This window comes from Gossypium hirsutum, chromosome D02 (genome assembly GCF_007990345.1).
Source record: "Gossypium hirsutum isolate 1008001.06 chromosome D02, Gossypium_hirsutum_v2.1, whole genome shotgun sequence".
NCBI lineage: Eukaryota > Viridiplantae > Streptophyta > Magnoliopsida > Malvales > Malvaceae > Gossypium > Gossypium hirsutum.
The window spans coordinates 2,369,394-2,492,640 of NC_053438.1; the positions used below are offsets into that span (position 1 = coordinate 2,369,394).

Genomic DNA, 123,247 nt, shown 5'->3' on the forward strand with positions numbered 1-123,247 from the left:
CAGTGTTGGTTCACTGAGACTTCTCTCGAATTCTAAACTGAGCAAGTAAGAATCAATTCGAGCATACCAGGCTCGAGGAGCCTGTTTCAGGCCATACAAAGCCTTTTTCAGTCTGTACACCTTGTGTTCTTTGCCAGTGACCACAAATCCTTGAGGTTGTTCGATGTAGATCTCTTCTTCCAGGAAACCATTGAGAAATGCAGACTTAACATCAAGCTGATGAATGGTCCACTGATGTTGAGCAGCCAAGGCAACTATCATTCTAACTGTGTCAAGCCTGGCTACTGGTGCAAATGTCTCCAGATAGTCCAGACCATACCTTTGGCTAAAACCTTTGACAACAAGCCTGGCTTTTAGCTTGTTCAGACTGCCATCTGCATTCTGTTTTGCTCGATAGACCCATTTTACTCCAATGGTCTTCTTTTCAGTAGGTTTATCAACTAGCTCCCATGTCTGGTTCTTCTCAATCATGTTGATTTCATCGACCATAGCTAGTTTCCAGCCTTCATCTGCCTCAGCCTCTTCAAAACTGCTAGGTTCTGCTATTGCAACCTGTGCCCTTTCATAAATATCATCTAGCGGCCTTGTGCCTCTCACAAGCACATCATCAACATCCATTTCAGGTCCTAGCTGCTCAAGTTCAGCTTGATTAGGCACCAGGTCTTCTGAAGCAGCTTCTGGTTCATTCTTTTCCCAATTCCAGCAAGCCTTCTCATCGAAGATGACATCTCTGCTCACTTGAACTATGTTTGTCAAAGGATCCAGCACCCTGTAGCCCTTCTTAACTGAGCTATAGCCTACTAGAACACCTGGTTGAGCCCTTTCAGAGAGCTTGTCTCTCTTTGCTGCTGGTATTTGTGCATAACACAGGCAACCAAACACCTTCAGATGTGCCAAGGAAGGCTTGAAACCGGACCAAGCCTCGAAAGGTGTTTTGAATGCAAGAGCTTTGGTAGGAAGCCTATTTTGAAGGTAGACAGCAGTGTTTACTGCCTCAGCCCACATGGTCTTGGGCAGTTTTTTCTTAAACAGCAGGCACCTGGCCATATCCATCAAGCTTCTGTTCTTTCTTTCTGATACCCCATTCTGCTGAGGTGTGTAGACATTTGTAAGCTGGTGTTTGATACCAGCATCATTGCAAATGGCTTGAAACTGAGCTAAAGTGTACTCAGTGCCATTGTCTGACCTTATCGATTTCAGCTTGCAACCTGTTTCTGTCTCTACAGCAGTTTTAAACTTCACAAACACTTGAGCTACCTCAGACTTGTGTTTTAAGAAGAAAATCCAGCAAAACCTTGTAAAATCATCAATGAAGAGGATGAAATACCTATTTTTGCTGAGTGATTCAGTCCTCATCGGGCCACATACATCAGAGTGCACCAGCTGCAGTTTTTCAGTAGCTCTCCAAGCTGAATTTGTAGGAAATGGCAGTCTTGCCTGTTTCCCCATCTGGCAAACTTCACACACATCATCATGCTCCACTGAGCTAGTAAAGTTCTCTGCCAAGCCTTCTTTGGCCATTCGAGCCAATGATCTGAAGTTGGCATGCCCAAGCCTTTGATGCCAAAGCTTGGAATCATCAACAGAGGCTGTATATGCAGACTTTGAGTCATTTGGCCAGTGTACCTCAAAGCATTTGTCAGTCATTGTGACTGTCATAAGGCTTGATCCACTTGGATCAGCAATGTGGCACTGTTTGTTCTTGAACACAACAGAATAGCCTTTCTCGAGTAATTGAGCTATGCTGAGAAGGTTTCTGTCGATTTCTGGCACTAGCAGCACATTTGTAATAATCTTGTTGCCTGTGGGAATACATATCAGCACCTCTCCTCTTCCTTCAGCCCTTATGAACTGACTATTTCCAACCTTGACCTTGGTTTTGCAACTTCTATCCAAGGTTTTAAATAAGGAGGCATCTGGTGACATGTGGTTAGTGCAACCACTGTCTAATAACCAGCCTTTTGAGCATTTCTTCTCAGCAGCTAAGCAAGAAACAGTAAATACCTGCTCTTCTTGATCACTACTGTCCTCAGCTACTCGAGCTTCAACCTTTGGTTGTTGAAATTGACTCTGCCTTGACTTGGTTCTACTTTTGCAAACCCTTTCAACATGGCCTTTCTTCTTGCAGTGTTGGCATACTGCATCTGGCCTGAACCAGCATCTGTCTTCTGGATGACCTGGCCTCTTGCAATATCTGCAGGGCTGGTCATTGCTCCTTGCAGTATCAGGCTTAAGCCTGCTTTTCCAAGGCTTTTTACCTCTTGGAGCATTGATGCTCGAGGCTTCTCTGGCCTTGGCATTGAATGCACCTTCCTGGTGGTCTTTAGCTCTGCTAGCTCTCCTTTGTTCCTGAGCATAGAAAGTGTTGATTAGCTCAGTCAAAGAGATGGTAGCAAGGTCTCTTGAGTCCTCAAGAGAGGATATCTTGGCCTCATATCTCTCAGGCAAAGTGGAGAGAACTTTCTCTACTATCCTTGCCTCATCAAAGTGCTCACCAAGGAGCTTTATACTGTTAACCACTGCCATGATTCTATCTGCATACTGCTTCACTGTTTCTTCTTCCTTCATCTTCAGGTTCTCAAAATCCCTTCTCAAATTCAATAGCTGTTGTTGCCTTGTTCTCTCAGTGCCTTGAAACTCCTCCTTAAGCTTATCCCATGCCTGTTTTGGAGTCTCACAGGCCATAATTCTGGTGAAGATGACATCTGACACACAATTCTGAATGCAGGACATGGCTTTGTGCCTTTTGGTCCTCTCATCAGCATGTTGCCTAATCTGAGCTACTGTGGGATTGGCCCTCAGTGGTGCTGGCTCAGCATCTGTATTGACAACTTCCCACAGATCAAAGGCCTGTAGGTAAGTCTTCATCTTGACCAGCCATATGTGGAAGCCTTCTCCATTGAAGACTGGTGGGGCTGCTGGTGAAAAACTTGAGGAAGACATTCAGCTTTCTTAGTTTGATAAAATAGGTCCACTAAGAATGAAGCTCTAGATACCAATTGTTGGTGCAAAGAGACAACAACAGACTGTTTTCAATCTTGCTTGTATAGCAAGCCTCGAGCCTTGCTGAAGAAACAAACTCAGAAGCAAGAACAGAAACACATGCGAATGAAAAACAAAAGAAATTGAGAGAGAGTATTTTGAATGAAAAGAGCTGATATTTTCATTAACAAAACCAGAAGGCATAATGCCATTACATATAATAGATAACAACAACAAAATGAACAAGTCTTTACCTAATGACATACCTAACACCACTAAATTTACATTGGAAATTGTTAATCAGCTTGCTTAAGTTTCTTTGCTGATTTCTCAGTCAATCAATCAACAAAAAAACATCATAAGGTTTACCAACTTAGTTCAACATGAACTAGATTACAAAATAATAATTAAAAAATACAATCAAAACATAACAAGTAATTAGGCAACTTCAAGCTCCAGTTTCTGCACTTCATAGCTCGACTGCTTGCTGCCACTTCTCCTTGCATGGCCACCTTTGCATGTCTTGCATGGGAACTAAATTCAACAGTCCTTCATATAGCGGCAACAGTCACGGTAGATGGCACATGAACCAGCTTTACTTTCCATGAAAGAACGATCCCAAAGCTTCCCCCTCCACCACCTCGAATAGCCCAAAACAAATCTTCACCCATTAATTTTCTATCAAGAACTCTCCCATTGGCATCAACGAACATCGCATCGATCACATTAGCCGCCGCGAGACCGTATTTTCGGAACAACAAACCATAACCTCCACCACTAATGAATCCACTAATTCCAACAGTGTGGCCAACAACGCCTAGAAAGGTAAGGTTTGTGCTTCTTTCATTGATTCTGTAGTATACCTCACCGGTGATTGCACCTGATTGAATCCATGCTTCCTCATTTTCGACATCAACATCAATCGATCGAAAATGAACCAAATCGATCACGACAAACGGGACTTGGGAGACATAGGAAAGACCTTCGAAATTATGACCACCACTTCGAATTCTAATTTGGAGACCATGTTTCTTGGAGCAATGAATCGTTGCTTGAACATGGGAATTGTTTAATGGTGTTACAATAACCAATGGTTTGGGGGTATTTGTCGTAAAGAACCTGTAATTCTGAATCGAAGACTCCAAAATTTCTGAATATGAAGAGTTTGTTTCAGTGTAAATAACTTTAGAAATGGAAGAGGATTCCTGTGGATGATATGAAGAAAGGCAATCAAGAAAATTCTCATGGCTATTAGCTGAAGCATTCACCCATGACAATGAGCAAACAACAACGAAAAGAAATGGTAAAGAACAGTAAAGGGACTTCATCTTTTCTGAAACTGACGAATTTTGTGAACACTTGAAATAAGAGGTTTCCTTATTCATAGAGTTTTCCTACGTCATTCATTTCCTTAAGTATTAAGGGTTTGATTTCATCACAATATTTTGGTAAAAACACCTTTTCGGTCTCTCTCAATTATGATATTGAATAAATTGGTTCATTTAAAAAAAATTAGAATATTTTAACCCCTATTAATTTTAAGAACAATTAATCACGACAATTCATGTTTCCATTTTGTATATGATTTTGATTGATACATTAACATATTAAGCTTTTAATATTTGCCGACAATTTAATTATAATTTTATAAAAATTATCTAAAAAAATATAAAATTTCACTTCAAAAAATATAAAAAATTATAGCATCAAAATGTGTAAATTTTAAGAGTTGAATTTATTATTATACCAATAAAAATTATATAAAATTAACAAAAAATATTAATTTTATAATTAATTATCTTTAGATATTCACTTTAAAACTCGATTTTTTTCAAATAGATTAATTTATTCGTGTTTCTATATTCTTTTACCAAAAGTTTTGGTCAAATTTCTCTCTACATTGTTCCTCGTTACCTGTCTACTCATGAAATAGTTTTTTTTTTCAACACAATATAACAACTTTTATTAATATTTTTATTGAAGAAACATAATATAAGAACTTGTATTTTATTAGCAAATGTCAAATTGTCAATTACGGCGTCGGAGAATAAATCATTTATTAATCATTTTCTTTGCTGTTAAAATTAAATCTCTGAACAAAATTCTTGCATATGTGATTTGGATGTTGACTTATCGTATAATTTTTTGGATTCTGTCTGACAAAAATATGGGAAGATACTTTGAACTTATTTTAAGGATTGGTTGGGTTTGACTTGAAAATTTGTTTGTTTAAGTTCAATTTGAATCATAGAAATTAAATTCGAATCCGGTAAGTTGGTATTAATTTTTTAGATTATTTTATTATAAACAATAAATTTTAAAAAATTATAATATATCAAATTCACTTAAAAATATTAGAATAAATATTAAAAAAAAATTAAAAATACATTAAAAATTCTTTATACTAAGTTGCAAATAAAATATTAATAAAATTAACAATAAAACATAAACTCTACAATTTCAAATAATATTAAAAGCGACAGAGAAACAATAATAAAAATGTAGAAAAAAAATCCAAATAACAAAAACAACAGCAAAAATAGCATCAAAACTGCACCAAAACACTAGGGACAACAAAAAAGGAATATGATTTTTTTATTAAAAATAGTTAATTTTTTTCGGTCGGGCTAGGACAAAAAAACTCTTACACGAGGCCCAACTCATTTAAAAATGAGCCTAATTTTTTTGTCTAAACCTAATTTTCGAGCCTATATTTTTGCCTAAACCTTATTATTTTTTGAGTAGACCTTTTAGGTCGAATTGGATGACTCGACCTATGATGAGGTCTACCTGAACTTACGTAGACGTAAAATATGGAAAGTTATTTTTATTTTGTTCAAGGAATAATAATTTTTTAGCCATTCATTTTTTGATGTTTTGGCAAAAGCTGAAGTTCATAATAAGAACAGAAAGTTTATTCTAAACAAAATCTTCAAGACAAAATCTATTACTGAACGTAATATCGGACGAGTTTATTCTAAAAAAACACCTAAAAGCTACTTAGAGATGTAGAATTGTTAGGTAATAAATTCAACTCAGGACATAATCTTTCTTTTTCGATTAATGAAAACGAGGAGGAATGCTTTGTTCATGCTTGAAGAAATTCTCTGGATCAATTTTTGTCTTGACATAAACCAACCTATCAAAATTATTCTTGAAATATTTACGGCCCCAAACGCTTGCTTGTTTATACCTTGTCTTGCCATCATCATTATTCCGTCCAATATCAAGATCTCTATAGTTAACATAAGCTGCTCGTGGAGATTTTGAAACAAATGGACCCATGTAGCTATAAAGTGTCCTCATCCAACTTATATACCTTTGGGGGTTACTGTTTTCCTCTTCTTGCCAAACGATGTTGTAGTTTATCTTGTATAAGGTGCCTTTCCGATGAGGGAATGGAGTTTCTGTCTCTGGGATTTCGTCCATTTTTCCTCCGTAAGATATGATGTTTACAACTGCTGTGCTTGTTTCGTTGACCTCGAGAAGTCGGGACCATAGCCCTTGTAATGCTATTTCTGGCATTGGTTTCCTTACGTAATCAGATTTTGATTTGTATGAAAGAGGAACAAGGGAATTCCTATTGCTCCTATCGAGTAAAATCTCCGATGTTTCATTTGAAAGTTGGTTCCAGAACAATATAGATTCAATCCAAGTCATCTCAATGTAATCTTCTTTAAGGAGTCCAAGCTCAGGGAATCGTTCTTGCATCAATGGAATCAGCTCATCGGCAACACCTTGAAACACTGAAGTAAAGGTTGCTAGAACAGTCCTTTCCCCATTTTCAGTAGAGTTCATCGATGATATCGAAACGAGTGAGTATACATCATTTGGAAGATTCGGTGCAACGTATTGCCAACGATGAAGAAGCTGTGTTGCATTTTGTTCCAAGGTCCTGCCCACTGAGAAAACAGTCACAGTTGACGGAACATGAACCAGCTTTACCTTCCATGACAGGACGATCCCGAAGCTTCCTCCTCCGCCGCCTCGAATTGCCCAAAACAGATCTTCCCCCATCAATCTTCTATGAAGAACTCTCCCATTAGCATCGACAAACTGTGCGTCGATTACATTATCCGCTGCAAGACCATATTTTCTGAACAAGAAGCCGTAACCTCCACCACTAATGAACCCACCAATTCCCACAGTGTGGCAAAGAGCCCCTGGGAAGGTAAGATTGGTGGTTCTTTCATTGATTCTGTAGTATACTTCACCGGTGATCGCACCTGATTGAATCCATGCTTCTTCTTTTTTGACATCAACATCGATGGATCGAAAATGAACCAAATCGATAACGACAAACGGGACTTGAGAGACATAGGAAAGGCCTTCGAAATCATGACCTCCACTCCGAGTTCTAATTTGGAGGCCATGCTTTTTGGAGCAATGAATCGTTGCTTGAACATGGGAAATGTTCGATGGTGTTACAATAACCAATGGTTTTGGGGTATTTGGCGTAGAAAACCTTGGATTCCGAGTGGAGGACTCCAAAACTGCTGAATAGGAAGAGTTTGTTTCAGTGTAAATAACTTTAGAAAAGGAAGTGAATTCATCGGGGTGATATGAAGAAAGGCAATCAAGAAAATAATCATTGCTATTAGCTGAAGCATTCACCCATGACAATGAGAAAACAACAACGAAAAGCAATGGCAAACAATCGTGAAGGGACTTCATGTTTTATGAAACTGATGAATTTGTGAAGAGTTCAACAAGAGATTTCCTTATTTGTAAAGGCAATGCTTTGAGCCGCCATGTGAAGAAAACTGAAGTTTCTTAGCTAGCGTGGACGGTACAAGTTTGATTAAAAAAGACCTGGTATTTGGTTTAATTGTTTGAACTTTCAGTGCTGTTATAATTGAAAAATCTATACATACAGATGGAAAACTAAATCTTTGAATAATACTTGCATACGTGCTCTGAATGTTCACTTAGCTTAATATTATTGGGTTTTATGTGACAAAAATATAGGAAGATAGTTGGGACCAGGTGGGTTTTGTAATAATTGAATTTTGTCCGGGTCAAATTTAGTATTTTTTTAAATTATATTTTGGCCTCTAAACTTTTTTAAAATTACATTTTGACACCTAACTTTCTTAAAATTACATTTTGAACCTTAAACTTTTCTATTTACATTTTCACCCTTAAATTTTCCTAAAATTATATTTTGACCCAAAATTTTTGCATACTCTACAATCTGGTCCTCCTGTCAAAAAATCCTCAGCCGCCAGGCGCAACTTGCACACTTGTAGTCCAGCTACCTGCTCCTTGCAAGAAAATGAACAATAAAAGCAAGAAAATCAACCAAAAAGGAGCAGCCAAAAAAATCAAGCAAAAAAAGAGAGAAAAGCAGTAGCAAAAAAATAAAAAAACTGCAAGAAACTAAGGAAATTTCGGTCTTCTCCCCACAACCACTGAGGGTGGAGGAGAACTGAGCGACGAGTGGCGGATTGGGGTGGTGGTGACGCCTTCAAAGTTGGGGATTTTGAAAATAGATGAGAAGGAAAAAGAGGAAAAGAAAAGAAAGGAGAAAAGAGGGGAGCGCCCGAGGGCGTGCACCGCCGGAAGGAGGAAGCATCGACGGTGGGGGTTAAGTTAGGGTTAGGGTGAACGAAAGAAAGAAGAAAGGAAGAAAAATAGAAAAAAAAGAAAGAAAAAAGAAGAAAAAAATAAAAGAACAGTCGGGCCGACCCGAACCGACCGGCGCGACCCGACCCTACCTGAGGGACCCGCACCAGTCAATAGGCCGAACTAGCATCCAGCATCAAATAGACCAGACCCAGGTAGCACCACTAGGCTGGCCCAAAACAGCAAGCCCACAATCAGCAGCAGGTCGACCCAGCGGCCCAATCAACAAAAAAAAGAAAAAAAAGTAGCAGCCCAGATTCGGTAGGCCCGTCCCAACGGCCCAGCAAAGCAGCAGGCCTGTCTAGTCCAGGCCGAGCAATTTCGGCCCAGCAGCCAGCAGCCCACTGCAGCAGGCCAGGCCAGCCCAGTAGCCAGCCGCCCAACCTAGCGGCAAAAAGAAAAACAGGAAAAAGAAAAAAGCCTGAGTCGTGTAGCCCATTCTTCAAGCCTGTAATTTTGGGCTTTTCGGTATTTTTTTACCCACTTTTAATTTAGTTCATGTATTTTGATGACATTTCGTTTTTAATATTATTGGCATTTTTAAATATTTTCCTTTTTTAGTTTTAGAAATTTTATTATGTTATTTAGTTGAAATTTTTTAAATTTAAATAATTTCAATAAATAAGGCAACGAATCGATTTGACATTAAGTAGTTGATTTCATCGCTATATTGGGTGAATATTATTGACTCGTGTTAAATATGGGGTGCCCTTCTAAAAAATCGAGAAATTCAAAATTCTCGTGTTAAAATAAAATGTTTATCTTTTGTAATTTATCAAATTACATTTTTAAAAATATATAATAATATGTAATTTATCAAATTTTTTTTGTTTCAATCGGATCACGATTAAATATTAAATTGAACTCATATTTTTGAAAATTAAGACAACGTGCGCTTAACGAGATACCAATTTTGGGCTTCACGAGGGTGCTAATACCTTCTTCGTGCGTAACAGACTCTCGAACCCTAATTTTCTCTGGATTTTGACGTGGATATTAAATTGGCTATTTTTTTAGAAAATTTTAAAAATAATTTTTTTTAAAAAAAGAGAATTTATTAGGTGTCTGATCACACCTAAAAAAAAGATCTGTGACGACTCCCTTTTTCTTTAAAAAAAATAAAATCGACTTTGTTTCCTAATTTTCAATAATCACCTCAACTAACGCCCGTGCAAATTTTAGGTCGCTACAACTAGCGACTCCACTGGGGACATCCTTTTTGAGAGTCAAGTCTAATGTTAAACGCATGTTGTTAAATTTTTTTATAAATTCCTTGTTCGAATTAATATTTAATCGTGATCCTTGAATTTTTTTTTGAAAAATCATGCATTTGCATCATGTTGTAAATATTTTTCTAACTCGTTTTACCTTTCTGTTTTTCAGCTCTAAGTTTTATTTTATGGTTTTAGTTTTTTTTAGTTTTAAATAAAAACAAAAAGGTTTGTGAGTTTCTCCTCACACACCATGCACTTGCATTCTTGCATAACATGAGCTCTCTACCCGAGCTCTATCCGTTTAAGTGGAAGTAAACGCTATGCCTTCGTGAGTTAACTCATCCCTCCGCACAAGCTAGTGAAATACTTCCAGGTTACATATGACTTATGGTTTTGTGAGTTAACTTGTCCCTCCGCATAGGCATAAGTAAATGTAATTCCTCGAATTGAACTCGTGAGCCTGTGATGGGTGATGAATGAGGCTCCATACTAGCCTTAGTAGGCTACAGTACGGATAATTTGAGTACCTTTCTAGAATCGAAACAACATATAGTGAACCATACGAGCCACCCAATTAGAGCCATGCTGAACCTTTGTCCGTTGAATAGTCACCAAAATAAGTACATGGGAGAAACACCTCTTACCTTTTATTTCTTTTACATTTACATTTTTTCGCAAAGGAATCAGGTCTGTTTAATAATTTGGATCGGGTAGATTATGTGATGAGTATGTGGGGTAGGTTTTTTTCGTAAAGCATGATGGGGCGAAAATGGAAGTCAGTTTTACCGAAATGCATGATTGAATAGTTTAATTTGTTAGATTTTCCATAATTTTTTCTCTGTTTATATTTGTTGTGATTACTAACCAAGGTTATTTGTCTTCATTATATTTTTCATCATGCATCATAGGCATCTCATTAGGAAGGTGTTGATTAGAGATTGGTTGCCAAAAATTGGTTTCTGATGGAGGAGTCAATTACGCAAGTAACCGAGAAAAATGTCGTAGTCTGTGACTGGTCTTTGAGAACCTAGAAAGCAAAAGAGGACAGTTTAAAGGAAGGATATATTTTCGATCTCCCAGGGCATATGACTTCGAATGCTCGTCAGAATATCCTCGAAGACTTGACTAGGATCTGGAAACAATGGTACTCAGACACTAGGGGCATCTTCACTGAGAAGTACGGGGATAGAGCTCACTTGATCGCAATCAATGTAGACGAGCAGTTGATTCAAGCCATGGTTCGATTTTGGGATCTAGCCTACCGATGTTTCACTTTTAATCAAGAAGATATGAATCCGACCATAGAGGAGTATGTCGCTCTACTTCGCGTTGACAATGTACAATTTAACAAGATATATGTGAAGGAACCTAAATTGATGACCTTCAAGAAAAAGCTAATGAAGTTGACAGGAATGACTGATACATAGGCTAAAAAAAATATAAAGAAGAAGAATGAAGTCAGTTGTGTTCCGTGGTTTTCTCTTCGAGAGTTAGTTCAAAATCATCCAAATATTTTAAAGAGAGTAGATCTGTTTGCCTTGGCCATTTACGGGCTGATCTTCTTCCCAAAAATTTTTGGGCACATAGAAGTTGTGGTAGTGGATTTCTTTGAAAAGTTGAGGCAATGAATCAACCCCGTCCTGACTATTTTGGCCGAGACTTTTAGATCTTTAAGTAGTTGTAGGAGGAAAGGGGAAGGGCGTTTTATCGGATGCGCTCAGTTACTTAATGCTTAGATTTTTAGCCACTTTTGGAAAGTGAAACGCACACCCTTCCATATGTTCTCAAAGACATTTGTTCTGTTGGCAGCATACCTTGAAAAAGATTGGCCAAGGGATGTCACTGAATAGCACTGGGTTTCAATTTTTCGGAACCTCCGTGCCGAATATATAACTTGGAGAGCACATTGGATCCGTCCTTCTGTTCTGTTATACAAGTGTGGAAACCAAGATTGGGTGCCTTTCCTAGGATTATGGGGAGGAGTTGGATATGCTCCGTTGATGGTTCAAAGACAATTTGCTTCACGATAGTTCATACCAGCTATCGGTGGATTGACACAATCTGAATTTGCTTTTATGAGTGAGGGTTACATGAAAAAGGTCCGAGACACTGCAAAGTCTTAGAAGGAAATCTACCTAATGGAGTTAGCTCTCTATGCTGATACTATCACTCAATATTATGACATATGGAGACAACGACGAGTGAAGAATCAACTAACCCCGCCGATTGATGATGCTTGCCAGAATCCGTTCTTAGAGGAAAAGCCATCCGAGTTGGAAATGGCAATACATGAATTTAAACGTGAAAAAGCCAAGCTGTTATGAGATACTAATTCTCTTCAGGAAGAAAACTACCAGCTAAAGATTGATGTTTAAATTGAAAAATCCAGAACCAAGAAGGTTTAAAAAGAAGTTGAGATCACGAGAAAAGACCTAAGGGATCTTTATTTAAAAAATAAGAAATTAAGAGGCACTATAAGGAATAGTGGATTAGGCAAATCATCGACAGAATGGAAGGAAGAACTAAGCGACGTCAAAGGTGGGATGAAATTCTAGAGAGGGAAAGTGAAGAAGGAAAAGGAAAAAGCTGTACGTGCTATGATAGAGTTAAAGAAGAAGAATGTTGAGTTCAAAATCGTGTCTCCAGAATTAATGACTAGTCAGTTTGAGCATCAAGAGATAAGAGGAAAGATATGAGATTTAGAAAATACGCTGCAAGCTCATCAGTAACATTTGGATGACCCCCTGAGAGCTCTAGAAGAGAATAACGATCAGCATGATGAGACATTCGCGCTTACTAAAGAACTCTCCAAGAAAAAGATATGCATCTCGATAACTTGATCAATGAAATTTACAAGGCGGTTGTGCAAAAAGTGTAATTATCAGATGAAGCAGAAGCTCCCAGTTGCCAATTCACTCCAAGCCAAAGATCAAGCATGTCGGAGTTCCTAAAACGGGTGAAGAAAGGTGATGTGGCTAGAAAATTTGTATAACTGTTAAATCAGAGATGGAAAAATGTTTTGTAATAGACTCTTTTGATTAATGAAATGCCTAAGTATAGGGCTATCTTGAAATCAACACCAATCTTTTTCATATTTACACATAACTAACATTCATCATTTATTCATTCATTCATTGCGTGTACATATCACCCCAATCATTCACTGAGGCTAAAACTGTATAATCTACAGTTCCAACTCTCTAAGTTTAGAATCACATCATTCTTATGGGACACGTCTAAGAGCTATATCTATGGAGGCTGAACTCAATGAGAGAATTGAAAGGATGGAAAAGACCCAAAGAGAGTTGCAAGAGCAGTTGGCTAAGTCATAGCAATAGGCGAGAGATTTGATGGTAAGATCTCAAGAGGAATCACTCGAGCAAATGGATCAAATGGCCAAAATGATAGAGATGATGGTTGAAAAGGGTCTTTAAAATATCAGTATAAATGTTGTTAACAACGAAGGTGACGCAATTGAGGATGTTTCAATGATACGCCCTTATCCTCCAGGATATGTTTTGAACAATTGGACTACTGTAGACCTTTTTGTAGTTTCTAAGTCCTCTCCAGAGTAATGCCCAATGTTACTTTTCTATTTTTTGTGTGCCCCTAAATAGTGGAATTCCTTTTGTAAAAGCTTATGTTTTCTATTTATCATTTCAATGAACGTTAATGAAGATACATTTTGTCATGGTCTTTTCATTTCCATTAGCTTCGTAATTATTCCCTCTTCTCATGGCCTTTCCCTACATGTGTCTCATATCATGTCATAACATTGTGTTTGGTGATTCCAATACTTTGATGCTTCTCTATAGCTTTCTTTTCTATTCACCTTTTAGGTGCTCAAATATCAATGGCATGAACAATCCCGTTACAAGTCCTAGAATCGATTTTGAGAAGGCTGTTTGTTTAGGAGAATTCAAAACTGAGAAAAATGCTGAAGATTGTGTCTCATCTCTTTACTTACTGAGAATGGTAGAACAAGATGAGAAACAAATTCTACCCAATCAAGAATCTGTTGAGATAGTAAACCTGGGAAATGAAGAAAAGAAACAAGAAGTGAAGATTAGGACTTCTATTTAAGAGAACACCGAACAGAATTTGATCACCTTGCTCCATGAGTACAAAGATGTATTTTCCTGGTCTTATCAGGACAGGCCAGGGTTGAACGAGGATGTGGTGGTCCATAGGTTCCCATTGAAACCATAATGCAAACCCATTCAACAGAAGTTGAGAAGGATGAGACCTGAAATATTGTTAAAGATAAAAGAAGAAGTCAAGAAACAATTTGATACTGGCTTCTTACAAGTCTCTAAATATCCAGAATGGGTAGCTAACATAGTCTTGGTACTAAAGAAAGATGATAAGGTACGAATGTCCATAGATTATCGTGATCTAAATTGAGCAGGCCCTAAGGATAACTTTTCTTTGCCACACAATGATACTTTGGTGGATAATACGACAAAGCATTCATTGTTTTCTTTCATGGATGGTTTCTCAGGTTATAATCAGATAAAGATGGCTCCCGAAAATATGGAGAAAACCACATTCGTAACAATATGGGGAATATTTTGCTATAAGGTAATTTCATTCGGCTTAAAGAATGCTGGGGCAACATATCAGAGAGCCATGGTGACGTTGTTACATGATATGATGCACAAATAAATAGAAGTTTATATCGATGATATGATTGACAAATCTTGGGAAGAAGAAAAGCATGTTGGGAATCTCAGAAAGCTGTTCAAAAGATTAAGAAAATTCCAGTTGAAGCTTAACCTAGCCAAGTGTACATTTGGGGCTACCTCGAGAAAACTGCTAGGTATCATTGTCAGCGAGAGAGGTATTGAGGTTGATCCAGATAAGATAAAAGCCATACAAGAACTGTCATCCCCGCACACACAAAAAAAAGTTAGAGGATTTTTAGGAAAGTTGAATTATATTGCTCGATTCATTGCTCAACTTGCCAACAAATGTGACCTAATTTTTTGACTCCTTCAAAAACATAATCTCGGAGAATGGAACGATGAATGCCAAGTGGCTTTTGACAAGATAAAACAGTATTTGTCTAGTCTCTCGGTGCTAGTACCACTGACCCTTAGAAGACTGCTAATATTGTACCTGACCATGTTCGAAAATTTAATGGGTTACGTACTGGGGCAACATGATGAGTCTGGAAGAAAAGAAAATGCAATTTATTACCTCAGTAAAAGGTTCACAGAGTATGAGGCAAAGTACCTTTCAATCGAAAAATTTTGTTGTGCATTGGTTTGGACAGTTTGAAGGCTCAGACAATACATGTTGTATCATACAACATAATTAATTTCAAAAATGGACCCAATAAAGTACATGATGGAGTCACCTATACTGTTAGGGAGAATGGCACGATGGTAGATCCTTCTGACTGAGTATGACATCGCATATGTGAGCCAAAAGTCAATAAAGGGAAGCGTAATAGTTGACTTCTTGGCAAGTCGAACAATGGAGGAATACGAGCCGTTGATATTCGATTTTCCAGATGAAGAATTGATATGCATTTCAGAAAAAGAGGATGAGTCGTCAAAAGACAAATCATAGAAGATGAGCTTTGATGGTGCATCGAATGCATTAGGGCACGGGATCAGAGCAGTTTTAGTGTCACCGGAAGGGAACCATTATCTGCTCACTACCATATTGAATTTTTCTGTACCAATAATATAGCAGAATACGAGGCTTGTATCATGGGACTTCGTGTAGCTATTAAACAAAAATCAAAATCTTAAAGGTGTACGGGGACTCAGCATTAATGATTTATCAAATTCGTGAAGATTGGGAAGTGAGGGATTTAAAATTAGTCAAATATAGCGATCTCGTTGTAGAATTGGTCAAAGAATTCAAAAGAGTGACTTTTAACTACTTCCCACGAGAAGAAAACCAATTGGCTGACACCCTGGCTACCTTGACTTCAATGTTCAAGGCAAACAGAGAAACTGAAATAATGCCTCTCCAAATGAGCATATATGAGGTCCCCGCACATTGTTTTAGCATTGAGAAGGAGTCAGATGGATGACAATGGTTTCATGATATCTTGGAGTATATCAAGAATCAAATGTATCCCGAGAAAGCAAACGAGAATGAAAAAGAACAGTCAGGAGAATGGTGATTGGATTTGTTCTGACGGGGATATCCTATACAAAAGAGGAAATGATCAAATGCTCCTGAGATATGTGGACGCTATTGAAGCCAGAAGAATACTTGAGGATGTCCATGAAGAAATTTATGGAACGCACACTAATGGTTTCACTATGGCTAGAAAAATTATGAGACTTGGTTATTATTGGCTGACGATGGAAAATTACTGCAATAGTTACACATGAAAGTGTCACAAGTGTCAAATTTATGGTGATAAAATTCATGCAGCTCCTTCGCCCCTTCATGTCATGACATCTCCGTGGCCTTTTTCTATGTGGGGCATGGATGTTATTGGGATAATTTCCCCGAAGGCTTCTAATGGACACCGTTTCATCTTTGTGGTTATAGATTACTTTACAAAATAGGTAGAATTCGCTTCGTTTGCTAATGTACCAGAAGAAAATTTGTACAAAATAGGTAGAATCCGTTTCAAGCTCTATTTGATCAGCTAAACCTTATTGAAGGAAACCGCTTGAAGACAATTTGTCATGGACAGATGTACCAGAAGAGAATGATCACGACCCATGATTAAAGGTGCGGCCAAGAGAATTTTGCAAAGGAGAGCTCGTACTAAGAAAGATCGTCCCAATACAAAGAGACTTTCGAGGAAAATGGTCACGAAATTGAGAAGGACCATTCGTGGTAAAAAAGGCATTCTCGGGAGGAGCTCTGATTCTCACTGAAATAGATGGGAAAGAATTACCTAATCCTGTGAACTCAGATGCTGTGAAGAAATATTATGCCTAAAAACCCGAAAAGGGCATCTTGATAAATAAAAAAGATTAGGATGAAAACTCGAGAAGGCGTCCTAATGAAGCAGGTTACAGGGAGTCGAATGGCGAGGTTACAATATTTGAAGCATTCTCAAAAACTCAAATCTTCTACACAAGAAGCCATACTCGAAAAGATCATTGACTAAGAAACGTGGAAAAGTTTATGCGTTGGATATCTAGAGCATTTGTAGCCGTTGGATTCGCTTTCCTTTCTTTATGACGCTTTCTTTATTGAACTATTCCTCGTAATTTTCTTTGTTTGTTGCTTTTGAAATAAATATGAATGTGAGGTATCTCTTTCGTACCTACTTTTCTATTGTCAAGCATCTCATGTTTGGTTCATTTAAATAATAAATAGTAAAGTGACATACTATAAACAAAAGGAATGTTGAGCATTATCTGGATGAGAATTTGATAAATACAATGGCCTCGAAGCAAGAACAAAGTTCAACAGGGGACAGAAAGGCGATATACGAAGAAATGTGGGTTACTTGCAAAGCTGAAGATGAGTACAAAACCTGAAAGAAAAGTCAAAGATTGAGGCAATAAATGCGGGTCCTCACGACAATTATGAAAAAGGGGGGCACATGACAAATAGCCCAGGGTGCATGGTATGATCATGTAGGCATAAAAACATTTAGGACAAACACGTGAATATCATAATAACATCATACATGACATATACAGGTACTCCAGTAGAGCAAGAGATTTTGGTGGCAGCTGAGCTGAATCGACGCAAAAGAAGACTTTCTAGTTTCACTTAATAATCTTTTTGAAATTTTGATTTTTTTTTCAAAAATCAACTCATAATGCGAGAGGTGAGTTGAGCCTCGTGCGCACACTGAGGTATTTTTAATTTATGTTTTTAAAAAAAAATCAACTCATAATCTGATAGGTGAGTTTAGCCTCGGGTCACGCGCTGAGGCATTTTCAATTTCTGTTCTTCAAAGATCAACTCATAACCCGAGAGGTGGGTTGAGCCTCCGGTCACACGCTGAGGTATTTTCAATTTTTTTTCAAAAATCAACTCATAATTTGAGAGGTGAGTTTGAGCCTCGGGTCGCACGCCGAGGTGTTTTCAATTTCTGTTTTTCAAAAATCAACTCATAATGCGAGAGGTGAGTTGAGCCTCGGGTCACAGGCTGAGGTATTTTTCAATTTCTATTTTTTCAAAAATCAACTCATAATACGAGAAGTGAGTTGAGCCTCGGGTCACACGTTGAGGTATCTTTCAATTTCTGTTTTTTCAAAAATCAACTCATAGTGCGAGAGGTGAGTTGAGCCTTATTTCAAGCGCCGAGGTATTTTTCAATTTCTATTTTTTTCAAAAATCAACTCATAATCCGAGAGGTGAGTTGAGCCTCGGGTCACGCGCTGAGGCATTTTCAATTTCTATTTTTCAAAGATCAACTCATAATTCGAGAGGTGAGCTGAGATCCAGGTCGTACGTCGAGATATTTTATATATTTTTTAAAAAAATTGACAATCGAACAAAATTCAGTGCTTTTAAGTCTTTGCTCTATCCCTGTTTCATAGCAATGAGCAAAGAGGGGCAGCTATAATCACTGAATTTTGTCCGGGTCAAATTTTATATTTTTTAAAATTACATCTTGAACCCTAAACTTTTTTAAAATTACATTTTAACCTTTAACTTTTTTAAAATTAGTTTTTGACCCTTAAACTTTTCTTATTTACATTTTGGGCCTTTAATTTTTTCTAAAATTACACTTTGACCGTAGAAGTTTTGCATACTCTGCAATTTGCTTCTCCTGTCAGAAAATCCTTAGCCGCCAAGCGTAACTTGCGCACTTGCAGTCCAGCGGCCGGCCTAGGCTCATGATGGCCTCCCTAGCTACCTGCTCCATGCAAGAAAATCAACAATAAAAGCAAAAAAATCAACCAAAAAGGAGCAGCCAAAAAAATCAAGCAAAAAAAGGAAAAGTAACAGCAAAAAATAAAAAAAATCGCAAAAAACTAAGAAAATTTTGGCCCTTCCCCCACGACCACCGAGGGTGGAGGAAAACTGAGTGACGAGCGGCGGATTGGGGCGGTGGTGACGCTTTCAAAGTTGGGGATTTTGAAAATAAAAGAGAAGGAAAAAGATGAAAAGAAAAGAAATGAGAAAAGAAGAGAAGAGAGAAGATGAGGAGAAAGAGGAGAGCGCCAGAGGGCGTGCACTGCTGGATGGAGGAAGCATCGGTGGTGGAGGTTGAGTTAGGGCTAAGGTGAAAGAAAGAAAGAAGAAATGAAGAAAAAAGAAAAAAAGAAAAAAATAAAAGAACAGTCGGGTCGACCTGAACCGACTAGTACGACCCGAGCGACTCGTATCAGTCAATAGGCTGACTCAGCATCCAACAGCAAATAGACCAGACCCAAGCAACACCAGCAGGCCGACCCAAAATAGCAGGCCCACAATCAGCAGTAGGCCTATCCAATAGCCAGCAGGCCAGCGGCCCAAGAACTTGCAACATGCCAGCTACCAACCTAGCAGGCTGACCTTGCGGTCGAATCAGTAGGAAAAAAAAGCAGGAACCCAGATTCGGCAGGCTCGCCCCAGTGGCCCAACAAAGCAGCAGGCCTGCCTAGTCGAGGCCCAGCAGTTTCGGCCCAGCGGCCAGCTGCCACTGCAGCAGGCCAGGCCAACAGCCAGCCCAGCCCAGCAGCAAAAAGAAAAACAAAAAAAAAGGAAAAAAAGAAAAAAGCCCGAGTCGTGTAGCCCATTCTTCAAGCCCGTAATTTTGGGCTTTTCGGTAATTCTTTTTTAGCCACTTTTAATTTAGTTCATGTATTTTGATGAAATTTTGTTTTTAATATTATTGGAATTTTTAAATATTTTTCTTTTTTAGTTTTAGAAATTTTATTATGTTCATTTAGTTGCAATTTATTTAATTTAAATAATTTCAATAAATAAGGCAACAAATTGATTTGACATTAAGCCGTTGATTTCATCGTTATGTTGGGTGAATATCATTAGCTTGTGTCAAATACGGGACTCCCTTCTAAAAAATTAAGAAATTCAAAAATTCTCGTGTTAAAATAAAATGTTTATCTTCTGTAAATTATCAAATTACATTTTTAAAATATATATTATGTAATTTATCAAAATTCTTGTGTCTCAATCGAATCACGATTAAATATTAAATTGAACTCGTATTTTTGAAAATTAAGAGAACGCGCGCTTAACGAGATACCAATTTTGGGCGTCACGAGGGTGCTAATACCTTCCTCGTACGTAACTGACTCCCGAACCTTAATTTTCTGTGGACTTTGACGTGGACCTTAAATTGACTCTTTTTTTTAGAAAATTTTAAAAATAAATTTTCTTTTAAAAAGAGAATTTATTAGGTGTTTGATCACACCTAAAAAAAAAAAGATCGGTGGCGACTCCCTTATTCTTTTAAAAAAAATAAAATAAAATAGTGACTCTGTTTCCAAATTTTCAATAATCGCTTCAACTAGCGCCCATGCAAATTTTACGTCACTACAGGTTTAAAATAAATATATGATTTGGAAAATAATTATAAATGTTGGTTGGTTGGTTGGCAAATAATTCTTACCAATGTAACCTAGTCAAAATCTTATCCTGGTTCCTACTTTGACTACCAAGCTTATTAAGGATAACTTTGGAAATTAACATTAAACTATTACTCTATAGCCTCCAACTTTGCCTATTTTTGAGCAATGATCTCGTCCTTTTCTTGTTTAAGGATGCCTAGCTTCATGTCATCTCATTTTCAAAGGCTCATTAATCTATCACACTATATCTCATTTCTTTAACATAAGTTTGTTTGTTTCCTCCAAGTTCTCAATGAATCCATCGCCATCATCATTGTTAGGGTCTTTCTTTATATGTCTTAGAGCTTGTTGTAATATGAAATGCAACATATGTAAATGTTACATAGTTTCTCATTTGATCTTTATCTGAATCATTGTATTCACTTTTGGATCCTTCATCACTCGCAGCAAGGGACTTCTATTTCTTCTTGTGAGTATTGGCACACTCAAATTGAATTTAACCATTCCTTTTGCATTCATGAAACTAAATGCCCATTTTCTTAGGTTCAAAGTATTCCCCCTTCACAGAAACTTTCACTTTATTGGTTGTTATTCTTTTCGGTATTTGAGTTAATTCCTCTTCTTCAAACATTTTTCAAAAGCTATTTTAAAATACTTTGCGAGCAAGAAAAGTTTGTCTTCAAGTTCTTCAATAAAGGTAGTTGTTAAATGTAATGTTGTAACCGTTGTTTGAATATTGAAGGCAATGTTATCTCAATCTTCACCTTCTCCCATTCAGATTCTTCCAAGTTCATTTCAAAGGTTCTAAGTCAACCAATGAGTTCATCACTTCTAATAGTAGTGATGTCTTTAACTTGCTCAATTGTTGTAACCTTGATGGAAGATTCTCTTGCAAGAAATGAAAAACTTTGTGAACAAGTTTAAGATTAGAAAATCTTTTACCAAAGCAAAAATGCTTCACTAGAAATTTCACAAAGATGAGTATAAAATTCTTAACTGATTATGAGCTAAGTAGAAACTAAGATTAACGTAAAAAAATTATATATACCAGAGTTATGATCACTAAATTACACATTGTTGATTTAATTGTTCAAGAAAGAGGAGACAAGGAGGAGATGTTGGTCATGACAAAGAAACTAGTTCACCTATGACAAGCAGAGAGTTGAAGTAGCTAAGGGAAGAGGAGGAGAAGGGAGAAAGGAGAGGAGAAGGTTGTAGAGTGCTAGATAAACAAGTAAAAGGCTTAAGGGAGCAAAAAGGAAGAGATCACTCATCCATCGTGGGTTAGGGTACATATAGGGGAAGATCCCCTTTTCTGGTAGTGCCATGTCATCAATAATAGGGATAATGGCCCTATTGTGTGATCAGTCAAGTGGAAGGCCATTACATGTCAATTGTCGTCAATCGTAGTATTGTGTGGATTTGCCCTAACATTCCGTTTGTTGATATAGTAAGAGATTATTATGCCTCAATGGTCTTAAAGGATAAAAGTGGGCTGCAAAAGTAGGTAGCCTGATGGAGAGTCTAATGGGTGGTCAAAAGCGGGTGTCCTCCCTATGGATGGTGTGAAGTACATGGATGGCTAGTCACGAATAACCAACCTGATAGTCTCCATTAAGGGTAATAGGGTTGGGGGCCATTCGTAGGTGCTTTCCAAACCACTCCTTGTGCTACCATATTCCAAGCTAGGGTAGGTGTGTGACAATTGCTCCCTGTCCGAGAGGTAATTTATAAGGTGTCCTATGTCAAGACCATCTAGGTGGTTCCCTAACGGGTTGCATGTTGGACACATAAAGGGATAGAATGGTCGAAATACCAAAAGTTAACTATTGTGCATGCTGAATACATTTTAGGATAGAAGGGGTGTATTGAAGCTTTTAGAACGGATGCATTAAATGAAAATATTTTTCAACTATTCATGGAGAAAAGAGACAATTGATAGAATGAGTCATTTTACAAGAAACGTGTCTAGGTGGTATTGGCTGTGAAATGTCGAAGCGTTTGTGCTATCGAACACACCATTTTAGAGAGGGTTATATAAATAAGTTTTGTCTTCAACATCCATGCTTTTTTGCAGCTTTAAAATTTTTCAAGTATTTTTGCTGATTCTTTACAACAGTTCTCTATTTCCTTAAGTGTTCTTTGTTGCTTCCATTCTGATGTGTCTCATGTGACTAACTAAAAATACGATGAAGGCAAGTACACCTATCGATAAATAGTATAGCTATGGTGAGTAGAGATATCGTATCCATGAGGACTAAAAATATTAGTAATTATCGTTTTCTTATTATTTAACCGACAAATTGGATTGATGGGTTTTAAGCTAAAATTACTAAACTAATTTAACTAAGAACTCAACAGAAAATAAATCAAGAAAATAACCGAATAATAACCAATGATAGAAACAATGCCCAGAAAAAAATCTACCTAGATTTCATCGATTATTATGAATTTTAATTAAACGATTTATTCACTTGGTGTCTTGATCAGTAGAAATCCCTAAATTTTGCTAATATCTCTTTCGAGAGTAAGAACAACTGACTCTAGGTTGATTAATTGAAATCTCTTTCTAATTAAAACCCCTATCGTCACATTAACTCGATCTATGAATTTCCTTATTAGATTTGACTCTAATCCGGTTGATTTATGTCGTCCTATTTCTAGGACTGCATGCAACTGTACTCAATTATGTTAGATCTACTCTTAAACAGAGACTTTTCTTCCATTGAATTAAGCACATTAAACATGAGTTAATATATCGGAAGTATTAAAACAAGAAATAAGCACATATAATTGATAATAAGAATCAAATATTTAGGGTGTAAAACAGAAATTAAATAATAGAATTCATCATTGGCTTCAACGGGATGATATGAAGAACGGCAATCAAGAAAATAATCATGACTATTAGCTGAAGCATGACAATGGGAAAACAACAACGAAAAGCAATAGGAAAGAACGGTGAAGGGGCTTCATGTTTTATGGAACTGATGAATTTGTGAAGAATTCACAAGAGATTTACTTATTTATAGAGGCAATGCTTTGAGCCGCCATGTGAACAACAACAGAACTGAAGTTTCTTAGCTAGCGTGGGCGGTACAAGTTTGAGTAAAAAAAGCCAGGTATTTGGTTTGACTGTTTGAACTTTCAATGCTGTTATAATTGAAAAATCTATACATACAGATGGAAAATTAAATCTTTGAACAATACTTGCATACGTGATCTAAATGTTCACTTATCTTAAGATTATTGGGTTTTGTGTGACAAATGTATAGGAAGATAGTTGGGACCAGGTGGGTTTAAAATAAAGAAATGATTTGGAAAATAATTCTAAATGTGGAATTTTCTCACTACTTGTTGCAGGAGTTAATAGTGCAGGAGAGTTCTTGGTGGATTTGTTTGAATAAGTGCAGGTTTGATACAATTAAAACCAAAACCCCTTCATCGATATGGCGCCCTCCTCCGCAAGGCTGCATGAAGTTCAATGTATGCGGGATAGCAAATGAGGAAGTTGCAGGTTGAGGTGGAGTACTAAGAGATAATGAGGGTTTTGCAAGAGCTTTATTTTCGGGTCCTATTGCAGCTAATGATACAGTTTCAGCAGGGGCAGGGGTGGTGTTTATAGCATTGGATTGTTCTTATCAATGGGATGGAAGATTAATGGTTATCTTATTGTAGAAATTGGTTCAAAAATGGTGTACAATTGGTGTCTAAACAAAGATATGAGACCGTAGTCGTTACAAACAACATTTTCAGATATTGAGAGGAAAATTGAGCAGGTGAGTAGTGTAGTATTCTCGATGGAATATTAGAAAGGTAATGAAATGGCTTCAACTTTGGCAATAGCAAGTATTAATCATGGTGACATGTTTAAAGCTTGGTGGTGAGTGTTAGCTTTGATGTTAAGTATTTGTTTTTCAATTATAGGAAATGTTTCATTGTGGTATTTATAAGTAGTTCCTTTGAATGATGTTCTTGTTGTATTTACAACAGATCAATCTGAATGAAGCAAAAAAAAAAAATCTCACCAGTCTTTAGAATTTCTTCAAATGAAGAAATTCATGAGAAATGAGTTACAGTTTAAAGTTATTTATATAATAATAATATATTATATGAATGAGAAAAATAATAATATTTAAAACAATGAGGTAGTCATTCAAAGATCATTCAAAACTTTACTCCCCTTTGCAAATGAACGATGTTGATTCTAATACAGTACTAAGACGTTGGCTGACATTCATACTAATACGTCGGCATCCAATCACCATAACTAAAATTTTGTTTAAAATGCAAGTTTATTACAATTCATTCTAATACAGTAATAAGATGTTGGAATTTGTACCAAGACATTGACATCCAATGGCAATAACTGCTTCAAAACGCAAGTTTATTTTTCGAATACAATTTTGGCAGCAGTACTAAGAGGTGTGCTTTGTTGATGCTTTTGGCAAGACTAATTTTTATTAGATGCTTTGGCAAAGGTTGGAGTAGATACAGTATTTATTATTCATCATAATATGAAGAACAAGTTTATTCTAAACAAAAACTTTAAGGTAAAATGTATTACTAAGTATACATCATAATAATGAACGAGATTAAAATTTCTTCTTTTATCAATGAAAATGAGGAGGAATACTTTGTTCATGCTTGAAGAAATTTTCTGGATCAATCTTTGTCTTGACAGAAACTAATCTATCAAAATTATTCTTAAAATATTTACGGCCCCACACGCTTGCTTGCTTATAACTTGCCTTGCCATCATCATTATTTCTTCCAATATCGAGATCTCTGTAATTAACATACGCTGCTCGTGGAGATTTTGAAACAAAAGGACCCATGAAGCTATAAAGTTTCCTCATCCAGCTTATATACCTTTGAGATCTAATGTTTTCCTCTTCTTGCCAACCGATGTTGTAGTGTATCTTGTATAAGGTGCCTTTTCGATGGGGGAATGGAGTTTCTGTCTCTGAGATCTCGTCCATCATTCCACCGTAAGCTATAAAAGTTTGATGTGCTGAGATTGCTTCGTCGACCTCGAGAAGTTGGGGCCATAGCCCTTGTAATGCTATTTCAGGCACCGGTTCATGCACGAAATCAGATTTTGATTTGAATGAAGGAGGAAGAAGGGACCTATTCCTTTCGAGCAAAGCTTCCGATGTTTCATTTGAAAGTCCGTTTATGAACAATACAGATTTAGTCCAAGTCATCTCAATGAAATCTTCCTTAACGAGCCCAAGCTCAGGGAATCGTTCTTGCATCAATGGAATCAGCTCATTGGCACCACCTTGGAATACTGAAGAAAAGGTGACTAGAACCGTTCTTGTCTCATTTTCACTGGCTTTCCACGCTGATATCGCAACGAGTGAGTATACATCATTTGGAAGATTGGGTGCAACGTATTGCCAACGATGAAGAAGCTGTGTTGCATTTTGTTCCAAGGTCCTGCCTACTGAGAAAACAGTCACAATTGACGGAACATGAACCAGCTTTATTTTCCATGAAAGAACGATCCCAAAGCTTCCCCCTCCGCCTCCTCGAATGGCCCAAAACAGATCTTTCCCCATCGATCTTCTATCAAGAACTCTCCCACTAGCATCGACAAACTGCGCATCGATTACATTATCAGCCGCGAGACCGTATTTTCGGGACAATAAACCATCGCCTCCACCACTAATGAACCCACCCATTCCTACAGTGTAGCCAAAAGCCCCTGGGAAGGTAAGTTTCGTGCTTCTCTCATTGATTCTGTAGTATACTTGTTGAAGTAATGGTCAGCATGCAGCAACCAAGACTGTCAAAGGCACTACATGCAGAAGCTGCTGGTTCACCTAGTCAGCAAGCTGTTTATGTTTCATTTTGTAATTTTAAGTTAGAGTAATGTAACTTAGTTGCTTTATAACTATGTTAGGTTTATGTTTGATGTAATTTTGATGTTGACTGAGCTGATAAATCAGCTTTGTTTGTTTACTCAAGCTAATTAGCACAAGTTACTATGTGTATTAGTGGTAGTAGGTGAAGTTTAGGTCAACCTACTGTTTTGTCAAGATTGTAAACTTGTTTTATGTATTGGCTTTGTGCCATATTTAGTTTGATGAATGAATTCAAGAAGTTATCATCCATATGCTCTCCATTTTTTAGTTTTGCTTAAAAATTCATTTGAGTTTTCTGCTTTGTTTCTCCTACAAGTCACGAGACTTGCCATACAAGTATTCTGCTGAAGCTTGCTGCTGCTGCCTCTTGCTCCAACAATTGGTATCTAGAGCCACATTCTTAGAGGACCTGTTGTAGTTCAGTATCAAAACAATGGCATCATCAGGTTTTTCACCAGCTTCACCACCTGTCTTCAATGGAGAGGGCTTCAACATTTGGGCAGTTAAGATGAGGACTTACCTGCAGGCATTCGACCTATGGGAAGTTGTTAACACAGATGCTGAGCCAGCACCTCTTCGAGCTAATCCAACAGTTGCTCAAATAAGGCAACACACTGATGAAAGGACAAAAAGGCACAAGGCCATGTCATGCATACAGAATTGTGTGACAGATGTGATCTTTATGAGGATCATGGCCTGTGAGACACCAAATGAGGCTTGGGACAAGCTGAAAGAAGAATTTCAGGGGACTGAGAAAACAAGGCAACAACAGCTGCTCAATTTGAGAAGAGATTTCGAAAATCTCAAAATGAAAGAGGAAGAAACAGTTAAGCAGTACTCAGACCGGATTATGGCTGTTGCAAAAAGCATAAGGCTCCTAGGAGAGCAATTCAGTGAAGCTAGAATGGTTGAGAAAGTCATGTCCACTCTACCAGAGAGGTATGAAGCTAAAATTTCATCCCTCGAAGACTCAAGGGACTTGACAACTATCTCCTTAACTGAGCTAATCAATGCCTTGTATGCACAAGAGCAAAGAAGAGCAAGCAGACAAGAGGAGCACCAGGAAGAGGCTTTTCAAGCCAAAGAAGCCTCGAGCATCAAAACTCATAAAGGCAAAAAGTTCTGGAAAAACAGGCCTAAGCCTGATGCTGCTAGGAGCAGTGACCAACTCTGCAGACATTGTAAAAGAGCTGGTCATCCAGAAGATAGATGCTGGTTTAGACCAGATGCAGTATGCCAACACTGCAAGAAAAAAGGCCATGTTGAAAAAGTTTGCAAGAATAGAAGCAAACCAAGACAGAATCAATTTCAGCAACAAAAGGTGGAAGCTCGAGTAGCTGAAGAAAGCAGTAATCAAGAAGAACATGTTTTTGCTGTGTCATGTGCAGCAAATCAGAAGAAGGGTTCAAAGGGCTGGCTTCTAGACAGTGGGTGCACAAACCACATGTCACCAGATGCAACTATCTTCAAAACCCTGGACAGAACCTGCAAAACCAAAGTAAAAATTGGAAATGGTCAGTTAATCAATGCTGAAGGAAGAGGAGATGTGCTGATTCATACTCCTACAGGTGGCAAAATCATTTCAAATGTACTTTTGGTACCTGAAATCGATAGGAACCTTCTCAGTATAACTCAACTACTTGAGAAAGGTTACTCAGTTGTTTTCAAGGAGAAAGAATGTCAAATTTTTGATCCAAGTGGATCAAATCCTATAACAGTCACCATGACTGATAAATGTTTTGAAGTAGACTGGCCAAATGGCTCACATTCAGCCTGCATAGCCTCCACTGATGACTCGAGACTCTGGCATCAGAGGCTTGGACATGCAAACTACAAATCCATAGCCCGCATGGTCAATGAAGGTCTGGCAGAAAATTTCATTGATTCAGTGAAGAATGATGAGCTTTGTGAGATATGTCAGCAAGGAAAATTGGCAAGATTGCCATTTCCAACAAGCACAACATGGAGAGCATCAGAGAAGCTCCAGCTTGTGCATACATATGTGTGTGGACCAATGAAGACTGAGTCTCTCAAAGGAAGCAGGTATTTTATTTTATTTATTGATGACTTAACAAGATACTGCTGGATTTATTTTCTAAAACAGAAATCAGAAGTACCATCTATGTTCCTGAAGTATAAGGCTGCTGTTGAAACTGAGTCTGGTTGCAAACTTAGAGCAATGAGGTCAGATAATGGAACTGAGTACACCTCAGCTCAGTTCCAAGTCTACTGTGAAGAAGCAGGTATCAAACACCAGTTGACTAATGTGTATACACCCCAACAGAATGGGGTCAGTGAAAGGAAAAACAGAAGCTTGATGAACATGGCAAGATGTCTTCTGTTTGAGAAGAATTTGCCCAAAAGTCTGTGGGCTGAAGCTGTTAACACAGCAGTTTATTTCCAAAACAGACTCCCAACCAAGGCTCTGGCTGAGAAGACTCCATTTGAAGCCTGGTTTGGGTTTAAGCCATCACTGGCTCATCTCAGAACCTTTGGTTGTCTGTGCTATACTCAAGTTCCAGCTGAGAAGAGAAGCAAGCTAGATAAAAGAGCTCAAGCAGGGATCCTGATCGGCTACAGCTTGGTTAAGAAGGGCTACAGAATTCTAGAACCTGCTACAAACAAGATATTGGTCAGCAGGGATGTTGTTTTTAATGAAAAAGGATACTGGAATTGGGAGAAGGCTGAACCAGAGGCAGTGGCTGAAGATCTGGCAGTGGACCAAGTTGAAATGATGAAAACACACCTGAAATGGATGTAGATGATGTTCCAATCAGAGGCACTCGATCACTGGCTGATGTTTATGAAAGAGCACAAGTGGCTACTGTTGAACCAAGTTGCTTTGAAGAAGCAGAAAACCAGGAGGACTGGAAGCAAGCAATGATTGAAGAAATCAGAATGATTGAAAAGAATCAGACCTGGAGTCTGGTTGATAAACCAACAAACAGGAAGATTATTGGTGTCAAATGGGTTTATCGAGTAAAGAACAATGCTGATGGTAGCCTAAACAAGTTAAAGACTAGATTGGTTGTGAAAGGCTTCAGTCAAAGGTATGGATCAGACTACTTGGAAACCTTTGCACCAGTGGCCAGGCTAGACACTATTAGACTGCTAGTTGCCTTAGCAGTACAAAAACAGTGGTTGATACACCAACTTGATGTAAAATCAGCATTTCTGAATGGATTTCTTGAAGAGGAGATTTATGTGGAGCAACCTCAAGGTTTCAAGGTGTCTGGCAAAGAAGATATGGTGTACAAGCTCAACAAAGCCTTGTATGGCTTGAAACAGGCTCCAAGGGCCTGGTATAGCAGAATAGATGGCTATCTGACCAGTCAAGGATTTGAAAGAAGTCTTAGCGAGCCAACTCTGTATGTTAAATCAACTAGTGCTGAAACTCAGCTCATTGTCTCAATATATGTCGATGACCTACTGGTGACAGGAGGAGATCATGAGATGCTAAGCAGTTTTAAAGTCAAAATGCAACAGCACTTTGAAATGTCAGACTTGGGATTGATGTCTTACTTCTTAGGCATGGAAGTAACTCAAGCTAAGAATGGGATTTGGCTAAGTCAAAAGACCTTTGCTATGAAGGTTCTCAACAAATTCTCAATGGAGAATTGCAAAGCAACCAGCACACCAGTTGCTGTTGGAGAAAAACTCTCGAGCCAAGACAAGCATGAAAAGGTTTGTGAAACAACCTATCGAAGTCTAGTTGGATGTTTGTTGTATTTGACTGCTACTAGACCTGACATAATGTATGCTGCGAGTCTACTCTCGAGGTTTATGCATTCTTCAAATGAAAGCCATTTTAGAGCTGCAAAAAGGGTTCTAAGATACATCAAAGGAACTTTGTCCTATGGAATGCAGTTTACCAAGGCAGAGAACTTGAGGCTAGTTGGATATTGTGACAGTGATTGGGCTGGTTCTTTGGATGACATGAAGAGCACTACAGGTTATGCATTCAACATAGGCTCTGCTATGATATGCTGGAGCTCAAAGAAGCAAGGAGTAGTGGCTCAGTCGACTGCAGAAGCAGAATATGTGGCTGCTGCTGCAGCAGTCAATCAAGCCATATGGCTTAGAAAAATTTTGAAAGATATCAATCATGAGCAAAAGGAAGCAACTGAGATAATGTGTGACAACCAATCAGCAGTTGCTATTGCAAAAAATCCTGTTTTTCATGGAAGGACCAAGCACTTCAACATCAAACTTCATGCAGTTCGGGAAATGGAACAAGCTCATGTTGTTAAGCTGATACATTGCAGTTCTGAAGAGCAAATTGCTGATATTTTAACAAAAGCACTAAGTGTTTCCAAGTTTCAACACCTGAGAGCTAATATGGGAGTTTGCAACATGCTAACCAAGGAGGAGTGTTGAAGTAATGGTCAGCATGCAGCAACCAAGACTGTCAAAGGCACTACATGCAGAAGCTGCTGGTTCACCTAGTCAGCAAGCTGTTTATGTTTCATTTTGTAATTTTAAGTTAGAGTAATGTAACTTAGTTGCTTTATAACTATGTTAGGTTTATGTTTGATGTAATTTTGATGTTGACTGAGCTGATAAATCAGCTTTGTTTGTTTACTCAAGCTAATTAGCACAAGTTACTATGTGTATTAGTGGTAGTAGGTGAAGTTTAGGTCAACCTACTGTTTTGTCAAGATTGTAAACTTGTTTTATGTATTGGCTTTGTGCCATATTTAGTTTGATGAATGAATTCAAGAAGTTATCATCCATATGCTCTCCATTTTTTAGTTTTGCTTAAAAATTCATTTGAGTTTTCTGCTTTGTTTCTCCTACAAGTCACGAGACTTGCCATACAAGCATTCTGCTGAAGCTTGCTGCTGCTGCCTCTTGCTCCAACAATACTTCACCCACGATTGCACCTGATTGAACCCACACCTCTTCGTTTTCGACATCGACCTCGACCGATTTAAAATGAACCAAATCGATAACAACAAATGGGACATGGGAGACATAGGAAAGACCTTCGTAGTCATGACCACCACTTCGAGTTCTGATTTGGAGGCCATGCTTTTTGGAGCAACGAATCGTTGCTTGAACATGGGAAATGTTCAATGGTGTTACAATAACCAATGGTTTCGGGGTATTTGGCGTTGAGAACCTGTGATTCCTAATGGAAGATTCCAAAACTGGCGAATATGATGAGTTTGTTTCAGTGTAGGTAACTTTAGAAATGGAAGAGGATTCATCGGGATGATATGAAGAAAGGCAATCAAGAAAATTATCATGGCTTTTAGCTGAAACATTCACCCATGACAATGAGCAAACAACAACGAAAAGCAATGGCAAAGAACGGTAAAGGGACTTCATGTTTTATGAAACTGATGACTTTGCGAAGATTTCAATTAGATATTTCCTTATTTATAGAGACAATGCTTTGAGCCGCCATGTGAAGAAAACTGAAGTTTCTTAGCTGGCGTGAGCGGTATAAGTTTGACACGGAAAACGCATGTATTTGAAGTCAACTGAAGTCAACTGTCGACTGTTATATTCGGAAAAGCTATACATATAGATGGAAAATTAAATCTTTGACTAATTATAGCATACGTGCTCTGAATGTTCACGCATCGTAGTACTATTGGGTTTCGTGTAATGATAATATGGGAAGAAACTTGGGACAAGGTGGATTTAAATGAGTTGAAAGTTCCTTTTTTGTTATGTTATGGATGAACTTTGGTCGAAATTTTAAACGAAAAAAGAAAATTCGTGATGAGATTGAAGGGTAAGAAAATAAGAAAGATATTTTGCTTTTTCATGGTCTCAAGAACTAGTTCTTCAAATTTGAAAATAATAGAATCTAAAAATGAAATATAAAAAAGTGGATTAATTCTTTTTAATGTGGTTTTTTTATAATTTAAATTATAGTAGAAATGAAACAATTTTATAAAACATAAATATGGTATAATCGAAATCAAACAATTTTTTGAAACATACATATGGCTTCGTCTGCACTTCATGGTGCCTGTTTCCCTGGCCCTTATAAAATTTTAAGGTAAATTACCCCATAGTAATAAAAAATATAGGTTATTTTTATTTGTATTAGTCAAATTTTCTTTATTAATTTAATCACTATGGTTAATTAAATTGACCAAATTGATCACTCCACCATTAAATTCACTATTTCATCAATTAAATTGATCAAATCGATCCCTCCTCCATTAAATTCACTATTTCATTGTTAAATTCATTTATTTTTATTTCATAATTTTTTATTATTTTTCCCTCTCCTTAGAATGATGTTATGTTTATATGTATTTGAATTATAACCTATGATACTATGATGAATACAATATTGATCTGTACTTTAATAATGATTAATAACAAGAAAGCAGTGTCGAATAGGGTTACAAGTATAATTAACATGTTATAAGGTTAGATATATTTGAGTTTATTAGCACTAGGCACACTTTGATTTACTCTCGTACTCTCAGACAGTGAGAGAGTTTTCTAATTCCCAGAGGGTCGAGTACAAAATATCTGCTCCAATTCCTATAGGGCTGTGAGCATATATTGGTATATTAATCCATGTACTTGTCCTTGAATCCAAAATCGGTTAATAGAAGCAAAAGAATGAAAATGATATGTGATTATAATGTAAAGTGTTACGTGATTGTATATGAAATTGATATATGGCCAAACTATGATAACTAAACTTGGTTATTGATACATGGAAATCAAATGCAAATTTCTTGAGGGTACATCAGTACTTTGTGATTCTAATAATGAAATGATATGATGAAAATGAGATACTATGTACACGATGTGTAAACTTTGAGAAAGTTGTAAGCCAGAATACCCTGAGGGAGGCATGATACAATGATCCATTTACATTGGGTTATTGTTGAGTGTGGTACTTAATTGATGATATGTTCTAATGTTTAAGTTATGTTTTCATTACTTAAAATTATTATGCTTTGAAAAAATCATATTAGTATCACTAAGCTTGCAATGCTCAACATGCGGATGCGTTTGTTTTCATGCATCGATGATCAACAGATACTTTGATACATTGTGGGACTTTGGACACATCCTAAGCCTTGCAATCCTCTTTATCGATATGGCGCCCTCCTTCGCAAGGCTGCATGAAGTCCAATGTATGCGGGATAGCAAATGAGGAAGTTGCAGGTTGTGGTGGAGTACTAAGAGATAATGAGGGTGCTGCAAGAGCTTTATTTTCGGGTCCTATTGCAGCTAATGATACAGTTTCAACAGGGGCAGGGGTGGTGTTTATAGCATTGGATTGTTCTTATCCATGGGATGGAAGATTAATGGTTATCTTATTGTAGAAATTGGTTCAAAAATGGTGTACAATTGCTGTCTAAACAAAGATATGAGACCGTGGTCGTTACAAACTGTTAAAAATACAATATCAGTAATGACAATATATAGCAAAGAAAATAGAAATAGAAAAATAAAGAACACACAGATTTTACGTGGAAACCCTTTCGGGAAAAAAAACCACGGGCAGAGGAGGAGAAAATTCACTATGTCAAATTTAAATCAATTACAAGAGGAGTAGGCTATGCCTATTTATAGGCTTGTAAACCTTATTCTAATAGGAGTGAAACTCCTTATTCTAATAATATCAAATAGATGGAGTTTAATAAGGTTTAAAAAACCTTATTCTAAATAAAATAAAAGAAGTACAATTCTATAGGGATTTTACTTTTATTTTATTTTACCATAGTATTTAATTTAAATAAGGATTTGTGTCACTTAATTCTAACAATATCCACCTTGACATGAATTCTTAATGAACAAGTTCTTCATCGCGAACTCTCAACTAACAAGTTTCTCCACCTCTTCCATAAACACCCCTTAAGGGTTTATTTTCAACAATGAACACCAACCAAGTCTAAGCAGTGCTCAAACTTGGTTATAGGAAGTGACTTAGTCATCATATCTGTAGGATTTTCATGAGTACTAATTTTGCTCACAACAATATCACCACGAGCAATAATATCACGAACAAAATGATACCGAACATCAATGTGTTTTGTTCTCTCATGAAACATTTGATCTTTTGTAAGGAAGATGGCACTCTTACTATCACAAAATACTGTTTTGATTTGAAGGTCTTCATTGAGTTCACTAAAGAGCCCCTTCAACGAAATAGCTTCTTTACAAGCCTCAGTAATCGCCATGTACTCAGCTTCAGTGGTAGACAAAGCGACTGTAATTTGCAAAGTGGCTTTCCAACTGATTGCACAACCTCCGATTGTAAAGACATAACCTGTGAGAGATCTTCTTCTATCGAGGTCTCCAGCAAACTGAGCATCAACATACCCAATGACTCCATCTCTAGTTCTTCCAAACTGTAAGCAAACATTGATAGTACCTCGTAAGTATCTTAAAACCCACTGAACTGCTTTCCAATGTTCTTTACTGGGATTCGCCATGTATCTGCTAACTGCACTAATTGCATATGATAAATCTGGACGTGAACAAACCATGGCATACATGAGAGATCCTACTGCACTAGAGTATGGAACATGTGACATGTACTCAATCTCATCATCTGATTGTGGAGACAAAGCCGATGAAAGTCTGAAATGGGCTGCTAAAAGAGTACTAACAGGCTTAGCATTCTGCATATTGAATCTGGAAAGAACTTTCTCAATGTACCCTTTCTGACTTAGGTACAATTTACTTGCTTTTCTATCCCTGAGAATCTCCATACCAAGCATCTTCTTTGCTGGTCCCAAGTCTTTCATCTCAAATTCTTCACTTAGTTGAGCTTTGACCTTTCTTATCTCTCATTTATCTTTCGCTGCTATCAACATGTCATTAACATAAAGGAGTAGATACACAAAAGAACCATCACTGTTTTTCTTAAAGTAAAAACAACTGTCAAAGCTACTTTTTTTAAAATCATGAGAAGTCATAAATGAATCAAACCTCTTATACCACTGTCTTGGTGACTGTTTCAAACAGTAAAGGGACTTTTTCAGCAAGCAAACATAGTCCTCTTTTTCTGAGACTGTAAAACCTTCTGGTTGTTGCATGTAAATATCCTCTTCAAGTTCTCTATGCAAAAATGCAGTTTTTATATCTAACTGTTCAAGCTCTAAATCATGCATGGCCATAATACCAAGCAAAGCTCGAATCGAACTATGCTTCACAACTGGAGAGAACACATCTATGAAATCCACTCCTGGAATTTGACTGTAACCCTTTGCAACAAGCCTTGCTCTATATCTGGGTTCTTCAACTCTTGGAGTCCCCTCTTTCTTTTTAAACACCCATTTACAACGAACAACCTTTTTACCTTTGGGAAGTTTCACAAGATCCCATGTTTTGTTTTTGTGGAGTGATTTCATCTCCTCTTGCATAGCAAACATCCACTTTTCTGAATCTTCACAACTAACCGCCTCAGAATAATTAGATGGCTCTTGGTTTGCATCTATATCTTCAGCCACATTTAAACCATAAGCAACTAGATCAACCTCGGCATACTTCTTTGGAGGTTTAATTTCTCTTCTAGTTCTGTTTTTGGCGATAGAGTATTGTGGTGAAAAAGAAACTCTATTTTGAATTTTCGTACTGGCTTTAGTAGTTGACTCTGGTGTAGATTCTAGATTAACCTAATGTTCCACCTGCTTTTGATTTTGTTTATTGGAAGAGTCTTTAAGAGATAAGTTAGGTAGCATAGCAGTTTCATCAAAAACAACATCTCTGCTAATCACAACTTTTCTATTTTCAGGACACCATAACTTATACCCTTTTACACCAGCTTTATAACCAAGAAACATACATTTAATAGATCTCGGTTCCAATTTTCCATTATCAACATGAGCATACGCAGGACAACTAAAGATCTTTAAATCAGAATAGTCAGCAAGATTACCAGACCATACCTCTTGTGGAGTCTTTTTCTCAATGGCAACGGATGGAGATCGGTTGATCAAAAAACATGCTGTAGAGGCTACTTCTGCCCAAAATTACTTTGATAAGTTGGCATTAGATAACATACATTGAACTTTCTCTATGATCGTTCTGTTCATTCATTCTGCAATGCCGTTTTGCTGTGGAGTATGACGAACTGTCAAGTGTCTCACAATCCCTTCTGACTTGCACAGTTTATTAAATTCATCAAAACAGAACTCTAAGCCATTGTCTGTGCGGAGGTATTTTATTTGCTTTCTCGTCTATTTTTCAATTATGGTTTTCCAAGACTTAAATGAGGAAAACACATCACTTTTCTGCTTCAGAAAGAACGCCCACACTTTTCTGGAAAATCATCAATAAAAGTTAGCATATAATTAGCTCCACCTCTCGGAGGCACTCTGGATGGCCCCTACAGATCAGAATGAATATACTCTAATTTTCCCTTCGTGTTATGGATTCCTCTAGTGAATCGAACTCTCTTTTGCTTCCCAAAAATGCAGTGCTCACAGAATTTCAGTTTGCAAATTCCTTGCCCATTAAGAAGTCCTCTTTTGCTCAATTCTGCCATGCCATTCTCACTCATATGCCCTAGGCGCATATGCCAAAGTTTAGTAATATCATCATCTGACAAGGAAGAGGATGAGACAGCTGCATCACTAGTAACAGTAGAACCCTACAAAACATATAACTTAGCAGTCTTTCTCTGCCCTTTCATCACAATAAGGGAACCTTTGGAAATCTTCAAAACCTCACTTTCAGCTGTGTATTTTTACCCTTTTGAATCAAGATTACTCAACGAAATTAAATTTCTTTTTAATTCTGGAACATGTCGTATATCACTGAGTGTTCTGAGAACTCCATCAAACATCTTAACTCTGATTGTTCCAACACCTGCAATTCTACATGAAGCATTATTTCCCATCAACACAATACCTTCAGACACTATTTCGTAAGTTGTAAACCAATCCCGATTGGGACTCATGTGGAAGGTGCAACCTGAATCAAGGATCCACTCCTTGCTCACTTTGGAATTATCGACAGAAGCGACTAGAAGTTCACCATCGCTGTAATCTTCTACAACATCAGCTTTACCAGAATTTTCTAGTTGTTTTCCATTTTGATTCACAGCCTCCCTTTTGATCTTATTCTGTAGCTTATAGCACTTAGTTTTAATGTGCCCTTTCTTCTTGCAAAAGTTACAAGTTTTACCTCTATTTGAAGACTTTGATCTACTCTTAGATTTACTGCGAGGATTTCATTCCTGTGTCCTCCCACGATCATCATCAGCATTCTGATCTTGTCTCCCACGAACAATAAGACCCTCTCTTTGAGAGTCGATTTTAACCACAAGATGCTTCATCTTATCATACGAGGTTAAAGAATCATAAACCTCATCAACTGTGAAAGACTCGCGGCTATATAAAATCGTATCTCTAAAGGATGAATAAGACGGGGGCAACGAACAAAGTAGAATCAACCCTAAATCTTCCTTATCATACTGAACCTCCATGGCCTCCAAGTTTGAGAGAATTTGTTTGAACACTGTTAAGTGTTCGTGCACAGATGCACCTTCCTCCAAACGATGAGCATAAAGACGCTGCTTCATATGTAGCTTGCTAGTTAGAGTTTTCGACATATATATCTGTTCCAACCTCTTCCATAATCCAGCGGCAGTCTTTTCCTTCATCACATTCTATAAAATTTCGTTAGACAAATGCAGATGTAACTGTGTTAATGCCTTTCGATCCTTGCGCTTCTTCTCTTTTTCCGTCAATGTTGAAGGCATCTTATCTACCCCTAGTAGGGCTTCCTCTAAGTCCATCTTTGCAAGAATTGCTTGCATCTTTATTTGCCACAACGCAAATCTGGTGTTGCGATCCAACAGCGAAATTTCGTACTTCAAAGACGCCATTACCGTGATTGAGATGAACAAGCCGGAAGCTCTGATACCAATTTGTTAAAAATATAATATCGGTAATGACAATATATAGCAAAGAAAATAGAAATAGAAAAATAAAGAACACACAAATTTTACGTGGAAACCCTTTTGGGAAAAAAAAACCACGGGCAGAGGAGGAGAAAATTCACTATGTCAAATTCAAATCAATTACAAGAGGAGTAGACTATGCCTATTTATAGGCTTGTAAACCTTATTCTAATAGGAGTGAAACTCCTTATTCTAATAATATCAAATAGATGGAGTTTAATAAGGTTTAAAAAACCTTATTCTAAAATAAAATAAAAGAAGTATAATTCTATAGGGATTTTACTTTTATTTTATTTTACCACAGTATTTAATTTAAATAAGGATTTGTGTCACTTAATTCTAACACAAACAATATTTTCAGATATTGAGAGGAAAATTGAGCAGGTGAGTAGTGTAGTATTCTTGATGGCATATCAGAAGGTAATGAAATGGCTTCAACTTTGGCAATAGCAAGTATTAATCATGGTGACATGTTTAGACCTTGGTGGTGAGTGTTAGCTTTGATGTCGAGTATTTGTTTTTCAATTATAGGAAATGTTTCATTGTGGTATTTATAAGTAGTTCCTTTGAATGATGTTCTTGTTGTATTTACAACAGATCAATCTGAATGAAGCAAAAAAAAAAAATCTCACCAGTCTTTAGAATTTCTTCAAATGAAGAAATTCATGAGAAATGAGTTACAGTTTAAAGTTATTTATATAATAATAATATATTATATGAATGAGAAAAATAATAATATTTAAAACAATGAGGTAGTCATTCAAAGATCATTCAAAACTTTACTCCCTTTGCAAATGAACGATGTTGATTCTAATACAGTACTAAGACGTTGGCTGACATTCATACTAATACGTCGGCATCCAATCACCATAACTAAAATTTTGTTTAAAATGCAAGTTTATTACAATTCATTCTAATACAGTAATAAGATGTTGGAATTTGTACCAAGACATTGACATCCAATGGCAATAACTGCTTCAAAACGCAAGTTTATTTTTCGAATACAATTTTGGCAGCAGTACTAAGAGGTGTGCTTTGTTGATGCTTTTGGCAAGACTAATTTTTATTAGATGCTTTGGCAAAGGTTGGAGTAGATACAGTATTTATTATTCATCATAATATGAAGAACAAGTTTATTATAAACAAAAACTTTAAGGTAAAATGTATTACTAAGTATACATCATAATAATGAACGAGATTAAAATTTCTTCTTTTATCAATGAAAATGAGGAGGAATACTTTGTTCATGCTTGAAGAAATTTTCTGGATCAATCTTTGTCTTGACAGAAACTAATCTATCAAAATTATTCTTAAAATATTTACGGCCCCACACGCTTGCTTGCTTATAACTTGCCTTGCCATCATCATTATTTCTTCCAATATCGAGATCTCTGTAATTAACATACGCTGCTCGTGGAGATTTTGAAACAAAAGGACCCATGTAGCTATAAAGTTTCCTCATCCAGCTTATATACCTTTGAGATCTAATGTTTTCCTCTTCTTGCCAACCGATGTTGTAGTGTATCTTGTATAAGGTGCCTTTTCGATGGGGGAATGGAGTTTCTGTCTCTGAGATCTCGTCCATCATTCCACCGTAAGCTATAAAAGTTTGAACTGCTGAGATTGCTTCGTCGACCTCGAGAAGTTGGGGCCATAGCCCTTGTAATGCTATTTCAGGCACCGGTTCATTCACGTAATCAGATTTTGATTTGAATGAAGGAGGAAGAAGGGACCTATTCCTTTCGAGCAAAGCCTCCGATGTTTCATTTGAAAGTCCGTTTATGAACAATACAGATTCAATCCAAGTCATCTCAATGAAATCTTCCTTAACAAGCCCAAGCTCAGGGAATCGTTCTTGCATCAATGGAATCAGCTCATTGGCACCACCTTGGAATACTGAAGTAAAGGTGACTAGAACCGTCCTTGTCTCATTTTCACTGGCTTTCCACGCTGATATCGCAACTAGTGAGTATACATCATTTGGAAGATTGGGTGCAACGTATTGCCAACGATGAAGAAGCTGTGTTGCATTTTGTTCCAAGGTCCTGCCTACTGAGAAAACAGTCACAATTGACGGAACATGAACCAGCTTTATTTTCCATGAAAGAACGATCCCGAAGCTTCCCCCTCCGCCTCCTCGAACGGCCCAAAACAGATCTTCCCCCATCGATCTTCTATCAAGAACTCTCCCACTAGCATCGACAAACTGCGCATCGATTACATTATCCGCCGCGAGACCGTATTTTCGGGACAATAAACCATCGCCTCCACCGCTAATGAACCCACCAATTCCTACAGTGTAGCCATGAGCCCCTGGGAAGGTAAGGTTCGTGCTTCTTTCATTGATTCTGTAGTATACTTCACCCACGATTGCACCTGATTGAACCCACACCTCTTCGTTTTCGACATCGACCTCGACCGATTTAAAATGAACCAAATCGATAACAACAAATGGGACATGGGAGACATAGGAAAGACCTTCGTAGTCATGACCACCACTTCGAGTTCTGATTTGGAGGCCATGCTTTTTGGAGCAACGAATCGTTGCTTGAACATGGGTAATGTTCAATGGTGTTACAATAACCAATGGTTTCGGGGTATTTGGCGTTGAGAACCTGTGATTCCTAATGGAAGATTCCAAAACTGCCGAATATGATGAGTTTGTTTCAGTGTAAGTAACTTTAGAAATGGAAGAGGATTGATCGGGATGATATGAAGAAAGGCAATCAAGAAAATCATCATGGCTGTTAGCTGAAACATTAACCCATGACAATGAGCAAACAACAACGAAAAGCAATGGCAAAGAACGGTAAAGGGACTTCATGTTTTATGAAACTGATGACTTTGCGAAGATTTCAATTAGATATTTCCTTATTTATAGAGACAATGCTTTGAGCCGTCATGTGAAGAAAACTGAAGTTTCTTAGCTGGCGTGAGCGGTATAAGTTTGACACGGAAAAAGCGTGTATTTGAAGTCAACTGTCGACTGTTGTATTCGGAAAAGCTATACATATAGATGGAAAATTAAATCTTTGACTAATTATAGCATACGTGCTCTGAATGTTCACGCATCGTAGTACTATTGGGTTTCGTGTAATGATAATATGGGAAGAAACTTGGGACAAGGTGGATTTAAATGAGTTGAAAGTTCCTTTTTTGTTATGTTATGGATGAACTTTGGTCGAAATTTTAAACGAAAAAAGAAAATTCGTGATGAGATTGAAGGGTAAGAAAATAAGAAAGATATTTTGCTTTTTCATGGTCTCAAGAACTAGTTCTTCAAATTTGAAAATAATAGAATCTAAAAATGAAATATAAAAAAGTGGATTAATTCTTTTTAATGTGATTTTTTTTATAATTTAAATTATAGTAGAAATGAAACAATTTTAGAAAACATAAATATGGTATAATCGAAATCAAACAATTTTATGAAACATACATATATGGCTTCGCCTGCCCTTAACGGTGCCTCTCTCCCTGGCCCTTATAAAATTTTAAGGTAAATTACCCCTTAGTAATTAAAAATTTAGGTTATTTTTATTTGTATTAGTCAAATTTTCTGTATTAAATTTATCACTATGGTTAATTAAATTGATCAAATTGATCATTCCACCATTACATTCACTATTTCATCAATTAAATTGATCAAATCGATCTCTCCACCATTAAATTCACTATTTCATCGTTAAATCCATTTATTTTTATTTCAGAATTTGTTTTTGTTTTTCCCTTTCCTTAGAATGATGTTATGTTTATATGTATTTGAATTATAACCTATGATACTATGATGAATACAATATTGATTTGTACTTTAATAATGATTAATAACAAGAAAGCAGTGTCGAATAGGGTTACAAGTATAATTAACATGTTATAAGGTTAGATATATTTGAGTTTATTAGCACTAGGCGCACTTTGATTTACTCTTGTACTCTCAGAGAGTGAGAGAGTTTTCTAATTCCTAAAGGGTCGAGTACAAAATATCTCCTCCAATTCCTATAGGGTCGTGAGCATATATTGGTATATTGATCCATGTACTTGTCCTTGAATCCAAAATCGGTTAATAGGAGCAAAAGAATGAAAATGATATGAGATTATAATGTAAAGTGTTATGTGATTGTATATGAAATTGATATATGGCCAAACTATGATAACTAAACTTGGTTATTGATACATGAAAAGCAGATGCAAATTTCTTGAGGATACATCAGTACTTTGGGATTCGAATAATGAAATGGTATGATGAAAATGAGATACTATGTACACGATGTGTAAACTTTGAGAAAGTTGTAAGCCAGAATACCCTAAGGGAGGCATGATACAATGATCCATTTATATTGGGTTATTGTTGAGTGTGGTACTTAATTGTTGATATGTTCTAATGTTTAAGTTATGTTTTCATTACTTAAAATTATTATGCTTTGAACAAATCATATTAGTATCACTAAGCTTGCAATGCTCAACATGCGGATGCGTTTGTTTTCATGCATCGATGATCAACAGATACTTTGATACATTGTGGGACTTTGGACACATCCTAAGCCTTGCAACCCAACTCAGACAATGTTTGTACTCTTTTGTCTATAGGTTGTTAATGTCATTATGGGTCTTATATGCTATTTTGTCTACTTTGGTAGACTTGGATATATTTTGGACCTAGAAGGGTCCTAAAGTTGAGTTTTGAATCTTGATCATGATGAATTTATATATGTTAATATGTGTATAACTTTTTATATGTTCATGTGTTGGTATGATGCATTAGAAGCTATATATGGATTTGCATGTTTTAAATGTGTTTATGATGGTTTAATTTATGTATATTGATTGATATTATGTTTTTAACAGCCTAATTTTGACTCTAATCGGACAAAGTGGTTTTAGGACCACAAATTCGAGTCAGAAAAATATTTTAATGTTATTTTTAGTATTTGCAGTATGTGAATTAATATGTGTGAAAATTTCGTATGAAAATTTGATCGTTTGAGAGCTCAATTTGATAAAATGACTTAATTGCGTAAAATAAAAATTTAGGGGTCAAATCTAAAAGTACTCAATTGTTGTTGTCTTTTAAAAATAGGGGTCTTAAATGGCAATTAGGCCATTTAAATGATAGTAGGTGACTATGGACAACTTTATCCTTATGTTATATGAAATATAAATTATTTAATAAAGGTTAATAAGGTAAATAAATAAAATACTAATATATGTTAATTAAAAAAGTAAAAACTCAATTGTTATCATCTATGTTTAGCTCGATTTTTGATAATTTTTACGTTTTTGAGATCATTGCTATGAATACTTCAAAACACAAGTCTTATTTTTGTGAATTGTTGATGATTTTGAAATGTGCCATTGATGAATGCTTAAGCTTTGTGATAGTTGATGGTGAAAAATGAAAGATATGTGAAAGATTAACATGCTTTGTCTTTGAATTTTTGGTGAAATTGAGTAATTAGGGCTAAATTGTGAAATTAAATTTTTGAGGGACTAAAAAGTGAAATAAATAATATGTGTGGACTTTTATAAGCACTAGGTACATTCAGCCCTTGTATAGTGTGGAAAAATTTTGTGTATTTTGTGTTTTATGTAATAGGGACTAAATTGCAAAAAGTGTAAATGTTAGGGGCAAAATAGTAATTTTCCCATTTATGTGTTTTTGGACTAAATTGAATGTGATAATATTTAAACTAGCTCATTTTGAATATATTTAGATCAAGAACCAAAGAAATCGGAGTTGGATCAGGGAAAAGCTAAAGCCGTCGACTAATCATCCGGTTTCGATTTTACATTATCCGAGGTAAGTCTATTAGCAATTTAAAGTTATTAAGTTAATATTTATACATGTATACTAATTGTATTTTGTGTTGAGCTATAATTAAAAGTATATTGATTGAATAAATTTTGAAGTATGGATGATATTTATATATATAGCATGTTCAAATATACAAGTATAATCTTGTATAAATTTATGGGTTGAAATAAAGGTAAGAAATGTATATAAGTATTTTTGATATTCGAATAAGCATGTATATATATATATATGTAAATTTCTTGTATTGAATTTAGGTAAGAAAGTTATATATGCATATGTTAGATTCGAATATATAAGTAAATACATGAACAAGTCTTGAATTTAGAAAAAAGGTATGAGGATGTATATATGTATATGTATATATAAATATGTATATAATGCTCGAATATTTATACATATATATATTGTATATGTATGAATTCTTGGTTTTAATCAAAGGTATGTATAACATATATATATTAGGTTCGAATATATATATTTATATATATAGGTATATACATGTATAAACTCTTGGATTTGATTAAAGATATGTAACTCATGATTGTATATGTAGTTTCAAATAGGTATGTATATGTGAGTTGTAATTTATATGCATATATGCTATATTTGAATGAGCATACTTACATATATGTATATATTCTTTTATTGAATTTAGGAAGGACATTTATATAAGTTTATATGAGATTCGATTATGCAGGTATACATGTATATGTTCTTGTAATGAATTTAAGTATGAAATTTATATATGTATATGGAAGATCCGATTATGTATATATATTCATGTAAAAGTTTTTGAATGTAATTAAAGGTATGAAATTATTAGTTTGGATCATTATAAGGTGATCTAATGTTTCAGAGTACTTTACATCTAGCAGGTTTGATGCTGGTGAAATATTTCAGACTTTATGTCTAGTAGGCTTAATGCCGGTGAAACAATTCGGACTATAAGTCTAGCAGGCTAAAAGCCAGTGTACTGAATCAGGTTTTAAAACCTAGCAGGCTAAGTGCCGGTGAATCTGTTTATATAATGTGTTTAAATATGATGGATATGCATATGAATTATGTCATATGTATTTGAAGAACATGTATATCCTTTCGGTGATAATACTTGTTAGGCATATGTATATATGCATTCAGCTATTCAAGTTTAAAGTGTATATATATTCGGTGATAATATTTGTTATGTGTATAAGCATTCGGTTATTCATGTTTAAAGTGTATATACATTCGATGATAATATTTTTTAAGCATATATGTATATACACATTCGGCTATTCATGTTTTAAACTGTATATGCATTTGGTTTTAAGTGTTGATAATTAAGTATGCATTTGACTATATATAAATTATATGTAAATGTATTTGGTTATAAGATTTTGATGAGTATTTATATATACAATTGGTTGTATGCATGTTGTTTATATATATATATGTACTCATTGATATGAATTCTATGATTTCATATATTTGGTTATAAATAAGATGATTATGAATAGCAATTATTCAAATGATAACATATATGATATATTGCGAATTCATTAAGTGTACCAAGAAATTATATAATTATTTATATATATTTTAGTTATGTTATAGACTTACTAAGCTATAAAAGCTTACTTTGTTTGTTTATGTCTTTCTGGTTTTTTTTTTAGACTTAAAGATCAAGCTTCAAATTCGGGGATCGTCAGCAAGGTCATCACTCTATCTACTGTCTCGGTATTAAAATGTTTAAATTTTAACTTATGGCATGTATAGGCTAGATAATGTTTTGAAGGTCGTACTTCTATATATATTGTATATGATATTAATAGCCATATGAAAATGGCTTATTTTCTTATGGTTTATTTGTATTGTGATGTCTTTATTTTGTTTAAATTGGTCAAAACAAAAGCTTAAAATTTTGCATGTTTAATATTAGACCTAGTTTATTATATGTAACTGTAAAAAAAATTGAACTTTAATGAATGTTTGTTTTGATTTGTGTTTTGATTAGTAATGCCTCTTAACCCTAATTCGGCGACAGATACGGGTTAGGGGTGTTACAATGTTAGCATAAGTTAGGCAAGTTTTGGTTATCATTTGAATGTCACAAAGTATGCATTATTCGTGAAAGTGCATTAGTGCCTCAAGACATCAGGAGCATCTCTCGAGACATCAAGAACAAAAATGACTATTTCATGCCTTTCTAAATAATTGTCCCGAGATATATTGAACATGGATCAAGATATAAATTGTCTGGTTTTAAGGCATGAGGCCCATTGTCTCAAGACAGGAAATATCGAAGCTAAAGGTCTAAAATAGGGGAGCTAATCTTAAGACATGTCTCGAGACACAAGGGTAATTCTCTCGAGACAATTAATTTTGAAAGTAGAGGTTGAAAATAGGAGAAACATGTCTAGAGACATGGCTTCATTGTCTCAAGACACACTATTGAATTTTGATAAATCGAGTTTGGATTCGCATCCTAACTCTACGCTTGACCCCATACTACCTCAGGTCATATGGGCCAATCCATCATGATTAAATGAGAAACATTAGCATAGTAAGAAAATATTAAATTATGCCATGTTTTCCACTTAAAGTCAATGAAAAGAATTGAGATGGTCCACATTCGTAATGTGACACCTTGTACTCAAATCCGGTGATCAAATTCAATGTGAGGTGTTACATCTGTAGTTGATATGTCCCAAGTCTGTGATGCCACAATTCTAAGTCACGAATGAAAGATTTGCCGCATGTAGTTTGGCTGATCACTCTACAGTAGTTGTGAAGTGACCTTGCCCCTTTCATTAAGGACCTTTTTTTTTAATGTATAACCTCATAACCATATTTGATGAAGTTGACACGGTATCCTTGGTTACATAATTTATTAATGGTAATTAAAATAGCCTTAAGTCTCTCCATCAAGTGAACATTTTTAGCTTAGGGATTCCTAAATATTGAGAATGTCTCTCCCAAATATTTTACTTTTCCTGCCATTACCCAATGTGACATTTTTTACATTGTAAGTATTTCAAATAATGTTTATTACCTATCATGTGTCGAGAACAACCATTCTCAAAGTATTAGATCTTTTTAGTGATGGCATTTAAGGAAGTATGGACCATTGATGGGTGTTGAGAACATCAAAAATAAATTAAATTTGCAGTATAGAGAATAGAGTAGATCTCATAAAGATTGAACCGATTGATTTTATTAAAGTTGTCTAAACTGATGACCAAACTGATAAGACCATCAAAATCAACTTAAACTAAAATTGAAAAATAGAATCAATGTATTATTAAGTAATGAAATTGTATAGAGTACTTATTGTACATAAACAACGGTGATGAGTAATTATTAAGTATTAAATTTAACTCATAATATAGTCTTCTTTTTTCTAAACAACAGTGATGACGAATTATTAGAATTATTAGGTACTAAATTTAACTCATAATATAATCTTCTTTTTTCTATCAATGAAAACGAGGAGGAATGCTTTGTTCATGCTTGAAGAAATTCTTTGGATCAGTCTTCGTCTTGACATAAACAAGCCTATCAAAATTATTCTTGAAATATTTACGTCCCCAAATGCTTGCCTGCTTATAACTTGTCTTGCCATAGTAATTATTCCTCCCGATGTCGAGATCTCTGTAATTAAGATACACTTCTCGTGGAGATTTCGAAATAAAAGGACCCATGTAGCTATAAAGTTTCCTCATCCAGCTTATATACCTTTGAGAATTATTGCTTTCCTCCTCTAGCCAACCAATATTGTAGTATATCTTGTATAAGGTGCCTTTTCGATGTGGAAATGGAGTTTCTGTCTCTGAGATTTCCTCCATTATTCCACCGTAAGCAATAAAGTAGTGAACTCCTATGCCTCCTTCGTCGACCTCGAGAAGTTGGGGCCATAGCCCTTGTAATGCTATTTCAGGCATTGGTTTCCTCACGTAATCAGATTTTGATTTGAATGAAGGAGGAAGAATGGAATACCTGTTGCTCCTATCGAGCAAAATCTCCGATGTTTCATTTGAAGCTCCGTTCAATAACAATAGAGATTCGATCCAAGTCATCTCAATAAAATCTTCCTTAACGTGTCCAAGCTCCGGAAATCGTTCTTGCATCAATGGAATAAAATCATTGGCACCACCTTGGAACAATGAAATAAAGGTGGCAAGAACCGTCTTTGTCCTATTTTCACTGGCGTTCGTCGTTGATATCGTAACGACTGAGTATACATCATTCGGAAGATTGGGTGCAACGTATTGCCAACGATGAAGAAGCTGTGTTGCATTTTGTTCCAAGGTCCTGCCCACTGAGAAAACAGTCACAGTTGAAGGAACATGAACCAGCTTTATTTTCCATGAAATGACGATCCCAAAGCTTCCCCCTCCGCCACCTCGAATGGCCCAAAACAGATCTTCACCCATCGATCTTCTATCAAGAACTCTTCCATTAGCATCGACCAACTGCGCATCGATCACGTTATCCGCCGAGAGACCATATTTTCGGAACAATAAACCATCGCCTCCACCGCTAATCGACCCACCAATTCCTACAGTGCGGCCAACAGCTGCTGGGAAGGTAAGGTTCGTGCTTCTTTCATTGATTCTGTAGTATACTTCACCCACGGTTGCACCTGATTGAACCCACGCCTCTTCGTTTTCGACATCAACATCGACTGATCGCAAATTAACCAAATCGATAACAACAAATGGTACATGGGAGACATAGGAAAGACCTTCGAAGTCATGACCACCACTTCGAGTTCTAATTTGGAGGCCATGCTTTTTGGAGCAATGAATCGTTGCTTGAACATGGGAAATGTTCAATGGTGTTACAATAACCAATGGTTTGGGGGTATTAGGCGTAGAGAACCTCTGATTCCTAATGGAAGAATCCAAAACTGCTGAATATGAAGAGTTCGTTTCAGTGTAGATAACTTGAGTAATGGAAGAGGATTCCTTGGGATGATATGAACAAAGGCATTCAAGAAAATCATCGTGGCTATTAGCTGAAGCACTCACCCATGACAATGAAAAGCAATGACAGAGAACGGTGAAGGGACTTCATGTTTATGGAAGTAATGAATTTGTGAAGATTTCAGCAAGATATTCCCCTTATTTATAGAGGCAATGCTTTGAGCCGCCATGTGAACCAAAGTTCAAGAAACCCAGGTATTTGAAGTCAGTTCATATATAATAATGGCACATGCTGCTCATTTCCTTGTCTAATTAAATTGGGTTTTTTAATCACTCAAAATTATTCCAAAACAATCGTCAAAAAATTCTCTCTCTATGTAGTTGCTATTAACCGGTGTCAGCACAATAATTCCTCTTCTTGGGTTCACTCAAATTTTTGTTAGTGGGTACAAGATTAAATTATAATATTTACTATAATAAAAATATAATTTCACTATTTTAACAGTATACATTTTTATAATTTTTAAAGAATTAAATAAATTTTTGTATCACTTTCAAGAGGTTAAAGTTTAATTTTATCTTTACTAAATGGAAAATTTTCTATTTTAGAGGGTCGGCCCCTGTCAGCCCCCTAACTACGCCCGTGACATGAGTCACTCTTTAATTATTTGTTAATCACGTCAGTTTTTAACTATACAAATGTATGAATTTTTTAGCACAAAAGATCGGTTTACTTATTAATTTAACGTACAATGACTAATTTACTCATTTTTAATAGAAAAAACAAAATATAATTTAACTCTTAATACAAATAACACTAATACTTTTACCCATTTTCTTATTGCATACGTATGTGAACTTACTGTAATATGGGAAGATACTTGGAACAAGGTGCACTTCGGGAATTTCAAAGGGAAAAACGGGTGTGACGAAATTGAGATTATAAATTTTTTATTCATAGTCACAATAATTTATTCTTCCAAATTGAAAATAATAGAATCTAGAAAATCAAAAATAAATATGAGTCAATATTGTAATGTTATAATATTGGTTTTTATATAACTGCCCATAAATAAAATTATTAGAGTAATTAAAAAAAAACAGATATGGGTTAACAATCAATATTCAATACAAAAATAAAAATAAGTTAATTAACATAAAATTAGACAAAAATGAGCCAAAATTCTCTCCCTGCTTAGTTCCTTGACCGATGTCATATGACTCTTTGAATCAATTTTGCACAATTTAACACAATTTAACGTCTCATATTTTATTAGCAAATTCAATTTATTAAAATTTGTATTAATTTTTATATTTTGCTGAAGTTACAATTTACTACTTAAATTTTAGTTTAATAATATTTTTTATACAAAATTATAAAATTTATTTTAACATGTTGACTGCATGCAAATTTTCACATTTCCACGATTACATTTTCATTTAAGCTATTAAGGAACTTATTTTGAATATTATGGAACTGATGGTATTCTTTAAATTCATTAAATTAAAACTTTGATCATATTTTATCACTTAATTTTAAAAAATTTTAATCTAGGCACTAATGTTAAAATTCGCTATTATTTGGGTCACCCGCTATTAAATTGATAGCAAAAAACCTTTTTCAAACGGGTATAATAACAATTCTTGATATACCAATGAGTTTATCTTGAAATTTTATTTCATTTTCTTTTTTTCATTAGTTTTCTTCTAAATATAATATTATATGACCCTTTAATTGATAAAATTTTAGCTAAAGAAAATGAAAAACCTTAAATTAAAATACTTTATATTTACTCTTGTTATTAACAGTATGATATTTCCTTAAAGGTACATAGAAATAGTCCTCGAAATTGATCTTTGAAATTAGCAATTAAATTCAGAGCTAAAAAATATTACTTTGAAAAATCCAGTTGTTCAATTAATCATTTTATAATTAAAATTATGAACATTTAATTTTTCATAAGAAAAAATTTGGCAGAATTATTTGAATTTTCTTTTCTTACCTTGATAATGATTTCTTTAATTTTATAAATAGATTAAGAGATTATTATGTGTTCTATTTATTTTTAATTTTTAAATCCACAAAGCAATATGTATCGCTAATGATCCGATTTAGTGTCAAATCATTTGCTAAATTAATTAAAAACTAACATTATGATAGTATGTGGTTCAAATAATTTTATGCTAATCAGAGTGAAAATTTATTTATTTTTACAAATATTAAACTATTTTTATAATTTTATTATATATTATATTTTTAAAATTTGTATTTTCTATTATTTTTAATGGTTTTTTGTTAATTTCTAACACTAAATTCTTAAAAATATAAACAAAAGGCTTATGTATCGAATTGGATAATTTTAACCATAAATAAAGCAATTAATAGATGCCGAATGCCTCTGTTTTAAAAGTTGAAAGCTTTGGTTAGAATGTTTGAGGATCAAATTGATAGAATTTGTTAATGTGAAGGGCTAAATTTATTAAATTATTTAGAATTAGGACCCAATTGATAGAACACTTAAGTACGAAGGACTAAATGTATTATTATACAAATTAGAAAAAGAATTTTCATTATCAATTTAATGGTGGATGACCAGAACAGGAACGAATTCTAAAGTTAATGCCTAAATTGAATATTTTCAAAGTTCGGTGACCAAAATAGGAATACAGGCAAGTTGAGTGATCATTTGTATAAGATACCCTAAAGTAAATTATGATGTTTTCAAAATTTTATGCTATAAATATATTATCACATGTATAATACAGCGTCAACTTACTATTCCCACATAATACTTGTAAAAAAAAATTCATATCATTTTAATTATTGATTTAATAGTTACTATAAAAGATAAAACTGATCACATTTTCACAACTTATGCATGATATATGTAAAAATAGAATGTTGGTAATGACAATATATCGCAAATATAAGAGAAATAAAAATAAAGAACACACAGATTTTTACGTGGAAAACCTTTCAGAAAAAAAACCACGGACAGATGAGAAGAAAAATCACCATGTCAAATCCGAATGATTACAAGAGGAGTAGACTATGTCTATTTATAGGCTTGTAAGACCATATTCTAATAGGAGTGTAGAAAAATTGAAACACCTTATTCTAATCAATATCAAATAGATAGAGTTTAATAATGTTTAAAAAACCTTATTCTAAAATAAAATAAAAGAAGTGTAGTTTTATAGGGATTTTACTTTTATTTTATTTTACCGTTGTATTTTATTTAAATAAGGATTCGGGTCACTTAATTCTAACAATCTCCACCTTGACACAAATTCTCAATGAACAAGTTCTTCATTGCGAACTCTCAACAAACAAGTTCTCCACCTCTTTCATAAAACCCCTTAAGGGTTTAACTTCAACAATGAACACCAACCAAGTCTAAGCAATGCTCAAACTTGGTTATAGGAAGTGACTTAGTCATCATATCTACAGGATTTTCATGAGTACTAATTTTGCTTTAAACAATATCACCACGAGCAATTATATCACGAACAAAATGATGCCAAACATCAATGTGTTTTGTTCTCTCATGAAACATTTGATCTTTTGTAAGGAAGATGACACTCTGACTGTCACAAAATACTGTTCTAATTTAAAGGTCTTTATTGAGTTCACTAAAGAGTCTCGTCAACCAAATAACTTCTTTACAAGCCTCAGTAATCGTCATGTACTCAGCTTTAGTGGTAGGCAAAGCGATTGTAGTTTGTAAAATGGCTTTCTAACTGATTGCACAACCTCCGATTGTAGAGACATAACCTGTGAGAGGTCTTCTTCTATGAAGGTCTCTAGCAAAATCAGCATCAACATACCCAATGACTCAATTTCTAGTTTTTCCAAACTGTAAGCAAACATCAACAGTACCTCGTAAGTATCTTAAAATCCATTGAATTGCTTTCCCATGTTCTTTACCGGTATTCGCCATGTATCTGCTAACTACACTGACTGCATATGATAAATCTGGACGTGAACAAGCCATAGCATACATGAGAGATCCCACTGCACTAGAGTATGGAACATGTGACATGTACTCAATTTCATCATCTGATTGTGGAGACATACCCAATGAAAGTCTAAAATGGGCTGTTAAAGGAGTACTAACAGGCTTAGCACTTTGCATATTGAACCTGCAAAGAACTTTCTCAATGTACCCCTTCTAACTTGGGTACAATTTACTTGTTTTTCTATCTCTGAGAATCTCTATACCAAGTATCTTCTTTGTTAGTCCTAAATATTTCATCTCAAATTCTTCACTTAGTTGGGCTTTGACCTTTCTTATCTTTTCTTTATCTTTCGCTGCTATTAATATGTCATCAACATAAAGGAGTAGATACACAAAATAACTATTATTGTTTTTCTTAAAGTAAACACAACTATCAAAGCTACTTTTTTTGAAATCATGAGAAGTCATAAACGAATCAAACCTCTTGTACCATTGTCTTGGTGACTGTTTCAAACCGTAAAGGGACTTTTTCAGCAAGCAAACATAGTCCTCAAGTTCTCCATGCAAAAATGCAGTTTTTATATCTAACTACTCAAGCTCCAAATCATGCATGGCCACAATACCAAGCAAAACTCGAATCGAAATATGCTTCACAATGGGGAGAACACATCTGTGAAGTCCACTCCTAGAATTTGACTGTAACCTTTTGCAACAAGCTTTGCTTTATATCTGGGTTCTTCAACTCCTGGAGTCCCTTATTTCTTTTTAAACACACATTCACAACGAACAGCCTTTTTACCTTTAAGAAGTTTCACAAGATCTCATGTTCTATTTTTGTGGAGTGATTCCATCTCCTCTTACAAAGCAAACATTCACTTTTCTGAGTCTTCACAGCTAACTGCCTTAGAATAATTAGATGGCTCTTGGTTTGCATCTATATCTTCAGCCACATTTAAAGCATAAGCAACTAGATCAATCTCGACATACTTCTTTGGAGGTTTAATTTCTCTTCTAGTTCTGTTTTTGGTGATAGAGTATTGTAGTGAAGAAGCAACTTTATTCTGAATTTTTATACTGGCTTGAAAAGTTAACTCTGTTGTAGATTCTGGATTAATATGATACTTCACCTGCTATAATGACCCAAAATTCACAAGCATCGGAAAAGTACATTATCAGGCCTCCGTCTTAGTAAAGTGAGTCATAAAAAAATTATTTGAAGTAATTATGAGTTTAGTTGAGTGCTTAATTAGGTATTAATTGGGTGAATTTAGTTTAATTAACAGAAATTAGGAAAAAGGACTAAATTGAATTAGGGGTAAAAGTTGAATTATAGATTAATAGAAAATAAAAAAGATTGAAATGACAATTAAACCATTAATAAGAAATGAGGCAGCATAAGTGATAAAAATATTAGATTTTTATATTTTATATATATTATTTTATTATATAATATAATATATTATATTAATTATATTAATTATATTATTATATATTAAATAAACCAAATAGATGAAAAATGTATGGTAAAGATTAAAGACAAGTGTAAAAGTAATAATTATATAGGTACACTTGTAATAAAAATAAATATATGCTTAAATAATAAGTAAAAGATTTTTTTATAATAATATATTATTAATATTATTGGTTAAAATAAAAGAAATAAAGTAAGTAAGTAAAACAAAAGAAAAAGAAACAAAAGAAGAACAGAAAAGAAACAGAGAAAGAGACGAAAACAGGGGAAGAAAAGAAAAGGGGAAAATTTGAGATTTTAAAGCTTCAAGTTTAATTGGTCAGCTAAATTTAGCCCTTTTCTCTTAATTTTGATGTTTTAGAAACTTTAAAACAAAGTTTTGTTGAAATTAAGTGGAGGTTATCGAAGTTCATAGGTTTTTGAACATGATTCATTTTGAACAAGTTGTTAAATTAGGGGTTTAGTTGATAGAATTTCTAGTTAGAATAGATAAAAAGATTGAATTGTAAACTAAGTTATAAGTTTTACATAGTTGGGATTAAGTTATAAGAAGTCTTAAATTAGGGTTTAATTATGAATATTGAATAGTTGAGTTAAATATAGCATGAAATTAAGTAGAAAAGAAGTATGAATTAAGTTAGAAAAGTAAGTAAGCTTAGTTAGAATTAAATTGGGAATAAGTAGGAATTGAATAAAATTTAATTATTATTATTATTTAATGCTGTAATTAATAGTGAAAATAATTATTATTTTCATAACTAACAAGGAAAACGAGGCATCAGCATCCAAAGGAAAAGAAAAGATCATTGAGAAGTAAACGCGTATTCCAGGTTTGTATTACAATAACTTAAACTATTTACTAAATGCTACATTGAATTTGTAATCATGGGACATTTACAGTAAGATAAGTAATAACATTTGAAATTAAGTAAGAATATGTGTGAATATTGAATTACATGTGAATTGAAATATTAGATGTTTTGAATTGTTTGAATATTTGAAATTTGTTGTGGAAATGAATTCGAAGTTCGAAAAGTAAAATAATACCCTATTAACTTAGCGGACTAGATTGGATACAAATGGCATGCTATAGGATTTGTGATGTGATGAGGAGATCTGTAGTTCGGCCGAAAAAATGATTATGTTATTATATGCTTCGGTTTATCCGAAGAGGCATTTAATGCCTTATTGGTCTGTTTGGGAGGATATAATATACTGGTGTGTTATGGAGGATTTATATTATTCTGGGTGTGTTTAGGTTGGATATTCTGGTGTGTTTGGCTGGAATCCGCGTATCTGTCAGAGTCCAAGCCATGTTAATAGGGTAAATAATTGAAATGAAAATTTGAAAATGAGATTGGTTGATTTAACACTATTGAAAAGTACGAGAAAGAATGTATGAGTTAAATTATGAATTGAATTAGTATGTTAAAAAAAAGAATGTATATATATATGAATTTAATATTTATAAAGTGATATATAAATATGTATATTTAGTCTAAGTGATTTATAAAGATTATGGTCGATATTTGAAATTTTATTATTATTAAATAGTTTAATTTATAATAATACCACTGAGTATGAAATACTCAGCGTACGGTTGTTTCTGTGCGCAGGTCATTAGAGTTCAAAGTTCAGTTCAACATCCAGAAAGATCTCGACTGCAACAAGAAAATTTTGGTGATGTATTTCTTCCTTTTGTTTAAGTGGTATGTACTAGGTGATTGTACACGAGTCGTATATATATATGTTAAATGATCTTGGTTGTAAGTAAATGGTTACGATCTTTTTTGATGATAAATATAGTTTAAAGTTATAAATTAGTAAACTTAGTATTAAATCTTGAAATGGAATTAAAGATATGAATTATTTTTTTTTTACATGTTAACTTAAACCTTTATAATTAAAAGAGTAATTCAATTTATTTAGCATGATTTAGTAGTGTTCTAAGGAATAAAATCTTTGATTGAAACATTGGTATTAGTTGTTTTTGGTTTTAAATTTGCAGGGGGTTTTATGTAAAAATAAGCAGAAATGCTGACGAAATTTTTCAAAAATTTTAAAAAAAATTTGGAATACTCGAACTAGTTCCATTTTTTTATATATGTTTTGGGCTTCGAGAGTCCATTATATGGATTTTGTTATTAATTTATACTATGAATGTTATTTTAATTGTGAATTATTCGTAAGTTGTCTGATAGGTCCGGTAATGCCTCACAACCCTGTTTCGGTGACGGTTTGGGGTTAGGGGGTGTTACACCTACTTTTGATTTTCTTTATTGGAGGAGTCTTTAAGAGATAAGTTAGGTAGTATAGCAGTTTCATCAAAAACAACATCTTTGCTAATCACAACTTTTCTATTTTCAGGACACCATAACTTATACCCCTTTACACCAGCTCTATGACCAAGAAAAACACATTTAATGGATCTCGGTTCCAATTTTCCATTATTAACATGAGTATACGCAGGACACCCAAAGATCTTTAAATCAGAATAGTCAGTAGGATTACCTGAACATACCTCTTGTAGAGTCTTTTTTCAATGACAACGGATGGTGATCGGTTGATCAAAAAACATGTAGTAGAGGCTGCTTCAGCCTAAAATGACTTTGGTAAGTTGGCATTTGACAACATACATCGAACCTTCTCCATGATCATTCTGTTCATTTGTTGACGAACTGTCAAGTGTCTCACGATCCTTTTTTACTTGCACAGTTTATTAAACTCATCAGAACATAACTCTAAGCATTGTATGTGCGGAGGTATTTTATTTTTTTCCCGTATGTTTTTCAATCATAGTTTTCCAAGACTTAAATGCGAAAAACGCATCGCTTTTCTACTTCAGGAAGAACATCTAAATTTTTCTGAAAAAATCATTAAAAAAAGTTAGCATATAATTAGCTCCACCTCTCGAAGTCTCTGGATAACCTCCACAGATCAAAATGAATATACTCTAATGTTCCCTTCGTGTTATGGATTCCTCTAGTGAATCGAACTCTCTTTTGCTTTCAAAAAACCTAGTGCTCACAGAACTTTAGTTTGCAAATTCCTTGCCCATCAATAAGTCCTCTTTTGCTCAATTCTGTCATGCTTGTAACAGCCCAATTTTTAGTAGTGTCAGAATAGTGATTTGAGATCACTAAAATCGATGAAAAAGTTAGAAAAATTTATTAATTAATAATTATAAGTTAAGTGTGATTTTAGAAATATTTTTGAATTAGTGAATTTTGTGATTTAAAAGAAATCATTAGGTAAATTGGGTCGAAAACGAGGTATCGAGACCTCGATATTATAAACTGAGCCGTAAATACTTTTATAAATATTTACGGAGTGTCAATAGGATAATATTAAAGTTTTGTTAAGAAATTTTAATGTTCCGATGGTAAATTGATTAAAAAAGGACTAAATTGAAGTAAGAATAAAAGTTTAATTATAGATTAAAGAAAAGTTAAAAGACTAAATAGGCAATTATGCCAATTGTCAAAGTTGAGGCGGCATAAGTATAAAAATCTGAGATTTTTATGTGTTAAAAAAATATTATTATATTATAGTAATGATTATGTTTTTATATTATATTATTATTAATATATTATATTATATTATATATATATATATATAGCAAAAGAAAGAGAAGGAGAACAGAATAGAAATAAGAAAGAAAGAAACAGAGAGCAAAACGAAACAGAGAAGGGAGAAAGAAGAAAAAGAAAGAGCGACGGTTCAGGGGTTACAAAACTTCTAAATTCAATTGGTAAGTCAATTTAGTCCATTTTCTTATGGTTTTGATATTTTTGGAATCCTAAAACAAAATACTACTTGAAATAAGTTGAGGTTTTGGAAGTTTATAGATTATTAAGCATGGTTCATGTTGAATAAATTGTTAAATTAGGGATGTATTTGATAGAAATTTTGATTGGAATTGAATCAAGGACTGAATTGTAAACTAAAATATAAGTTTTGAATTTTAGGGATTAATTTGAAATAAATTCGGAATTATGAAAAACATGATGAAAATTAAATAGTTAAATATGAGTTTAGCAAGAAATTGGGTAGAATAAGGGTATGAATTGAGAAAGAAAAATATATAGGTTTAGTTAGGGGTTAAATTGATTTAATTTCAAGTTAGAAGTTAGTAAAAGATTGATTTGTAAAATAAGATATAAGTTTTGAATTGACAGGGATTAAATTGAAGGAATCCCGAAATTAGGGATTTATGGGGAAATTGAAGAATTAAACTGAGTTTATAGTAAGAATTAAGAGAGAATATAGAGTTAGAATGGAAAAATAAAATTAGTATTGATAAGGGATTAAATTAGAATTTGGGTAAAGTTTAGGTATAAAAGAAAATATTTTGATGAAACTGAGTATTAATGATTTTTAATTGTTTAATTACGTAGCTAATGTCGTGTACGAGTCATTGCCCGAGAAAGGAAAGGAGAAGGTGGACAAGGATTGACTCGGGAGAAATTTCGGTTAGTATTACTATAATTCGAATTTAATTATTAATTGATAAAATTAAATTAATATACATTATAAGCAAATTAAGGTGAGTATCATGATTGAATTGAATGAAATATATAGATATATACACAAACGTATTGGTATTGAATTTATTAATAGTAATTGTTGAATTTTGAATAATATGTTTAGTAAATAAAAATAGATGAATATTGATATTGAATTGTATATGAATTTGATTGGAAAATGAATTAAAAATATATATATGAATGGAATAAAAGTGAATTAAATTGTGAATAAGTGTGATATATGTGAATGGTGGAATAAGTAGTAAATTGTAATGACGAAGAAATGATAAATCATTTTTGAAATAATTCTATAAAGTATTTAAATAAATGAGATTCAGATTTAATGCCCAAGTAGATGGAATTTAGAACTACCAGGATATTAGTGGCATGCCATTAAGGAACTTATTAAGGAACTTTAGCGCGCTCTCTGATATTAGCACGTTGGTGCTCTCTGATATTAGCACGTTGGTGCTCTCTGATTATTAGCACGTTGGTGCTCTCTGATATTTAGCACGGCAGTGCTCTCTGTTTAGCACATTTGTGCTCTCTGTATTTGTTCCGTATATCCGGGGTGTTCTGTAAAATCTACTTTGGGCTAAGATTATAAGCTGTGGACAAAAGTGAATCATTAATGTGTTAAGGTAAGTCTTATAAAGTTTATATGTACCGTTTTAGGCATAATGTGCCGTATTGGTGTGTTTTGGTTGGACCCGTGTATCCGCCAAGGTCCGAGACAAGTTAATAGGGGTAAATGAATAATTTTGATAATATAAATTTTTATTGAATGATCTTGAATATGAATTGAAATAGCTATTGTTAAGAAATGAGAAGTGAAAATAAAATAATTTGAAAGAGTGAAATAATATGTGAATTTAACTGAATACAAGTTATTGAAATTTAGTTATGGATTTAATGAATAAATTGAGTGTTAAAAGATTTAAAGTACATATTGAAAATAAATAGAAATGATAATGAATGAGTTGATAAATTGATTGAATTTGTATGAATTGGAATGAATTATTAGAATGAGATGTCGAAAAATCCAATAGAATTGAGATAGTGAAATAAGGTATGAATACAATTAAATACAAGAATTGAAATATTGCTAATTGTTATTAATGATCAAGTTGAGTTAAAGTATGAGATAATTAATGAATAATTGTAGACATAAATTAAATGTATATAATTTATCAATTAATATTATTAATTTGAATTATGGTAATACCACTGAGTATACCCATACTCAGCGTACGGTTGTTTCCGTCGCAGGATTGTAGAAAACCAGTGTTCGATCCAGCATCTAAAGTAATCCCGACCTCAGAGAAATTTTAGTGATGTACCTTTCTGTTGATAATGTGGCATGTACCTAGGTAATGTATATACCTAAGTGATGTATAGGGATTAGTCATTTTGAATGTTGTATCTATGATATTGCTAAAGAAAGATGTGTGAGTATGTGATAATGTTTGGCTTTTAAAATGGTTAAGTATGAAAATCAAGAAAGGGTAAATTTTGCAAAGAAACAGAATTCAGACAGCAACAATAACGTAACTTTGAAAAATCACCTAGGATAGTATAAAATGAATTAGAGGGTGAATGATATATGAAATGAAATATTATTGAATATATTTTTATATAAAAATAACGGTTTAGCAAAAAGAAATTTATATTTTAATATATATGAATTTTAGTGAGACGGGGTCAAAACTGTTTTGGAGTCCCCTGTTCTGAGTTTAGAAAATCACTAAAAATGGTATAAAAATAATTATGAGTTTTAGTTTATATGTATAGAATCCTTATTGAGTCTATTTTCTTTAGAAACAAGTGGTAATATCATATGAAAATCCTATAATGATAAAAATTATTTTTAGTGGCAAGAGGTCAGGACAGTAGAGTGAAGAAATAGGGGAGAATTTAACTAATAAAATGTACTAATTGGCCAAACAAAAAATTCTTAAAATTTTATGGTAGAAAGATATATGAGTCTAGTTTCAGGGAAAATTTATGGAATTAAATTTTGAGTCCCGTAGCTCGAGTTATAATCAATTTAGTAACTGCTGTGCGATTAGGTAGATTACTGTAAACAGTGAAATAAATTTTCAAAACGAATTTTTATGCCCCGAATTAGTAAGATAAGTTAGGTAATGCCTCGTGCTCGACTCCGGCAACGGTCTCGGATAAGGGGTGTTACAATGCTATTCTCACTTATATGTCCTAGGCGCATATGCCAAAGTTTAGTAATATCATCATCTATCAAGGAAGAAGAAGCAACAGCTGCATCACCAGTAACAGTAGAACACTGTAGAACATATAACTTGACAGTCATTCTCTGCCCTTTCATCACAGCGAGGGAACCTTTGGAAATCTTTAAAACCCCACTTTTAGCTGTGTGTTTGTATCCTTTTGAATTTTGAGTACTCAATGAAATTAAATTTCTCTTCAATTCTGAAACATGTCGTACGTCACTAAGCGTTTTGACAACTTCGTCAAACATCTTAACTTTAATTGTTCCAACACTTGTGATTTTACACGAAGTATTATTTCCCATCAAAACAACACCTTCAGACACTGTTTCGTAAGTTGTAAACCAATCCCAATTGGGACTCATGTGGAAGGTGCAACTCGAATCAAGGATCCACTCCTCGACTACTTTAGAATTGCTGGCAGAAGTGGCTAGAAGTTCACCATCGCTGTAGTATTCTATAACATCAACTTCACCAAAATTTTCTGGTTGTTTTCCTTTTTGATTCGTAGCCTCCCTTTTGATCTTGTTCTGTAGCTTATAGCACTTAGATTTAATGTGTCATTTCTTCTTGCAGAAGTTACAAGTTTTACCTCTGTTTGAAGACTTCAATCTACCCTTAGATTTACCGCGAGAATTTTGTTCCTGTGTCCTTCCACGATCATCATCAACATTTCGATCTTGTCTCTCACGAACAACGAGACCCTCTCCTTGAGAGTCAGCTTTAACTATAAAATGCTTCATCTTATCATACGAGGTCAAAGAATCATAAATCTTATCAACTGTGAGAGACTCGCGGCTATATAAAATTGTGCCTCTAAAGGTTGAATAAGACAGGGGCTACAAACAAAGTAGAATCAACACTAAATCTTCCTTATCATACTGAACCTCCATGGCCTCCAAGTTTGAGAGAATTTCTTTAAATACTGTTAAGTGTTCGTGCACAGACGCACAATCCTCCAAACGATGAGTATAAAGACGCTGCTTCATATGCAGCTTGCTGGTTAAAGTTTTCGACATACATATTTGTTCCAGCCTCTTCTATAATCCAGCGGCGGTCTTCTCCTTCATCACATCCTACAAAATTTCGTTAGAAAAATGCAGATGTAACTGTGTTAACGCCTTTCGATCTTTGCACTTCTTCTTGTCCTCCGTCAATGTCGAAGGCATCTTATCTACCCCTAGTAAGGTTTCTTCTAAGTCCATCTGTGCAAGAACTGGCTGCATCTTTATCTGCCACAACACGAATTTGGTGTTGCGATCCAACATCAAAATTTTATACTTCAAATACGCCATTACTGTGATTGAGATGAACAACTCAGAAGCTGTAACACCAATTTGTAAAAATAGAATGTTGGTAATGACAATATATCGAAGGGAAAAGAGAAATAAAAATAAAGAACACACAGATTTTTACGTGGAAATCCTTTCGAGAGAAAAACTACGGGCAGAGGAGAAGAAAATTCACTATGTTGAATTCGAATGATTACAAGACTATGTCTATTTATAGACTTGTAAAATCATATTCTAATAGAAGTGTAGTAAGATTGAAACACCTTATTCTAATCAATATCAAATAGATAGAGTTTAATAAGGTTTAAAAAACTTTATTCTAAAATAAAATAAAAGAAGTGTAGTTCTATAGGGATTTTACTTTTATTTTATTTTTTCACTGTATTTTATTTAAATAAAGATTCGGGTCACTTAATTCTAACAATATAAAATTAGTAGCAAAATTTAACTTAACGAATTTAATTATTTTCATTTAGATATTAAGATTTAAAAATTTTAAAAATATAAAAATTAAAAGAAATTAGAATATAAATTCCAAATTCAAAGCTTAGTCATAGTCGGAGAATTTGACTTACTATTTTTTTTTAATCATTTTCTCTCTCACCTTCTAAGAAGATAACTCTTTGATTTGATTTAAAATTGTATACATATGGAATATTAAAGCTTATTCAAAGCTTTCGTTCTTGTATTTCTTTTAGATGTGCTTTGAAAGAAACTTTAAAGGTTAGAAAACTGAGAAAGATATTCTTTTTTATTCATAGTCACTAGATTTAATTGAATCTGGAAAAACAAAAGTTCGTAAATTTCTAATGGTGTATTAGTGATGGGGTTTTTTAATTAAAGCACATCAATAAAAAATTGCATTTCTAATAAACTAGAATTTTTTTTATGGATCTTGCAAGAAAGGGTAACAGCAGTACACCACTATAACAGTCTATTCTAGACCATAAACATAGTATTTCTATTTATGTTTATCTTAATCAAGGAATTTGTCAAACTATTAACTTCTCACATTATATGAGCAAATTGATCTCTCTCAATAACAACTACAAAAAAGAAAATCAAAAAAATTTTAAAATTTTAAATATTTATAAAAATTAATAATTCTAAAGAATATATAAAAAAGTTAAAATAATTTAAAATAATAATTTTGGAACCTAAATAAATTAATTAATAATTCAAGTTTATAATACTAAATTATTTTTTTCTTATCTTGTTTCGAAAGAGTTTTCAAATATATATGGCTTCAAATTTATGTCCTCCAACATAAAATTAGTTATATTGCAACAAGATTTTAATTTGACATGTTTAACTCGAACAATTTTACTCGATTCTATTCTATTCGACTTGAATTTTATTTCACTCAATTAAACTCGACTCGAAAAATTTTTAAATTGATTAAGATATTAAAATAGGACTCATCAATGTGATTAATTCAAAATTTTTTTACTTAATTCGATCAAATGCTCGCTATTAAATTGAAAATCCAATAACTTAATCTTCGTAAAGATCTTCAATACAAATTTAATAGTATTAATTTTAGATAAATTAGCATCACAACAACTAAGAGGTTTGGAGTTGATGCATTTTGAAGAAAGAGCCATATGATTTGACATTTTATCCATAGTGAAGGTAGTTAGTGGGTGTATCATTTTTTTCTTGTCGTATATATAGGTATCCATATGTTTCAATATATCATTTTAAGTTTACCAATGTTTTTAAATACTTTCTTCCATATATATTTATAGTTTAACTTTTAATTTTTTTGATAAATTATATACATTTAAATATTTTTTACATATATTTATTGTCTAATTTTTATTTTTTTATAAATTATTTGTTATTTTAGTTAAAAATAAATTATATATTATATTAACATACAAATATAACTCAATTATATTTATATCTAAATATAAATTTTAAAATTATTAATTAGGTTGAATAATTCAATTTAACAACTTTTCATTTTAAATATAATTTTGAAAATTTAAAATGGTTAAGAAAAAAATTAGTTTAAAATGTCTATTTTGTATCAATCGATTTGGGCCGGCACGTACTAATTATTGACCGAAATGGATTAGAATATACCGAAATGGTTGAAGCACACGAAATTTTAACAGGAATGAAACATAGGCTCATTGATACTGATTTAGGACTGAAAGAATATGTACGGATTACCTTGTTGCAACTTTATCTCATATATTATTGAATTATCTGCAAGAATTCCTCTAACTCTCAACCATCTACCTTTAGTAATTATTTTTCATTTGTAAAATAAAGATGTTTATTAGATAAAATATGCGAATGATAGAAATTTTTAACCATCAACCAACAACTCATAAATTATAATATAAAACAGGAGTACAAATATTTGATCTAGACACCACATAAAGATAGCATACATGATTTATATATCTCACATTAAACATGAGAGATACAATGCCACTAGGCTATGCATGCAACATTACTTAATTATAGGAAAACATAAACGCATGCATCCATGAAGGAAACACGATTCTATTTTACTCACACGCGTTCTAGCACACCACACAAACACACACGCAATGCAATGAAATTTTGTGTGTTCATAGATTACATTAGCTCCGGCTTCTTTCTCGACTCCAGCTTTGTTTCTTCAGTCCCAAAGTGAATGCTGTAGTAATTGGAACCAGTGTAAGTGGCACCTTGAACTTCAGTAGTGGCAATGGTCCCATCATAAAGAGTGTCGCTTTGCATGAAAGTGAAGGGAACATCGCACTTACCGTCACTTTAGTCATCGCAGGCACAACAATTTTGTGTACAACGTCTACTAAAGTTTTCGATTCTTTGGTCTCTTCCCACATGACATCTGAGTGAAATTCACCAGACATTTCAATATTTCCCTGAGAAATCAATGGTACGTTGAATTCCATTTTAGCTTCCATGGCTAATTTGAGCGAAAAATTACTCTTCCAAGTACTAGTCTTGATATTTGTATATGAAAGCTTCATGTCCATATGGGTGGGTTCTTGGGAATAGTTACTAGCAAAATTCTTGGCAATAATGAAGGTTGTTTCATCGTAAACCCTGAAATTACCAAGATCATATTAGCCATCATAAATATCCCTTGGCAAGACTGGCTCTTCCACCGTTAGCTTGGCTTCTTTGGTGATGGTTGGGATTGCTGGGCTAAGCCATTCCACGTCGTTTTGTCCTGTGAGGGTCGTGCAGAAGTTTTCGTTGCCCAGGTTGATAAGACCTATAGTCTTATCGTCAACTTTGACAGGGCGAAATGTGGTGCCATCATTGTTTCTAGGGTCATCATATCCTACCCAAATCCATTTCGGGTCGGCCCACCAAAACTTTCCAGCAGTTGAGTCACCAATGTCACCTGCTGAAAATGCTAAGTAATTTTCACGAACACACAGGTACTTGTTATTATGTCCTTTGAAGGCAACGTACTTTGGCAAAACCAGTAACTACTTACAATCAATAATGCTGAAGATATCAAAGCCATTACTATCAAACTCCCGGTAGTTTGCCGACACGCAGCGATTAAGTATCAGATCACTCCCTAGCCATAAGCATAAATTGAACCCTGATTGGACATGCACGATTCATACTTTACCAGTAGCATGGTCTACAGGGACAAACTTGAACAACGTACATGTCTCCTTGGATTGATCTTCCTCCTAGTTTTGAGCAGTGGCGGTAATCCAGTACTGGCCCTGTGGGACTCCGGCGATGGAAACGGTTTTGGTTCGTTGCCAATACTTGTTGTTTTGGCAACTTCTTATATGCACCAAGCCATTTGTGTCGGAAATCTCCACTTCGAACTTAGCATATGGACTCACGGCTTGAGAAACCCAAGGCAGGGATTTAAATAGCGGTCCGGTATCAGAATAGTGGTCGTTATATAGCGGTAGTGGCACCGTCCGAAACTGTTGTTGCTGAAAATAACGGTGTGAAGCGGAGTCACGCCAATAACGGTGGGTCGCGGCCACAATTTAACTGGTAACGGCCAATTGCGGCAATAACGGGCCACTATTCCCGTTATTTTCGGTTACAGTAAATTAAAAAAAAAGTCATCCCCTCAAACAAAAATCAACAGAAACAGTGAAACACAATAAAACAAAAGGGAATATATTCCCCTGCCTGCAAAATTAGAGAGCTTTCAATCAAAAAAAAGTAAAAAGAAGTCCAAAAAAACAGAAAAAAGTAATCAAAACTCAAAAGCAATAGAAAATATGAAATTTTGTTTCTTATATTTCGGCAAACAACAAGCAGGAGATGAAAGCAAGGAGCCGAGGACTTGAATCTGAAAAGCAAACCCTGCCCTAATCACTTGCACATTTAGAGATTGATAAATTTCAAGTAAGTAGTACCTGAAATTTTGTCTTGATTTTTTCTTGTTTGTCTTGAATCTGCAGTGCAAATATGTTCTTTAGAATTAAGGACACCGTTTGAACCGCTTGACGGACACCATCTATTTCCTCTTCGAAGTTCTAGGTTTCTTCTAGTTCTTTCTCAGCCCTTTTAAGCCAGTATTCCTTTACCTGGTTTTTCACACTTTCAACAGCAGTAGAGCCAACATATTCGGCCATTTTTGTTGATATTCTGATGAGTGATGAGGTTGAAGTTTAGAGTTGGAGGCTTGGAGCCTTGGAGGCTACTGGTTAGGGTTAGGGAATAGAAAGAATCGTTTCATTTTATTTTTATTTTTCTGTTTTTATTTTGGTTTATGGCTTTATTGGCATGCTGCTCTATTTTTTTTCCTTTGCCTCTTGTTTTACTCATTAATTAGGGCAGCCACCGTCCATTTTAACCACTAGAAAATAGGCATGTAAATGGTTCTTTTATTGAGAAATGGTAAGTTGGTAACCTCAATTTGCAGCCACCTTCCATTTTATCCGCCTGTCAATTGTTAAAAATTTTCTTAAAATAATTATTAGAAAATTTCTTTATTAAATTTTAAAATATATATAAATTTTTGGACACAATTTTTAATATGACATGTAATAAAGTCTTTATAGTTAATTTTCCCCTTAAGTCTTTGTTATCTATGAACAAACATTCATATATTAAAAATTAAAAATATTTGAAACACGAAATTTTATCATATGTTTGTTGATAAAGTAAATGTTTGTCCACAAGAATCTAGAAAAGGATTTATGGAATTTCCAATGAAATGGTACCTTCAAATATAAATGTTAAGCAATTTAAGAATCTAATTGTAACAAGTAAAAAAAAAAGTAAAACATTTCTAAGAAAAAGAAACAAAAACACTCCTTTTGAAAGAAATCAGAAAATGAAGATGTTTAGTTAGCTTATAAATAAAAAAAATAGTATTAAGTAAATAGAACACAATAAATGATTGGACAAGCAGAGGACTAAAAGAGAGAAAAAAAACATTCATTTTATTTAGAAACAATAAATGAAAGAGCCCAAAAATTTAAAGAAGAATCTTGCATGACCCAAATATTTATAAACTCATATTAGAGAGAAAAAGAAGAAGAAGAAGCTTTAGAAAGGCTTCTCATTTATTAGCAAAATTAACACAATAAAAAAAAACTTTAGATTTAACTTAAGAAAGTAAAAAATATATATTTCTAAATATAATTTAATTTGCATAATAAGAAAATTTTGAATTTTTAAATTTGGTCCAATTTGAATTTAAATTTTATTAAGATGGAACAAAACAAACTATTTATACCAAAAACTTTGGAACCAAGTAATAATGGGTTATAGTGTATTGTTGTTTTTTAAAAAAATAAATAAATAAATTATGTATGGATTATACAATAAATTTAAATTGTTCATGTTAATGATATTTACTTTTTTGTACTATATTGTTGATAATATAAGTAATGAGTTGCTTATATTTCTAAATATATTTTTTATGTTTCTTATATATAAATAAAAATAAAGCATGCCACCAAGTGAAGAGTTCCCAACTAAAGGATTGGAGGGTGCACCAAGTAATGATATAGGTTGGCACTTTGGAACTCCAGTGCCAAATGCGAAAGGAAATATCATATGTAAACTTTGTGGTAAAGTTGTGAAAGAAGGAATAAAACGATTTAAAGAGCACATTGCTCATAAAACCGGCAATGTTGCACCATGCCCTAATGTTACTGGTATGTGATACTTTATTATTATTTTTAAATGTTATTGTAAATTTATCAATAAAGATTATATATAATTGATAATAATATAAAGTGTGAATTATTTTTATTTTATTAACAGGTGTCATTACAGAAAGTATGATGAATATGCTGAAAGAAGGAAACATAAAGAAAGTAGACAAAAAGAGGAGAAAAGATGAATTCTTATCTCAATTGAGAGAAGAGGAGGATGAACACGAGGAATTCATTGATGAGGTTTCTGCTATAAGGCAAGAAACTCGAGAAAGTATCCAATCACAACATGAGTGGCATAGAAGGGAAGAATTCAGAGGAAGTACTGGTGGTTGGGATAACATTTATGAAGAATGGCGATCTTCTCAAGGATTAGCTAGAGAATATCATAGAGAAAGAACACATAAATCCATCCCAAGTGAGTCTGAGTTTACCTTAAGGGGAGCTATACCTGAATTGGTTAGAAGCAAAAGTTCAAAGCAACCAAAGGTCAATGACTCTTTTTTAAAGAGTTTTCGAAGGAAGATAGGTGAAGCGGTATCTAAATTTTTAATATATGAAAGACTTCATTTTCAATTAGTAAGCTCTCCATGGTTGTATAACTTAATTCAAGTGTCAACAGAAGTTGGACAAAGTGTAAAGGTCCCAACATCTTATGAGGTTTCAGATGTGTATTTGGAGTCAGAGTATCAACGAGTTCGTGATTGGGTAAATGGACTAAAGACTCATGGGAAAGAATTGGGTGCGACTCTAATGTGTGATGGTTGGACCAACAGTTTGAATCAAATGCACATCATTAATTTCCTTGTTTATTGCAGTAAAGGAACCATTTTTTGGAAATCGGTAGATGTCTCAAGTGTCCGTAGTAGAGATGCTGAATTCTACTATTGTTTGTTAGATTCAGTTGTACAAGAAATTGGAGAAAATTACATTATCCAAATAGTGACTGATAATGAGGCAGCAATGAAAGCTTCTGGAAAAAAATTAATGTTGAAAAGCAAACATCTATGTTGGACCTCATGTACAACTCACTATTTAGATTTATGCCTTGAAGATATTGGGAAAAAGCCCAGTGTAGCAAAAGTGTTAGATGAGGCAAAGAAAGTAACTTGCTTTATATACAATCACATTTGGACTGTTGATTTGATGAAGAAGTATACACAAGGGAAACAAATACTTCGACCCTCTCTTACTCGATTTGCCACTCATTTCATTCAACTTGAAGAGATAACAAAACAAAAGCAAGGTCTGAGAGAAATGTTTAATTCAAAGGTCAATATTTTATAATTAGTTAATATAATTACTTAAATATCGTAACCTTTAGTGATTTTATTAGTTCCAAATAATTTAAATTATATTATTTTAAAATTTTTCTTATGAATATATAGGAATTTAAAGAATCAAAATGGGGACAGAAAAAGTCAAGGACTGCTTATGAAGCCAAAAATTTGTTTTGGGAAAATATTTTTGGAAAAAAGCCAATGACCTCATAAAAGTTTACGAGCCCTTAGTAAGAGTATTGAGACTTGTGGATAGCGATGAAAAACCAACGATAGGCTTTATTTATGAGGCTGTTGATAGAGCTAAACGAGCAATTCAACAAGATTGTCGATATTTCACAGAGTATGAAAAGATTATTGACAATAGATGGAATTTTATGCATTCCGACTTGCATTCAGCTGGTAAGATAAAATGTTTCATATAATTAAGAACTATATTTTATTTTTTTAAGCTTTAGATTATTATTATTTGATGATATTCTTATAAACTATACTTAGGTTATTTTCTCAATCCTCAATTTCAATTTGGGGTGGAGCATTCTGAGAATGTACTAATAGAAACATTAGAAGGTACACGATCAATAATTGAAAGATTAGAACCTTCTCTTGATACTCAAGTCAGAATGGTTAATCAAGTTAGATTCAAGTACTATTATTTGTAACTTAGTTACATAATTTGAAATAGAATTTTTATTTTTATTTTTACTCTATCTTTTATTTATGCAGTTGTTACTATTTAGAGATAAACATGAGACATTCGGTACTCCACAAGCACAAAGAGCTTGGAAGCAAATGAATCCGAGTAAACAGTTAATTAAATTATTTAATTTAATTTATATTATTTAATTATATTGTACATTTTGAAGTTATTTTGAAATTTAAATAATATTATGCAGCTGAGTGGTGGATAATATACGGCACATGTGTTCCCGAATTACAAAAATTAGCAATTAAAGTGCTTAGTCAAACAACTTCAGCATCAAATTGCGAACGAAATTGGAGCACATTTAGTTATATTCACACCAAGGCAAGAAATAAGTTAAAGTATAAAAAACTTGAAAATCTAGTGTTTGCCTATTATAATATGAGGCTTAAGATGAGGCATCAAAAAAAAAAAAAAGCACTGATGATATAAATGCTAGTTTTAATCCTATTAGCCTTGATTATATCTTTAAAGATGTTGATCCACTATCAGAATGGCTTCATGAGAAAGAGAATCCATTGTTAGATGGTGAAAATGCCGGTGTGTTGCCTGTGGATACCTCAGATGATGAAATAGATGTTGATCAATCTCAACAACAAATTTTGTGCCAGTCAAGTTCTAGTTCAACTCCAAGTCAGAGTGGCGGTGGACCCGATGGTGGTGGTTTAAGTCCAATTGATGAGGATGATGGATATAGTGGTGATAGAGGTGAAATTAGGTCTTCTAGTAAGTATGGAGGAGAATATGGGGTTGGTACCACTGGTGGACATTTTCGTGACAGATCAGAGTTTGATGGAAATATGTTTCCTGAACCTAGGAGAGATAGAAGTGAACCTAGAGCTTCATCAAAGGGAAAAGGCAAGAAGCATACTTCTATAGGCTCTTCATCTGGTAGGAGATCGAGTTCTAGTAACCTTGGGTATAGTGATTCATCTACTAGCACTCAAGGTTTTTATCCACCAGAACAACCTTCATATTTTCAACCTTTACATGGTTATCCACAACCATACGATTATTATCCACCATTTCCTAATTATGGTGTGACATACTAGCCTCAAATGCATCCTCCTCCACCAATGTATCACCCACCTCCACCTCTCATGTATCCTCCTCCTCAAATATATCCTCCATATCAATTATATGAAAACCAAGGTGAAAATGTTACTTTTTTTGGATATATTTTTGGACAAAGGCCAAGAGAATCAAGTCAAGAACGCTCCCAAAGTGAAGGTGAAGGATTTGATCTTCCTCGTCATTCCACTAATTGGTGAAAACTAAATCGTACCACTATCATTATTTGTAAGGTATGTTTTTTTTTTAAGAAAACTTTTGTTATTGTTCTTAATTTTGATGATATTAAAATATTTAAAATAATATATATATTTAGATAAATGAATGGAGTATATTTTATGAAAAGATAATTAAGAATCGAAGCATGTTAAATTATATATGAAAGTAGAATGAGAGTGAGAATAAGTGGTAGGAAATATGAATAATTAATGAGAATCTATACATTAATTTATCTATTCCTTTTTTCTTTTTGCAGCATAGAATGTTTATATCTTCACCATCTTCAAAGCTGTCAAGAAATATTGAAGACATCTCTCAGGTATGAATTTTCAATTCTTTTATATATAAAAACTTTCAAACTTATTAAATATGATAAATGTTTAATATTTCCTTTTTTTTACTTTGTTATTAGTTAATATAACATTCTTAGAAAATTCGTAAATAAATGTAAGAATAATTAATGATTATAAAAGTTGTGTTCTCATATCATATTAATAAAGGTTCATAAGTTTTAGAAAACACTCTAAAAATCATTAAAAGTGACTTTTTATAATTATAATTATAATTACTATGTTTTACAATAAGTTGTGCGAAATTGAAAAAAAATTCACGATCGCGATACCCGCAGTGACCGCAATAGCGTCCTTTATGTCCGCGACCGCGACAAACGCGACGCGACCGAAAACACGACCGCGACCGCAATTTAAATCCCTGACCCAAGGTTGTTTTGGCCTTCACGTATATAGCTTAAGTAGCCATTATTGTCGCTGGGTTTGAGGACGATAAACTTGGGCAAGGTCAATGCCATTTGAATGGATGATTCTGTTTGTTGTGTTTCACTTTCACTCTCGTGTTTTGCTTACCACAACGAGCTTGGCTACCTATTTATATCTATAATGAAAGGGTAATATTGTCCACCACATGGAAAATTTGTCATCTCGAAGGTTGGGTGGAAAGTTTAACTAGGTATGGAACAAAATGAAAGTGAGAAAAAGTTTATTTAATGATTTATTTAAAGCAATCAGCTATTAATACAGTGATTTATTGATTGATTTAAGATTTTAAAAGTAGGGTGAATTTTTTAAAATAAAAATATTTAAATAATTATTTTAATTGTAGTTTTCAAATGATTTTTTATAAATACAATTTATATTTTGGAATTACAATTAGACTCAATGCGTACCATGTATAAACAAAATTACAATTATACCAACAGGGTAAATTGAGTTAGTACAGAGGTGTCTATTATATTGGAATGTGAAAAATGAAAATGGTTATGTGGTTATTATATTCGGAGGCCCCAAAATTAGGTAGCACACCAGACAAAATCAGGTAGTAAAGTGGTGTAAAATAAATACTATTATATATATAAGCCTTATATGTTAACCCATTTAAAACCCAAAATAAAATTCATTATTTTTAAATTATAAATATAGTTTTTATTATACTTTTACATATTCTATAATTAAATAAAAAAACCCTAAGTCTAATTTTAATGTCATTCGCTCAAGAATTCATTGCTTATTTATTATTATTGTTAAAACTTTCAAAAATTTAAGTGTTCATCCTTTTTTTGCTTATTATGTATTGTTAAAATTTTTAAAATTTTGGTTATCATTATTAATATTTCTAATTTGGGTTTTTTTTCTGTCATTACACATTAAGAGTTATAAAATACAAATAATTTAACGTTTGATTGTGTTCATGAAGATGGAGAGTGATTAAATCAAGGTATAATTAGATTTTTAATAAACATTTATAATTATATATTTCAAATAAATATATTAATTGCAATTTTATGTATAATTGAAAAGAATTTTAAATTTATCAAATTGTGTTTAAGAAACAAAAAAAAATTGTTATTTTTTAGAGGAATTTAATTAAATAATATGATATTAATCTAAAATATGGAACTCACTTGGATTTAAGCCAACTTGACTTTTTAGAATGAAAATGGCATTAGTTTAAAATGAGCACAATACGAATGGTGTTAAATACTCTCCTTGTTCAGCGGGTTTTTGAGGTACATTAAGGAATATTAAAAAATAAACATTTTTAAATATTTTTCCTTTTCTTTTTAAAATTTTTAGATTTAGAGCTAAATTGTCATATTATGTAAATGTTCAGGGCTAAATTTATTGATTTTTTAGAATTCAAACTAAAATGACGAATTTTATAAACATTGAAGGTTAAATTTGTTGAATTTTATAGATTTAGAATCAAATTGATATAATGTATAAATATTGAATGGCTCAATTTGTTATTAAGCCACTATAAATTGGCCCACGTCAGCTTTTTGTTACTCATCTAAAGGCGTATGGACTATTGATGGGTGTTGAGTACATCAAAAATAAATTAAACTTGTAGTATACAGAGTAGGGTCTATCTCACAGGGATTGAACCGATTGATTTTATTGAAATTGATTGATCAAATTGTCTAAACCGATGACGAAACTGATAAGATCATCGAAACTGACTTAAATTAAAATTGGAAAACGGAATCAATGTATTATTAAGTAATGAAATTGTATAGAGTACTTATTGTACATGATAATATTGAACTAGATTTGAATTTTGAAGAATTAGTCATTCTAAACAACAGTGATGACGAATTTTTAGAATTATTAGGTACTAAATTTAACTCATAATATAATCTTCTTTTTTCTATCAATGAAAACGAGGAGGAATGCTTTGTTCATGCTTGAAGAAATTCTTTGGATCAGTCTTCGTCTTGACATAAACAAGCCTATCAAAATTATTCTTGAAATATTTACGTCCCCAAATGCTTGCTTGCTTATAACTTGCCTTGCCATCATCATTATTTCTCCCAATATCGAGATCTCTGTAATTAACATACGCTTCTCGTGGAGATTTCGAAACAAAAGGACCCATGTAGCTATAAAGTTTCCTCATCCAGCTTATATACCTTTGAGAATTATTGTTTTCCTCCTCTAGCCAACCGATATTGTAGTTTATCTTGTATAAGGTGCCTTTTCGATGTGGAAATGGAGTTTCTGTCTCTGAGATTTCCTCCATTATTCCACCGTAAGCAATAATGTTTTGAACTGCTATGCCTCCTTCGTCGACCTCGAGAAGTTGGGGCCATAGCCCTTGTAATGCTATTTCAGGCATTGGTTCCCTCACGTAATCAGATTTTGATTTGAATGAAGGAGGAAGAAGGGAATACCTGTTGCTCCTGTCGAGCAAAATCTCCGATGTTTCAAACTCCGTTCATTAACAATAGAGATTCGATCCAAGTCATCTCAATAAAATCTTCCTTAACGAGTCCAAGCTCCGGGAATCGTTCTTGCATCAATGGAATAAACTCATTGGCACCACCTTGGAACAATGAAATAAAGGTGGCAAGAACCGTCTTTGTCCCATTTTCACTGGCGTTCGTCGTTGATATCGCAACGAGTGAGTATACATCATTCGGAAGATTGGGTGCAACGTATTGCCAACGATGAAGAAGCTGTGTTGCATCTTGTTCCAAGGTCCTGCCCACTGAGAAAACAGTCACAGTTGAAGGAACATGAACCAGCTTTATTTTCCATGAAATAACGATCCCAAAGCTTCCCCCTCCGCCACCTCGAATGGCCCAAAACAGATCTTCACCCATCGATCTTCTATCAAGAACTCTTCCATTAGCATCGACCAACTGCGCATCGATCACGTTATCCGCCGAGAGACCATATTTTCGGAACAATAAACCATCGCCTCCACCGCTAATCAACCCACCAATTCCTACAGTGCGGACAACAGCTGCTGGGAAGGTAAGGTTCGTGCTTCTTTCATTGATTCTGTAGTATACTTCACCCACGGTTGCACCTGATTGAACCCACGCCTCTTCGTTTTCGACATCAACATCGACTGATCGCAAATTAACCAAATCGATAATAACAAATGGGTCATGGGAGACATAGGAAAGACCTTCGAAGTCATGACCACCACTTCGAGTTCTAATTTGGAGGCCATAATTTTTGGAGCAATGAATCGTTGCTTGAACTTGGGAAATGTTCAATGGTGTTACATTACAATAACCAATGGTTTGGGGGTATTAGGCGTAGAGAACCTGTGATTCCTAATGGAAGAATCCAAAACTGCTGCATATGAAGAGTTCGTTTCAGTGTAGATAACTTGAGTAATGGAAGAGGATTCCTTGGGATGATATGAATAAAGGCATTCAAGAAAATCATCATGGCTATTAGCTGAAGCACTCACCCATGACAATGAGCAAACAACAATGAAAAGCAATGACAGAGAATGGTGAAGGGACTTCATGTTTATGGAATTGATGAATTTGTGAAGATTTCAGCAAGATATTCCCCTTATTTATAGAGGCAATGCTTTGAGCCGCCATGTGAACAAAGTTTGATTCAAGAAACCCAGGTATTTGAAGTCAATTCATATATAATAATGGCATATGCTGCTCATTTCCTTGTCTAACTAAATTGGGTTTTTTAATCACTCAAAATTATTCCAAAAAATCGTCAAAAAAATTTTCTTATTGCATACGAATGTGGATGTTTGACTTACAGTAAAATGGGAAGATACTTGGAACAAGGTGCACTTTGGGAATTTCAAAGGGAAAAAAAGGTAACGAAATTGAGATTATAAAATTTTTTTATTCATAGTCACAATAATTTATTCTTCTAGAAAATAAAAAATAAATGAGTCAATATTGTAATGTTATAATATTGGTTTCTATATAAGTGTCCATAAATAAAATCATTATAAAAAAAAAAGCAGATATGGGTTAACAATCAATATTCAATACAAAAATAAAAATAAGTTAATTAACATAAAATTAGACAAATGAGTCAAAATTCTCTCCCTGCGTACTTCCTTGACGGTGTCATATGACTCTTTGAATCAATTTTGCACAATTAAACACAATTTAACGTCTCATATTTTATTAGCAAATTCAATTTATTAAATTTTGCTATTAATTTTAATTTTTTGCTGAAGTTACAATTTAACGTCTCATATTTAACAATGTCGCTTTGCATGAAAGTGAAGGGAACATCGCACTTACCTTTGGTTGCAATGAGGTTAACCGTCACCTTAGTCATCGCAGGCACAACAATTTTGTGTACAACGTCTACTAAAGTTTTCGATTCTTTGGTCTCTTCCCACTTGACATCTGAGTGAAATTCACCGGACATTTCAATATTTCCCTGAGAAATCAATGGTACGTTGAATTCCATTTTAGCTTCCATTGCTAACTTGAGTGAAAATTTACTCTTCCAAGTACTAGTCTTGATATCTGTATATGAAAGCTTCATGTCCATATGGGTATGTTCTTGGGTATAGTTACTAGCAAAATTCTTGGAAATAATGAAGGTTGTTTCGTCGTAAACCCTGGAATTACCAAGATCATATTTGACATCATAGATATCCCTTGTCAAGACTGGCTCTTCCACTATTAGCTTGCCTTCTTTGGTGATGGTTGGGACAGTTGGGCTAAGCCATTCCACGTTTGACAGGGCAAAACGTGGTGCCATCATTGTTGCTAGGGTCATCATATCCTACCCAAATCCATTTCGGGTCGGCCCACCAAAACTTTCCAGCACAAATGGATTTGATGTGAACTTTTCCATCATCAGTAACAAAAGTCTCGCATGCCACAGTTGAGTCACCAATTGTCATTTGCTGAAAATGCTTAAGTAATTTTCACGAACACACAGGTACTTGTTATTTTTTCCTTTGAAGGCAACGTACTTTGGCAAAACCACTAACGCCTTACAATCAATAATGCTGAAGATATCAAAGCCATTACTATCAAACTCCCGGTAGTTTGCCGACACGCAGCGATTAAGTATCAGATCACTCCCTAGCCATAAGCATAATGGTGAAAATTTGGCCAACCATGCTGCTGTTATATTTAGTGCATGCAGCTTGTAAATATGCTGCAGCACGTATGCTTGCTGTAACAACAAGGTTGTTTAGTTACTTTGTTAAGCTTCTTAGTTGAAAATGAATTAAGTTGGTATTGTTTTGATGTTTTTAGGTACTGAATGACATAATCAGCTTGTGTGCAAGTTAAGTTTTACATGTTTCAAAGCATGATTTGTGGTAGTAGGTAGTATTTGGTGATGTATTTGACTATAAATGTATTGTTTTTTCTAGTTGAATGAATGAGCAAAATGAGCTATCAGCCATAAGCTCCTTTGCTGCACATTGGTGAGCAAGTAAAAATATTTCTTGCTTCTTGCTTCATTGTTTTGTGCTCTCTGTTTTCTTCCTTTGCTCCTCCTCATCCCCAAAAAATGGTATCATGAGCCCAAGTCTTTGAGGGCTTGTTTTTGCTTCTGTTGCTTGTTAAGAAAGACAAGAAGCTGTTAAAGCCTATCATCTTTGAGGGATGCTTGTAAAAAAGATAGCAACAGCTCACTCCTATGAGACTCCCAAACAAGCTTGGGATAAGCTGAAGGAGGAGTTGATGGAGTATGTCCATGAAGACACTCCACAGTAGGAGGGACTATGTGCAAGAAGAAACTGTAATGAACAAGGAAACAAGGCAAGATGTGTTTGAAGGTAACTTGTAAACCAAGGCTGTGAAGGAGGAGAAGACTCCATTTGATAAAAAAATCTTTGGCACAAAAGACTGGGATAGTCAAGTGTGTAAGTTAGATTTGGTTGAGAATGAGGCCAAGGTTGAAAATGAATTGCTTGAGCAGAGTCAACTTGAAAAAAAGCATCTAAGGACTGCCAAGTTTAAAAAACTTGACGAATGATTGGTATTTGCAGCATGGAGTCCAAGGAAGAGTGTTGAAAATTGGCCAACCATGCTGCTATTATATTTAGTGCATGCGGCTTGTAAACATGCTGCAGCACATATACTTGCTGTAACAGCATGGTTGTTTAGTTACTTTGTTAAGCTACTTAGTTGAAAATGAACTAAGTTGGTATTGTTTTGATGTTTTTAGGTGCTGATTGACATAATCAGCTTGTGTGCAAGTTAAGTTTTACATGTTTCAAAGTATGATTTGTGGTAGTAGGTAGTATTTGGTGATGTATTTGGCTATAAATGTATTGTTTTTTCTAGTTGAATGAATGAACAAAATGAGCTATCAGCCATAAGCTCCTTTGCTGCACATTTGTGAGCAAGTAAAAATATTTCTTGCATCTTGCTTCATTGTTTTGTGCTCTCTGTTTTTTTCCTTTGCTCCTCCTCATCCCCAACACATAAATTGCACCCTCATTGGACATGCACGATTCGTACCGTACCAGTAGCATGGTCTACAGGGACAAACTTGAACAACGTACATGTCTCCTTGGATTGATGTTCCTCCTTGTTTTGGGCAGTGGCGGCAATCTAGTAATGCTCCGTTGGGACTCCGGCGATGGAAACGGTTTTGGTTTGTTGCCAATACTTGTTGTTTAGGGAGCTTTTTATATGCACCAAGTCATTTGTGTCAGAAATCTCCACTTCGAACTTAGCATATGGACTCACGTACGGCTTGAGTTTCAAAGAATTTGAGAAACCCAAGGTTGTTTTCACCTTCACGTTTATAGCTTAAGTAGCCATTATTGTCGCGGCTTTGAGGACGATAAACTTGGGCAAGGTCAATGCCATTTGAATGGATGATTCTCTTTGTTGTGTTTCACTTTCACTCTTGTGTTTTGCTTACCACAACGAGTTTGGCTACCAATTTATATCTATAACAAAAGGGAAATATTGTCCACCACATGGAAAATTTGTTATCTCGAAGGTTGGGTGGAAAGTTTAACTAGGTATGGAACAAAATGAAAGTGAGAACAAGTTTATTTAATGATTTATTTAAAGTAATTAGCCATTTGATAATTGATTTAAGATTTTATGAGTAGGGTGAAAATTTTTAAAATAAAATAATAAACTAATAATTTTAATTGTAGTTTTGAAATGATCTTTTTATAAGTACAATTTGTATTTTGGAAATTGATTGATGGATAACAATCAACTCACTCAAAGGGAAATGATTGTATGAAACGGTGACGCCACGTTTTCTGTATTTTTAATACCACATCAATATTTTTATTCTGAATAAAAAAATCAAATCTAAATGAAAATCCTGAAAGTCAGGATAAATTTATTGATGCAGCGTTAAACTATTGCAAAATAATAATATCCATGTTTATACAATCATTTCTCATCAATAAAGATATAATGGATTCTTTACAAAATCTTTCATTAGTTAAATTAATAAATAAAACTAAAGAATTTAGGATGATGTGAAGAAGTGGGTTTGCTTCTTGAATTTATCTTTCATTGTTCATCACTCATGCGTTGGGGTACATATAGGGGAAGATCCCTTTTTCTAGTAGTGCCATGTCATCAACAATAGAGATGGTGGCCCGCTTGTGTGATCAGTCAAGTGAAAGGCTCATTACATGTCAATTGTCGTCAATCGTAGTATTGTATGGATTTATCTTAACATTTCTTTTGTTGATATTGTATGAGGTTATTATACCTCAATGGTCTTAGAGGATAAAAGTGTGCTGCCAAAAGTAGGTAGCCTAATGGAGAGTCTAATGGGTGGTCAAAAGCGGGCGTCCTCCCTATGGATGGTGTGAAGTACATGGATGGCTAGTCAAGAATGACCAACCTGATAGTCTCCATTGAGGGTACAAGGGTTGGGGGCCACCCGTGGGTGCTTTCCAAGCCACTCCTTGTGCTACCACATTCCAAGCTAGGGTAGGTGTGTAACAATTGCTCCCGAGGTAAGCTATAAAGTGTCCTATGTCAAAACCATCTAGGTGCTTCCCCAACAGGTTGTATGTTGAAAACATAAAAGGGACGGAACGGGCGAAATACTATTGACATCCAATGGCAATAACTGTTTCAAAACGCAAGTTTATTTTTTGAATACAATTGGCATCCGTACTAAGAGGTGTGCTTCGTTGATGCTTTTGGCAAGACTAATTTTTTTTTTAGATGCTTTGGCAAAGGTTGGAGTAGATACAGTATTTATTATTCATCATAATATGAAGAACAAGTTTATTCTAAACAAAAACACTAAGATAAAATGTATCAATGAAAATGAGGAGGAATGCTTTGTTCATGCTTGAAGAAATTTTCTGGATTAATCTTTGTCTTGACAGAAACTAATCTATCAAAATTATTCTTAAAATATTTACGGCCCCAAACGCTTGCTTGCTTCTAACTTGCCTTACCGTCATCATTATTTCTTCCAATATCGAGATCTCTGTAATTAACATACGCTGCTCGTGGAGATTTTGAAACAAAAGGACCCATGTAGCTATAAAGTTTCCTCATCCAGCTTATATACCTTTGAGATCTAATGTTTTCCTCTTCTTGCCAACCGATGTTGTAGTGTATCTTGTATAACATGCCTTTTCGATGGGGGAAAGGAGTTTCTGTCTCTGAGATTTCGTCCATCATTCCACCGTAAGCTATAAAAGTTTGAACTGCTGTGCTTGCTTCGTTGACCTCGAGAAGTTGGGGCCATAGCCCTTGAAATGCTATTTCAGGCACCGGTTCATTCACGAAATCAGATTTTGATTTGAATGAAGGAGGAAGAAGGGACCTATTCCTATCGAGCAAAGCCTCCTATTGGAACCCACCCACATTGTTTGAAAAGTCAAAAAGGGTGGGCACCGAAAGTAGAAAGTAAGATTGGTTGGCAAGTTGGGTTAAAAGTTGGCATGGAATAATTGCAATTTTGGTCCCTAATTGTATAGGGACATTGCAAGTTGATCCTTAAACCTCAACTATAAATAGGCCTAACCATTTCTTACTTTCTTCATCCCATAATTGCCATTCTCTACTTAAGGCATTATTCTCTCTCTCTATTTGTAAATTTCACTTGTAATTTTTGGAGTGAAATATATTGGTAGTGCCCGAGGACGTAGGAAAAATTTGCTGAACCTCGTTAAAATTCTGGTGTTCTTTATTATTTGTTTTGCATATTTTGTGAATGTGATTGTAGTGATTTATTGTGCTATTAAATTACGATAGAGGGATATTCTGGCTAGGAAAGACTTGGTATTTAAGTGATCTTCGTGATCTACCTCTCTTTCCTTGGAATTGAACTTAGTGTGATTTTTCAGTACAATAATTTTACTCTTTCACACGCTTCCGCGCAACAATTGGTATCAGAGCTAGGTTCGTACTTGGGGAATACGATTGTTTACGGTACTATTCACGTATACGGCACTATTCATGTATACAGTACTATTCACGTATATGGCACTATTCACGTATACGGTACTGTTCACGTATACAGTAGTTGGGATTGAGGAGAAAAATGGCAGCAGCATCGTCATCAGCAAGGACTACTGTGACAAATGCAAAATTTGAAGTAGAGAAATTTGGCGGTACCAATAATTTTGGTATGTGGCAATGTGAGATCCTGGATGTCTTATGTCAGCAAGAGCTAGATATAGCCCTTGAAGAAAAACCTGACAAGATGGATGACAAGGAGTGGGCCAAGATCAATAGACAGGCGTGTGGTACAATCCGCCTATGTTTGGCCAAAGAGCAGAAGTACTCTGTCATGAGGGAGACATCAGCGAAGAAGTTATGGGATACACTGGAAGAAAAGTTTCTAACGAAAAGTCTTGAAAATAGGCTTTATATGAAAAAAGAAACTTTATCGATTCACATATGCACCCAGTATGTCGATGAATGACCATGTGAACTCATTCAATAAAATTTTAGCAGACTTGCTAAATTTGGATGAGAAATTTGAAGATGAAGACAAGGCATTATTGTTGTTGAATTCCCTTCCTGATGAATATGATCATCTTACCACCACATTGCTTCATGGGAAGGACACGATCACATTTGATGCAGTCTGTAGTGCGTTGTATAGATCTGAGACTCGAAAGAAAGATAAAAGAGATCACAGAGATACAACCGCAGAAGTCTTAACAGTAAGAGGTCGTTCACACAGCAGCAAATCTGGTAGAAGGGGAAAGTCCAAAGGGAGACCCGCCAAAGATGAATGTGCCTTTTGCCGTGAAAAAGGGCATTGGAAAAAGAATTGTCCTAAGCTACAAAAGGGCAAGGCTATTTCTAATGCATGTGTAGCGGAGCATGATGAGGAGTCAGACTTTAGCTTGGTTGGCATGGCAATGGCATGTCAAACGGATGAGTGGATTTTGGATTCAGGATGTACTTACCATATGTGTCCTAATAAGGACTGGTTTTCTAGTCTTAAAGAGCTAGAAGGTGGAATTGTTCTTATGGGCAATGATAGTGCTTGTAAGACAATGGGAGTGGGTACAGTCCAATTGAAGAATCACGACGGCTCAATCCAAGTCTTGACAGATGTTCGCTACGTACCTAGCCTGAAGAAAAATCTCATCTCATTAGGTGCCCTAGAATCTAAAGGGCTCACAATCACTTTGACAGATGGATTACTAAAAGTAGTAGATGGGCAACTGACGGTGATGAAAGGCACAAGAAGAAATAACTTGTATTTTTTAAATGGAAGTACAGTTATTGGATCAATATCAACAGTTTCTACAAAAGATGTAGATTCAGAGGCTACTAGATTATGGCATATGCGATTGGGACATGCTGGTGAAAAAGCTTTGCAGACATTGGTGAAGCAAGGCTTATTGAAAGGTGCAAATTCTTGCAAAATGGAATTCTGTGAACATTGTGTTCTGGGCAAGCAGAAGAGGGTAAAATTTGGTCCAGCAATTCACAATACGAAAGGAATTCTGGACTACATTCACAGTGATGTGTGGGGACCTACCAAAGTAACTTCTTTGGGAGGTATGCACTATTTTGTTACTTTTGTTGATGATTATTCAAGAAAAGTATGGGTGTATCTAATGAAAATAAAAAGTGAAGTTTTAGATGCATTTCTGAAATGGAAGAAGATGGTGGAGACTCAGACTGGTCGAAAGGTCAAACGACTTCGATCAGATAATGGTACTGAGTACAAAAATGATCCATTTCTACAAGTATGCCAAGATGAGGGCATTGTGCGACACTTCACTGTTCGGGATACACCACAGCAAAATGGGGTGGCAGAACGAATAAATCGAACTATACTAGAGAAAGTTCGATGTATGTTATCCAATGCTGGATTGGACAAAGAATTTTGGGCTGAGGCAGTTACATATGCGTGCCATCTAATTAACCGTTTGCCATCAGCTACAATAAATGGAAAAACTCCTATGGAGATGTGGACTGGTAAATCTGCTACTGATTATGATTCTTTACATGTATTTGGTTCCACTGCATATTATCATGTAAAAGAATCTAAGTTAGACCCAAGAGCAAAGAAAGCATTATTCTTGGGTATAACTGATGGAGTAAAAGGATATCGTCTCTGGTGTCCTGATACAAGGAAGATTGTTTTCAGTAGAGATGTGACTTTTGATGAATCAACCATGTTGAAGTACAAGGATTCACAAAAGGATGACAAAACCAGTAGTACTTTGCAGCAGGTGGAGCTTGAAAAGGTTAACGATGATCCAGCTAATATTGAAGGGACAAATGATGAAGAGGTTCCTACCCAAGAACCTCTACAGCAACAAGATTCAATTGCATATAGAAGGCCAAGAAGAGAGATTCGTAAGCCTGCTCGCTTTGATGATATAGTGGCCTATGCACTTCCAATTACAGATGATGATGTTCCTTCTACTTACACAGAAGTAATAAGTAACCCTGATGGTGTAAAGTGGAAGCAAGCAATGAATGAAGAAATGCAGTCTCTTCATAAAAATAAGACCTGAGAGTTGGTGACACTACCCAAGGGAAAGAAGGCAATTGGATGCAAATGGGTATATGCAAAGAAGGAAGAATTTCCTGATAAAAATGAAATTCGATACAAGGCTAGATTAGTAGCAAAGGGTTACGCTCAGAAAGAAGGAATAGACTACAATGAAGTGTTTTCTCCAGTTGTGAAGCATTCGTCTATTCGGATTTTGCTATCCTTGGTTGCGCAATATGATCTTGAACTAGTTCAGCTTGATGTGAAGACCGCGTTTTTACACGGTGATTTGGAAGAGGAAATCTATATGACTCAGCCAGATGGATTCAAGGTTGCTAGAAAAGAAAATTGGGTTTGCAAACTGACAAAGTCGCTTTATGGATTGAAGCAATCTCCGAGGCAGTGGTACAAGCGATTTGATCAGTTCATGAAAGGGCAAAGGTACACAAGAAGTAAATTTGATCATTGCGTGTATTTTCAGAAGCTACAAGAAGGAACTTTCATATACTTGCTCTTATATGTTGATGATATGCTAATAGCATCTAAGAGCAAAGTTGAGATTGAAAGATTGAAGACTCAACTCAATCTCGAGTTTGAGATGAAAGATCTAGCAAAAGCTAAAAAGATTCTCGGCATGGAAATATGGAGAGATAAAGCTCATGATAGAGTTAGCTTGTCTCAGAAGCAGTATTTGAAAAAGGTACTACAACAGTTTGGCATGAACGAGCAGACAAAACCTGTAAGTACCCCGTTGGCTTCTCATTTCAAGCTTTCTGCACAACTATCTCCTTCGACGAATACGGAACGAGAATACATGTTGCAAGTTCTGTATTCTAATGCAGTGGGTAGCTTGATGTATGCAATGGTGTGTACAAGACCCGACATTTCACAGGCAGTTAGTATAGTGAGCAGGTATATGCATAATCCTGGAAAAGGACATTGGCAAGCTGTGAAATGGATTCTACGGTATATTCAGAAGACCGTGGATGTTGGATTACTGTTCAAGCAGGATAATACACTTGGTAAAGGTGTTATTAGGTACGTTGATTCAGACTATACCGGTGATTTGGACAAGCGAAGATCAACCACCGGTTATGTGTTTACACTTACTGGAGGACCAATAAGTTGGAAGTCTACACTACAGTCTACAGTTGCATTGTCAACCACAGAAGCCGAGTACATGGCTGTAACAGAGGCTGTAAAGGAGGCTATTTGGTTACAAGGTATGGCTAAAACCTTGGGGTTGGTTCAGGAGCATATTAACGTGTATTGTGATAGTCAAAGTGCTATTCATTTAGCAAAGAATCAGGTCTATCATGCACGTACAAAGCATATCGACGTACGATTCCATTTTGTGCGGGAAATTATTGAAGAGGGGAAAATTTGTCTTCAGAAGATCAAGACTGCAGATAATCCCGCAGATATGATGACCAAGGTGGTAACAGTAACCAAGTTTGAACATTGTTTGAACTTGATTAATATCCTGTAAGTTTAACAGTTGAAGAAGGCACTATCAAGTATTGTTGTCAAAGGCAGAAAGAATTGTGTGAAGATAAGATTATCCTAATCAAATCTTCAAGGTGGAGATTATTGGAACCCACCCACATTGTTTGAAAAGTCAAAAAGGGTGGGCACCGAAAGTAGAAAGTAAGATTGGTTGGCAAGTTGGGTTAAAAGTTGGCATGGAATAATTGCAATTTCGGTCCCTAATTGTATAGGGACATTGCAAGTTGATCCTTAAACCTCAACTATAAATAGGCCTAACCATTTCTTACTTTCTTCATCCCATAATTGCCATTCTCTACTTAAGGCATTATTCTCTCTCTCTATTTGTAAATTTCACTTGTAATTTTTGGAGTGAAATATATTTGGTAGTGCCCGAGGACGTAGGCAAAATTTGCTGAACCTCGTTAAAATTCTGGTGTTCTTTATTATTTGTTTTGCATATTTTGTGAATGTGATTGTAGTGATTTATTGTGCTATTAAATTACGATAGAGGGATATTCTGGCTAGGAAAGACTTGGTATTTAAGTGATCTTCGTGATCTACCTCTCTTTCCAGGGAATTGAACTTAATGTGATTTTTCAGTACAATAATTTTACTCTTTCACACGCTTCCGCGCAACACCTCCGATGTTTCATTTGAAAGTCCGTTCATGAACAATACAGATTCAATCCAAGTCATCTCAATGAAATCTTCCTTAATGAGCCCAAGCTCAGGGAACCGTTCTTGCATCAATGGGATCAGCTCATTGGCACCACCTTGGAATACTGAAGTAAAGGTGAATAGAACCGTCCTTGTCTCATTTTAACCGACGTTCCATATCGCAACGAGTGAGTATACATCATTTGGAAGATTGGGTGCAACGTATTGCCAACGATGAAGAAGCTGTGATGCATTTTGTTCCAAGGTCTTGCCTACTGAGAAAACAGTCACAATTAACGGAATATGAACCAGCTTTATTTTCCATGAAAGAACGATCCCGAAGCTTCCCCCTCCGCCTCCTCGAATGGCCCAAAACAGATCTTACCCCATCGATCTTCTATCAAGAACTCTCCTACTAGCATCGACAAACTGCGCGGCGAGACCGTATTTTGGGGACTATAAACCATCGCATCCACCGCTAATGAACCCACCAATTCCTACAGTGTAGCCAAAAGCCCCTGGGAAGGTAAGTTTCGTGCTTCTTTCATTGATTCTGTAATATACTTCACCCACCCTGATTGAACCCACGCCTCTTCGTTTTCGACATCGACCTCGACCGATTTAAAATGAACCAAATCGATAGCAACAAATGGGACATGGGAGACATAGGAAAGACCTTCGTAGTCATGACCACCACTTCGAATTCTGAATTGGAGGCCATGCTTTTTGGAGCAATAAATCGTTGCTTGAATAAACAAATAAAATAAAACCTATGTAATGCTGACCAAAAAGAAAATGAAAGTAAATAAATAACATTAGATGAAGTATTAAATAAAATGATTTTGTTTACTTTTCAAGTAAAATAAAAAATGAATAAATAGATTAGGGACCAAATTGAAAACGGACCAAAATTTAGGGGTCAGAATTGAAAATAAACAAAGAATGTGGCTCGGGCTAAAATGAAATGCGCTTAAGGGATGAGGGATCGACTGGGAAATATTCCCAGCCCTCAAACACAGCGTTTCAACTTGGACCAAAATGAAAATATTAGAAAATTATGCGGTCAAATTATAAAAACAACAAAGACCCGATTGCACTACAGCTCAAAAGAGGAGGGGCCTTGCACGAAAATATCCCTTCACCGCAAAAACACCGGATCCTGAAGGCCAATGGGTCGGGTCACGGGTCAGGTGCCAAAACGATCAGGGCCAAAACGACGTCGTTTTGGCACTTGACCCCTATTGCCAAAATGGCACCGTTCAGAAACCAATATTTAACCCAAAATTTTTTTTTGAAACTCTCATTTTTACAAAAATTTTAAAACCCTTCAAAAAAAATTTTCCTCTCTTTTCTCCTTAGGGGCATCCGGCCATTTGCTCTTAGCCTCCACCGCGCCGTATCTATGGCCGGTGGCCGGGATAGTGCGAAACGGGCCTCATCAGCCCCCTCTTCACGGCGTCCTTGAGGGCTAGTCCCCCTCAGCCATGGGACCGAGAGAAAAAGAAAGAAAAACACTCCCCGTTCGACTCCGGTGACGGCGAAGACGGGCTCCGGCACCGGTTTTCAGAGCAAACAGGTATTTTCTTTCCCTTTTGTTTTGTCTTTGTGGAAAAGAGTAGTAAAAAAAACAAACAAACAAAAATAAAAAAGGAATACGCAAGAACAGAAAAAAAAATTAAACTGGAATCAACCTTTTTTTTTTCTTATCTGCCTTTTTATTAACCAGCTGTGAAAAAGAAGAAGCAATACAGAGATAATGATCGGTCTTTTATAGCCGATTTCAACAACTCCTCTGTTTCTATTTTATTATTTTGCTATTTGGTTTCTTTTCTCTGCTGCGTTGTCTTGTCTTGCAGGTGATTGACGCGGCAAGTGGGCATGGCGGTTGTGTGATAGACATGCGGCAGCCCGGAGACCAAGAGTCCGAAGCTATTGCGTTTCTAAGTTGACTTGAATTTTTGGGCCTGGTATTGGGCTTCTGTGGTGTTTTATTTGGGCCATACATTGGGTCTGTAATCGGGCTTAGGAATTTTTAATTCTGTTTATGTTTTGTATTTGAGGCCCGGGTAAAATTGGGCCTTTACAGTACTCAAATCCGGTGATCAAATTCAATGTGAGGTGTTACATCTGTAGTTGATATGTCCAAGTTTATGATGCCACAAGTTTGAGTCACTAATGAAAGATTTGTTGCATTTAGTTTGGCTGATCATTCTACAGTAGTTGTGAAGTGACCTTGCCCCTTTCATTAAGAACCCCTTTTTTTAATGTATAACCTCGTAACCATATTTGATGAAGTTGACACGGTATCCTTGATCACATAATTTATTAATGGTAATTAAAATAGCCTTAAGTCTCTCCATGAAGTGAACATTTTTAACCTAGGGATTCCTAAATATTGAGAATGTCCATCCCAATTATTTTGCTTTTCCTGCCATCACCCAATGTGACATTTTTTACATTGTAACTTTGTAAGTACTTCAAATAATGTTTATTACCTATCATGTGACAAGAACAATCATTTTCAAAGTATCAAATCTTCTTAGTGATGGCATTTAAGGACGTATGGACTATTGATGGATGTTGAGTACATAAAAAATAAATTAAATTTGTAGTGTAGAGAATAAGGTAGATCTCACTGAAATTGAACTGATTGATTTTATTAAAGTTGATTGATCAAATCGTCTAAACTGATGACATAACTGATAAGACCGTAAAAATTAACTTAAACTGAAAAACAGAATTAATGTATTATTAAGTAATGAAATTGTATAGAGTACTTACTGTATATAAACAACGGTGATGACGAATTATTAAGTACTAAGTTTAACTCGTACAATGAAGACAAGGAGGAATGCTTTGTTCATGCTTAAAGAAATTCTTTGGATCAGTCTTCGTCTTGACATAAACAAGCCTATCAAAATTATTCTTGAAATATTTACGTCCCCAAATGCTTGCTTGCTTATAACTTGTCTTGCCATGGTAATTATTCCTTCCGATATCGAGATCTCTGTAATTAACATACGCTTCTCGTGGAGATTTCGAAACAAAAGGACCCATGTAGCTATAAAGTTTCCTCATCCAGCTTATATACCTTTGAGAATTATTGTTTTCCTCTTCTTGCCAAGCAATATTGTAGCTTATCTTGTATAAGGTGCCTTTTCGATGTGGAAATGGAGTTTCTGTCTCTGAGATTTCCTCCATTATTCCACCATAAGCGAAAAAGTTTTGAACTGCTAAGCCTCCTTCGTCGACCTCTAGAAGGTGGAGCCATAGCCCTTGTAATGCTATTTCAGGCATTGGTTCCCTCACGTAATCAGATTTTGATTTGACAAAAGGAGGAAGAATGGTATACCTGTTGCTCCTATCGAGCAAAATCTCCGATGTTTCATTTGAAAGTCCGTTCATTAACAATAGAGATTCGACCCAAGTCATCTCAATAAAATCTTCCTTAACGAGTCCAAGCTCCGGGAATCGTTCTTGCATCAATAGACTAAACTCATTGGCACCACCTTGGAACAATGAAATAAAGGTGGCAAGAACCGTCTTTGTTCCATTTTCACTGGCGTTCGTCGTTGATATCGTAACGACTGAGTATACATCCTTCGGAAGATTGGGTGCAACGTATTGCCAACGATGAAGAAGCTGTGTTGCATTTTGTTCCAAGGTCCTGCCCACTGAGCAAAAAGTCACAGTTGAAGGAACATGAACCAGCTTTATTTTCCATGAAATAACGATCCCAAAGCTTCCCCCTCCGCCACCTCGAATGGCCCAAAACAGATCTTCACCCATCGATCTTCTATCAAGAACTCTTCCATGAGCATCGACCAACTGCGCATCGATCACGTTATCCGCCGAGAGACCATATTTTCGGAACAATGAACCATCGCCTCCACCGCTAATGGACCCACCAATTCCTACAGTGCGGAAAACAGGTGCTGGGAAGGAAAGGTTCGTGCTTCGTTCATTGATTCTGTAGTATACTTCACCCACGGTTGCACCTGATTGAACCCACGCCTCTTCGTTTTCGACATCAACATCGACTGATCGCAAATTAACCAAATCGATAACAACAAATGGGACATGGGAGACATAGGAAAGACCTTCGAAGTCATGACCACCACTTCGAGTTCTAATTTCTAGGCCATGCTTTTTGGAGCAATAAATCGTTGCTTGAACATGGGAAATGTTCAATGGTGTTACAATAACCAATGGTTTGGGGGTATTAGGCGTAGAGAACCTCTGATTCCTAATGGAAGAATCCAAAAGTGCTGAATATGAAGAGTTCGTTTCAGTGTAGATAACTTGAGTAATGGAAGAGGATTCCTTGGGATGATATGAATAAAGGCATTCAAAAAAATCATCGTGGCTATTAGCTGAAGCACTCACCCATAACAATGAGCAAGCAACAATGAAAAGCAATGACAGAGAACGGTGAAGGGACTTCATGTTTATGGAAGTGATGAATTTGTGAAGATTTCAGCAAGATATTCCCCTTATTTATAGAGGCAATGCTTTGAGCCGCCGTGTGAACAAAAGTTCAAGAAACCCAGGTATTTGAAGTCAATTCATATATAATAATGGCACAGGCTGCTCAAAACTTTCGTATTTATGTTTTTTTTTATATTGATAATAATATAACATTAACTAAATTAGGACCCAATCAATTCTTTTTTTTTTTAATTTAGAAACTACCACTTAAAATAATATTTGAATTTAAATTTTAAAATTATTATTAATTGTGGATTCGAAGCGGTCAACAAGATATTCCCCTTATTTATAGTGTCAATGCTTTGAGCCGCCATGTGAACCAAAGTTCAAGAAACCCATGTATTTGAAGTCAATTCATATATAATGATGGTACATGCTGCTCATTTCCTTGTCTAATTAAATTGGGTTTTTTAATCACTCAAAATTATTCCAAAACAATGGTAAAAAAAATAAATTTCTCTATAACTGGTGTCGTAACTTGTGAACCAAACACAATATCTCATCCCTATTCTTAAATACTCAACACTTTCGTATTTATGTTTTTTTTATATTGATAATAATATCAATATTAATTAAATTAGAACTCAATCAGTTCCTTTTTTTTATTTAGAAACTATCATTTGAAATAATATTTGAATTTAAAATTTAAAATTATTATCCATTGTGGATTCGAAGCGGATGCAAATAGATACCTTAAATAATAAATATTCATTATTCAAATCCACATTACTTATGCTTATAATTTTGATTTTATATAGATAAATAATTTTAGGGTGTTCAATTTTAATTTTTTTTATAGATTCAGATATTCAAAAAATATTGAATTTTTTTAGATTATAAATTCGAATATTAATACTCATATAATATTAAAACATATTTACGAAATCGAAATTTATTAAATTTTTTTTGGTGAAAAGAAAAAATCCTAAGATTCTTTTACAAAAGCTAACATTCTCTTAGTCAATGTTTAAACTATTCCTTGGAAAATAATATGAAGTCTTACTCCTAGATGATTCACTACTACTAACTTTGTTGTACTGCTTTGCCCAGCTTGTTGAGACTTTAATAACTTCCATAGAACTCTATGAGAGTCCTTGGGAGACAAAAAGGTTTCTGTTTTTCCATAATTGCCATATTAGGATTCCGAAAAGTGTGGGCCAAAGGACTTTGTGGCTTGTTAGTTGACCATAAGTTCCTAAATTTCTCTTAATTGTAACACCCCATACCCAGCCTAAGAGTTAGGCCCGAATCTGGCATGTCACATTGAAGTATTTTTCAAAAACCATGTTTTCATTAAAAACCCTTCTTGAAATTTCAAACTTCTTGCCATTTAAAACTTGTATAAAACTTCTGTTTGCGTTTTTTTATTTTCAACCGAGGTTTATTAAAAAGTTATTACCTTCAAAACTTCTTGCCATTTAAAACTTGTATAAAACTTCTGTTTGCTTAATTTAAAGCAAATGATTTACGAAAACGTGATATTTATTAATTGAGGTGTGGAAACGTAGTGTTAGAAAACAGTTATTGTTTTGGAAAATCGTGTTCTACTTCCAGCAGATATAAATCACAATCACATCAAATTCCAAATTTAAAATCCAGATATTATAGAGGCCTTATTACACCCCAAATCAAAATCAAATTTGCTTTAGTAAATGAGCAAAACAGAATAAAACTTATGTAGTTGTGTGGCCCTCTCTGAGTCCCTCGCAGCTCCAAACCATCTAACGCTAGGGATTACTTGAAAGGTTATAAAAAAAGGGGTGAGTTTACGAAAACTCAGTGTGCAATCCCCTAAATAAAGAAACAGTCAGTATACAGAAACAAAAACAGTTTGGGCCTGAGCCCTTTGACAGTAACAGTACAGTGTGGGCCTTAGCCCTATACAAAAACAGTGTAGGCCTAAGCCCGACACAATATCAGTATGCTGTAAGTATGCAAACCCATCCCAATCCAGCCAACATACCACCCATACCAACCCAACACACCATGTGGGGATAGAGTCAACCCATCCAGCCCTCACACTAATATCGCAGCATAGCTGCCAGTAGTAATAATGCAGCAGAGCTGCCAGTAGTCAGAATGGCTAAAAGCCGTAAACAGGATAGCTATAAGCTATAAACAGAATGGTAATATGATTGGCACAAAGCCATCAGTAGCAGTGTTATGATCGGTACACAGTAATCAGTAACTGTAATATGATCGACACAAAGCCATCGGTAATGGTAATATGATCGACACAAAGCCATCAATAACGGTAATATGATTGGCACAAAGCCATCAGTAGTATCACAGTAAAGCTACCAGTAATAGTATATGTGGCCAAGCCACCAGTAATAGTGATTGTGGCAGAGCCACCAATATAGTACTTCCTCCATAACAGTATTCCAACCCCATGCAGTATGTCGTGTATGCAGAATGCCATACTCAGAATCAGTCATACCAAACACAGACAAAGCAATCATTTACATCAAGGACAAATCAATCATTTATGTCACAGACAATTCAAACATTAACCTCGAGGGGTAAAATAGTCATTTTACTCTTTGAGGGTATATCAGTCAATTCACCTAGTAGAGGCATTACAGTCACTTTACCCTACAGAGGTATTACAATTATTTTACCGTATGGGGGTATATCAATCAATTCACCTAACAGAAGTATTACAGTCATTTTACCCTATAGAGCATTATGGTCATTTTATCCTACAGGGGTATTACGGTCATTTTACCCTATAAGGGTATTATGGTTATTTTACCCTATGGGGGTATATCGATCAATTCACCTAACTAAAGTATTACGGACATTTCACTCTACAGGGGCATTACGGTCATTTTACCCTACAGGGATATTATGGTCATTTTACAAACATTAGGGTCTCGATACTTATTATAACCTTCTAAAAGGTCTATCATCACTTCGAGCGACTCAGATAACCTACACGGCTAGAACAGTGTAATTTGGCCCAAAACCCGCTATTAGGCCCAAATGGGCCCACACGCTCGTGTGGCCCATTTAGTCTAGATTCACATACGATATCACGAGCCTCATAAACCAACCTATCAATGATCCCTTACCATGGATTTTACCCGTGTGGGCCTACAAGCCCATTAGCCCTACGCAACCCATTTCGACTCATCGAGGCCCATAACGACCCCGGCTATGCAAACGTCACAGTCCAAACAATACTTACCACATCATATACATTTTATCTGTGTGACCCACTGGGTCCACATAGCCCATTTCGGCCCAATAAGGCCTAGAACAGCCCAAGACCACAAGAGCACTCGTGGTGGCCTCTACAAACTAACACTCCTATTTGCAGGCTCGGTTCACCACACGCATGATCGCACATTCGTGTGGCATCATATATCATATTTCTAGCTTTTCGGCATTTGTCGAATTACAGAAGAGACAGTGTGATTACACACACTTTCAGCTTTATGACAGTAATGATTTATAGTGTACAATTACACATACCTGAATACGAACTCTTGCGAACAGCCTACGAACACTATTAAAACAAAGTATTTATCAATCGCTTGACAATAGGATCTCAACCTTCCTTGATAGTTATCTGCATATAAAGCGAATTTAGTAATCAATATTGTTTATGCATATGGGTTGAATCTATGGTTATTAGCCTAAAGAAAACACAAACCCCAAATAAGAGAAAAGCATATTCGGCCAATACCAACCCACAACAACATATTCCAGTTTAGATTATTCAATGCGAGTAGTATTACCTTTGATCAAGAACGAAAGAGAAGGGTTCAATCTTTTCTACAGTGCTAGGGAATTCTTCCACTCTTCACGAATTCCTTAAATCCGAAAGAACACCATAAAAAAGTAAAAAAAAAAAGAAGATAAGAATCGACATCTAAGGAAATAGAAGAGAAAACCTGAAAGTGTAGAGATATAGGGACCTACCAATCGATATTCTGCCAATGGAAACTATTTGAGTGACAGGGAAGAGAAGTTAGAATCGAGAGGAATATGAGATGGTCATCCACCACGACTTAAGAGAGAGGGAGAATAGAAGAGAATCGACAATCAAGGACAAGGAAGAGGGTTGATGGAACAAACAATATTCGACTAACAAAGGAGGAAACGTTCGGCTACCCAAAACCTAAAATAAGTAAAGGCAAAGTACCAATGAGGGAAAAAAAGTTGATCCAGCAAAGAACGATTTTGAAGAACAAAAACCCAATTACCCGAATGGACAATAATGGTACTCGGCTACCAAAACACACAATACACGAAAGGGAGAAAAATAGGACAAAAAGAGGTAAATGTTTTTGAAATGGAGAGAAAAAAATGCACAACCTATTTCAACACAAGAATAAAAGTTATATGACTGAATTTGTACTATTGAAAACCCACTTTCGGCCAACTGCTACAACACCCCTAATTCCACTCCCTAAATCTCTTAACACCCCTAATTTGAAACACTTTCAAACTTCTCTAAATCTTTATCCTATGAATCACTCCCCCAAGACCAATTCCACAACCACCTGAGCAGAATCCCACTACAACATAGCCACTCTTGCATCACAACTGCAAAATAAAACCTCCCTTACTCATCCCAAGACTTCAACCTTAGACCTCATGCTGGCTGTAATGCCACCTTGCCACTAGACCACCCACTCTTTTTGTGTAACCTTTTACCATATTTCATTCTTAAGCCTATTTACTTACTCCCAGGGTTTTATTCACCTAAAACCGAAATTTTTGTTACAGCCTAGGTTTGAAGTCAAGACTTCTGCAATACTTCTCAGGAACCTTAACCACTAAAGCAGACATACTTTTGTATTATTCACTTGCACAGCTAAAATATCTAAGAGTAATATCCTATCCACTTCCAAGCTCAATGCCCAATACTTCTAGGCCCAAAATTTGAGGCGTTACATTAATCCACTCAAGCAGACTGCTAGAGAAAAATTGGGACCATCTTATTTCTAGCACGATTAATTTTTAAATGTCCTTAGCAATTGGGCAATCCCTAATATCTTAATTAAGTTGATATTGGTATCAGGATTGTTGAAGCAAAATAAAAATGATATTCGTATACAATATTCTAAATAGCATGCATTGGAAAGGATTATGAGCGTTACTCTAATTTTATGAGAATGTATTGGATGCTTTTATTCTAGTTAAGAGAAGCATGGAGGGTAAGAGGTTTGGTTTTGTGAGGTTTGCTAATCTAGAGAATGTTCAAAGGGCAATTTTAAGGCTAGATGGTTTTGTGATTTTAGGAAAAAAGGTTTGGGTGAAAATAGCCAAATTCAGTGGCAAAAGGAAGGCATGGAAAAAAGTCCAAGCAAAGAAAGTTTTAAGCCAAAAAGAGATGTTGTAGTCGAGAGGGATAGGGTATCAGGAAGAGAAATGGGATAAATCAAATGGTAATACGTCAAATAGAAGGCTAACGTCTGTTGAAATAGAAATAACAGGGATGAATAAATTAAATGTTGTTGAGGGCCATGTCGAGAAAGAACAACTATAAAAACTTTAGCGTTGCTTGGTTAAGGAGACTACGTCTTTTTGTAATACATATAGCTTGTCAGAAAGAATAGTTAGTTTAGGCCTTAGAGAATTAAATGTTCAGAGAATTCAGGGTAGATACTTTCTAATAGAAGTTCCTGACGATGAGCTTATGGAGATTTTAAAGCAAAGAGACTTGCATATCTGAAAGAATTTTTCATCAATATAGAACCATGGTTGGAAAAAATTAAAGTTTTAGAAAGGCTAGCTTAAATTGAAGTTGCTAGGATTGCTCTTCATTGATGGAATTACCAAACGTTTGGGAGAGTAGTTGATTTATGGGGTAAGATAATTGCTATGGGTGAAAGGCTAACAATGGTGAATAGCTTTGAGAAGATATATATTTTGATTTTTATAAAGCAAGCTCACAAACTCGAAGAAATGATAATGTTGGAAGTAGGCAATGAGTGTTGGATCGCCGGCACCCCTACGGCGCAGCGGAAAAATTTAATAATCGGCGACCCTAACCACGGATCCATGTGTGAGGAACGAATCGGGGTGAAAAGGGTTACGAAATTACCTAATGATGTTCTGAGTAGACATCAACTTCTCAACAACGTGTAGTCTGATCTAAAGTCGAACTAAGCCGCAATCTATCGAGACTCCGACCTCTACGTGATCCACCCAGTTAACTACGAACGGAAGAAATCCCCAAAACAGTTTTGAGAGTGAATTTTCTTTGACGGCTGCTAGACCAAAACAAAGAAAAACGGGATACTTATATCCTTATTATTTATTTTTTAGGGTTTTTATTTATGAATTAAAATAAATATAATAATATTTTAAACCGAAAATTATAATTACATTAATTATAATATAATTTCGGTAAACCATATATTTATTTGAATTCATATGCTAACCTCATTATGTGTACAACAACCTTGTACATAATGTGTTGGAAATCGAATTAAATTAATTCTATAATTAATTTAATTCAAGTGACACCTAAAAACAATACCAACTATGGTTTATTCCGTTTATTTTAACTATAGGGTGTGACCTTGTAGGTTCTTATAACGTTAGCAGTAATACTAGAACGATTCCAATGTTACAAATAATGAGTGGCATCTAGCAATGCATCATTGCTACCTAAGTCACAAGAGATCATGATTCAACATAACCTTTTATGATTAACCTTTTATGCAATAATCCTTAAGTCCTTTATCTCTGGATTGGACACAAGTCATGGAATAGTCACACTTGTATAGTCCATTCCATGTTCCTTGATATTTTAAACAGACTATGATATACAAATAAGTATGGCATCTCATATCAACTTATTTGAGCATGACCATGCATTTCTAGTCTCACTTAATCAAGTGGCCTAAGATATTACTCCCATTATGTAGGAGGGACTTATTCTATATCGACCAACCATATCCCTCTACATCAATTGTGGTATATCCAACACCAGCCTTTCTAGAACAACCAGTTACGGTGTACGTTTGACTGTATCAAAATATACTACTCACGATGTTGGGATTATGATGATCTCAAGTCTGAGGATCATATACATATTAATCACTATGAGTAATGTCGTGACAATTACATAATAATCCAAGAAACATACTCATAATGGGTCAGTCCAATATGTTGTTCTCTAACACACATATTCATGCATCGATTCTGATATTCCATATCAATGATAACTCTTTATCATCAATCAACTACATGTAACACCCCCTACCCGTATTCGTCGCTGAAATAGAGTATGAGGCATTACCATATTTTACCAAACAAATATTTTTTTTTATTTTTAAAAAAAAAACACAATATAACCCCTTTGTAAAAATCTAATCTTCCCTGCAAATTTTTTAAACCGAGACCAATCCAATACAACCAATCCATTTCAATATTTTTTTCAAGATAGATTTATAATATTCATAAAGATAATCTCATCACATACCAAAACCAAAGTTTGTTAGCCATACCAATGGCTAACTATACATTCATTTCACATTAACATCTACTTTACTAGCTTATACATGCCATTGATTTTCAAAATAAAGTTTCTTTATATACCGAAATCTTGAGGTTGATAGTGTGATACGTCTCCGACCAAATCCGACCTCTGAGCTCTTAACACTACAAAACAGGGGAAAAGAAACACGGGGTAAGCACTTTGTGCTTAGTAAGTTCATGCAACAAGAATTATACTTACCTAATATTTTCAATACAATGCAATAAACATTCATACATCCATTCAATACATTATTCCCCTATCTTGCACAAACTCAACATTCAAATTAGTCCAATAATTTCCATGTATCAATAATTTATATATCATGATTGATGAGCTCATCAATTCCATGATTTCTATTTCCTTATTATTTTTCCATATTTATCCCGTTGAATTTCTCAGAATTTTGATGGATTTTCAGAGGTACACTTGAGTGTACAAATCCGGGTCCGTCAATTCATATTCATGTGCGCACATTTCCATTTCAGAGAGCACACTCCCGCGAACCTCATCCTTACAGCGGGATTACCAGTCCAGGCTAAATCCCCTGTAATATAAACTCACAGAGTATTGTCGGGATTACCAGTCCAGGCTAAATCCCCTGCAACGACAATTACTCTAATGAGCTTGGATCTGAATTACCAGTCCAGGCTAAATTCAGACCCCAATTCGGATTACCCGTCCGGGCTAAATCCATTTTCCACATATTCTTCGAGAGGGCTATATCGGGATAGGATCACCCGTCTGGGCTAGATCCTTTTTACCGTCAATTCCTTTTCAGAGATCCATCGAATTTTCCTTTCATTCAACCGGGATTTATTTTCTCTTTTCATCAAGAATATCAATACTTCATCAATTATCATACAATAAACATCCAACTCATTTTCACATCAATAACAAACATTTCAAGCATTTAAGAATATAATTCAAGTTACACGAACTTACCTCGATACTTGTTCGTAACCAAAAATCTACTAATCCCAAACTTTTTCTTTCCCTCGATCTTGCTTCGTATTTGAATTTTCTGGATCTAAATAAATAAATTAAATCATTAATCTAATACTTTTCATGTTCATATGTAACATTCTTTATAATTCCATTATTATTTATAATGCATTCAAAGCTGTCTCACTGAGTCACAGTCACTAAATTATTTATACCTTGAGATACGGAACTCCAAATTAAGATCCGTTAATTTTCCATGAAACTAGACTTACATATATTCTTACCATAAAATTTTCAGAATTTTTGGTGTAGTCAAAAAGTACAGTTTATTCTTTAAAGTTTCTCCTGTTTCACTATTTGACAGTTCTAACCCTTCTTCACTAAAAATTAATTATCTCATTGTACAGAATTCATATGATGTTTCCACTTATTTCTTATGAAAATAGACTCATTAAGGATTCTAACCATATAAATTATAACTCATAATCATTTTTTTACAATTTTTAATGATTTTCCAAAGTCAGAACAGGGGAACCCGAATTCATTCTGACCTTGTCTCACAAAACCTAATATATCTCATGATTTACAACTCCATTGCTTACACCATTTCTTCTATATAAAACTAGACTCAATAAGCTTTAATTACATATTTTTTTAATCCTCTAATTCGATTTATACAATTTATGGTGATTTTTCAAAGTTAGAGTACTGCTGCTGTCCAAAACTGTTTTAGTGTATGATGTTAATTACCATTTTTCCCTAAACTTTCAATAAATGATAATTTCATCCCTGCTCAATTAACCTCTCAATTGAGCTGATTATTCTCAATTAACACTTTATCCCATCACTTTAAACTACTTTATAACCTTTGTAAATCAGAATTTCAGCACTAGACTTTGATTCCAAACATTTTCACAATTAGGTCCTACAAAACTTTTCTATTGAAATTACCTAATAAAATCATCTCATAAACAAGTTAAAGCTTCAATTTCATGCTATTTCATCATAAAATTCCAGCACATATTCATAGAAACTTTCAACTTCATCCATAAAATCAAAAACTAATGAATTTAGTAATAGGACCTAGTTGTAAAAGTCTTAGAAACACAAAAATTACAAGAAAAAGGAAAGGATTAACTCACTTGGTGCAAAAATTATGAGAAACCAGCTTGAAGAAACCCTTAGGACATTTTTGGCTGATGAGAATGCAGAAAATGTGAAGAGAATTCTAGATATTCCAATTTGGTCCTATTTTTATGTTATTAAATTTTGTTATTTTCCCATTTTACCCTTATTTCTTCAATTCTTCTGATTTTTCTCAGCGTATGCCGCCCAAAATATCTTCTTTTGGGATTATTTGCAATTTATGCCCCTTCTCATTTAAAAATTAAGCTATTTAATCCTTCTAATAACTTTTACATCTTTTTCAATTTAGTCCTTTTCACTTAATTGACTGCCCAAACATTAAAATTTTCCAACGAAATTTTAATACCATATTACTAACACTTCATAAATATTTATAAATATATTTTTGACTCGGTTTACGAGATTGAGGTCTCGATACCTTATTTTTACCTAATTTCTTCAATAATTTCTTTTTCTAACTAACCACTAAATCAGTAAAATTCTTTTATCTATATTTTCATCCGATTTTCCTATCATATCAATATTCATGCAAAAATAATAAAATAAATTTCTCTTTAAATCGGATTTGTGGTTACGAAACCACTATTCCGATAACCTTAAATTTGGGCCATTACACTACATGTTAGTCTTAATGCATTATTGTTGTCCTATCCAACAATAATACTTGACTAAGGATCTTTTAAGAATAATCATATTATTCTTAGGACATTATTAGAAAACAGTTTATTTATACACACAGAAAAGAAACTGAAATAATAATGGTAACGCCTTATATTAATAAACATGATTAATCAAGTATGTTATTACAACCATCTCATGATTGATCTTTGAGCATACTCTAACAATCTCCCACTAGCACTAAGACCAATCACTTATATATCTAATACCAAGTGACTTAGTGTGACGATCATGCTTCTGTTGTGTCAGAGGCTTGGTCAAGGGATCAGCAATGTTATCATCTGTAGGTACTCTGCATATCTCTACATCCCCTCGATCGATAATCTCTCTAATAAGATGATAGCGCCTAAGTATATGTTTGGATCGCTGGTGAGATCTAGGTTCTTTAGCTTGTGCAATGGCTCCATTGTTATCACATCGGAGTTCTATAGCATCCGATATGCTAGGCACAACCCCTAGTTCAGTAATAAACTTTTTGATCCAAACTGCTTCTTTTGCTGCCTCACTGGCTGCAATATACTCGGCCTCTGTTGTAGAATCGGTTACTGTACTTTGCTTTGAACTCTTCTAGCTCACAGCACCACCATTAAGGCAAAACACAAAACCTGATTGTGATCGAGAATCGTCCTTATCGGTTTGGAAGCTGGCATCAGTGTAACCTTTTACACTTAACTCTTCCTCACCTCCATATATTAGAAAAGTATCCTTAGTACTTCTCAAGTACTTAAGGATATTCTTGACTGTGGTCCAGTAACATTCACCGGGATCTACTTGGTATCTGCTCGTCATACTTAAGGCATATGAGACATCTGGATGGGTACATAACATGGCATACATGATAGATCCAATAGCGGAAGCATATGGAATTTTACTCATGCGTTCTCTCTCTTGTAGAGTTGAAGGACACATTTCCTTCGAGAGTGAAATACCATGTCCCATAGGTAGGAATCCTCTCTTAGATTCTTTCATACTGAACCTTTTCAGTACTTTATCTATGTATGTACTTTGGCTTAAACCTAATAGTCGTCTTGATCTATCTCTATAGATCTTTACTCCTAAGATGTAAGTGGCTTCGCCCAAGTCCTTCATGGAAAAACAACTTCCTATAATGAAGTTATGTTGTAGGATAATTTTTGGTGGATTTGTCTAAACAAGTGTAGGATTGATACTATTATATCTAATTCTGCTCATCTTTTTTGCGGCCCCCTCCTCATGGATGGTTAAAGTTTAATGTATGTGGAGTTACAAAAGAAGATAGAACTGGTTATGGTGGTGTATTAAGAGATAAGGAGGGTGTTGCAATAGTATTATTTTTTAGTTCTGTGGCAGCTAATGACGCTGATATGGCTGAGACTGGTGCAGTTAAGGTGGCTCTGGAAGTATTTTTAGCTATGAATTGGAAGATTAATGATTCCTTATTTATTGAACTTGGTTCTTTGGTGGTGTTTTCTTGGTGTGTTAACAAGGTAATGAAACTATGGTCTCTTCAAGCAATTTTTGCTGGTATTCATAGAGACATGTTAAAGGCTAGAAATGTATTTTCGGTGGCCGATGAGAAAGGTAACGAATTGGCATCTTCCTTGGTAATTACAGGTTTTTAATAGGGAGAATATGTTTAAAGCTTGGTGGTGAGTTTTTTATATTGTTGTAATCATTGGTTTAGTTGCGACAGAATACGTTTTTAATCTTGTATGTTGTAATTCTGAACTTTGTTGTTGTTCTGTTTGTCTTTGACAATAGTATAGCTTGAATGAAGCAAAAAAAAAAGGGCAATCCCTAAGGACATGTAAAATGTCTTATGTCTCATAATATCATATTGGGCATGCTTCAGTTTGGTTGATTCCACTTTTAACTCGTTCAAGGTTAGTAAGCATGTTTTGTTTGTAAACCAACCATAAGAAAAATTTAATATGTTGTGGTCCTTGGAATTTCCAAACGTTCTTTCATTTACTATCTTACCCATTCCATGTGTTTCCTTTTAACATTTGGTACGCACTTTTTACTAAGAATTTCCCATTAGATGTGTGAGTCCAAAAAATTTTGTCAGGACCGGTTAAGGGATGTGGGGGAGGGATGTTTGTAATCTTCTGAATTATATCTTCTGTCAGCCGGTTCCTAAATGAATAAATGTCCCAAGAGCCCTCTTCTGTAACCATGTCTTTAACTAAACATTCTGAGAGTAATCCTTCCGTTGGTGATGCATGTGCTTTGAGCGGACTTATTTTTGGGATCTATGGATCTTCCCAACATCTGACACTGTCTCCTATTCCAATGGACCAACATAGGTTCTCTTTTAGCAATGGATAGACTTTCGCAATTCCTCTCTAAACAACTAAGCAATTTTCGCGCATGATATTTTTTGGGACCACCTCTGTCATTCGATATTTTGATCTTAAGACTTGTACCCACAAAATGTCCTTTGTAGAAACAAATTTGAATCTTAATTTCAAAAGAAAAGAGGTATTTTGATCTTTTACTAGGGCCATTTTCTGATTTCCTGCATTGGATCCCCAAATAAATTTTCTAGCCAATCGTTCAATTTCTTCGCACACTTTTTTTAGAATTTGCATGGATTGCATAAAGTAATTTGGAATGGAGAAGAGGATAGATTGAGCCAAAGTGAGCCTTCCTGCAATTAAGAGTTGCTTGACATCCCAACTACATAGTTTAACTCTAACTTTTTCAATAACAAACTCCAATGTAGCTTTAGCAATTCGACTATGTAAAAGTGGAATTCCTAAGTAGGACCCCAGCCCTTGGACTTTCTAGAAACCGAGAAGTCGGCTTATTCTATTGCTCATAGTATCCTTCACTCCTCTTGAAAAGAAAATATTAGCTTTGCGTGTGTTAACCTGGTCTTGATCTGGATTGTCGTATTGGGCTCCATGCCCTTGTATTAACAGCTATTTGGAAACTATGACCTAGCCACTCCATACAAAGCACAAAGAGGTAGGGTGATAAGGGACATCCTACCTAATTCCTCTTGCTAGTTGGAATTTTTTAGTGGAGACCCCATTCCACAAAATCTACATGGTAGATGTCGAAATGGCTGACATAATGCCTGCAGCATGAATAGACCTATCAATAAAGTCCTATTAGACCTTGTTATATGCTTTCTCCAGATCAATTTTGATTGTCATCCATTTTTGCTCTTTCCTCGTATAGAGTGCATAACTTCCTGAGCAATGATGATGTTATCAGAAATTATTGTCCTGTAATGAACCCCGCCTATTCCTGTAAGGTGATTTTCGAAAGAGCTATTTTGAGTTTGTTAGCAATAACTTTCATAATTAGCTTATAGAGAACTGATCAAAGACTGATGGATCTAAATTAGGATATCTCTTCAAGTTGAGCCATTTTTGGGATGAGCACAATAAATGTATCATTTAAATCAGGCTCTATGGGCTTTCCTCTGAATACACCTTTAACCCATTCACAAAATGTACTTCCAATACTATATTATTTAAATAGATTAAAATCATAATCAAACCAAGAATAAATTATCAATTCAATATTGGAAAATAAATATGATATGATATGATATAATATAATATATATTCATTTAATTTTAAGAATATAAATCTTTCGTTTTATCATTTCTATGTTGTTGAAAGAACTATATATTATTATAAATATCAAGAGAGAGATGAGAAATATTAGATCTTTCAACAATTTGACAATTTTTTGGTAAGTCTCGTGGAAGCCTTTATATTAGGAGTCGGATTGTATTTTGTTCTTTCTATTAAAAAAATGAGTAGATTAGTTTTTATACGTTAAACCAAAGAGTAAATTGATTCTTCTATTAAAAATCATCCATTTCTACCATTAAAAGCTAGTTCTCGTACATTAACATGAGGTAAACATTGCACACGGGCAAAACCAAAAATTTTTTTAAGAAGGGGCCAAAATTAAATTGTAATTTTTATAATAATAAAAATGCAAATTTACCATTTTAATAGCCTATATCTTTATAACTTTTAAAGGATTGAATCAATTTTTTTTATCATTTTTAAGGGGGTTAAAGTGTAATTTTATCTTTGCTAAATAGAAAATTTTCCATTTTAGGGGTTTGGGGCCCTACCAACCCCCTAGCTACACCCCTGACATTGTCACTATCTAATTATCTTGTCAATGACGCTAATTTTGAACAATACAAATGTATAATTTTTTTAGCACAAAGGATTGGCGTGCTTATTGATTTAACATATAATGACTAATTTGTTTGTTATTTTAGAAATAAAAATATAATTTAACTCTTAAAAAAAAGACCTCCATAATATTTAGAATTAGGATCCAATTTATAGAACACTTAAGTACTAAGGACTAAATGTATTATTATACCAATTAGGAAAAGAATTTTCATTATCAATTTAATGGTGGATGACGGAACAAATTCTAATGTCAATGCCTAAATTGAATATTTTCAAAGTTCGGTGACCAAAACAGGAATGCAGGCATAGTTGAGTGATCATTTGTATAAGTTACTCTAAATTAAATTATGATGTTTTCAAAATTTTATGCGATAAATATATTATCACATGTATAATACAGCGTCAACTTACTATTTCCACATAATACTTGTAAAAAAAAGTCACATCATTTTAATTAATGATTTAATATTTACTATAAAAGATAAAATTGATCGAATCTTCACAACTTACGCATGATATAAAATTAGTAGGAAAATTTTACTTAACGAGTTTAATTATTGTCATTTAGATATTAAGATTTCAAAATTTTAAAAATATAAAAATTAAAAGAAATTAGAATATAAATTCTAAATTCAAAGCTTAGTCATAATAGGAAAATTTGACTTATTATTATTTTTCTAATCATTTTCTGTCTCACCTTCTAAGAAGATAACTCTTTGATTTGATCATTTCTATGCTGTTATAATTAAACATTAAAATTGTATACATATGGAATATTAAATCTTTGAATAATTCATGCATACGTGGTCTGAATGTTGACTCATCATAACACTTGGAACAAGGTTGAAATAAAATTGCATTTCTAATAAACTAGGATTTTTTTTTATGAATCTTGCAAGAAAGAGTAACAGCAGTAGACCACTATAACAGTCTATTCTAGACCATAAACATAGTATTTCTATTTATGTTGTCAAACTGTTAACTTCTCACATTAGAGTAATATGAGGATAACTCTCTCACCTTCTAAGAGGATAACTCTTTGAAAATGCTATAAATTAAACATTAAAATTGTATACTATGGAATATTAAATCTTTGAATAATTCTTGCATACGTGCTCTGAATGTTGGAAGTAAAATTAAAAAATAGTTACGTGTTTTTTATAAGTAACTATATAAAATTAAAAAATTATGATGTGTTTCTTTTATAAATAATTATATGAAATTAAAAAAAAATCCACAATCAACATGTATTGTAGATAAGCCATATATATATAATTGTCTACCTTTTAAGTCAATAAGTTTAATAGTGGCCCCTCTTGGCTTTAACCATCCTTTGTATTTGTGCCCATCTAACACACGTCTTACACCAGTTACTGGAATTGGAAAATTACAGTTAGAGCAAATCAATAAAAAATTGCATTTCTAATAAACTAGGATTCTTTTATGGATCTTGCAAGAAAGAGTAATTTCTATTTATGTTTATTTTAATCAAAGAATTTGTCAAACTATTAACTTCTCCCAAGATATGAGTAATTGTAACATATAATCATCAATGACTTTAAAAGTTTTTTCTATATCTCTAGAGTAGAGGGAGTGACTTAGAACACCATGAACTAAATGACTCAACAATTAAATTATGAAAATAAGGGTAGCAAAATTTAATTCTATTCAAAAATTTGGAAAAAAAAATTGAATTTCGAGATAGTCAAATCAAGTTATTCAAGGTATTTGGTGTATATAACCTGTCAATTTTTTTTGGATAAATTACAAGAAGAGGGGAAAACCCTAACAACAACACAACTTGAACCCAAGCCACACTTGAGATGATGAATACCCTGACCATCAAGCCAACACGCAAGGTTCTATAGCCTTATCAATTTTGAAAATGAGCAAATTGATCTCTCTCTCAACAAAAACTACAAAAAAAATTCAAACTAATTTTTAAATTTTAAAATATTTATAAAAAATTTCAAAATTTATATTTTAAAAAAATTATAAAAATTAAGAATTCTATAGAATATATAAAAAAAGTTAAAATAAAATAAAATAATAATTTTGAAACCTAAATAAATTAATTAAAAATTCAAGTTTATCGTACTAAAGTAATTTTTTTCTTTTTTTTTGCAAGAGTTTTTAAATATATATAACTTCAAATTTATGTCTTTCAACATGAAGTTAGTTATACTGTAACAAGATTTTAATTTAACATATTTAACTCAAACAATTTTACTTGATTCTATTCAATTCGATTTGAATTTCATTTCACTCGACTCTAAAATTTTTTAAATCAAGTTAAGATGATAAAATAGGACTCGTTATCATAATTAACTCAAAAATTTTTTCACTTGATTCGATTAAATATTTACCCTTAAATTAAAAATTGAATAACTTAGTCTTGATAAAGATCTCTAATACAAATTTAATAGCATTAATTTTAGATAAATTAGCATCACAACAACCAAGAGGTTTGGAGTTGATGCATTTTGATGAAAGAGTCATACGATTTGACATTTTATACATAGTGAAGGTGGAATTAAGGTAGTTAGTGGGTGTATCATTTTCGTGTTAATAGTGGTATATATAGGCATCGGTATGTTTCAATATATAATTTTAGGTTTACCCATGTTTTTATATATATTTATAGTTTAATTTTTAGTTTGTTGATAAATTATATACATTTCAATATTTTTTTATATATATTTATAGTCTAATTTTTATTTTGTTTATAAATTATTTGTTATTTTAGTTAAAAATAAATTATATATTATATTAACATGCAAATATATCTCAATTATATTCATATAAATATATTTATATTTAAATATAAGTTTTAAAATTATTAATTACGTTCAATAATTCAATTTAACTTTTCATTTTAAATATAATTTTGAAAAATTAAAATGGTTAAGAAAAAATTTTAAAATTTAGTTTAAAATGTCAATATTTTGTATCAACCGATTTGGGCCGATACGTACTGATTACAGACCGAAACAGATAGAAATACACTTAAATAGCCGAAGCACACCAAAATTTTAACAAGAACGAAACATAACGTAATTAATACTGATTTAGGACTGAAACGATATATACCGATTACCATGTTGCAACTTTATATTCTTATCTCATATATATTATTGAATTATCAAGAATTCCTCTAACTCTCAACCATCTACTTTTAGTAATGTTTTTTTTATTTGTAAAATAAAGATGTTTATTAGATAAAACATGGGAATGGTAGAAATTTTGATCTACACACCACATAAAGATAGCATACATGATTTATATATTCTCACATTAATGCCAACATTTATTAATAGTACTTAATTATAGGAAAACATAAACGCATGCATCCATGAAGGAAACATGATTCTATTTTACTCACACACGCAATGCAATGAAATTTTGTGTGTTCATAGATTACATTGGCTCCGGCTTCTTTCTCCGCTCCAGCTTTGTTTCTTTGTTAGAGTATAAGAATAAGTCTGGTATATTGTTGGCATATAGTTAGCAACAGTTAGGTGATCTCATTCAAGTATATAAGTCCTATATGTGTATTGATGAATTTTTTCAATACAGAAAATGTTCAATCATTTTTTATTCAATATCCTCTAAGTAATTAGTTCTCTGTAGTTACTAACATGGTATCAGTCGCCTGAAGTTCCTGCAGGTTCTTCTCGTTGCCGTTTCATGGATGATTCGAGTGATTCTATCGCTGTTAATCATGGCAGTCTCTCCTTCTCCGGATCTCGCCTGGTTCAAACATTTCCTCGTCATGATACAGTAAAGTTAGACGAAGGAAATTTCGTACAATGGCAACAACATATTAGGTTAATAGTTGAAGGCTATGAATTGTTAGGGTTTCTCGAAGGGACATTACATGTTCTGCCCCGCTTCATCACTTCTCCAGATAGAGTTCTGGCTTCGAATTCTGATTCGTCTTTGTTTGTACAGCAAGATAAACTTCTTGCATCTTGGTTATTATCAACAATTAGTTCTGTCTTGTTGCATTCTTTTACAGCTGCTTAATAAGAAAATGAGGTGTGGAGCACTGTGAATCAACTATTCGCCGCTGCCACTGGACCAAAGGTGTCGCGCATTAAGCACGAACTCAATTCCTTCAAGAAGGGTGTGATGTCGGTGAAGGAATATGTGGCTAAAATATAAACTACCTACGCGTTGCTTGAGGCATCGGGATCTGTGGTACCGGAGGTAGAGAAAGTAGAAATCATATTGGTCAGCCTCTCGTTGGACTATGATGTTGTCCTCACGTTGGCATCATTCTCGACTGAATCACTTCCTCTCTAGAAGCTTCTTAATGTACTCTTGGAGTTTGAGAAGCGGCAGGCTCGTGCGGTGACTGAAACGCCATTTCATGCCCATCTAGTGAAGGCTGATTCGGGGAAATCGAGGACAGACGGTGTACGTGGTGGCCGGTCGTCTTCTATGGCTTGTGGTCGTGGGTTTAGGACTCATCTTTATGTCAAATCTGTGGTAAATAAGGCCATTTGGCACAAAAATGTTACTACAGGTTCGATCGTGACTATGGCGGCCCATCTGCTCCGGCTTCGAATCTACCTCCGGTGTTCTCTGGTCGTGCGGATCGTGGATCTCGCGAGAATGGTTATGGTGAGCATGGCTGGTCTTCATCGGGTCGTGGTGGTTCGGTTCCCTTTGGTGGCTTTGGACCGTATATTGGTGCATCGTAGCGGCTCCGATCGTGTATCTGTGCGGTGCCTCGTGGGGGGTTGCTGAATGGTTTCTCCATGTCTACTCCATCTACTAGGATTGCAAAACCTTTTCCCACTTATACTAGTATTTACGCAGGCCACATAGTTGGGCCATATCGTGTTGGACCAAGACCTCACTATGGTAACAATGTTGATCCCCTTTTGCTGCGCAGATTAGGCTTTTCATATGGGCTGCAAGGTGATGCTTAGGCCGTGGACTTAGGCCATATACTAGGCAGGCTGCGTCACTTCCTAACGTGGGTCAACAAGCTGGGCCGAATTCCAACCTGGTTGGGCTTAAGCCGAATGGACATAATTTCGTCCAAAATAGGGTGTCATAGTGGACTAAATCGAGGGCTTGTGTTCATGATGTTGATGCTTCGCCGTGCATTGGGTTACCTCATATCCCTGATTTTCATGCCTCAAATTTTTTGACCACCTTTAGGTCTAATGTCAACACGATGCAATTTGGGTCTAATTTTGATAATGAAAATTCTCATGTTCCTATGCCTGTTGGGACCTCTTCTTGGTGTCGTGATTCAGGGGCTACATATCATGTCTATCGAGAGGCCACCGATCTGTACGAGTCTATGCCATACTAAGGTACATCTATTCTCCTCATGGGTGATCCTACAAAAATATTATATGTTGAGAATTCTACTTTACCTACGAAAAGTAAGATACTTCGCATGTCTAATGTTCTATGCATGTCAGATGTACGAAAGAATATGTTATATGTTTCTCAGTTTGCTAATGACAATAGCGTGTTCTTTAAATTTCATCCATCTTACTGTGTTGTTAAGGACATCCCAACTCGGACACCAATAAGCTTGTTATAACTACCAAGGACGCCTCAGACACCAACTCTTCCTTTTATAAATTAGTTATTGTACGTCCAATAACTAACCATTGCCGATCGAACAACCTAAGAAACGTTCGTGATTTAAAACTCCGGCAACTTTACGTTCTAGTCTTGATATTTGTGTTCATATATGTAGCGACGTAAAAATTTTGGTTTGGGGTCGCTAATTGTGGCAATCTAGTGAAAAAGTCTGAAAACTGAAGTTTGATTTTAAAATAAAGAGGGAGTCGCCACCGATCCTTTTCCTAGGTGTGATCGGACACCTATTAGATTCATTTTTTTAAAACAAAAGGAAGGCTGGATTTAGGTCTACGTTAAAAGCCAGAGGAAAATTAGGGTTCAGGAGTCGGTTACGCGCGAGGAAGGTATTAGCACCCTCGCAACGCCCAAAAATTGGTATCTCATAAACACATGTAGTCTTAATTTTCAAAAATGCGAGTTCAATATTAAAATTTAATCATAGTCCGATTAAAAGAACGAGAAATTTTGGTTTATTTCGTTTTTTTTAAAAGGGTATATCGCTTTAACATGGGTCAACTGACGTTCACCCAACATAGCGATGAACTCGATGACTTAATGTTAAATCGGTATATTGCCTTGATTATTGAAATTGATTTAAATCATGAATAAATATGTTCGAAACTATGTAAAGCAAATTAATAAATAAAAATAAGCAAAAAGATAGATCTAGAAGCATATTGAAGCAAATATAAGTGTGACAATAATATTACAGGCAATGAAGATACATGTAATACTAGAATAAAACATGAAATAGAAATAACGAATGTATACACATGATATTAAGAGTATGTATGTAAACTATATATAATGTTTGGAGTATATACCTAAGATAGTAAAAATATAACTAGTAACAATAAAATATTTACATAATATATACATATATATATAAAAACAATATTTAAAAAGGTATATATATACGTATGATAAAATAAATGTATTAATATTAATAATAAATATAATAGGGGTAAAAATAAATATATATACATAATATATACGTAATATAGTACTAAGAATATATATATACACATATACAATATAGTATTTAAAAATATATACATAATATTTACATATATATAAAATAAATATTGAAAAATGTATGCGTTAAAATAATTAATATGTAAAAAACTTAAATAAATAAATATAAAACAGTTTTTTTTTAAATAAAAAGGACAAATATACAAATACCGTATAAAGTTTGAAACTAGATAAAATAATGTCTAAATAAATTGCAAAATGGGGCATATAATAAAATATGATGGAACAGTTTGAAATAAAGAGGAAACGATTAAATTAACATCAAAATGAAAGAAGAGGTACAAATTATAATAACAGATAAGTGTCATGGACTACATCAAAATGCATTCAAAGTTATGAGGACAAAATGGGACATTATCTCAAGTCTCAAATGCACTGCTTTTCAACCACTCAGGCCGAGGATTAAAGCGGAAATAAAATGAAATAAGTGGGCCAAAATTAAAAAAAGAAAATGCAAAAAGGACTAAATTAAATGGCGCAGGAAAAGAGGAAGGATCATGACCGAAAATATCCCATTTTAGCCTAAAAAATATGCTGCCGTTTCTGTGGCCATTTAAGCCATTCCTTTTTCTTTTTCATTTCAGCTTCTGTTTTAAAGAAGAAAAAAAGAATGCAGAGGGCCTTTTACCCCCTCTCCCTCTTTTCCATTTCCTCTGCCAGGGTTTACAAGAACCCATCATCGCATTATCATCGGACCGCCATACCACCACCGTACTTGGTGGCCGGTGAGGTGCAAGCATGGGCCGTTCGGCCTTGTTCCAAAAGGATCTCGAAGTCCTAGCCTTTTTTGAGCCGACAAGAACCAAAAGAAAGGACTCCACCTCCCTCTAGTCCCGACGACGGAGGAAAGGTCTCCGGCGAGACAATCGCGGGCGATTCCGGGGAGGTTCTTCTTCTTTTTTCTTTTTTGGTTTTAAGTCTACTCTTATTTAATAGATTTGTGTTGAAATCAAGAGAAAAAATTAGAGAAAAATAATAATAAATAAATAAAAGACGAAATAAAGAAAGTAGAATCACATATCCACCTTTTCTTTTCTTGCTCTTTTTATTGTTTTTACTTGTTTTGATCTCTAATATCTTTGTTACCACCACCACCCCCCCTGTTTTACAAATGATAGATTTCGGCTTTTAAAGCCAATATTTTTTTTTCGTTCCTTTTGTTTATTACTTCCCCCATCATTCGCATGCTTTCTTTGCTGTTGTGTTTGTTCTTGTGTCAGGTGGTGTCAGACGCGTGGAAGGCCGGTGATTGGCGCCCCGAGTGGTGGTGGCGCTCGTGAAGAGGCTGGTGGCTGAAGGCATACGGCTAGGGTTTGCTGCTGAAATTTTGCTAAAAAATGTTTTAGATTTTGGGCCATTTGGGCTTTAGGGTTTTGATTTGTTTGGGTTTAAATTTTGGGTCAGATTTTGGGTTTGTAAATGGGCTTTTACTTTTGGGTTTATTATTTGAGTTATTTTGTTGGTATGGGCCCGGGCAAAATGGGCTCGTACAGCTGCCCCTCTTTGCTCATTGTCGTGTAACGGGAATGGAGCAAAGACTAAGAAGGCCAATTTTGCCCGGTCTCACCGAGTCTTGACTTTATGGTGCTTATCTTCCTCAAGTAACCTCATTTCAGTCCACTGCGTCTTCTTGCTTTGATCCACTTCACGGCAACTTCAAAAAGAGATATGCTTGTGGCTTTAATCCACTCTGCTACAACTCCATGGGGATGAGATTGGTTTTTTTTCGTCTGCTCCACTGATGCTTAGGGAGATAAGACTGGATGTGATCTGCTCCACTACTGCTTAGGGAGATAAGATCTGTGGTTTTGTCCGCTCCGCTACTACTTAGGGAGATAAGACTTGATGCGATCTGCTCCATTATTACTTAGGGAGATAAGACCTGTGGTTCTGTCTGCTCCACTATTGCTTAGGGAGATAAGACTTGCAACTTTTGACCAGTTCCACTATAGCTTCAGGGAGACCAAGTCTGGTGCCTTTCATCAACTTCAATCTTTATTCTTACTCGGCATGTGATCTTGAGCCCAACTCATTTCTCGCAATATGAATTGGCTCTTTAAAAACAGACATTAAAAACAAAAGCTAAAGATATCTCAACATGTAAACTGAGGCTCAACTCACTTTTCGCAATATGAGTTGATTTTTTTGACAACAGAAATTGAAATTACCTCAGCGTGTCCTGAGGCTCAACTCATTTCTCGCAATATGAGTTGAATTTTGAAAACAGAAATTGAAATTACCTCAATTTGTCTTGAGGCTCAACTCATTTCTCGCAATATGAGTTGATTATTTCAAAAACATAATAATGAAAACAGATATGGAAAATACCTCGGCGTGTGTCTTGAGGCTCAACTCACCTCTCGCAGTATGAGTTGAAATTAAAACACAAAAAATGAAAATACCTCAGCGTGCCCCGAGGCTCAACTCACCTCTTGCAATATGAGCTGATTTTGAAAAAGTAGAAATTAAAAGGTTCAACCCACCTCTCGCAATATGAGTTGATTCTTAACAAACAGAAATTGAAAATACCTCAACGTGTCTTGAGGCTCAACTCATTTCTCACAATATAAGTTGAATTTTGAAAACAGAAATTGAAATTACCTCAGCGTGTCCTGAGGCTCAACTCACTTCTCGCAGTATGAGTTGAAATTAAAACACAAAAAATGAAAATACCTCAGCGTGCCCCGAGGCTCAACTCACCTCTTGCAATATGAGCTGATTTTGAAAAAGTAGAAATTAAAAGGTTCAACCCACCTCTCGCAATATGAGTTGATTCTTGACAAATAGAAATTGAAAATACTTCAACGTGTCTTGAGGCTCAACTCATTTCTCACAATATAAGTTGAATTTTGAAAACAGAAATTGAAATTACCTCAGCGTGTCCTGAGGCTCAACTCACCTCTCGCAATATGAGTTGAAAAAAATACCACAGTGTGTAATCTGAAGCTCAACTCACCTCTCGTAATATGAGTTGATCTTTTTAAAAACAGAAATTGAAAATACCTCAGCATGTGAACCGAGGCTCAACTCACCTCTCGCAATATAAGTTGATTTTTTTGAAAACAGAAATTGAAAATACCTCAACGTGTCTTGAGGCTCAACTCATTTCTCGCAATATAAGTTGAATTTTGAAATAAGAAATTGAAATTACCTCAGCGTGTCCTAGGCTCAAATCATTTCTCGCAATATGAGTTGATTTTTTTTTGAAACAGAAATAAAAGCATCAGAATACCAAAACATGTTATCTGGTGGAACTCAGGTGTCTTTTCCTTTAATTCAATACAACTATCATCACATCTTCTTATTCTACTGGAGTACCTGTATATGTCATGCATGATGTTATCATGATATGCACATGTTTGTCTTAAATGCCTTTATGCCTACATGATTATGCTATGCGCCTTAGGCATGTTTGTCGTATGTCCCTTTCCGTCATGATTGTTGAGGATCTGCGTTCATCGCTTTGATTCTCGACCTTCTCTTCAGGCCTCATACCTGTCTTCGAGCTTTACGAGTAATCGACGTTTCTCAGATATCACCCTTTTGCCCTTGGTTAAACTTTGTTCTTGCTTTGAAGATCTTGCACTTATCAAATTCTTATCCGGGTAATGCTTGACATTTCTTTTGTTTAGAGTATGTCATTTCACTATTTATCATTAAATAAACACATAATTAGATGCATGAAAATGGTCAGGTAGGGACAAAAAGGATATCTCACATTCCTTTATTTCAAATGTGGCAAACAAAGAAAGTTAACCAATGAGAGTAAAAATGTCAAAAAGAAAGAAAAGGTCGTATTCAACGGATACAAATGCTCTAGATATTCAACACATGAACTCTTCTACGTTCCTCAATCAATAATCTTTTCGAGCATGGCTTCTTGCGTAGAAAATTTCGAGCTTTCAGAAGTGCTTCAAATACTGTAGTCTCACTACTTGACCCATCGTTCGACCGCCAGGTTTGTTTCATTAGGACGCCCTCTCGGGTTTTCATCCTAATCTTTTTGTACTAATCAAGACGCCCTTTTCGGGTTTTCGCCCTGATCCTTTTTTTTTAAGATGCCATTTTCGGGTTTTCATCTTAAGCATAATATTTCTTCACCGCATCTGAATTCACCGGATTCGGTAACTCCTTCTCATCCATCTCAGTAAGGATTAAAGCTCCTCCTGAGAATGCGTTTTTTACAACGTATGGTCCTTCCCAATTTGGTGCCCATTTTCCTCGCAGGTCTTTTTGTATTGGGAGAATCTTTCTCAGAACGAGTTCTCCTTCATGGAACTCTCTTGGTCGTACCTTCTTGTCATGGGCTGCGATCATTCTCTTTTGGTACATTTGCCCATGACAAATTGCCCTTAGACGTTTTTCTTCAATGAGGTTCAACTGATCATATCGAGCTCGAACCCATTCTGCTTCTTCTAACTTTGATTCCATCAATACTCGCAGAGAGGGGATCTCAACCTCGATAGGTAGCACAGCTTCCATTCCATAGACTAGAGAGAAAGGAGTTGCTCCCGTAGATGTTCGCACAGATGTGCGATATGCAAACAAAGCAAATGGAAGTTTCTCGTGCCAATCTTTATATGTCTCAGTCATTTTCCCAATGATCCTCTTAATGTTCTTGTTAGCTGCTTCAACAGCCCCGTTCATCTTTGGGCGATAGGGCGAAGAATTATGATGCTTTATTTGGAACTGCTCGCACACTTCTTTCATCATCTTATTGTTCAGATTCGTGGCATTATCTGAGATGATTCTTTCAGGCAAACCATATCGGTAAATGATTTCCTTTTTCAAAAACTTGCACACTGCAGTCTTCGTCACGTTGACAAACGAAGCGGCTTCAATCCATTTTGTGAAGTAATCGATAACCACAAAAATGAATCGATGTCCATTTGAAGCTTTTGGAGAAATTGGCCCTATGACATCCATGCCCCACATAGAAAAAGGCCACGGAGAAGTCATGACATGAAGGGGTGAAGGGGCTACATGAATTTTATCGCCGTAGATTTGACATTTGTGGCATTTTCTGGCAAAATTGATGCAGTCACTTTCCATTGTCAGCCAATAATAACCAAGTCTCATGATCTTTCTGGCCATATTGAAACCATTGGCATGCGTTCCGTAAATTCCCTCATGGACCTCTTCAAGTATTTTTCTGGCTTCAACATCATCCACACATCTCAAAAGCATCTGATCCTTTCCTCTTTTATACAGGATATCCCCATCAAGAACAAATCCCGCTGCCATTCTTCTAATTGTTCTTTTATCGTTCTCATTCGCTTATTCGGGATACCTTTGATTCTTGGTATATTCTAAGATATCATGGAACCAAGGCCGTCCATCTACTTCTTTCTCAATGCTACAACAGTGTGCAGGGACCTCGTATATGCTCATTTTGAGGGGCATTATTTCTACTTCTCTACTTGCTTTGAACATTGAAGCCAAAGTGGCTAGGGCATCAGCCAGTTGGTTCTCTTCTCGTGGGAAGTAATGAAAAGTTATTTCTTTGAATTCCTTGATCAATCCAGCCACTAAATCGCTGTACTTAATCAATTTTGAGTCCCTCACTTCCCATTCTCCACGGATTTGGTAAATCACTAGGGCTGAGTCCCCGTACACCTCCAAGATCTTGATGTTTCATTCGATAGCTGCACGAAGCCCCATGATATAGGCCTCATATTCTGCGATATTATTGGTACAGAAGAAGTTCAGTCTTGCAGTGAACGGATAATGATTCCCGTCTGGTGATACCAGGATTGCTCCAATTCCATGCCCTAAAGCATTTGACGCACCATCAAAGCACATCTTCCATGACTTCTCTTTTGATGACTCGGATTCTATTTCTGTGATGCACATTAAGTCTTCATCTGGGAAATCGAATCTTAAAGGCTCATATTCCTCTGTCGTTCGAGTTGCTAAGAAGTCAGCTATTGCGCTCCCTTTTATTGACTTCTGACTTACATAGGCAATGTCATATTCCGAAAGGAGGAGCTGCCATCGTGCCATTCTTCCTGATAGTGCCGGCAATTCCATCATGTATTTTATTGGGTCCAGCTTTGAAATTAGCCATGTCGTGTGATACAACATATATTGTCTGAGTCTCCGAGCTCCCAAACCAGAGCGCAACAATATTTCTCGATGGACGAATATTTGCCTCATATTCAGTGAACTTTTTGCTGAGGTAGTAAATCGCCTTTTCTTTTCTCCCTGACTCATCATGTTGCCCCAGTACGCAACCCATTGAGTTTTCAAACACGGTCAGGTACAAAATTAAGGGTTTTCCAAGGGTCGGTGGTACTAGCACAGGAGGATTAGACAGATACCGTTTTATCTTATCGAAGGCCACTTGGCACTCCTCGTTCCATTCTCCCGGGTTATGTTTTCGAAGGAGTCGAAAAATTGGGTCGCATTGGTTGGTAAGTTGAGCAATGAATCGAGCAATGTAATTCAACCTTCCTAAAAATCCCCTGACTTCCTTTTGTGTGTGCGGGGGAGGTAATTCTTGGATGGCTTTTATTTTATCTAGATCAACTTCGATACCTCTTTCACTAACAATGAAGCCTAGCAATTTTCCCGAGGTAGCCCCGAATGTACATTTGGCTGGATTAAGCTTTAGCTGAAACTTTCTCAGCCTTTCGAACAACTTCTTGAGGTTCATCACATGTTCTTCTTCTCCTCGAGATTTAGCAATCAGATCATCGACGTAGACCTCTATTTCCTTATGCATCATGTCATGGAATAATGTCACCATAGCCCTCTGATATGTTGCCTCAGCATTCTTTAACCCGAATGGCATCACCTTGTAGCAGAACGTTCCCCACATTGTTATGAAGGTAGTTTTCTCCATATTCTCAGGGGCCATATTGATCTGATTATACCCCGAGAATCCATCCATGAAAGAAAACAATGAATGTTTTGCTGTGTTGTCCACCAACGTGTCAATATGTGGCAAGGGAAAATTATCTTTTGGGCTTGCTCGATTCAGGTCACGGTAATCCACGCACATTCGTACTTTTCCATCTTTCTTTGGTACCGGGACTATGTTAGCCACCCATTCTGGATATTTGGAGGCTTGTAGGAAGCCAGCGTCAAATTGCTTCTTGACTTCCTCTTTTATTTTCAACAGCATTTCGGGCCTCATCCGTCTTAATTTTTGCTGGATGGGCTTGCATTCTGGCTTTAATGGGAGCTTATGGACCGCTAAATCTTCATCTAGCCCTGGCATGTCCTGGTATGACCACGCGAAAACATCTTTGTATTCACGGAGTAAAGTGATCAAACTATGCCTGGTACTTTCTGAAATAGAAGTCCCAATCTTCACTTCTTGTTTCCTCTCTTCAGTGCCCAAATTTATTGTTTCCACAGATTCTTCATGAGGCAGAACCTGTTTATCCTCTTGTTCCACCATCCTTAACAATTCAGGAGACGAGACATAATCTTCAGCATTTTTTTTGGCTTCAAATTCTCCTAAGCAAACAGCCTTCTCAAAATCAATTTCAAGATTCGTAACGGGCTTATTCATGTCGTCAATATCTGAGCACCTGAAAGTTGAATGGAAAAGGAAGCTATAGGGGGACATCCAAGTATTGGAAACAACAAACAAATGTTATGTCATGGCAATGAGGCAAATGTAAGGATGAGAAAATGATTATGAAATTAGTGATAATGCGAAAAATCGTGACAAAATGCATCTTCATTGATATTCATTTAAACGATAAAGAGCGAATGCAAACTCTTACGAAAGAATTCTATTATATCTAAGGACACAATAGAAGGTTGATGTTTAGCATTACTCTGAAGGCTTATAAACTACAAGAAGCTCCTTAGCAATCCAATTGTTCAACATGAACCAGGAGGGCAAGGGCGTATCCTCGAGACATCTTTACTTGCACCAGCTTCTTTATCAATGACATTTATACTGACATTCTGAAAATCCCTTTCAATTAATCCCAGCATGTTTCGTGGATCATCTTGTCCAGGGTACATCATTCCCGCAGATGTAAATGTTTTTGACAAAGGAGGGTACTCTATTGGTTCCTATTCTGGTTCTCGGCCCAAAGTTCTTGCAATTCTTCTCTCTTGATCCTTCTTCCACTGTCTTCTTCTTTGGCGCATGTCAGGCTGGAACCCCAAACCGTATCGGGCCTTGTGCTGCACTGGCTTTAAAGCTCTCACTATTCCTTGCAGATGTCTCCCTAAACCTCTTCTCGCACGAGCTCCCCTTCCTACGGTCAACTTGACACCCATTCTGGTATTTCTCGACAGTTTTGGCATCGGAATTCTATTTCCCTCAGCGACGAAAGTGGCATTGATGAATTCAAGGGATCGAAAGGAACATTCCACTGCGTCCTTGCTTACTTCCAGGTATGGCGCATCAGAAAAGACAGATGCGACGATGTCTTCTTCGCCCTCGACTGTGACCAAACAGCCATCCATGATGAATTTCACCTTTTGATGGAAGGATGATGGGACTACTCCAGCAGAATGAATCCAAGGTCTTCCCAAAAGGCAGTTATAAGAGGGTGTAATGTCCATGACTTGGAATTCGACCTCATAGATGTAGGGACCCACTTCCAAAGGGATTTTGATCTTTCCCATGACTTCGCGCCTCGTCCTGTCGAATGCCCTTACCGTGGAATGACAGGGCTTTAAGTAGGACAAATCCATCGGTATTCTGGAAAGCGTAGCCAATGGCATAACATTTATCGCTGACCCATTATCGATGAGTACGTTCGGTATTATGTAGCCCTCGCAGCGGGTCGTGATATGCAGCGCTTTCACCGAGCCTCTACCATTTGGCGGTATCTCATCATCACTAAAAGAGATGAAGTTGTCTGCATTCAGATTGTTTACCCACCTATCAAGCTTTTCGACAGATACGTTGTTGGTCACGTAAGCTTGATTTAACACATTCAATAAAGCGTTCCGGTGTGGCTCTGAATTTAACAGTAGAGATAGAACTGAGATTCGTGCTGGCTGCTTGCTCAATTGTTCCACCACACTATATTCGCTGTGCTTAATAAATTTCAAGAATTCTTGAGCTTCTTCCTCATTCACAGGCTTTTTAGTTTCTTGCACGGGTGGAATTTCTTGCTCGACTTCGACCTCGTACATCACTGCTTTCCCTTTTTGCTTCGAGTCGCTACTTTTCTTTACCGGTTCAACTTCTTTAGAACAGCATCGTCCACTTCGAGTAAAATGACCTACCTCCCCGACATATTCAGTTATGGCTTTGGACTTTTCAACTTTCGGTGTAACGATATTAACATCATATTTCCACGGTACTGTTTGTTGTCCTTATACGGGAAAGGAGATGGTACTTCAATTACCATCTGTGGTTTCAATGGCTCTCTCATCGCGTCGTAATAAATTACCAACGGTCGATCAGCACTATAAAGGGCCCTGATGATTGGCTATCAGAGCATACTTCTCTTTCGTTGGCATCTTCACTCTTGTTAAGGACCTTGATCTCCTTATTATCCATCCGGTCTTGAAGTAACCTTTTAAAGTCCTCACATGACTGAATGTCATGTCCAACAATCCCATGAAAATTACAAAAACTTTGACCTTCTTCTCCAAAAATTCTATCAGAGTGACAGAGCAATCCTTTCTTAACCAATACCTCCTAGATTTTCTGTAGAGGTGTCCTTATTTCTGATACACATCTTCTGACCTTCCATTCATCCTCTTTCCCCATTGTGCTCACATTCCCTTCGGTATGGTTAGGGAACGGGTTCCTCGTGGCGTTACTAGCACTATCGAATCGTAGGATACCCGCGTCAATGAGTCCTTGAACTCTCCTTTTGAAAGCGAGACAGTTCTCAGTAGAGTGCCCTTGGTTCCCTGCGTGGTATGCACAACTAGCGTTTGGATCGTACCACTTTGGGTATGGAGGTTTAAGGGGTGCCATGTAATGGGGAGAAATTAGCTGTTTTTCTAAAAGTTTTGGGTACAATTCCCCATACGACACAGGGATGGGGGTAAATTGCGGTCTCTTAGAATTATGCCTTGATTGGCTTTGGGCGGGTACCGTGTTTTGTGGGAAAGTGGTGACGGGTCTTTAGTTGTTCGTGGCGTATACGGGGCAGGACGGATGTGGTGCTTGGTAGTAAGGGGTTTGAGGGGGATAATAGGAATTCGGGGTGGATAATTTCGAGGTCGGGGTTGGTTAGGATACGAATTGGGAATGTAACGACTCCCGGTTCCCACCATGTGGGCTTCTGGCTCTTTCTTCCTTAAGGGTGCTGCTTTTCTTGAGCCTTCTGATCCTTCCATTCTACCGCTCTTGACGGCATTCTCTATGAGTTCATCGGATATTATAATATCCGGGAAATCCTTCGTGGCACTTCCCACTAATTTGTCATAAAACGGTGCCTTTAAAGTATTGATAAGAGAACGGTTATCTCCGTTTTGTTAGTGGGGGTTCCACTTGAACTGAGACGTCTCTCCATCTCTGCGCATACTGTCTAAAGGTCTCTGATGGCTTTTTCTCCATCATTTGCAAGGTCATACGGTCTGGCACCATATCCGATACATGCTTGTACTGTTCGCAAAATGCTGACGCCAAGTCCTTCCAGGATCGAATCTTTTCTCTACTAAGTTAATTGTACCACGAAGAGCTGACCCTGTTAGACTATCTTGAAAGCAATGTATGAGTAGTTATCCTCATTCACATAACCGGTCATTTTTGACAGAACATATGAGATGTACTTTCGGGCACCTTGTCCCATCATACTTCTCAAAATCAGGCACTTTGAACTTCGGAGGCAAAATTAGATCAGGTACCAAACTGAGTTTGGAACCTAATGCGGAGAAACTTCAGTGCCTTTATTCTTTGAGTCTTTCCTTAGAGTCTATATTTTGCGTCATGGTTATCTAATTTCAACTGTACCTCTGCTGGGTCATCCAGATCTGGAACTAGTGGATTAGCAAAACTAGCCCCTGGGTTCGACGCTAACATTTTTGCCCCAAATTAGTGGGTGGAGCAGTGCATAGGTCATGTTCCAGCTAGTGGGTTCTTGATTCCCTCTTTGTATTGTATATGCGGGCGTGAGTGATCCCGGATAGAGTGGATCCTGATCATGGTGAATTCTGACCGAGGTATACCGGGGTTCTGCATTTTTCCTTTACAAAGTTGTATATCTCCATCATTTTAGCATCTGATCTCTTTGCTCGGAGTTCCTCTCGAGATCCCACCATAGGTCTCTCGTCTCTTATTGCAATTTGCAGTTGCTCTTGTA

At 35.2% G+C, this 123,247-nt stretch overlaps 6 protein-coding genes and 1 pseudogene across 6 annotated transcripts; all 7 read right to left on the minus strand.

Annotated features, from left to right (window-relative positions):
- Nucleotides 1–5,853: 5,853 nt before the first annotated feature.
- Nucleotides 5,854–7,763, minus strand: LOC107934807 (berberine bridge enzyme-like 8). Its single transcript, XM_016867318.2, has one exon. It carries the CDS (start codon nt 7,654–7,656, stop codon nt 6,043–6,045), a length of 1,614 nt encoding a protein of 537 aa, XP_016722807.1. The 5' UTR covers nt 7,657–7,763; the 3' UTR covers nt 5,854–6,042.
- Nucleotides 7,764–24,638: 16,875 nt separating this feature from the next.
- LOC121214416 (berberine bridge enzyme-like 13) lies at nt 24,639–26,367 on the minus strand. Its single transcript, XM_041088018.1, has one exon. The coding sequence runs from the start codon at nt 25,963–25,965 to the stop codon at nt 24,892–24,894; it is 1,074 nt and encodes a 357-aa protein (XP_040943952.1). The 5' UTR covers nt 25,966–26,367; the 3' UTR covers nt 24,639–24,891.
- A 12,793-nt stretch (nt 26,368–39,160) lies between these two features.
- LOC107934808 (cannabidiolic acid synthase-like 2) lies at nt 39,161–40,899 on the minus strand. Its single transcript, XM_016867319.2, has one exon. It carries the CDS (start codon nt 40,866–40,868, stop codon nt 39,261–39,263), a length of 1,608 nt encoding a protein of 535 aa, XP_016722808.2. The 5' UTR covers nt 40,869–40,899; the 3' UTR covers nt 39,161–39,260.
- Nucleotides 40,900–47,180: 6,281 nt separating this feature from the next.
- LOC107934843 (cannabidiolic acid synthase-like 2) lies at nt 47,181–48,907 on the minus strand (the record flags this gene model as incomplete). The annotated part of the gene is made up of 1 exon (XM_016867352.2): nt 47,181–48,907. A coding segment is annotated over one exon (1,596 nt), but the record flags the coding sequence as incomplete, so codon positions are not given.
- A 25,324-nt stretch (nt 48,908–74,231) lies between these two features.
- LOC107934844 (berberine bridge enzyme-like 28) lies at nt 74,232–75,981 on the minus strand (annotated as a pseudogene).
- Nucleotides 75,982–77,981: 2,000 nt separating this feature from the next.
- On the minus strand, nt 77,982–86,926 carry LOC121214901 (berberine bridge enzyme-like 13). The gene is made up of 5 exons (XM_041089404.1): nt 86,845–86,926; nt 86,627–86,731; nt 86,442–86,584; nt 80,913–81,193; nt 77,982–78,138 (listed from the first exon to the last, which is right to left on the minus strand). The coding sequence occupies exons 1-5, from the start codon at nt 86,924–86,926 to the stop codon at nt 77,982–77,984; spliced, it is 768 nt and encodes a 255-aa protein (XP_040945338.1).
- A 2,258-nt stretch (nt 86,927–89,184) lies between these two features.
- Nucleotides 89,185–90,956, minus strand: LOC107934823 (berberine bridge enzyme-like 8). The gene has a single exon (XM_016867334.1). The coding sequence runs from the start codon at nt 90,903–90,905 to the stop codon at nt 89,283–89,285; it is 1,623 nt and encodes a 540-aa protein (XP_016722823.1). The 5' UTR covers nt 90,906–90,956; the 3' UTR covers nt 89,185–89,282.
- Nucleotides 90,957–123,247: the final 32,291 nt, after the last annotated feature.

Coding starts and splice junctions, on each gene's coding strand:
- LOC107934807 (XM_016867318.2), bottom strand. CDS start 7,656: ATGAAGTCCCTTCACGATTGTTTGCCATTGCTTTTCGTTGTTGTTTTC.
- LOC121214416 (XM_041088018.1), bottom strand. CDS start 25,965: ATGGGTGGGTTCATTAGTGGTGGAGGCGATGGTTTATTGTCCCGAAAA.
- LOC107934808 (XM_016867319.2), bottom strand. CDS start 40,868: ATGAAGTCCCTTTACCGTTCTTTGCCATTGCTTTTCGTTGTTGTTTGC.
- LOC121214901 (XM_041089404.1), bottom strand. CDS start 86,926: ATGGTTTATAGTCCCCAAAATACGGTCTCGCCGCGCAGTTTGTCGATG. Junction 86,585..86,626: donor CGTTGCGATATGGAACGTCG/GTTAAAATGAGA, acceptor CCTTTACTTCAG/TATTCCAAGGTGGTGCCAAT. Junction 81,194..86,441: donor TTTCAAATGAAACATCGGAG/GTGTTGCGCGGA, acceptor GGGTTCCAATAG/GAGGCTTTGCTCGATAGGAA.
- LOC107934823 (XM_016867334.1), bottom strand. CDS start 90,905: ATGAAGTCCCTTCACCGTTCTCTGTCATTGCTTTTCATTGTTGCTTGC.